Source organism: Neovison vison, chromosome 6, assembly GCF_020171115.1.
Source record: "Neovison vison isolate M4711 chromosome 6, ASM_NN_V1, whole genome shotgun sequence".
NCBI lineage: Eukaryota > Metazoa > Chordata > Mammalia > Carnivora > Mustelidae > Neogale > Neogale vison.
Window position 1 is genome coordinate 216,729,797 of NC_058096.1, and position 124,555 is coordinate 216,854,351.

The 124,555-nt window shown below is 53.0% G+C and overlaps 7 protein-coding genes, 1 long non-coding RNA gene and 1 pseudogene across 13 annotated transcripts; 5 read left to right on the forward strand and 4 right to left on the reverse strand.

Moving 5' to 3' along the window:
• Positions 1–8,474: 8,474 nt before the first annotated feature.
• Positions 8,475–36,556, reverse strand: SLC44A2 (solute carrier family 44 member 2). 3 transcript variants are annotated; one of them, XM_044254212.1, is made up of 22 exons: positions 22,125–22,224; positions 21,572–21,620; positions 19,418–19,491; positions 19,216–19,300; positions 18,599–18,683; positions 18,294–18,404; positions 18,156–18,216; positions 17,925–18,048; positions 17,719–17,802; positions 17,500–17,612; positions 14,235–14,366; positions 14,041–14,140; positions 13,861–13,953; positions 13,586–13,670; positions 12,736–12,998; positions 12,557–12,651; positions 11,809–11,912; positions 11,623–11,696; positions 11,464–11,534; positions 11,193–11,281; positions 9,959–10,043; positions 8,475–9,114 (listed from the first exon to the last, which is right to left on the reverse strand). In XM_044254212.1, exons 1-22 carry the CDS (start codon positions 22,159–22,161, stop codon positions 9,008–9,010), a joined length of 2,121 nt encoding a protein of 706 aa, XP_044110147.1. In that variant the 5' UTR covers positions 22,162–22,224; the 3' UTR covers positions 8,475–9,007. The 3 variants fall into 3 exon arrangements, with proteins under 3 accessions (XP_044110147.1, XP_044110146.1, XP_044110144.1); XM_044254211.1 differs by lacking the exons at positions 8,475–9,114; positions 22,125–22,224 and adding exons at positions 9,121–9,505; positions 36,456–36,556; XM_044254209.1 differs by lacking the exon at positions 8,475–9,114 and adding an exon at positions 9,121–9,505 and having other exon boundaries at positions 22,125–22,232.
• An 8,429-nt stretch (positions 36,557–44,985) lies between these two features.
• Positions 44,986–54,709, forward strand: AP1M2 (adaptor related protein complex 1 subunit mu 2). Of its 2 annotated transcripts, none has more exons than XM_044254213.1 (12): positions 44,986–45,120; positions 46,257–46,413; positions 46,610–46,677; positions 47,777–47,907; positions 48,019–48,166; positions 48,256–48,382; positions 48,875–49,023; positions 49,104–49,175; positions 52,650–52,808; positions 53,369–53,494; positions 53,832–53,907; positions 54,292–54,709. In XM_044254213.1, exons 1-12 carry the CDS (start codon positions 45,079–45,081, stop codon positions 54,312–54,314), a joined length of 1,278 nt encoding a protein of 425 aa, XP_044110148.1. In that variant the 5' UTR covers positions 44,986–45,078; the 3' UTR covers positions 54,315–54,709. The 2 variants fall into 2 exon arrangements, with proteins under 2 accessions (XP_044110148.1, XP_044110149.1); XM_044254214.1 differs by having other exon boundaries at positions 44,987–45,120; positions 48,881–49,023.
• On the reverse strand, positions 50,445–50,562 carry LOC122910837 (annotated as a pseudogene).
• Positions 54,710–56,347: 1,638 nt separating the features above from the next.
• On the forward strand, positions 56,348–58,798 carry CDKN2D (cyclin dependent kinase inhibitor 2D). Its single transcript, XM_044255398.1, has 3 exons — positions 56,348–56,370; positions 56,642–56,797; positions 57,838–58,798. The coding sequence occupies exons 2-3, from the start codon at positions 56,657–56,659 to the stop codon at positions 58,195–58,197; spliced, it is 501 nt and encodes a 166-aa protein (XP_044111333.1). The 5' UTR covers positions 56,348–56,370; positions 56,642–56,656; the 3' UTR covers positions 58,198–58,798.
• Positions 58,799–59,270: 472 nt separating this feature from the next.
• On the forward strand, positions 59,271–67,691 carry KRI1 (KRI1 homolog). 2 transcript variants are annotated; one of them, XM_044254216.1, is made up of 19 exons: positions 59,271–59,376; positions 59,491–59,564; positions 60,333–60,438; positions 60,767–60,878; positions 61,136–61,190; positions 61,269–61,318; positions 61,614–61,710; positions 61,788–61,865; positions 62,130–62,263; positions 62,572–62,698; positions 62,806–62,901; positions 62,990–63,160; positions 64,109–64,184; positions 64,279–64,364; positions 64,457–64,583; positions 64,668–64,798; positions 65,692–65,756; positions 65,848–65,946; positions 66,767–67,691. In XM_044254216.1, exons 1-19 carry the CDS (start codon positions 59,283–59,285, stop codon positions 67,104–67,106), a joined length of 2,118 nt encoding a protein of 705 aa, XP_044110151.1. In that variant the 5' UTR covers positions 59,271–59,282; the 3' UTR covers positions 67,107–67,691. The 2 variants fall into 2 exon arrangements, with proteins under 2 accessions (XP_044110151.1, XP_044110150.1); XM_044254215.1 differs by having other exon boundaries at positions 59,277–59,376; positions 61,272–61,318.
• On the reverse strand, positions 67,332–73,730 carry ATG4D (autophagy related 4D cysteine peptidase). Its single transcript, XM_044254217.1, has 10 exons — positions 73,238–73,730; positions 72,604–72,687; positions 72,353–72,526; positions 71,786–72,062; positions 71,648–71,712; positions 69,787–69,917; positions 68,772–68,850; positions 68,625–68,701; positions 68,421–68,540; positions 67,332–67,889 (listed from the first exon to the last, which is right to left on the reverse strand). The coding sequence occupies exons 1-10, from the start codon at positions 73,467–73,469 to the stop codon at positions 67,707–67,709; spliced, it is 1,422 nt and encodes a 473-aa protein (XP_044110152.1). The 5' UTR covers positions 73,470–73,730; the 3' UTR covers positions 67,332–67,706.
• A 9,498-nt stretch (positions 73,731–83,228) lies between these two features.
• LOC122909731 lies at positions 83,229–93,892 on the reverse strand. The gene is made up of 3 exons (XR_006385176.1): positions 93,825–93,892; positions 89,374–89,617; positions 83,229–83,494 (listed from the first exon to the last, which is right to left on the reverse strand). It is a non-coding gene; the product is annotated as an uncharacterized LOC122909731 (long non-coding RNA).
• A 284-nt stretch (positions 93,893–94,176) lies between these two features.
• On the forward strand, positions 94,177–97,708 carry S1PR5 (sphingosine-1-phosphate receptor 5). The gene is made up of 2 exons (XM_044254218.1): positions 94,177–94,330; positions 95,637–97,708. Exon 2 carries the CDS (start codon positions 95,655–95,657, stop codon positions 96,840–96,842), a length of 1,188 nt encoding a protein of 395 aa, XP_044110153.1. The 5' UTR covers positions 94,177–94,330; positions 95,637–95,654; the 3' UTR covers positions 96,843–97,708.
• A 5,133-nt stretch (positions 97,709–102,841) lies between these two features.
• On the forward strand, positions 102,842–111,105 carry KEAP1 (kelch like ECH associated protein 1). Of its 2 annotated transcripts, none has more exons than XM_044254221.1 (6): positions 102,842–102,989; positions 104,966–105,651; positions 107,824–108,509; positions 109,571–109,776; positions 110,044–110,220; positions 110,369–111,105. In XM_044254221.1, the coding sequence occupies exons 2-6, from the start codon at positions 105,013–105,015 to the stop codon at positions 110,533–110,535; spliced, it is 1,875 nt and encodes a 624-aa protein (XP_044110156.1). In that variant the 5' UTR covers positions 102,842–102,989; positions 104,966–105,012; the 3' UTR covers positions 110,536–111,105. The 2 variants fall into 2 exon arrangements, with proteins under 2 accessions (XP_044110156.1, XP_044110155.1); XM_044254220.1 differs by lacking the exon at positions 102,842–102,989 and adding an exon at positions 103,289–103,365.
• Positions 111,106–124,555: the final 13,450 nt, after the last annotated feature.

A 124,555-nucleotide genomic window follows, 5' to 3' on the forward strand; every position in this document is an offset into this window, starting at 1 on the left:
TGATTGGCTTAGGAGTGAGGGACCCAAATCCAGTCAGTCAGAGCCACTTAGCCCTGGGCAAGGAACTTGGGCAAGAGAAGCTCTTGTTCTCATCTTGAAGCCAGGGAAATAGCAGGGGAGGGGAACGGAGGGGGGGCAGGGAGTAAACCTTGATGAAAGAACTTGACAGAATGAAACCAACCAGAAAGAAGGCTCAGCTAAAGGTTGGAGCAAGAAGACAACTTGGCGGGGCACCTGGGTGGCTCAGTGGGTTAAGCCTCTGCCTTCAGCTCAGGTCATGATCTCAGTCCTGGGATCGAGCCCTGCATCGGGCTCTCTGCTTGGCGGGGAGCCTGCTTCCCCTCTCTGTCTGTCTGCCTACTTGTGATCTATCTCTCTCTGTCAAATAAATAAATAAAATCTTAAAAAAAAAAAAAAAAAAAAAGGTCGTCTGAGTGGCTCAGTGGGTTAAAGCCCCTGCCTTCAGCTCAGGTCATGATCCCAGGGTCCTGGGATCGAGCCCCGCATTGGGCTCTCTGCTCAGCCGGAGGCCCGCTTCCCTTCCTTCCTCCCTCTCTGCCTACCTGTGATCTGTGTCTGTCAAATAAATAAATAAATATTTTAAAAAGAAAAACAACACGGTGTTTTTTCCCAAAATTAAACAACATATCCAGCAATTCCGCTTCCGAGAATATGCCCACCAGAAGTGAAAGCAGGGACTCGAGACACTTCCACACCCCTGCTCATAGCAGCTTGACTCAGAGTAACCAAAAGGTGGAAACAGAACCCAAGCCTCTGTCAGTGGAGGAACACACAAACAAGTTGTGATGTATGCAGACCATGGAATGTTAACTATTCAGCCCTAAAAGAGAAGGAAATTCTGACATATGCTATGATGCGGATGAACCTAAAGGATGTCACGTTAAATGAAATTAGCCCGACACAGAAGTCTCAATACCATATGATTCCACTGCTGCAAGGTCTCTGGAAGAGTTAGAGTCACAGAGGCAGGAAGTAGAAGGGGGGGGTGATTGCGGCCAGGGGAGTTTGTGATTAATGGGAACAGTTTTCGTTTGGGAAGAAGAAAACTCCTGGATGTGGAGGGTGGTGTTGGTTGTACAAGGGTGAAGGTAAAGATCACTGAGCTGCGCACTTAGCAGTGGTTGAGGTGGTAATTTTTGTGTGTATTTTACAGCAGTATGTTTATTTTTTAAAGATTTTATTTGGGGGGGCGCCAGGGTGGCTCAGTCAGATAAGTGTCTGCCTTCGGCTCAGGTCTTGATCTCAGGGTCCTGGGATTCCCTGCTCAGCAGGGCGTCTGCTTCTCTCCTCTTTCCACTGCACCCCCTCCCTGTTCATGCTAGCATGCTCATTCACGCTCTGTTTCGGTCAAAATAAATATTTTATTTATTTGACACAGAGCGAGAGATCACAAGTATGCAGAGAGACAGGCAGAGAGAGAGGAGGAAGCAGGCCCCTGCTGAGCAGAGAGCCTGATGCGGGGCTCAATCCCAGGACCCTGAGATCAAGACCCAAGCCGAAGGCAGAGGCTTTTATAAGTAAATGTATTGGGGTGCCTGGGTGGCTCAGTCATTAAGTGTCTGCTTTCAGCTTAGGTCATGATCCCAAGTCCTAGGATCGAGCCCCACATTGGGCTCCCTGCTCAGCGGGAAGCCTGCTTCTCCCTCTCCCACTCCCCGTTTGTGTTGTGTCTCCCTCTGTCAAATAAAATCTTTTTTTAAGAAATAAGTAAATATTTATTTTGAGAAAGCGCACATGCTTCTGCACTTGTGAGCAGGGGGTCGGGCAGAGGGAGAGGGAAAGAGAATCCCAAGCAGACTTCTTGCAAAGTGCAGAGCCCAATGCAGGGCTTGATCTCATGACTCTGAGATCATGATCTGAGCCAAAATGGAAGAGTCCGGGGCGCCTGGGTGGCTCAGTGGGTTAAGCCTTTGCCTTCGGTTCAGGTCATGATCTCAGGGCCCTGCGCTTGGGCCGCATCAGACTCTCTACTTCCCCCCCCCCTCTCCTTGCTGCTCTGCCTACTTGTGATATCTCTCTCTCTCTGTCAAATAAATAAAATCTTTAACAAACAAAACCGAAGAGTCACTCCACCAACTGAGCCACCCAGGCACCTCAGCAATATTTTACATTAAAAGAAGTAGATGGAGTGAACGTGGAGCCATATCATGGCCACATTAATTTGAGCCCCAGGACGTTAAGACCTGGAGAGAAAAATTGGCATGGCCGCATGGCAATGCTGTCATATGGACCAAGTGTATGTAGGAGCCCAGTCACTTGGAGTTCATCATCTTCACCTGCCGGGGCCCTTTTGGCCGTCCTCAGGTCCCTGCTGTTCTAGTTCTTGCTCTTGCTCTCATCCCACAGAGCAGCTGGCTACCTGTGGCTTTGGCTTGCTGGGTACCCGTTCCCCCTTTGTTCTGAGAACCAAGGTTTTCCCTTGGGGAACCACCGCTCACCCACTGTGTTCCCACCACCCAGCCTCTGCCTTGGATCTGGCTGATCAAAACCCTACTTCTTTCCTGGTCCCATGATTGGTGGAGAGATGGTGTTTCCCCAAAACTGGCCAAAGACTAGGCTGCCTTGGGACTTGCCTCCAGTCATCAAAGAAGGAGAAGATCTTTCTGCTCTGGCAGCTGGACTGGGAGGGTGCGAGCCTGGGATATACAGTTTGACCTATCCTTTCACAACTTCCTCCATTCTTTTAAGCATCCTGTCACCTCAGGGCCTTTGCACTGGCCATACCCACTGCCTGAAACACTGTCTTCTCTCAGGTGTTCAGAGCTCCCTCCCTCACTTCTCAGGGCCTTCGCACTGGCCATACCCACTGCCTGAAACACTCTCTTCCCTCAGGTGTTCAGAGCTCCCTCCCTCACTTCTGTGAGCTCTGTGTTCCAGCTGCCTTTACCACCATTTCTCCAACAGCACTGTCAGATTATCCTGCCTTATTATTCTTCAGAGTGTCTATCACCACTCGTTACATATTTAGTTATTATCTGTCTCCCTTGCCAGAGAGTTAACTCAGACCAGGGAACATGGTTCTGGTTCATCCTGGCTTGGAGCACTCGATACAGTGAGTAAATGCATGATTGGGTCACCCACCATACCTGGCCTCCACTGTGCCCAGACATTCCAACCTCAGGGACAGCAGCCAAAGAGGAGCTCCCCATTTCCTTTAAGGCACTTTTTTTTTTCAATGAAGCTATAATACAGTCATTTAAGCGTACATCTTGGTAAATGTTTACGCATACATGTGTAACCACCACCGGAATCAAGATAAGGAACGTTGGCACTCCCCCACCACCACCCCAACAACACCCAGGAATCTTCCTTCTGCTGTCCCGAGCCAATCCCTGTTACATCCCCAGGATTAGCTTTACCTGTTCCAGAACGTTAACAGAACTGGAAGACCTCTTTGTTAGTTGCCTCAACCACTTTGTTTCCTAATTAGCCCACACGCCGGTGCCTGCTCGCCTCCTCTCCGCTAGGGCCTCGGGCTCCCTCCCCTCGGCCTGGCCACACCCTTTCGGCCACACCCCTTCAAGTATTCTGGATTGGTACCTCTCCGAGCTGCAAACGGCAGAAGCCAATGCTGGCCAACCCGAGCAGAAAAAGAGCTTGCGTGTAGCCCGCCGGTGACACAGACCTGTGGGAGGGTGGGAGGAGCTGGCCTTGAGCTGTGCAGCCGGGAGGTGCTGCTGGAGACACTAGTTAACGAACCATCCCAGGGCCCTGCTGCGCTCGCGGAGGCAGGGGAAGCAGGTGATAATAAAGCAGAGGCGAGTGTGGTGGGTGAAGATAAAGCAGCACAGCGGTGATGTGGTGCTGGGGCAGGTGCAATTTTGAGTCAGGCAACACCCAGCAAAGTCCTTACAGGGAGCTGAGGGACTGAGGCCAAGCAGCTCCATGGGAGATGAGCGTTCCAGGCAGAGGGAACAGCCAGTACAAAGTCCCAGAGGTTGGCGGTGCTTGTGGAAGGAGCAGCAGAGGTCCGAGGGGCTGGAAAGGGGGCCAGGATGGGAGGCGGGAGGAGGGCCATCCAAGAAAGGGTGGATAGGTCCTTCAGGGCTCTGGGAGACCCACATGGAGACCTTGGCTTTCACCCCGAGTGCTTTGAAAGCTGTGGGTGGGTTTTTGGACAGCAGAAAGCTACCATGCCTCCTGCATCTCCCCCGGCACATACCCTCAAGCCCCTGTGCCTTTTTGTCAAGCCCGAACTAAATCCACTCTCTGCCTGCACCTCCCACCTTGAGAGTTTGGGGGAGGAAAAAAAAAAAAAAACCCACAGTCCTAACATTGCTCATTCATGCAGTGTTCTCCCGATTTTCACACCTTATTGCAGCTTCCAACATCACACGCTCTGCCCTCCGCTGACGTCTTTTCTTACTGCACTAGAAAATAGTCGCTGCATTCAGTTGCTCCCACACTAAAGCCAGGAGCGCTTGTGCCCACACTTCCTGCCTTCAGCTCCAGACAGCTCTCTGGCTCTCCCCTAAGTCCCCTAAATTCTTTTCTTTTATCCTTCTCCCTGGAGCTCAGACCTCAACTCTCCGGACACTTAACTCCCCAGGTGATCTCAGCCAGCCCCATGACCTCAAAGACCATCAAAACACTGACATTCCCGATTAAATGCCTCCAGCCTGGGATTCTCCTGTGAAGTCCCGACACATCCAGCCACCTACATCACCGCTTCCCTTGGAGACTTTGTATAAAGGAGTTCCAAAATACACCGACCTGCCCGGATCCCTTCAGCTCTGCTAGATCCTGCATTTGCCCGGGCTTTGCGGGCTTTTCCACAACCGCCTGCACACCAGCTGTTCTTCAGAGAACTACCCTGGGCTCGGGACCACGATGCCAACACTGTCAAGAAGATCAGACTGGGGCACATGGACACTTTGCCTCTGCACCCACGAGAGTCAGACGTACCTGGGATTGTAAGCTCCTGGGCCACCTTTAGTCCAGTTCAGGACTGCTCTGAGAAGTCACTCATCCTCTCCAGCTCCCTGCAGGCTCAGGTAACAGGTGCCCTCCGCAGGACTCTGAGCTTGACCCCCTCAGTCCTGCTTCCTCCTCCTTCCTCGAGTCCTCTCTCTCGCATGTGCAGTCAAACAAGTTGAGTTCCGTCTTCAAATGATGTGCAAAATCTGCATGCTTTTCATCATCTTCACCAAGACCGTCTGAGTCGTCCACCAGCAGCACATGCCCAGAGCAGTGCAGTAACCTTTTCTTAAATTTTATTTTATTTTTTTTAAAGATTTTATGTATTTATTTGACAGAGATCACAAGTAGATGGAGAGGCAGGCAGAGAGAGAGAAGGAAGCAGGCTCCCTGCTGAGCAGAGAGCCCGATGCGGGACTCGATCCCAGGACCCTGAGATCATGACCTGAGCCGAAGGCAGCGGCTTAACCCACTGAGCCACCCAGGCGCCCCCTTTTCTTAAATTTTAATTTTTTAAAGATACCAGCATGCACGAACACACGTAAGCATGGGGGAGGGGCAGAGGGAGAAGCAAGCTCCCCACTGAGCAGGGAGGCTACATGGGGCTCCATCCCAGGGCCCCAAGATCATGACATGAGCCCAGAAGACAGATGCCCAACCAACAACTTTTTAAAAAAAATCTTTTTGGGGAAGGCTGACAATTATGAGCCTGGGTGGCTCAGTGGGTTAATCTTGCGCCTTCAGCTCAGGTCATGATCTCAGGGTCCTGGGATTGAGCTCCGCATCAGGCTCTCTGCTCAGGAGGAAACCTGCTTCCTTCCTCCTCTCTCTCTCTCTCTCTCTGCCTGCCTCTCTGCCTACTTGTGATCTCTATCTGTCAAATAAATAAATAAAATCTTTAAAAAATAGGGCACCTGGGTGACTCAGTGGGTTAAAGCCTCTGCCTTCGGCTCAGGTCACGATCCCAGAGTCCTGGGATTGAGCCCCATATCGGGCTCTCTGCTCAGCAAGGAGCCTGCTTCCTCCTGTCTCTCTCTCTCTGCCTACCTCTCTGCCTACTAGTGATCTCTATCTGTCAAATAAATAATCTTTTTTAAAAATTAAAAAAACCCCACCTTTTTTTAAAAAGTAGGCTCCACACCCAACCTAGGAGCTCAAACTCATGACCCTGAAACCAAGAGTCACAGGCTCTACTGACCCAGCCAGCCAGGCGCCCCTGTGGTAACCTCTTCATTGGTCTTCCTGCTTCTGTTTTGTATGGTACAGTCTCTGCATGCGGCAGCCGAAGAGTTTTGAGATTGCGTGGAAGACTGGGAACTTAAATGCCGGCATAGGCTAATACACCAGTAACAGTGGTTCGCACTGCACTTCGCCCAGGCCAGGCACTGTGCTAAGCTCTCTGCAGTCCTTCAGCTGTTCTGTGCCTGTACGCGGAGGGCCTGCTGTGTGCCACACACTCCGCCGTCCTGCTCTGGGATAAGGTGGTTTTTAAAAAAAGAAAGAAAGAAAAAAAAAAAAAGGCGGCCAGATCTGGATCCCCTGAGCTGACATGCTGGGTGGGGAGGCTGACAATTATGAAGTGAAAACACAAATAAATACTTGCAGGTTGTGACAAGTGCCCTGAGAAAAATAAAGAGTGTGATGTGTGGTCGTCACCAAGAGGATCCAGTCTTCGATGAGCCCAGAAGGCTTCCTGGAGGAGGTGATCCCTGAGCTGAAAGCCAAAGGCCAAGGAGCTAGCCAAAGAGCCAGATGGGGAGCATTTCAGGAACAAGGGGGAGCCGATGGGGCAGAAGAGGCAGGACTTCAAGGGCTGCACTGAAGACTTCGGCTACTACGCTGATTAAGGTGGGAGCCATGGAGGGTTCTTGAACAGAAAAGTAGTGTGAACTCACTGGAATGTTCACAAGCCCCCTTTCACACCTGTGTCAGGAACTGTGGAGGAGGGGAGGGGATGGCAGGAGCCAGGGACCTGGACAAGGGACTGTGCTGGTTCCGGTGGGTGATCATGGGGCCTGGGAGCTGAAGATAGGGGAAGAAGTGGGTAGGTTTGGGAGGTATTTTGGGGGCGGAGCTAAGAGGAACTGGGGATAAGGAAAGGAACAAACTCAGATAATCGGAGGCGACACTCTCTGGGGTTGGTACAGGGGAGCGGGGAGGGCTTGGAGTCCAGGAGACCCGGGTTCAAATGCTTTCTAAGCCACTCTCCCACTGAACGACCTTCAGGAATGTAACCCAACCTCCCAGCCTCAATTATTGAGGGGAGTAATAAAGTGGCATATGTGGTATGCGTAGGGAGTACTCAAGAAATGGTGGCCATTTAAGAAAAAATTCCTAGGGCGGGGGGTGCAGAGAAAGGCAGTGACACCCATTGTCACCCAGCAGTGACAATGACAGATAGTGACAGCAGGGGGCAGCACCAAGCCTCCAGGCAACAGGGCAGGGCCCAGCTTTGCAGGTTCAAAGAGGCTGGCTGGACTGTGGACGCCTCAGGTGCCTGGACCTGGGGACAAAGCAGGCCTGGAAGCATGTGTCCAGGTCACAAAACTGAGGTGGGCGGGAGGTGGACGGGCTGTCGCCGCCTTCCCGAGTCTAGGAATCAGACCCTAATAAGGGCCATTTTGTTCAGGAGAAACCTGAGCAGCCTGCATGGTGGGACTCAGGCAGAGATGGGTCCCTGCAGGCTGAGGGCTTCCTGCCCTGCTTCCTTCCCCGCCCCCCAGGAGACTCGCCCCAGCTCAGACACCCAATCCCGGGGCAGTCAGAGCTGGGGTTCCCCCCACCAGCCTCCTACTCCCTCCACAAACACTCCAGGCCCAGGCTCTGTACAATAGGCACTTTATTAGTGGTTGGAATGCATTTAACACGCAAGAGTGTGCAGACAGAACGGGGTGGGGGGTTGTTTGCTGAGGGCTGGCGGCAGGCACAGGAGACTGGGACCCCAGGCTGGGTTTCCTCCCTCTCTGGGATGCTGCCGTGGTGCTGATGAGCAAGGATGTGAAGTCAGGGGCCCGGGGATATGGCGCAGGGGGAACCGGGAGACCAGGTCCCCAGAGTTCAACAAATTTGGCAAAAGGACCCTCAAGGTGAGGTGTGACGGGGTGGGGGGGTGGGGCCCAGTGTGTCCACAGCATCTGCCCCCAGCCCCTCCCCTGACAGCGTCCCTCGGGTGGATTCAGCGGCTCGTTCTCTTACAAAGAGAGCTGTGTCAGTAACTGGCAGAAGGGGGGAAACTGGGCCCGACTCTGCCGGCCGGCCAGCAGGTTTCCATTAAGCAGCTATTACCAGACCCCTCCCTCAGGCTCTGGTCTGTCCACACCGGTCCGCTCCCCGCAGCCCTCCCCTGACAGACTCACTACTCCCTCTCCTTCCACAACACCCCTGCTGTGGCCTCCTCTGTGGCCTCCTCCACGCCAGGAACCACTCCCACCTGGCCACACCTCCCACCCCAGCCAGGCTGCACAGGGAGGGGACCCTCGGCAGGGACGACAGAAGGCACGCCTCAGCTGGCCCCATCTCAGCCCTGGAGACAGAAAAAAAGCTAACAGACCCTTTAATGCATGTCCAGGTTAAAAAATAATAATAATAATAATAATCAACGCGCGTGGCAGCCCATGAGACAGCTGTTCGGCCGTGAAGGGGCTCGGTCCTGGCCAGAGCAGCCACAAGTCAACGGGGGCCTCACTTTAGCCGGAGCTTACATTGGCCATCACTCTTGCAGACACAAATACCGCCCCGTCCTAAGAGGCGAAGAGGCCCCCAGAGGCCGGGGCCACCCTGCATGCCAGACTTCAAAGAGGCCTCACCGCCTACTCCCCATCCTAAGGCCTGGAGTGACCTGTGCAGTCTCGGGGCACCGCCGTGAAAACTCGCGGCACAGGGAGGAGAGGCCCCAATTCCTCCGCGTGCCTGAAATCCAGCTGTAACTGGACGCTTGGGCAGGGGGGGTAGGGGGAGGCGGCAGTGATGGGACTTCCGGTGAGCCCCGGGGGCCAGAGGTTCGGACCCAGCTGCCGAGCACCCAGTGTGAGACTTCTGGAGAGATGGGGGCGGGGGAGAGCGGGGGTCTTTAGGACTCCGCCAGCTTCTTGTTGGTCTTGTTCAAGAGCCTCTTGAGGTTGGGAGACATGAAGTAAGGCCTCTCGGCTGAGCCATCGTTCCTCTCCAGGTCCTCCACTGCGGAGAGAGGCCCCAGAGATGGTGGCATGAGGGCAGCCCATGGGCAGGGGACTTTGGGGACAGGGCGGGAGAACGGGGGCCACAGAGAAGCCTCAGAGGGTTAGGAAGCAAGACACTGGGAGCGGAGAGGGGCAGACTGTGGCGGGCTCGGGACCAGGACACACACACGCTCCCCACACTCCCCAGGCAGGGTAGCCCCGCATGCACCCCCGGTCTACGGGGAGGAAACGAGGAGGCCTGCCTGGCCCCCACGCCTCCCACCCTCTCTACTCCTCGACTTCTGCCCGCTTCCCCTCCTCCGCACTCCCCTTCAACAGGATGTCTCTCAGCTCGGGCGACATGAAGTAGGGTCGCTCCTGAGAGCCGTCATTCCTTTCCAGGTCCTCACCTGGGCTCCCCCCAGGAACCGGCAGGGGGAAAATGGGGTGGTCAGGAAGGGAGGGAAAGAGGGAGGCAGGGAAGAACAGGGAAGCCAGCAGGCATGGAGTAGAGGAAGAGAAAAGAAAAAAAGAAAAAACAAAAAAAAGACAGATGGAGAGACCAGAGTTAGTAGCGGCCACAGACCCCCGCCCCAACAACGCCAGAAATTCCAGGCCGAGGGCCCAGGGGCACAGCATTCTAGCTGCAGCCTGGACCAGGGGACAACAGGACGGACCAGCCCCGAGCGGAGGGAGGAGGCCGAGAAGGCTTGCCAGGGCCCTCTGATGCGGAACAGCCAGTCCCCTGGGGAAGCTGGGGGTGCATGGCCCTTGAACACACAGCCATAGCCCCATCAGATGTTATGCCCAGAGGGGAGAAGGCAGTCAGAGCCTGGCAAGGGCTGGGCTAAGGGGTCACTCACAGAAGCAGAGGAACAACGTGTCCACACACATGCCATAGACACTGAAGAATCCATGCGCAATCAGGTAGGAGCCGATGATCACCGTCTAGGCAAGGGAAACCAAGCTGTTTCCACCCCAGCTCCTAGATCAACTCCCTCCATACCACACCCTCCCATGCTCAATCCTGTTATTTCCCTGCTGATAAGTCCTCAGAATAACAGCCTAAGTTCAGCCATTCATGCCCCGGGTTTTCTTTAACCCCAGGGCCCTTGCACAGGCTGCTGTCCTGACTTAAGTCAATTTTTGTCTTCTTATCCTTCTGTTTTCAGTTCAAACATCAAGTCCTCAGATACCACCTCCTCCAAAAAGCTGCTTATGACATCTGGACCCTGTTTTATGCTCTCCTAGCACCGCATGCCTGTCCCCTGAAACCTTCGTCTGGTTGCAATTTTATGCATGTTTAGGGCATGACAGGCATAATGCCCTCATCCCCACTGGACTGTGTCTGTCCCACTTACGGCCACACCCCCAACAATCTGGAGACTCACAGGCCCTTGGCAGGTATCTAATAAACATTTACAGACTGAAATGAGTGGACCAAGGAGAGATTAAATAACTTGTCCAAACTGACTCATCTTAGAGTGAGCAAATAGAGAACTCAGATAAAAATCTAGGTCACGGGGCTCCAAGGCCTGCAATGTTCTCAAGGTGATGACATTACTCCTTCAGGGCCTCACCACCTCCCTGTCATCCCCACTTCTGCCCCCCTACATCAGTCTCCTCATTGTTCCTGGCATAGATCCACCTCAGGGCCTCTGTATTTGTTGATCCCTGTGCCCAGAGGCTCCCTATATCTCCTTCAGATCTTAGATCTGACATCCACATCCATATCCATGGTGAAGACACCTGGCCTTCCACAGTTGTCCACATCCTCCACCACAAGCTCTAACAGTTCCCTGTACCACTCCCCTGTGGCACAGGCACAGACTGGCACGGATCAGTTCATAATCACACACCCACCCAGGTCACTGTTCACGGAGGTCTATTTGCCTCTGAAAGGTAAGGTCCTCTTGAAAGAAGCCCTTCCTCTCCCTGGGGCCTGGTACACAGTAGGTGCTTACTACATGTCTGTGGACTAAATAAGTCATCAATCCCCCACCTCTGACCACCATCCCTATGTGTCTAGTCAAGAGACCAGGAGACCCCAGCACCTCCTTCTCCCTGGACCCCCCACCCATCCCCAAAGATCCATACCAGTATAGGGACCCAGTAATAATTGAGGGGCGGCGCTGTGTCTTGCACAATCCTGATCCGGTGGGTGAAGAAAAAGAAAGCCAGGATCCCTAAAGAAGAGAGGAAACCCAGGTGGATGAGAGTTCTGACTAAAGGAAGTCCCCCTCCCCCTTGCCACGAGACCTCAGAGAACATGGCACTAGTCACAAATGAAGACGTGTGGACCCAACAGCACGTCACAAGTCACCCTGATAGGCTCCCACAGCCCCACAGGCTGGCCAGCAGCACTCACCCACACTACCCACGATCAGAAGTTTGCCCAACAGGAAAAGGAAGTCGGTAACTTTGTCTAGGACGGCCACTCTGCAGGGGACAGTGAGAAGCAGATATGAAGGCAGCCTCAGGGCCTGGGGGAGGAGAGAGGCAGCCCGAGGGCCGTGCTTTCCCTGACCTGATGATGTTTCTCATGAGCAGGAAGAAGGCATTCCTGGCCGAGGTGCAGAAGTTGGTGCCGTAGATGGCAATCTGGAGAGAGGGGGAGGAGGAGGGGGGATCAGGCCCACTGGCTGGAAAGAAGGGTTCCCCATCCCCAGTGGGAGCTGGCGGTGGGCTGGTTCTGGGTCTCAGGCCTCCTCACCATGATGTAGGCGTTCCTGTTGAGGAATCGGATGAACTTCTCCAGGCACCAGAAGCAGCACTTGAGACAGGTCATGAGGAACTTGGCAAACTTGTTCTCGGCAGCTGAGAGAGAAGGGAGGGAGGCAGAAGTGAGGAGACAGGAGAGACCCCCGGTAGGGTCACCCCACCGCTCCACCTTGCCTACTCAAAAGACAGGGAGAGGACACTTGATCCAGAATCCCCGGGGTCCCGCCCCTCACTCAAGCAGGAACCAAACCAGCCCAGGACTCTCAGCCCAGACCCCTGGAAGGGGCCTATCATGAAGCCTTTCAATCCAGCCTCCAGGGACGAACCAATCACGACCCATACTACCATCTAGGCCCCGCCTCCCAAGCAGCAGCCAATCCTTGCCTCCCCCTTGGCCCCGCCCCAAATAATAACCAATCCCAACCCCACCGCTGCCAAAAAGAAACACGCCTCAGCCCTGCCCTTCCCTGCACAGACAAACCTTTGCCTCTTCAGGAACCAATAGGGGCTCAGGCCTCTCGGCCTCGCCCCGCCCCGAAGTAAGAACTCCACCCAATGGGCTCCCTCAGCCGTTCCTCCACCTTAGGAACTAACTGTTCAAACTCCCCACTCCACCCTTCTCACCCCAAGCAGAAACCCATCATAGTCCCACCGCCTTAACCAGCCCCCCGGAAACCAATCCCCCACCTGCCCTCAGCCCTGCGCCCCAGCAGCCAAAGCAGGCCACCGGTGGGCCGCACCTTTCAGGCGCTGATCCAAGTACTCCAGCATCACTCGGATAATCTGCACGATGGCCAGAATGAGGGCACCAAAGGCCAGGGAGCCTGTGTGGTACCTGAAGGCCAAGGGGGCGGTCAGTGGCCACGCCAAGGCTCCCCCACCCCACCTCGCCCTACCCCTAGCCCAGCTGGAATCCCACCTGAGCGCCCGGCCGAAGGCAGAGAAGAGCGGGAAAGCAGGCAGGTCGTCGGGCTTGTGCAGGGCCCAGTAGTAGGAGGCGAAGGCCCCAGCTAACGTGACCTGGCCCAAGGCCAGCACGAAGTTGGCCAGCCAGAAGAACATGAAGGCATTGAAGATCTGCAGGCCCAGCAGGGCCCGATGGTAGCCCGACTCACCTCCGTAGAAGGCAAACTGGCAGTGGGCACCAGGGCACAGGCGGGACTCATTGGAGGAGGCGAAGGTCTGTGGGAAGGATGCAAGGCTGGGTCACAACACTGGGGTCAGGGGTTCAGAGTGGCTTCTGGGAATCAGGTCTGGGTCCGAGAGACCGTGGGGTGTGATAGGAGTCGTGGGAGTCACCGGTTAAGTCAAGGGATGGGGGTCTAGTATAGGGGCTTCTAAAAGCAAGACAGGATCATTGGTTCTACAGGGGTCAGTAAGGCACGATAAGCTATCCTGGAGATCAGGATGGGGTCATTCGAGGACAGTGCTCACGTAGACAGGACAAGAGTGGCAGAGATCAGTATGAAGACCACAGGGGTCAGCAGAGGGGCTTGTGAAAGGCAAGGAAGGGGTTCTAGAGGCAAGACCTGGCCATCACTGGGTTAAAGGAGGGGTACGGGGCAGGAAATGAAGTCAAAGGGAGAAAGGCAGGTGGTCAGGATTCAGGGTGGGCTGGGGGCTGCCAAGTTGGATCTCTTCCCCTCCCTGCTTCCCACATCTAGCACCAGGCATACAGCAGGCACCAAATGTTTGCTGAATGGTCCCCAAGTGGGGAATAAGAGGTTGCAGACGGTCTGGGGGCTGCTGGGGAAAGAGGCGATCCCCACCTCAGGGTTGCAGGTTTTCCCGGCAAACTGGCAGGTGCCGTCATCAAAGATCTTATAGACAGCTTCATTGGAAGTGGACAGGAAGCTGGAGGTTCATTAAGGAACCTGAGGTTTGGGATTAGAGTCCCCGGCGGCTTGTGAGAAAGGATCCATTTCCCCCACCAGGTTTGGGTTCTGGCCCTGCCCCCCCGCCGCCGAGCTGCAGGTTACATGTAGGCCAGTTCGGCTCTTAGCCGCCCCCCGGGGGTCAGGGATCCGGGTCTCAGGATGGATACACAGCAGTGCTAGCCCAGTAGGCGATGCAAAGGCACAGCAGGAGGAAGGTGACCAGTGGGTACAGCAAGGAGCACATCACGTAGCCCACAGCCCTGGGGAGGAGATAAGACGCAGGCATCAGGACCTGAGCAGCCCCAGGACCAGCCAGCCCAGCCCCCCGGGGGCACCCTGCCACCCACCTGCTGGCCTCCTTGATAAGCGCGATGGCGATGAGGATTCTTTTCCGCAGAAAGATGAGCAGCAAGATGATAACGACCTCAAGGATGCTCAGAATGACCACTGCGGGAGGCAGAGGGGGGCCGAGTCTGCCAGCCGCCTGTCCCCGCTCCCTCCCAGGCCTCTCCGGGGCAGGGTTGGGGGGGCTGGGACTCACTGAAGGCCATCCATGTCTGCCGCAAGTGCAGATACACGCGGAGGTCTGTCTGGAAGCCAAGGTCCACCAGGGAGATGTCGGAGCCGGCCTCGCCCCGCAGTCTCATGTACTCCATGTAGCAGTGAAATATCCCTGCACAAGGGACCGACCTTAGCCCACCGGATGCTCACCCTACACTGCAAAGCAGGTGGGAGCACCCCCATTTAGCAGAAGCAGGAACCAAAGCCTCTGAACCTTTGCAAGGATTCATGATTTGTGAGGAGGAGAGAGCGAGCAAGCCAGGGGGAGGGGGAGAGAGCGAAGGAGAGAGTGAGTCCCAAGCAGACTCCCCGCTGAGCATGGAGCCCAATTTGGGGCTCGATCCCAGGACCCCGAGATCATGACCTGAGCCAAAATCAAGAGTCAGATGCTTAAGCAAATGATCCACCCAGGCGCCCTGTCTCCGAGCCTTTGTACTTGCTGTTCCCGCTGCTTAGTACTGGATTTCTCACACCCTCCTGTCTCTACTCAAATGTCACATTCTTTTTTCTTCTTTTTAAAAATTTCATATATTTATTTGTCAGAGAGAGCGAGCGCACGAGCAGTGGGAGCAGCAGGCAGAAGGAGAGAGAGAAGCAGGCTTCCCACTGAACAAGAAGCCGAACGTGGGGCTCGATCCCAGGACCCCAGGATCATGACCAGAGCTGCACGGACATGCTTAATGGACTGAGCCACCCAGGCACCCCTCAAAGGTCACCCTCTAATGAGACCCATTCAAACAGCTTCTCCCATTTCAAACCCCACTCCTTCATACTCAGCCTCTTAGCCCCTTCTCTCTGCTTGGACCTTCTAGAGGGTTTTCTGGTTTAGTTATTAATTTATTTTAAGATTTTACTTTTAGGTAATCTGTACACTCAACGTGCGGCTCCAACTCATGTCCCTGAGATCAAGAGTTGCAGACTCCCCTGAGCTTCCTTCTTTCTTCTTTTTTAAGATTTTACTTACTTACTTACTTATTTGTCAGAGAGGAGGAGAGAGCACACAAGCAGGCAGAGAGGCAGAGAGAGGAGCAGGCTCCCTGCGGAGCAATGAGCCCGAGGCAGGACGCGATCCCAGGACCCTGGAATCATTACCCGAGCTGAAGGCAGCCGCCCAACCCACTGAGGCACCCAAGCGTCATCATTTTTTTTTTTTAAGATGTTATTTTATTTTATTTATTTGAGAGAGAGAAAGCATGAGAGGGGAGAGGTCAGAGGAAGAAGCAGACTCCCTGCTGAGCAGGAAGTCCTATGTGTGACGCAATCCTGGGACTTCAGGATCCTGACCTGAGCCGAAGGCAGTCGCTTGACCAACTGAGCCACCCAAGAGCCCTGGTTTATTATTTCTTGTCCATCTTGCCCACACTCCCAGGACCCAGAAAACGGCCTGGGACACCGGCACTCGAACCAGGGTTGAGCACACAGGCATACATGAGTGTGTGGCTAGGGGCCAGGATGCCCTGGGGCCTGAAGTCTTCCTTGCCACCCAGCTACGGTTCATGAGTGGGGACTGAGGATGTGGGTATTAACATTCAGTGTGGTGGCATTATGTATTTTCAATATTCCCTTTAGCTCTTTGTAGAGTGAATCTGTAAAATGCAGATTAAGTAAAAACAAAAACAAAAACAACCAGGGATGCCTGGCTGGCTCATTTAGTAGAGTATGTGACTCCTGGGCACCTGGGTGGCTCAGTGGGTTAAGCCGCTGCCTTCGGCTCAGGTTATTATCTCAGGGTCCTGGGATCGAGGCCCGCATCGGGCTCTCTGCTCAGCAGGAAGCCTGCTTCTCTCTCTCTGCCTGCCTCTCCATCTACTTGTGATTTCTCTCTGTCAAATAAATAAATAAAAATCTTTAAAAAAAAAAAAAAAAAAAAAAGAGTATGTGACTCTTGATCTGAGGGTTGTGAGTTCGACCCCACGCTGGGTGGAGAGAACTTCAAAATAAAATCTGGGGAACGAGGGTGGCTTAGTGGGTTAAAGTCTCTGCCTTCGGCTCGAGTCATGATCCCAAGGTCCTGGGATCAAGCCCTACATTGGGCTCTCTGCTTGGCAGGGAGCCTGCCTCCCCTCCCCTGCCTCTGCCTACTTGTGATCACTGTCAAATAAATAAATAAAATCTTTACAAATAAATAAATAAAAATAAAAATAAAATCTTAGGGGCGCCTGGGTGGTTCAGTCTTTTAAGCATCTGCCTTCAGCTCAGGTCCCTGGGGTCCTGGGATCTCCCTCTACCTCTCCCTCCCTCTGCACCTCCCACTCCAGCTCATGTTCTCTCTTTCTCACTCACTCACTCTCTCTCAAATAAAACCTTACAAAAGAAAAGAAAATCTTAAGGGACGCCTGGGTGGCTCAGTTGGTTGGACGACTGCCTTCGGCTCAGGTCATGATCCCGGAGTCCCGGGATCAAGTCCCGCATCAGGCTCCCAGCTCCATGGGGAGTCTGCTTCGCTCTCTGATCTTCTCCTCGCTCATGCTCTCTCTCACTGTCTCTCTCTCAAATAAATAAATAAAATCTTTAAAAAAAAAAAAGAAAAGAAAATCTTAAAAAACAAACAAAAACCATTTGCCTAAAATGCTAGCGCCCAGCGAGAACCCACCATTAGCATGAATATTTTAGTATCTGTGTCCTCACCTTGGGCTGCCTATGAGACATCCTTCCCCTGGAAAGTTTATCCGAACAATCAGAACGTGAAGCCCTGGGTTTTGTGCACTGCCTCTGGGTTCCACAGACCTGAGATCTACAGGGCCTTCCTCCACATCTCACCTGTATACTTTTTCTCATTAAGCCGCCTAACTAGTAAATACTCATTATCCCCAGTTTATAGAGGAAGAAATTGAGGCATGGGGAGGTTGAGTCATTTGCCCAAGGTCACAGAGGAAGGACTGGGCAGAGTTAGCATTTAAACTACCTCCCCAGCCCCGCCACCCCCAGCACCCATCCCCCAAGTCTGGTGCCAGGCACACATCTTTAACCACTGTGCTAAGTGATCTGCTTGGGGATGCAGACAAAATGCGGCTCTGGCTCCCACCTGGAACTCTATGATCTAACTCCTACCCCATCGATACCCACGGAAGTTATTTCCAAGTGCCTACTCCCACAAACAACGCTGAGATGAACATCGTCACAAATATGCCAAATGAAAGATGGCTTAGGACAAGCTTCTCGAAGGCCAGGGTCAGGTCAGAGGGCAGAGGCATCTTGCAGAGTGCAGGGCTGTGAGGGGAGGGTGCAGGCAGGGGGAGACGCACCGTAGCCCAGCACCAGAATCACCATGATGATCATCACCCAGACCATAACCCCGGCCAGGAAGCGCAGCAGGACGATGAAGAGAAGACTCATCAGCATGGCGATGACCAGGCCGCTGGGGAGAAAATGGGGGGGCGGGGGGGGGGATGAACAGCCGGCATCCTCTCATGGGCCCCAGATGCCACAGACCCGGAGGGGGGGTGCTTTCCCTCCCCACTTACATGACTATCCAGTACCAGGAGACCGTGTAATCTTCAAATATCCGCATGGCCAGCTGCCGCGCCTCGAGGACCCCGTTGGCCTTCCTGTGGACAGGCAGACAAGGCTCGTGCTAGGGCCCCTCCCTGATTGGGCCAGCCCCAGGGGACGCCCCGGCCCACTTGGGAGAGCAGGACCCCGAGGTGGTGGGCCGCGGTACGGTCCTCACTTGGCACCCTCCACCAGCTCTGTGACGTTCTTTCGAGAGCCATGCCCGTCTTCGTAGGTCGTCTCGTTGCCCACCATGAGGACCCCCTTGTGGGCGTGGATGGCTGGGAAGCATCGCCGGGCCACTGCGTGCGGCAGGGAATCAGACCAGTCAGGCTGAGCCCCTGAAACCTCCCCCCATCCCTGCTGACCACCCCCTCCTCCCCCCAAGTTTGCAGAACCCCAGACTCACAGGGTTTGCTGGGGATGAGCACGGCGGGGCAGTCACCATCCCGAAGCACCTCAGCCACCCCCTAGCAAGAAAGGGAGAGGGGTTCATGCCCCAGGCCAGCACCCTCCACCTCGCCCCCTCCCTAGGCTCGCTTCACACCTTGTTGCTCTGGAAGCCAGGCACACAGAACTGCTTGTAGTACTCAAAGTCCTGGGATGTGTGAGCGTTCAGGTAGGTGAGGTAACGGTCGGGGCATTTCTCCACGCAGATCTTGCGGGGACAGGAGGCAGGGGTTGGGCGGGATCAAGACAGACACCCCATCCCCACGCAGGACAGAGGCCCTGCTTCCCATTCACCAGGGGAAAAGAAAGCTGCTTCTCCCAGAGAGAAGTCCCAGTGGGGAGAAAAGGACCCAGGGATGGAAAGCAGGGGCAGCAAAGAAGATCCGGGCACCGCCAAATTACCTGGGGGGTGGGACACTGGAATTCCAGCAGGACCAAGGGGCTGGCACACTTCACAATGTTGAAATAGAACAGGAAGGGTTTGTTCCTGGGGTTGGGGAAAGGAGATGAAAACTCAGGATTTCTCAACCTCCCTACATATAATATCTAATGCAAGCAACCCGAAGCTCTGCGGGCTGGCTCATCGAACCATCCCAACAGCCTCACGAGGGTGGGACTGTGATGATCCCCATCTCAGAGACCAGGAAAACGAGGCCCAGAGAGGTTGAGACACTCATTCTAGCTCACACAGCCAGGGAGTGGCACAGCCTGGACTGAACTGGCTTTTAGCTCACCGGCTTAGCTCACCCCACCTGACGTCAGATCCAGATCGGTCACCTCTCTCTCCCTCCCCTACCATCGTGAGCTCCCAGAGGACAAGACTCTTAATATCTCGTTTAGTGCAGTGTCCTCGAGGCCGAGAACAGCAGCTGGGGACGGTGGGAGCTTTTTAAGTACTTGCTGACTGGACTAACAGAGGGATAGAGGTGGGGGAAGCCTAGAACCTTCTCCCCAGTGCTCATGAAGCCATCCTGCCCACATCTCTCCAGTCCCACCTCCCCCCAAGGAGACAGACTCACGCATTTTTTGTGCCCTTCTGCCCACAGAACTCTCCTCTGCTGTCGGTGGGGTAGATCACCTTCCGAGGGTCCCCATGGGTCCAGGCTGTGGAGGGATCCAGGGACACTGAGGCACTGCCATTCCTCAGCACCATGTCTGCCCTAGAGGCTGTGGCTTGTCCTCCCACCTTGGAACCCCAACCCTGTGCACGGCTCCACTCACCTATGATGCCTACCGCCACGTAGCCCACAATGGCCAGGAGAAGGAACACACAGCAAATGATGTCCGTGCAGCCCCTAGGGAATGGAGAACAGCATCAGGATGGCAGACTTGGGGCCCTGGGGTCATGGACCCCATCCTGCCCGGCACACATGCCCAGTTCTATGTGTTATTTGGACGCCTGTTCCTTAGTGCTATGCTGTACATTTTACTTCTTTATTTTTTAAAGCAAGCTCTATGCCCAACACCAGGCTCGAACTCACAACCCTGAGATGAGGAGCCCTGGTGTGCTCTACAGACCGAGCCAGCCAGGGGCTCCTTACATTTTGATACCTAATGCTACCCTGTTCTTGAAGCAGTTGGCCACAATGTTCAGTTCTCTTTTGATTGAGAATGCCCATCCCCCCCCACCTTTTTTTTTTTTTTTAAAGATTTTATTTATTTATTTGACAGAGAGAGAGATTACAAGCAGGCAGAGAGAGGAGGAAGCAGGCTCCCTGCTGAGCAGGGAGCCCGATGTGGGGCTCGATCCCAGGACCCTGAGATCATGACCCGAGCCGACGGCAGAGGATTAACCCACTGAGCCACCCAGGCGCCCCACCCCCCCACCTTTAATAGCAACGGGGATTAATGTTTTTTTTTTTAAGATTTTATTTATTTGACAGGCAGAGATTACAAGTAGGCTGAGAGGCAGGCAGAGAGAGAGAAGGAGGAAGCAGGCTCCCTGCTGAGCAGAGAGCCCGATGCGGGGCTCAATCCCAGGACCCTGGGATCATGACCTGAGCCAAAGGCAGAGGCTTTAACCCACTGAGCCACCCAAGCGCCCTGGATTAATGTTTTTTAAAGTTTAAACTATTTTATTTTTATTTATTGGTAAGAGTTTATTTATTTATTTGAGAGTGAGCGAGAGAGTACAAGCTGGGGAAGAGGCAGAGGGATAGAGAGAAGCAGACTTCGCTCCGGTCATGATTCCAGGGTCCTGGGATTGAGCCCCAAGTCGGGCTCTCTGCTCAGTCGGGAATCTGCTTCTCCCTCTGCCTCTGTCTACTGCTCTACCTACTAGTGCTCTGTCAAATAAATAAATAAATAAAATCTTTTAAAAACATTCGTATTCTGAAGGGCGCCTGGATGACTCATTGAGTTAAGCCTCAGCTTTCTGCTCAGGTCATGATCTCAGGGTCGTGGGATCAAGCCCCGCATGGGGCTCTCTATTCAGCAGGGATCCTGCTTCTCCCCCTCTCTCTGCCTGCCTCTCTGTCTACTTGCGATTTCTCTCTCTGCCAAATAAATAAGTATTTTTTAAAAAATTCATATTTTGAGGCACCTCAGTGGCTCAGTCAGTTAAGTATCACACTCTTGGTTTCAGCTCAGGTCATAGTTATGGGATTGAGCCCCAGGCTGGCTCCCGGCTCAGCACGGAGTCTGCTTGGGATAATCTCTCTCTCTCCCCCTCTGCCCCTCCCCCCACTCACATGCACCTGTGCGCATGCTTACCAGCATGTACTCTCTGCTCTCTCTCAAACAAATAGTTCTTTAAATTTTTCGTATTTCCAAATTCCCTCCAAAATATACTGAGCCACTTAGATTCAGAGCAGCATATATGCCAACTTTTTTAAATCTTTGCGGGTCTGTGATGGGGCCATTCTATTCTGCATTGTTTCAAATCCCATTCCTTGACGTTTGGTGAATTTGTGCACTTCCCCATTAACTTCACTGTCTACAGTATTTCTTGTTCTAGAAATTCTCTCTTCCAGTCTTTTGCCTGAGTTTGACAATTCATTTGTAAAGACTCTTTGGGGGTGCCTGGGGGGTGGAGAGCAGCTCAGTTGGGTTAAGTGTCTGCCTTTGCTGTAAGTCATGATCTCAGGATCCTGGGCTCGGTCTCCAAGTCAGGGTCCTTGCTTGGTGGGGCGCCTGCTTCTCCCTCTCCCCTCCTGCTCTCTCACAGTCTCTATCTCAAATAAGTAAATAAATAAAAATCTCAAAAAAATTTAAAGACAGACTCTGCATATGAAAGAAATTAGTTCTTTAACTGTCAAATCTCAAATACTGATCACCAGTCTGCTGGAGAGGAAAGAGAGACTAGGGGGTAAAGAAACAGGGGTGAAGGCAGTGCTAGCGGAGACCCCTCCCCTCCCGGGAACCCAGAGCCCTTACCTGTGGTAAATGGGTCCTTTGAAGGTAGGGTCATACTTCTGTGGTGTTCCTGAAAGTCAGCAAGACGGAGCGGGGTGACCGAGAAGGGACTGCGAGACCACCCTTCCCAGAAGCTCCCAGGGGTGTCTCGCACCCTGGGGAAGAGTGAAATCCAGAGACCCAGCGGCATTTCCCGCCTCACCGCCCCTCCAGCCCCCAGGGCAGGCTGGCCTAGGCAGGGAGAGCCAACGTGCCGGTCGAACAGCCCCGAGTTACCAGCTGACACTGGGGAGGAGGCAGGACTGGGGACTGAGAGCCGGGGAGGGAGGCGAGGGTCTAAGGTGGGATCTGGAGAAGGTTCCCGCAGGGGTACATGGCGGGGACCTCCGGAGACGGGGCCCTTCCGTGGAGGGGGTCTGGAGGGAGCGCTGAGAGGCAGCTCCCGGAGAGGGCGAGGGCGGGGGGCGACCCGCAGGGATGGGCAATTCTGCTCCCCGCTCTTGCTCGCGGCCGGGTCGTCCCGCTGCCCCCTCCGAGAGGCCGGGCTCGGGTGCGGGAGGGGGGCGCTGCCTACCGTGCTTCCCGTAGTAATGCTGCCGCTCGCCCCCCATCCCCGCGGGAGTCCGGCCGCCGCGGCCGCCCGACTGCTCCAAGCCCCCCTCGGCGCGGGGTCTGCAGGCGCGGGTGTCCCGTGGGAGGGACGGACCGACCGACAGGCGGCGGCTCCTCCCAGCCCGGAGCCAGGCGGGGCGGCCCAAACCGGTCTGACCGGCCCTCCTGAGCGGCAGCCTCGGGATGGACTGGCCGATGGAGGGGAGGGAAGGGGGAGGCCGGGCGGGGCGGCAGCTGCTCCCGCCACTCACCGGCCACCCGATTTAGCCCTCTCCGCCCCCCCCACCTCCCAACTGCCCAGCCCCCACCGGGGAACTCTGGCCTCACCCCGCACCCCCGGCGCTCCCCTACGTCCCAACCAGGCGACACCGCCTGCGCCCCCTCTCAGCTCAGCAAGGGCGCCTCTTGCTGCCCCATTCTCCAGGTATGGAAACTGAGGCACGCAGGGAGATAACTCTAGATATAGGCACCGCAAAACAGGCAGATGGCTGAACCCAAACTCCCAAATATAGAGTATTGGCGCTGCAAACTCTCAAGCCGGTGGACCCGTTTTATTTCGGTCTGCATTTAAAAAAAAAAAATGAAATGCCAAATGAAACATCAGGAGAATCCATATAAACACCCACATCGCGGGCCGCCTGGGTGGCTCAGTTGGTGAAGGGGTCTGCCTTCAGCTCGGGTCATTATCCTGGAGTCCTGGGATCAAGTCCCACATCAGGCTCCCTGTGCCTCTCTCTCATCTCTCATGACTAAATAAATAAAATCTTAAAAAAGGAATAAAAAAAAAAAAAACACGACAAACCATAAAAGACTCAATCTCAAAAAACAGACTGAGGGTTGCTGGGGGGAGGGGGAACGGGAGAGGGTGGTGGGATTATGGACATTGGGGAGCGTATGTGCTATGATGAGCGCTGTGAAGTGTGTAAACCTGGCGATTCACAGACCTGTACCCCTGGGGATAAAAATACATTATATGTTTATTTAAAAATGTAAAAATTAAATTAAAAAAATCTTTAAAAAAAAACCCAAACACCTACATTGCTAGTCTCTTGAAGACTGGCAAAATGAGACTCGCCACCCAGATGCCCCTTCCCCGCCTGGCACTTTGCGGCCCCCAAGACTAGACACCTGAGCTCCCCATCCCTTCACATAGCCTGATTATGAATCCTGAAGCCACTGTTTTGTAGAGCAAGTATTTATGGAGCACATACTGGGTGCTGGCCCAGGGCTGGGCACTAAGCATGGTGGCAGATGAGAGAACCAATTTTGTGGGTCTGTTCTTGGAGAGCTGACATCCTGACCAAACGGCCCTAGATTCCAACATTTCCTTCTGTCCCTATCCAAGCCAGAGGACAATTCAGTCGGTGTCCTGCCTACCCTGAGCCCCCTCAATAGTAGCAAACCAAGACTGGTCACAGACCCATCACAGGATATCAGGAGGTATACAGTTGGCAGAGAAATTTAGAGTTGGTGCAGATACACCCTAGTCAGGGTCAGGGTGTTTAACTGCCGTGGTACGAGGAACGAGGGGACCGCCAGGATGCGGCACAGCTGGTGCGGCGGCATACAGCCAACAAAGAGGTAGACAGTTGCCATGGGGGTGTTTAGTCAGTGTGGGGTACACAGCAGGAGTGGGGGTATACAGCTGGTGCAAGGTATACAGTTGGCAAATAATTGTTTGTATAGCCAGTGTGAGGGTATACAGTCAGCATAGGGGCACACAGCTGGCTATACCCCCCTTACTGTATTCTTACGCACCAACCATCCACTCCCCAAGCCAACTGTATGCTCCCTCAATCACGGGGCCGTTGTCACTGCGCCCCCAACAGCTTTGGAGGTCAGCGATATACTTCGTAGTGTGGTCGATGACCGTTGGTGCCATGGCACAGTCACCAACAGGGTTCGAAAGTGTGGTCATATACAGTTGGTGCTCAGTAACTGCGCTACCTCAAAGTCAAGCATCTCCTGGTGGGGCTCTCTGGTCACTAACTCAGCTTGTCCCTAGAGCGATGCGCCTCCCCCCCACCCCAAGGGCCTCCAGCTATGGAAGCCCCGCCTGACCCCTGGCCCACAGTCTTTAGCAAACAGGGGAGGTTCAAGGCGCCAAGCCACGCCCTTGGGTGACCAGGCCTCCCAAAGAAACCCTGTGGTTCCTGTGGTCTCTGCCAACCCCAAGGCTGGCTGGTTCTACCCACCTAGTCCAAGCAGTGGACCACAAAAAAAAAATAAATAAATAAAACAAGCCAGGTACAGGCTACAGCCTCTTCCCAGCTACATTAGGTCCCTTGGGGACACTCTTGCTGACTCAGGACTCCAGCCACCAGCTCCACCCTGACGATCCATCAACGTTGGTCCCCAGGGCTGTGCACCCCTGTAACGCCTGTCTCCCAGAGGTCTCACATTCACCATAGCCACAGGCAAGCCCCTGGTGGTCCCCACCCTGCCCCGGCTCAGAAAAGGCAGCTTCCTCTTCCCAAGTGCTCAGACCAGAGACCTGGGGTCCCTCAGCTCTGCCTTCAGAATTTATCAAGAACCCAAGCCCTTGTCACACTGCTGTGGTTTCCTGCCGGGACCAGTGCAGGCAGCTCCCTCCACCCTGCTCTCTTGGCTCCCACCCTCCCCCTCCCCTCACTGTCTGTTCCCTCCACAGCAGCCAGAGAAGGCTGTTAACACTTCTGCCCAGAACCTTCCATGGCTTCCACCCCCTCTTCACCATGCCCCATAAGGCCCCATATGCTCTGCTGGGTCCCCTGCCTCTCTCCCCTTCGCTTGTTTGCTTCAGCTTCACTGGCCTCATTAACCAAACCACAAACTCACCAGGTAAGGTCTCACCTCAGGACCTTTGCACGGGCTGTTCCCTCTACCTAGAAAACTCTTCCCAGAGATGTCCATGTGGCTCCAGTTCATTCAGGCCTCTGTTCAATCATCCCCTCCTCAGAGAGGCTTTTTCTGACCATCCTATCCAAAACAGCATCCCTTTCCCCTTGACCCCATCACCCCATTTACATATGGCTTATTTATTGTCTGCCCCCTTGCCTATTCCCAGCACAAGGACAGGGATTTATGTCTGTTCTGTTAACAACTGTTCCCGGGGCCCAAAATACCACCTGGTACTCAGTGTTTGTTGAGTGAATAACCACAGTACACAAACCATTTATAGACAGCTAAGACTGGCAGCGCCTGGGTGGCTCGGTCGGTTAAGTGTCCAACACTTGATTTCAGCTCAGGCCATGATCTCAGAGTCCTGCGGGACTCTGCACAGCTTGGAATCTGCTTGGGATTCTCTTTCTCCCTCTGCTCCCCCTCCCTCCCTAGCCCATGTCCCAGCTTGAGTGTGTATGCACACGCCCTCCTTCACATAAATAAATAGTATCTTTTTTAAAAATTTTATTTATTTACTTGACAGAGAGAGATCACAAGTAGGCAGGGAGGCAGGCAGAGAGAGAGGGGGAAGCAGGCTCCCGGCCAAGCAAAGAGCCTGATGTGGGACTTGATCCCAGGACCCTGAGATCATGACCTGAGCCGAAGGCAGAGGCTTAACCCACTGAGCCACCCAGCTGCCCCAATAAATACTATCTTAAAAAAAAAAGAAAAGAAAGAAAGAAAGCTAGCTAAGGCTGAGAGTAAAAACACTGCTTAGAGGTTTCCAGGTGCATGCATTTAAGAAACTAATCTGTGAATTTTATATATAAAGTATTTAATACATGATAAATGTGGAATTTTCAGTGGGCAGGGAAAGGATAAATCAATTCATCATAAGCCTTGATTGCAATAGGAAGGAAAAAAGTTAACCTCACCCCCAACACATACCAAATAAATTCCACATGCATTAATCACGCAAAATAGATAAAAACTCGGAACTATTACGAGTATGAAGGGAAAGCACAGGAACGTATTTCCACCATCCGATAGGAGAGACCGGTAAGGGTGGAGAAGAGATAAGGGAGTACAGGAGGCTTCCTGTATCCCTTGAAAGGCAGCCAGACTGGCAGAGGGGAAGAAACCATAAACAGCTGGGGTGCCTGGGGGGCTCTCAGCTGCTTGAGCGTCTGCCTTCTGCTCAGGTCATGATCCCAGGGTCCCAGGATCGAACCCCCTGTCCGGCTCTGTGTTCAGCTGGGAGTCTGCTTCTCTCTCTCCCTCTGCTCCTCCCCTCACTCATGCTCGAGCTGTCTCTCACGGTCTCTCTCTCACTCTCGGATCAATAAAATCGTAAGGAAAAAAAAAAGTGGCTGGTGCTGGCTGGGGAGTACCTATCAGACTCTAGCTCTGTCCTCATTATACTGGACGTCCTACCATCAACCCATTTTACAGTGGAGGAAACCAAGGCTCAGCAAGGGGAAGTGGCTTGCCCAGCTACCTAGCAACAAGTGGAGGGTCCCTACTCTAGGTTTGATGGGTGAGTGGGAGTCACTGAGAGTCTTTGAGCAGGAGCATGACCTGGTGACCTGGCCAGGCTGGGAAGGGCAAGACACAGAGAGAGGTTTCAACTCTGAGAGAAGTTGGTGGCTGTGGATAGGACAGTGGGGCCATGATCTTGCTGCTTGAAACTGAGTTGTCTCTCCGTGAGATGGAACTAAAGATACAGAGGAGCACCTGCCACAGGCTTGGCGTTGGTATTGACATCTCTCAAGAAATACCAGAGGGAACAGTGGTTAAAGCCATCTGATGGGTTTCAGGAGCTCTCATTAACGTTAGCAAGGAGTGAGGGCAGGAGGGGGGCAGGTTGAATACTCCTGGATTCTGATCACTGAGTCTGATCCAAACCCGCAGGATGAGAACTTGCTGAGTCTTTGCAACAACACTGCAAACTAGTAACAGGAGAGATGCCCTGATTCCTCGGTTGCACCGTCCCTTACCATGTGCCAGGCACTTTTCCAAAATGTCACAGCAACTTTGCTAGATGAATCCTGTCCTTACCTCCATTGGAGGGACGCAGACATGGGGGACCCCCAGCGAATTGTGTACCCGTGGTAAGCCACAGAGTAGGGCTACCCACCCAGCTTGTGGTTTAACTTTGGATGAGATGCCCAGGGCTGCTGTAACAAATGACCACCCAGGGGCACCTGGGTGGCTCAGTAGGTTAAGCCTCTGCCTTTGGTTCAGGTCATGATCTCAGGGTCCTGGGATCCGGCCTCACATCAGGCTCTCTGCTGTGGGGGGAGCCTGCTTCCCCCCACTCTCTGCCTGCCTCTCTGCCTACTTGTGATCTCTCTCTCTGTCAAATAAATTAAAAAAATATTTTTAAAAAAAAGAAACCACAAGGACCCCTGCATGGCTCAGTTGGTTGGACGACTGCCTTTGGCTCACATCATGATCCTGGAGTCCCGGGATCGAGTCCCGCACCGGGCTCCCAGCTCCATGGGGAGTCTCCTTCTCTCTCTGACCTTCTCCTCTCTCATGCTCTCTCTCACTGTCTCTCTCAAATAAATAAATAAAATCTTTATTTTTTTTAAAGATTTTATTTATTTATTTGACAGAGAGAGATCACAAGTAGGCAGAGAGGCAGGCAGAGAGAGAGAGGAGGAAGCAGGCTCCCTGCTGAGCAGAGAGCCCGATGCGGGACTCGATCCCAGGACCCTGAGATCATGACCTGAGCCAAAGGCAGTGGCTTAACCCACAGAGCCACCCAGGCGCCCATAAATAAAATCTTTAAAAAAATATTTTAAAAGATGCCTTAAATTAAAAAATGGCTTAGGTCATGATCCCAGGGTCCTGGGACCGAGCCCCGCATCGGGCTCTCTGCTCGGTGGGAAGCCTGCTCCCTCCTCTCTTGGCCTGCCTCTCTGCCTACTTGTGATCTCTCTCTGTCAAATAAATAAATAAAATATTTTTTAAAAAAAAGATCCTACATTTAATCTCATCCGCAATTCCCTTTTGTTCTGTAAGGTGACATAGTCACAGGCTCCAGAAGTTAGATCGCGGACATCTTTGGAGTGCGGGGACTGTTACTCCACCCGCCACACAGCATAACCAGGGGTTGACAAACTATCATGCGACGGTGGTGGGCAGGAATCCACCCACGGTCTGTCTCCAGATGACCCAGAACTAAGAATGGTCTTTACATTTTTGAAGGGCTGAAAACCATCAAAAGAGGAAGGCTATTTTGTCATGTGCAAATTATCTGGAATTCAAATGTCGGCAGTTGTAAGTTAATTGTTCTTGGTACCGGGCCATGCTGGTTCCTTCTCATGTTGTTTGTGGCTGTTTTCAGGCTTCAGCAGTAGAGCTGGGTAGTAGGGACAGATCTTACGTGGCCTGCAGAGCTGAAAATGTTTATTCTCTGGCTCTTGGCAGAAACAGCTTGCCACCCCCTGGTCTCGAGGCCCTGAACCGAGTGTTGAGCCCGATGCCGTGCCAGTGGATTTCACATGCTTTCTTTGTTGTGTGTGTGTGTGTGTTTTAAGATTTTATTTATTTGAAAGAGACAGAGATAGCACAAGCATGGACAGACAGCAGAGGGAGAAGGACAAGCAGACTCCCTGCTGAGTGGGGAGCCCAGACTGGGGCTCGATCCCAGGACCCTGAGCCCATGACCTGAGCTGAAGTCAGATGCTCAACCCACTGAGCCACCCGGGTGCCCCCGCATGCTCTCTCTGTAACAACCAGGAGTGGTTCTCATTGCCCCCAGGAGGGCTAGGGGGATGCACACGCCCTTTCCCTCTGCAGGCTGCCATCTTCCTATCTGGAGAGTGGAATTAATACTGACATTTTAATTCGTGGGTGTTGTCAGAATTCGCTCAAAAAGCACTTAGCACAGGTCTGAGGCGCAACAAACACTAACGAGGGGCGTGGTCCCCTTTGACAGAGAGGGCAAAATGAGGCCACAGGCTCAGACCACATAGCCAGTGAGGGACGGAGCTGTGTGAACTGAACCAAGGCCCTTCTGGATCCAACCCAGGCCTTTCCCTCAGCAGATACGGAGGGAGGCAGAACTGAAGATGGAACAGTGAGGGGAGAAGGTGCGGGAAAGCTGGGCCAATACCCTAGGCTGGGTCGGGGAGGCAGCCCTTGGGTCATGGCCGCGCTGGGCACAAAGGCCGTCCCAGCCGGTGCAGTGCCTGTAGAAGATAAGGAAACCGATCCAGGCTGCTCGGTCGTAATGCCAGGGCCAGGGCGTCAAGTACCACCCAACCCCCACAGCCTCCAGATTCCGGCCAAGTCTCCACGGAAGTCTCTATAGCAGCCCAGGGCCTCACCCACGCAGCCGGGCCGGCTCACCCCTGCCTTCCCAGACATCTGTGCCTGGGGAACGGGATCCCAGCCACCCACATGAGTCCCTTTGATAGAGTCTAGGGATAGCGTCCCGGTAGGAAAGCCAAGAGTGACATTCCTGGTCACAACGCTAAGAGTAAAAGACAGAGCCCCTACTATGTGCTGGGCCTGCACTGGGCACCAAAGCAGACATTTATTTCTAGAAGCTCCTGTCATCCTCACAAGGCTCTGAGCGGAGAGGGCCCAATACAGAAACCAAGGCACAGGGATGCTTCATGACTTGCCCCAAATCACACGGCCAGGAGGAGCTGGGATTTGAACTCTGCTCCTGACAACCATGCCTTTGAACTCTATGCTCCGTGGTGCACCCCCACACCCTGGGCATTTACCAGGGACCAAGCTCTTGGCTAAGTGTTACCGGCAACGGTTCACTGAACCCTGGAGGCGGCCTCAAGAGGGAGCCAATACTGTTGTTAACCCCATTTCATGGATGGAGAAACTGAGACTCGGTAGATGAAAGGTTCAGGGACACAAAGGGTACAGGTGGTACAGGGAAAGGAAGAAGACAGGAGTAGAGGCGATGCTGGGTTCTAGAACCTGGCTGAGAGTCAGAACTCCGTGGTAAGCTTTTCTGTAGACGCTTGTTTGCTTAGCACCTTGGTACCTAATGATCCATGTACCGGGATAAGTGCGATCACCTTGGTCCTGGGTCTCCTGACTTCTGCCACTGCACCTTACAGAGGCCAGAGGGCACCTGTGAGCACCTGAGTCAGGCCAGCTCCCTCCTCTGCGCAGAACTCTCAATGGCTCCCATCGCTCTCAGAACAGAAGCCCAAGTCCACAGGCCATGCCCTCTGCCTGAAACATTCTACACGGCTCCCTCCCTCCCGCTTCTGGTCACCTTCGGGTGGTCTTAAAATTTTCAACTCTGCCTCCAGGCCCTACAGATGACTCCTACCCCTCTTTCCTGCATCATGTTTCTCCTGGGCCCTTTCCTGCCATTCTAAGACCATCCCTCCTGTATCTTAATGCTAATACCTTGTCTGCTTCCCTCTCCAGAACTGCAACACCTGCTCGGTCTCCGGGCTCTAGAACACAACCTGGCTCACGATGCCCGCACATGTTCGTAACCATTTGAAGGTTACTCGCTTCTGTTAAGTAAATCCTATGCTTATGGGGTAAAAAACTTCAACCAGAACAAATCTAAAGACTAAGGAAAATCACTCTCCCTCTCGCCCTTGGCCAAGAGCCCAACTTCCTCTCCCTGGTTTCCCTTTCCTCCTTCCAGACAGAGTCTAAGTACACATGCATAAGCAAATTTGTAGCTCTTTACCGCTCTCCCAACACACACCCTGTTCTGTTACACACGCTGTTCCTAACTTTGTTCTTCCACACGCTAACAGAATCCGTCCTTGTTTCCCATCAGAGAGGTGGCTTAGAACTACTTCAACTTTTTTACAAGGCAACATAGTATCCCACTCTGGGAACAGTACCATTTGTCATTAAACCAGCCTGAGGAACTTTTAAAAATACACAGAAATTAACAGGCTAAGCTCTTGCAAGGGGCTTCCTGGTCGCGTCACCTCTGGGATGAGGACAGCTGGCAGAGAGGATGCAAAGGGCTCTTTTACTTGGAAGGCTAAAATATTCCGGGTGGTTGAGGGCTTGTTTTTATTTTATTTATTTATTTGACAGACAGAGATCACAAGTAGGCAGAGAGGCAGGCAGGGAGAGAGAGGAGGAAGCAGGCTCTCCACGGAGCACAGAGCCCCATGTGGGGCTCGATCCCAGGACCCTGGGATCATGACCCAAGCCAAAAGCAGAGGCCTTAAGCCACTGAGCCACCCGGGTGCCCCGAGGGATTATTTTTAATTTTCAGCACTCCTCTGCCCCTATAGAGAGAATATATTAATTTTATTACATAAGAGATTAAAATCTTATGTAAAAACAAGTCTCCTGGGGCACCTGTCTGCCTTCCGCTCAGGTCATGATCTCAGGGTCCTGGGATAGTCCCCGGGTTGGTCTCCCTGCTCAGCAGGGTGTCTGCTTCTCCCTCTCCCTCTGCTTGTGCTCACTTGCGCTGTCTCTTTCTCTCTCTCTCTGTGTCAAATAAATAAAATCTTTATTTTTTTTTAAAGATTTTATTTATTTATTTGACAGAGATTACAAGTAGGCAGAGAGGCAGGCAGAGAGAGAGGAGGAGTCAGGCTCCCTGCTGAGCAGAGAGCCTGATGTGGGACTTGATCCCAGGCCCCTGAGATCATGACCCGAGCCGAAGACAGAGGCTTACTTAACCCACTGAGCCACTCAGGCGCCCCTAAATAAAAATCTTAAAAAAATTTTTTTTTTAATTAATAAAAACAAGTCTCCCTCTGGAGATTGACTGGGGAGGAGCATAAGATTACTTTCTAGGGGGTAATGGGAAGGTCCTTACTTAAGCTCTGCAGATTTTCTTCTGGTAAAGGTCACATATTTCAGATTTTAAGCTTTGTGGTTCACATATCATCTTGGTTACATATTCCTTTTAATTTTTTTTTTAACAATAATTTATAAACAATGGAGCCATTCTTAGTCTATTGGCTTTACAAAAACAGGCCTCAGCACAACAATGCAAATAAAGTTAACACTTTTTTTTTTTTTTTTTAAGTAGGCTCCACGCAGCATGGAGCCCAACTCAGGGCTTGAACTCAGGTGACCCTGAGATCATGACCGAAGCTGAAATCACTTAACCGACTGAGCCACCCAGGCGCCCCTATACTTAACACTATTGAAATGTACAACTTCAAAAATGATTAAGATGTTGGGGCGCCTGGGTGGCTCATTGGGTTAAAGCCTCTGCCTTCAGCTCAGGTCATGATCCCACAGTCCTGGAATCGAGCCCCGCATCTGGCTCTCTCTGCTCAGCAGGGAGCCTGCTTCCTCCTCTCTCTGCCTACTTGTGATCTCTGTCTGTCAAATAAATAAATAAATAATCTTTTTTAAAAAAATGATTAAGGTGCTACATTTTCTAAAAGATTTTATTTATTTATTTGAGAGAGCGAGCCTGAGAGGGGAGGTCAGAGGGAGAAGCAGACTCCCCATGGAGCTGGATCCTGATACTCCGGGATCATGACCTGAGCCAAAGGCAGTCGCTTAACGAACTGAGCCACCCAGGCACCCTAAGCTACTACATTTTATGTGATGTTTCTTGCCACAAAAAAATTAAAACTAAAATAATAATACTGATTGTCCCCTCCCTGGGCATGAGGGGCTTTTGGGGTGCTCGTAACGTAATATTTTTGTTCCTCCTGATGTGGGTGATTTCATGGATGTGTTCATCTTGTGAAAACTTCTGGAGCCTCATACAGTTAGGATCTGTTTCCTTTTACGTATGAATTGTCTGCTTCAATAAAAAGCTTAAAATATTCCCCTTGACTGGTTAACTATAAGATCGGTTCAATATAAGAAGGTTTATCCATGGGTTCAAGGGGTCAAGCCTCTGCCTCCGGCTCAGGTCATGATCTCAGGGTCCTGGGATCGAGCCCCGCATCGGGCTCTCTGCCAGTGGGGAGCCTGCTTCCCCCTCTCTCTCTGCCTCCTTGTGATCTCTCTGTGTGTCCAACAAATAAATAAAATCTAAAAAAAAAAATAAGACAGTTCATCCACAAATGCACTATTTTTATGCAACTGTCAGAAAACACCAAAGAAGCTTTCCAGGCACTGACATGAGACATGTCTCCAAGACATATTAAACAAAGAAAGCAACAAAAAACGAAAAAAAATCAACAAAGAAAGCAACATGTGAAACAAACATCTTTTCATGTGTAAGCGTCTATTGAGTACCTACTAGGTCCCAGGCACTGCAGACATACCTTCAGACACACAGACACACAATCCTGCCTCGTGGAATTAACACACTAGAGATTTGCTGATATTTTTGTAAAAGGAAAAAAAAAAAAAAAAACAAACCCAGCCATTAGATAAAGAATATGTATGTAATTGCACGTGAAGTTGAGACTAGTCTTGCACGCCTAGACTCCATTTGGAAGAAAGCACAAGATGCTGGAACAGTGATGTGTGCCAAGAAGAAGGGTGTGTCAGGCTGGGAGAGGAAGCAAGAGGGAGACTTTTCATGATAAAACTACGCTGTCTTTGTATCCTTTGTATTTTGAAGCATGTGAATCCTTCTGAAGTATCCAACTTTTGGGGGGGAACACCCATAAAACAAAAATAACAACAAAAACCCAACTTTCAATGAATACGTAAATATCCCCTCCCAACATTTTTTTTTTTAAATCAGATGCCAGATTCCCACAGCCTAAGTTGGATTCTCTAGAAAATGGGGCCAGGGCATCTGCTTTTTAAACAAGCACTGCTGGGGCGCCTGGGTGGCTCAGTGGGTTAAGCCTCTGCCTTCAGCTCAGGTCATGATCTCAGGGTCGAGCCCTGCATCGGGATCTCTGCTTAGCGGGGAGCCTGATTCCCCCTCTTTCTCTGCCTGTCTCTCTGCCTACTTGTGATCTCTGTCTGTCAAATAAATAAATAAAATATTTTAAAAAATAAAAAATAAATAAACAAGCCCTGTTACTTTGGTCTCACCTCCCACCCACCCACCCCCAAACCCCCGGAGAGAGTCTGTTGTTTTGGGTTCTAGAATCTTTTTCCATGATCATGCCCAGGGTGGGTGGGAAGGATGACAGTAGCCATTGCTGCCATCCATCAGGGCCAGGAGCCATTTCTCTAGATATGGTATCTGCTGAGGAGGGAGCTTCCTGCCCTGCCCAGGCCAGCCAAGTCTATTTTTAGAGAGGGCTGCTTTTCCATCAGCTCAAGGAAAGTCCATGTCCCCAGAGGCCTCCTGAGCAGGTAGATCCCACCAGCCACTGTGGAAAATGCTGCCCACCATTGAGTGTGGTCTGCCCAGCCCCGCAGACAAGGATCCAGTGCATCCGAGAGGTCTCCAAAACACCCATGGCCACACAGTTGTAAATGTCAGAAGTAGGATTGGAACCTGGGTGTCACCACCCCTGAATTCACGGTAACACGATGGACTGGAAGGCATTGGGATACAAGGGATATGTGAGCACTGAGATTTCTCAGCAACTCTTGCAACATTATTCCCAAAGGAAAGCTCTTCATTTTCAAGCAGGGACTTCTTATGGCAGCCTGGGGGCCCCATGGTTTTGGTTGATAAGAACGGACAATTTACAAAACAAGTGAGACCTGCCCTTCCCCGCCCCCCACTTCAAGGAGTCAAGCCAGGTGGCTCCTCCAGAAGCTCAGATGGTGGCCTGGCTTTAAGACCAGCTGAAGTCTCCACCTCAGGAATCCTTGTGCCCTTGAGCAAAACCATTATGTGGTTTGTTTGCTGTTCCTTCTGCCTAGAACACACTTCTCCCAAATCTTCCAGCGGCCCTTGGCTCCAACACCAGCCCTTGGTCACCTAAAATAATCCCAGAGGATTCTCCCACACACATGCTATCCTGTTTTCTGCTGTATAACACTTACAATTACCTAAAATCATGTATTTATTCGAGGGTTTTTCTGCTTTGTTCACTGTCTAGACCCTGCCTGTACCACACTCAGTAAATGCTTGTTGATGGAATGGGCTTCTGGCATCCAACGCAACCTCTGTTGGGCACAGAGGTCCCCTGTCTGGAGTGTGGGTCTGGCCTGGCCTGGGAGGGTTTGCTCAGGTCCATCCATGGCTGGCTGGCTCCCTTTGGCCAAATTCAAGGCTTGGTGAATCACATCCCTGTCCACTCTGCCATCCCTGGACCCCCAGCCCTGCCTTATAGAGACCCAAGATCCCTCAGCTGCTGCCCACAGGAAGGCAGGCCCTAGCCAGGGCTCTGAGTTGAGATTTCCAGACCAGAGACAGCCAGCCACACCCAAGAGATGCCCAGCACCCCCGACCGCAGGGTCTGAGGCTTGAACCAAAACCAAGAGCAAGAGGCCCCTGGAGGTTGGGCCAGCAGCTTCAGGCAGGGAGGGAAGTGGCTGGGTGATGGCCAGGTCCCTGTGTTTCCCTCTAGGCTGGGCTGGGCAGGGAGAGTCCCAGTCTCCCCCCACCTGTCTCTCTCTCTCTCTCTGCCCTGCTGAGGCCACTGTCCCTGGTGGCAGCAGCCAGGACGAGGCCCATCTCTTGTCAGCTTTGTTTTTCTTGATTATTTATGAGCGGTTTCCTGCCCCCTCCCCAAAGCTTTCTGTCTCACAGTTTCCAGGAAGTTCTTGTCACACAAGGAGGGGCAGCGGCGCCCCTTTGCCCCAGGGGAGTGCTACGTGGGACCTGTGCCCAGCTCAGCCCTGGGACCCAAAATGGAGAAGAGAAAGGAGAAACTGAGGATGGCACTCCCCTCCGTGGGAACCCGGGGAAGGAAGGCACTGTAGGGCGTGGGTAGGGAGGAGCCTCATCTTGGCCCCAACTCCTGGGCCGGGAGCCGAACGCCGAGGTTCGCGGGAGGGGAGTCCGCGTTGCAGGGACCTCGCGAAACGGTAGCGGACATCCCCAGTCCCTTGCACGCGGCCGGGAAAGTTTCTCAATGGTTTCCTGCCTCTTTACTGCCCCCTCGGTGAGGGCGCCCTTCTTTCCGTCCTTCCAGGCCGCTTGCAAGAACCGACTGGCTTCCACCCCCGCAGCATTGGGACTGCCCAGGCGTGCCTCAGTTTCCCCATCTCGCCAGAAGCCCGGGACGGCTACTTCTCGGGAGATGCGAGCAGGAGAAAGAAGTGGACCAAGGCAAACAGAAGAGGGGGATTTGGGGAAGTCGGGGCCCTATCCCTTTTCCCAGCCCCGGTCTCCAAGCCTCCCCTCCCCCGCCTGGCATCTGAGCCGCCAGATAACGGGACCTCTCCGGGCGGAGCATGCGCCATGCGTCCTGGCCCATCAGCCGGAGGGGGTGCGGGGGCTCCCGGGAGAGCGGACGCGGGGAGACCCGGCGGAGCAGGGGGGCGTGGGCTCGGCGCAGAGCGGAATGCTGGGCCGGGAAGCAGGAGAGGGCCCCCAGCTGCAGCGCGGGTGTTTATAATCGCGGAGGTACCCCTCCCCCAAGGCCCCCCAACTCAGCAGAGGCGACCCCGGGCCCGAGGCAGCTCCTACCGTAGGCTCCGTCCTTCCGCTCGTCCTCCATGGCCGCGTCGGGCGAGGAGGGGAGTCCGAGCCGGAGCGACCCCAGCCCGCGCGGGCGGGAGGCTCCGCGGGCTGCAGCGCCCCGCCCCGGGACCGGCCCCGCCCCGCCCGCTTGGCCAGCCCCGCACGCAGCCTCCAATGGGAGCCCGGAGCAGCCCGGGGCGGGGCATGGGGCGGGGCGGGGCCCGGGAGAGGGTGGGGCCCCAACCTTTGTTTCCCATCTGGGCTCAAGGGAGACTCCCCGGGCGTTCGGTGGGCCAGGAGCAGTTGTCACCCGTTCACTCATCTACCCACCCACTGACTCATTATATAGATATTGAGCGCTCACTGTGTGCCAATGCACGGATCAGAAAATGCCATTTTTCATTCATCAGATTGGCAAGAATTTGAGAGCCCGGTAACAACCAGTGGGGTGAGCACATGCTGTGGGTCAAAATGTTATCTGGCAGAAAAGATTAAATCCAGCCGTGTTTGCCTTGAGCGATTCATCTCTGTCTTTGACTCTGGAGAAGCCTTCATACGTGTCTGTGCCTGAGGACTATCTATCAAAGGTTGCTACCTGCGGCTTTAAAAGTTATTGTGATAAATGGGGGGAGGCTTAGATGTCCACCAACAAAGGAGGGCAAGGATCACCATGAGCTGGAGGGAATACCATGCGGCGAATAAAAAGAATGAAGCCGTAGAGGAAATGCAAATTAACAATGATATACCACCATACCCACCAGAAGAGCTAAAACTAAATGGTACCAAGTATTAGGAGAGGATCTGGAGTAAATGGGACTATCCTGGACTGTTGGTGAGAATGTAGAATGAAACAACCACTTGGAAAAAGATCTCTTAGGGATGCCTGGGTGGCTCAGTGAGTTAAGCATCTGCCTTCGGCTCAGGACATGATCCCAGGGTTCTGAGATCAAGTCCTAAATCAAGCTCCTTGTTCAGAGCCTACTTCTCCCTCTGCCTGGAGGCAGCTCCCCCTGCTTGTGCCCCCTCTCTGTATGTCAAATAAATAAAATCTTTTAAAAAGAAGAAGGAGGAGGAGAAGAAGAGAACCAAAATCTTGTATACAAATGTTCATAGCAACTTTATCACAACTTTGGGAGCATCTCCCTTCCCCTGGGGTCATGATCCAGGATCCCAGGACCCACCCCTGCATCAGACTCCCTGCTCAGCGGGGAGTCTGCTTCTTCCTCTCTTCTGTGCACATGCGCTCTCTCTCTTTCAAATAAATAAACAAAATCTCTAAATAAAACAAACAAACATTTTATCACAGCTCTACTCATAGGGGCCCCAAATTGGAAGCAACCCGAATGTCCATAAATGGGTGACTGGATCGGCACACCAAGGTCCCTCCATATCATAAAATAGTCCTCAGCAAAAGGCATCAACTACTGATAAGTACAATATAACACAGATGAGTCTCAAAAATAAATAAATAAATAAATGGATTATGCTGAGTGACAGAGGAGGCCAGGCACTTGAGAATGAAGTTCTAGGGTAGACATAGCTAATCAACCCATGGGAAATGGCAGACGTGGATCAGTGCTTGCCCCTGTGGATGGTAGGGCCCCTGCTGCAGCTTCCGGGGGTGGGGGAGGAAGGGAGGCAGGAAGCAAGACTGTGGTTACACAGGTGGGTTCAGTTTGTGGCAATCACTTCACTTCTGACCTTTCTGAACGTGTTTCGTTTTAAGAATGGAAAAATTGTTGATAGGTTACAGGTTGTAAGGAGAGTGAGTATTTATAGGGAGCTTACTCAACCTCAGAAGAGGGATTACGTGCCTTGTAGTCCATCTTTATAATCATTTTCCAGTTGGTGAAAGTGACACAGACAGGTTAAGCTATTTCTTAAATGCTTCGTATTAAATCCTGGCAATGCTTTTCCAGGTGGAGAAAATGACACAGAGAGGTTAAGTAATTTCCCCCACAGTCACCCAGGTAGTGAGTGTGGGGCTACACCAGGATTTGAACTCATGGACCCTGTCTTCACAACCCACAGGCTCTCCATAACCCTGCCAGGGTAGCTGGGCTAGATTTCTAGATCCCCGATGGTGAGTAAAAATAGCAAGTTGAGGGGCGCCTGTGTGGCTGAGTCTGTTAAGCATCTGCCTCAAGATCAGATCATGGTCCCAGGGTCCTGGGATGGAGTCCCTCATTGGGCTCCCTGCAAGCAGGGAGCCTGTTTCTCCCTCTGCCTCTGCCTACCACTCTGCAGGCTTGTGCTTGCTCTTTCTCTCTCTCTCTCTCACAAATAAAGAAATAAAATATTTTAAAAAACAAAAAAGTTTTTGGGGCACCTGGGTGGCTCAGTGGGTTAAGCCGCTGCCTTCAGCTCAGGTCGTGATCTCCCGTCCTGGGATCAAGTCCCGCGTTGGGCTCTCTGCTCAGCAGGGAGCCTGCTTCCTCCTCTCTCTCTCTCTGCCTGCCTCTCTGCCTACTTGTGATCTCTCTCTGTCAAATAAATAAAATCTTTAAAAAAAAAGTTTTTAAAAATAGCAAGTTGAAAAATAGAAAGTAGTACTTAATTGGTTAGTTGTATATGGTCTGGGGAAAAGAGAGAGATACGATATCTCACACACACACACACACACACACACACATTTGCGTGTAACTTAATAGAAAAAGATCTGAACATGTCAGTTGTTGTCAGAAAGACCAGGATGGAGGGGGTTGGGGACAGAAGGGACTGTTTCCTGATCTACAATGTTCTCTTTCCTTCCCTCTCTCTCTCTCTCTTGTTTTAATATTTTATGTATTTTTTAATTTTTTTTAAGATTTTATTTAGGGCGCCTGGGTGGCTCAGTGGGTTAAGCGACTGCCTTCAGCTCTGGTCATGATCCTGGAGTCCTGGGATTGAGCCCCACATCAGGCTCCCTGCTCAGCAAGGACTCTGCTTCTCCCTCTGACCTTCTCCCCTCTCATGCTCTCTCTCTCACACAAATAAATTAAATCTTTTAAAACAGTAAGGGTTTCATTTATTTATTGGTCAGAGAGAGAGAGAGAGAAAGTGCGCAAGCAGGGTGAGCAGCAGGAGAGGGAGAAGCAGGCTCCCCGCTGAGGAAGGAGCCCGATGCAGGACTCCATCCCAGGACCCCAGTATCATGACCTGAGCTGAGAGCAGACGGTTAACCGACTGGGCCATACAGGTGTCCCTTTCTCTCTTTAATAGGAGAAAATATTCATGAGGGTAATCAAAATTCTATTAAAAAATAGATTTAGGCGTGCCTGGCCCAGGATCAAGCCCCACGTCAGGCTCCTTGCTCAGCAGGAAGCCTGCTTCTCCTTCTCCCTCTGCCTGCCTGTGCTCTCTATCTCTCTGTCAAATACATAAATAAAAATCTTTAAAAAAAAAAAAGAGAAAGAAAAGAAATAGATTTAACGTGGAGGAAAAGGAACCCTCTTGCATTGTTGGTGGGAAAGTAAATTGGTATAGCCACTACAGAAAACAGTACAGAGGGTCTTCAAAAAATTAAAAATAGGGGCGCCTGGGTGGCTCGGTCATTAAGCATCTGCCTTCGGCTCAGGTCATGATCCCTGGGTCCGAAGATTGAGTCCCACATGGGGCTCCCTGCTCAGCAGGGAGCAGCCTGTTTCTCCCTCTCCCACTCCTCCTGCTTGTGTTCCCTCGCTCACCGTGTCTCTCTGTCAAATAAAGAAATAATCTTAAAAAATTGAAAAAATAAAATAAAATGCTTACAGCAGTTAAGGTATGGAAGCAACCAAAGAACCCATTGACAGTTGACTAGATCAAGATGGCGGCATCCATATTTGATGGAATGTTACTCAGCCATAAAAAGAATAAAATCTTGCCATTCTTGACAGCATGCACAGACCTAGAGGGTATTATGCTAAGGGAAATCAGTCAGAGAAAGGCAAATACCATGTGATTTCACTTCCATGTGGCATCTCAACAAAGGCACAAACAAACAAAAAAATCGGTACAGGATGATAAATATAGAAAATGGGTAATGGCCAGAGAGGGAAGAGTGGGTACATGAGAGACTTAAGGGAAGGGGGTTAGGGGATACAAACTTCCAGTTATAGAACACCTGCGTCACAGGGATTAAAAAGGACAGACCAGGAAATACACAGTCAATAGGATCGTAATGACATTAGAGGTGACAGATGGCAATGCCACACTTACTACATAAGATACAGAATTGCTGATTGGCTGTGTTGTGTGCCGGAAGCCAATATAACATTGTCAATGACACTTCAATTAAAAAAATCGTAAAATTAAAATATATTTTAAAAACTGGGTTTATCAGGCTGGTTACCAAAGGATAAATGCTGTCTGATTCCACTGCTATGAACTCCCTAGGGAAATAATTTCAGGGACACAGCAAGTAGATGGTGGGTGCCAGGGGCTGGGAAGGAGGAGGGGGAGGGGAACTTAGGGTTTTAATGGCCCAGAGTTTCAGATTTTCAGATGAAAAGAGTTCTGGAGAAGGATGGCAGTTAAGGGCAGCACAATGCTGTGAATGTGTTCATGTCTCTGTATTGTACACTTGAAATGGATTAAACGGTCAAGTTTATGTTAGATAGCTAAAGTTTTTAAAAAATAGATTTTTAAAAAACGGTGCAACACAGCTGTGACAGGGAAGGATGGAACAGCGGAGAGAGCCCAGAGGAGGGACGTGACCTAGACACGGGCTGAGAGATCAGAGAAGGCTTCCTGAAGAGGAGACGTTATCTCGGCTTGAGAAAAAGCCTAAAAAAAGCAAAGAGGAGCAGGCAATTTTGTGCTGTGTGGTTAGGTGCCGGAGGAATGAGAGAAAGAGAGAGAGGAACTGAAATTTAGGAAGTCAGTGTGTCTGGGGCAGTGGGTTCAAGCAGCGGCAGCTCGGGAGAGAGGTCAGCCGGGGCTGTTTCTCACGGTACTGGCCTCAGCCGCTCAAAGGCGATGGGAGCCGTGGGGGATAGAAGAGGGAGGGAGTGTCAAGTTTCAGACCACGCCCTTGAGTAACGTGGAGAAGGGACTGAAAGGGGTGCAGAGGCCGAGTGGCAGAGTCCCAGAGGGGAGGCTGGGGCGGGCTCTAGGCCTCTAGGAGGAACTGGGGCAAGGCCACAGCCCCTGGGGACAGCGGAGGCGGGGCCCTGGGGCACACAGAGCTACTCTGTTCTCTGCCCCCGCTGAAGCTTTCGGGTTCGTGCATTTTACAGCCAAACAGACCTTAAGTTTCAGATTCCAGGGCTTCTGGGCCCGGGCTTTTGGGTTCTATTTACTGCCTAAATAAACATCTTGGGGAGGGGCAACTGGGTGGCTCAGGAGGTTAAATAAAGCCTCTGCCTTCCGCTGGGGTCAGGATCCCAGAGTCCTGGGATGGAGCTCTCAGCTCAGTGGGGCACCTGCTTCCCTTCCTCTCTCTCTGCCTGCCTCTCTGCCTACTTGTGATCTCTGTCTGTCAAATAAATACATAAAATCTTAAAAAAAAAAAAAATTGGGGCGCCTGGGTAACTCAGTGGGTTAAAGCCTCTGCCTTCAGCTCAGGTCATGATCCCAGAGTCCTCCGCAGGGTTCAGTGATTGTGGGCTGGGCAAGGGCCTGGTAGCCTTCGCCATCCCCCTGAGTCACCTTCTGAGCAGGGGGCAGGTGGGAAGGAGAGTGGTGGCAATCCCCCTCTTTTGAGCAAAGACAACATAAAACCTTGGACTGTGCGGGGCTGGAAATCCCGTTCCACCACTGCTGACTGAGTGACTTTGTCACTGAGAGACTGTGTCCAAGTCAGTCCTTGCTCTCCTCCCCTTGGCAATGCTATCTGTCAAACGGAGATAACAGGCCTCCCTCACTCAGGCATTGTTTCTAGAAGGATTCCCACAGGGGAGACATTTAGGGCAGGGCTTGGGTATGGTGAGTGCCCCATACCCAAGCCCTGGGCGTGAGGTATTGTTAGTAATAGGAATACTGGTACCTGGCTATGCTGTTGGGAGTGGGTGGGGATTAAGTGCTTGACCTTCAGGACTCAAGTGCAAGTTCTGGCCCAACGGCCTCACAGCTGTGTAGCCCTGGGCCAGTGGCTTGACCTCTCTGAGCCTCTGCTTTTTCCAATGGAAGAAGACATAGAAGGTCTTCCCCCTCGGATCCTGAATTATCAGGAAAGCAAAGATGAGAAGACCAGAGTCAAAGAGCAAAAACAAACAAACAAGTAAATAAAATAAATAAAAAGAAAATCACAGAAGACAGTTGTAGCAGGAGAGCCGTTCCGGTGATCAAGTGCGCGCTTAGGCTGGGGAGCCGTTGCTTTGATATCATCCGCGTTAGAGGCCCGTTGGGAGAGGAGTGGGTAGTTCTGATAGCAGCAGCTGCTGTCCTTGCCTCCCTCCCTCGAGTCCCCTCTGGGGACACCCATCACACCCCCAGAGGCTGATAAAGTTGTGGGGCCGAGTTTGCAGGAGGAAGGAAGGATGAGTGTCTGCCTGTGTCTTTTTTCTTTTTTCTTTTTTTTTAAATTATTTATTTGAGGGAGAGAGAGAGAGAGAGAGAGCAGGAGCAGGGAGACGGGAGGAGGGGAAGGGAGAAGCAGACTCCCTGCTGAGCAGGGAGCCTGATGTGGGACTGGAACCCAGGACCCCGGGATCATGACAGAGCCAGAGGCAGACACTTAACAGACTGAGCCACCCAGGCATCCCGCTGCCATATGTATTCTCAACTGCTTCACGGTACATAATTATGGCAATGATAGCAAATAATACTGACAACATTACTGAGTGTTGGCTAATCCCAGGTCTGTTCCAAGAGTCGTGCTGGGGGTAATGACCCAAGCATCTGCATGATAACCTAAGGAGGTAAGAGCAGTTGACCCTGTTTCAGAGATGCGCGGCAGGGCAGAGCAGGTGCCTGAGGCCGCCCAGCTGGCTGCTGGCAGAGCCTGGACTTGAGCCCGAGCAGCCAGTTCCCAAGGCCTCGTGCTGCACTAGCACATATAAAGAAGACAACAAAAACAATATTAGTACTCTGCCTGAAGACTCTTTCCACCGTCTTCTTCCTGCTCTTAAGGACATGGTGGGAAATTTCCAAATGTCAGCCCCTTCTCTGATCTCTCTGTTCTCACAGCGCCCCCTGCACCCTGCTACCAGCTCACTTGCTTTCTTCTTCCTCCACCTTTTTTTTTTTTTAAGATTGTTCATTTATTTATTCGACAGAGAGAGAGAGAGAGAGGACGCCCAAGTTGGCAGAGCAGCAGGCAGAGGGAGAAGGAGAAGCAGATGCCCCACTGAACAGGGACCTCCCCCCAACCAACATGGGGCTCGATCCCAGGACCCCAGGATCATGACCGGAGCCAAAGGCAGACGCTTAATGGACTGAGCCACCCAGGTGCCCTTCCCTTGCCTTCTTCTTTTTTTTTTTTTTAAAGATTTTATTTATTTATTTGACAGAGAGAAATCACAAGTAGACGGAGAGGCAGGCAGAGAGAGAGAGGGAAGCAGGCTCCCCGCTGAGCAGAGAGCCAGATGCGGGACTCGATCCCAGGACTCTGAGATCATGACCTGAGCCAAAGGCAGTGGCTTAACCCACTGAGCCACCCAGGCGCCCCTTCCCTTGCCTTCTTGATCAGAGATGATCACGACTGAGACAGTCAAGATGATCTCTGGTTATGATCAGAGGTCATCTTGTCTTTTGGTTTTTACGTTGTGTGCCTCTCACCTCCCTTGCAGAGAGCAGTGGCAGGGCTTGGTCTGTTTGCCATCCATAGTGGTACAGGGTTGCTTGATAAATATTCACTCACTGCATGCATGAATCAGTAGCAACAGCAGCATTACCAGCCTCCATGTGTTCGGTGCAGTACACAGAAGGTGCTCAATAAATGCTTGTTGAGTGAATAACTTTATAATACAGTCCCAATAATAATGACCATTGATCTTTTCAACAGTCTATCAACATCTTAGTGTCACATAACAGGAGTTTATAAATACTTTACTGGAACGACTAAGAGTACATTAGGAATAATAATAAAAGCGGTTACATATGTTCTGCTCCGAGTTCTACCCAGAGTTCCTCGGTGAAAGAATGTACTAGTCAGTAAATATCTAAGGGAAGAAAAATTAATTAGTAAATAGTTATTGTATGAATGAATGAATGAATGAATGAACGATTTGCACGAATGCATTTTTTTTCTCCCCTCTCCACGGAGCTGGACAGATATTATCGAGTACCCAGTGTGGGGGACTGGGGACACAGGCAAAAACAGGACAAAATCTCTCCTCCATTGGCCCAGGTGTGCATGTGGGAGATGAATGCTTGAATGGGTGGACGGATGGAGAAGGATGAATGGGTGGGGAGATGCATGGGTCGGGGGTGGGGGGAGTGAGCGGGTGGCTGGGTGGACGCAGGGATGGTTGGTTGGTCCGGAGACTCCTCCCATCAGCTCTCCCGGGTGCAGACGGAAAGTGAGGCGGGGCAGCTGTCCCCTCCGAGGCCCCGCCCTGCAGCCGTCTCCGCGTCGGCCAACAGCGCTGCTCACCTGGAGGCCTCCCCTTTAAGACGCTCTCACCTGGGCGCTCACCTGCGCGGGGCCGCTTCCGCAGGAAGGAGGAAGCGGCGCCGCTGTCGCCTCCCGGCGCTCCCTCCCCGCCTCCCGGGTCCGCCGGTTGCCACCATGTCCGCCTCGGCTGTCTTCATCCTCGACGTCAAGGGCAAGGTGGGCCGGGCGCGGGGGATGGGGGTGGGAAAGGACAGGTGAGGCTGCGCTCCCCTGGTCCCAGGGGCGGCCCCTCCTCGCGGGCAGGGAGGCTCCAGAAAGCTCTGGGAGCGTGGGAACACCCCTCCCCCAATCCCTGGAAGTCCCGGGTGGAATCCCACCTCCACTGTTTCCTAGCCGCGGGCCGGGGGCTTTGCCTCCCTGGGCCTCAGTCTCCCTGTCCGCAAAAATGGGAATAACAGAGGTCCCCACCCAATAAGAATGAATACAGCTGGATGAGTGTAAACTACTTAGCACAAGAACCCAGCTGCAAACAGGAGATGTTCAGTTCGTTGAAATTCTTTCTATCACCGTCTCAATCATCCACACGATTCATATTTGGGGGAAGACAGGGGCAGGAGACCCTCATTCCCGTTTGGGGCTGCCTTGTCTTTTTTCCGAAGCCCCCTCTCATTCGCCGTGGCATATCATATCCATAAAAACTGTGGTGGTGAAAGTAAGGTGTTTGAGGACCAGCTCTGCCCCCTGGGGGTTCTCAACCTTGGACTACACCAGCTCAGGAAGTAGGGACTGTTGGTATCAAGTGCTTACTGCCTGCCGAGCAGCACCTATAAGGGTATTTTTTTCTTTCTAGAATCTTTCTCTTTTCTTTGCCTCCTTCCTTCCTTTCTCCCCACCCTTCCCTTCCCTTCTGTTGTCCCCACCTCACCAGTTTGGTGCCTGTGAAGCCTTGGGCAGGAGCTGGAATGCTGGAACCCATGTGTCTTGGTTCCATTCCCGGTTTCCCCACCTGTTAAGAGATATGGTTCACACCTTGGGGGGTCTCCATCCTTCAGATGAAGACACATGAAGATGGTGATGCTGCCTGCCCCGCAGACTGCAGTGAGATGCAAATCAGTCAGCAAACGTCCGGTCTGTAGGAGAACACGACTGGTCCGCACTGAGGAGTCTGGACACGTTTGCTGTTATTATCATGCTCCCATTTTACAGAGGAGGAAACTGAGGCACAGAGCGGCAGAGTCTTGCCCCTGCCTGGCAGCCAGGAAGTAGAGTCAGAACCAGGCACTCTCTCTGATGCCCCTGGATGAAGGGGCCCAGATCCTCGTGGTGACCGCGACTTCTCTGCTCACCCTTAGCCCCTGATCAGCCGCAACTACAAGGGCGATGTGGCCATGAGTGAGATCGAGCACTTCATGCCTCTGCTCATGCAGCGGGAGGAGGAGGGTGCCCTGGCCCCACTGCTGAGCCATGGCCGGGTCCACTTCCTGTGGATCAAACACAGCAACCTCTACTGTATCCGGCCCTTAGCGGGATTCCTGAAGGCCTGGGATGGTGGTGGCTCAGGCCCAGAGAGGGTGGACGGAGGACAGAAGTTGCACAGCACATCAGCGGTTCGGGTTGGAGAGGGATGGACAGGTGAGGTTTTAGGATCCGTGCTCCATTTGAGACGTCCAAAATGGCACCTTTTCCTTAACTTTGCTGCCCACAGTGGTGGCCACCACACTGAAGAACGCCAACGCCTCCCTCGTGTACTCCTTCCTCTACAAGACAGTGGAGGTAGGTTCTGCCTTCCCATTGGCCAGCTGGTCTGTCCGTCCACTCGATTTGCCCTTCTCTTTCGGGATCCATTTCTCCTAGGAAGCTTTCCCTGACCTCCGTCGAAGCCCCATCTCTGTGTTCTCATTAGCTGCAAGGGCATCGTCTCTCTCCCTGTAGGGCAAGGGCCAAGGAGGTTTCTAAGACAGTGCACTGCTCAGATCTGAGCCAGAAAAAACTGGGTTCCAATCCCAGGTGCCCCCCCCACCCTCCCCGCTCCCTGGCCATGTGAACTTGAGCAAGTCATTTCTCTCACTGTCTCTAAACTGGGAGTTACAACAAGTCCTACCTTGGGGTTGTTGGACACATTAGTCAAATTCATTATGGGTGCCTAAAACAGTGCCTAGTATACAGTAAGTGCTCAATAACAGTTTGGTATTGTTAGCATTAGTACTGCTTGTAGAGCCATATAATAATTGGAGTGCTTGCTAGATACCGTTCTCAATGACTGAGAAAGCGTCCAGGAAATACTTTTCAACAAACAAGGAATGTGCATTGATCTGTCCCCTGCTAGGCAAAGAGGGGACACAGCTGTGCATGAGAGAGGCACAGCCCCTGCCTGTCCCAAGGAGTCGAAGGGCACGAAGGAGGTGCAACAGGACGTTATGAGAACTGGAGACTGGGGTATTAGTCTCACATTGACACTCCAGGTGGGGGCGGGGGGGGGATGGTCGTGGCTTCACTGAGGAGATGACATTTGAGCTCAGTCCCAAATGACAAGAAGCCCACTGTGAGAAGAATGTCCCAGGCAGAGGGGAGAGCATATGCAACGACTGCCAGGTGAGAACAGAGAGAAGGCCGGGGGGCTGGGGCAAATTGAGGGATGGAGGGTTTTTTGAATGTCAGATGACTGATAGGTTCCTGCTGTGGTTATACCAACCACTTCCCAGAGGCTCTGAACTTGGGGGTCCCAAACCCCTAAAGCTCGTGGAGTCCCTGAATTCTTAATGTCCCAGTGCTTGTACACAGTAGGCACTTAATAGTTGCCTGTTGGGTTGCTGGCTGGATGAATGAGGCCCCAGCCATACCTCTGCTGGTGTCTGTTTCCCTGCACCCCCAGGTGTTCTCTGAGTACTTCAAGGAGCTGGAGGAGGAGAGCATCCGTGACAACTTTGTCATCGTCTATGAGCTGCTGGATGAACTCATGGACTTTGGCTTCCCACAGACCACGGACAGCAAGATCCTACAGGAGTGAGTGGGCCATGGGGACAGCCACGGGGAGACCCACTCATGGAAGGAAGTCCGGGAGGGTCTGGGAAGCATCCCTGGGTCCAGCTAGTCATCACCCCGGCCTCCTGACAGGTACATCACGCAGCAGGGCAACAAGCTGGAGACTGGCAAATCTCGGGTGCCACCCACTGTCACCAATGCTGTGTCCTGGCGCTCCGAGGGCATCAAGTACAAGAAGAATGAGGTCTTCATTGATGTCATTGAGTCTGTCAACCTGCTGGTGAGCCCCCTCTTCTCCCCCACTCCTTCCGCGGCCTGGAGGCAGCAGGGAGCCCCTGTGCTTGTTGACCCCCACTTGTGCATCCTCAGGTCAATGCTAACGGCAGCGTCCTCCTGAGCGAGATCGTGGGCACCATCAAGCTCAAGGTGTTTCTGTCGGGAATGCCAGAGCTGCGGCTTGGCCTCAACGACCGAGTTCTCTTTGAGCTCACTGGCCGTAAGCTTCTGGAGGAGGGGAAACGGGAGGGAGAGGACCCTATCCTATCTGGGGACCCAGAGAAATGCAGCCAGTTCTCAAATAAGCACTCGAGTGCCCTCTGCTGGTCATGGCTAGTGCTGCGCTGCTGGCTCATTGGCGCAAACAGTGCTTCATTATTGGATGTCTGGCTCAAGTACAAGGCTGAAAAAGACAAATCACTGTCCTTGTGGAGCTGACATTCCAGTGGGAGTAGGAGGTCGGAATAGTATCCTATTTAAAAACCTGACAGCAAGAGCCAGATTCCATGGGTTCAGATTCTAGCTCTGCCTCCCTGCTTCTGGCCAGCTGGGTTACCCCGAGCAAGTTACTCACCCTCTCTGGGCCTCAGTTTCCTTACCTGTAAAATGGCAGGTAATGGCAAATGGTAGGGAAGGAAACAGGGGTAGCGATCTGGGACAGGGTCTCTGGGCCAGGCCTCCAGGGTCACCTGCCCGCCCACTTGGCTCGGAGTTTCAGGGAGCAAGAACAAGTCGGTGGAGCTGGAGGACGTGAAATTCCACCAGTGCGTGCGGCTCTCTCGCTTTGACAATGACCGCACCATCTCCTTCATCCCACCTGATGGCGACTTTGAGCTCATGTCCTACCGCCTCAGCACCCAGGTGAAGCAGGGGAGAGCCCCATTATAGGGGTGAGAAATGGCCCTAGAACCTCCAAGAACTCCCTTTTCTGCTATCTGCAGGTCAAGCCATTGATCTGGATTGAGTCCGTCATTGAGAAGTTCTCCCACAGCCGCGTGGAGATCATGGTCAAGGTAAGCTCAGGGGAACAATTCTTCAAAGTGCATGGTCTGCCCCCCCGAACCCCGAAATCACTGGCCTAACCCCATCTCTCCCATCTCCTGGCTCCTTGCTTCCCTCCAGCCACGTTGGTCTCCTGGCTGATTCTCAAACATGTCAGGCACAGTTCCCTGTAGGGGCTTCGCATTGGCTCTTCCTTCTGCCTGGGCTGTTGTTCCAGCAGCCATGCCCACAGCTTCGGCCCCCACCCTCTCCCCCCTACTCTGGTCTCTGCTCTGCTGCCCATCACATCTACTTCTTCCTGGTGTGGATTTCTTTTCCCCAGGGTCAGACATGTAGTAGGTTCTCAGTAATGTGTAAATGATGGACAGAGTATTTGCTATACATATTATGATTTTATTTATTTATTTTTTAAGATTTTATTTATTTATTTGACAGACAGAGATCACAGGTAGGCAGAGAGGCAGGCAGAGAGAGGAAGGGAAGCAGGCTCCCTGCTGAGCAGAGAGCTCACACGGGGCTCGATCCCAGGACCCTGAGATCATGACCCGAACTGAAGGCAGAGGCCTCAACCCACTGAGCCACCCAGGCGCTCCCATATTATGATTTTAATGGAGCCTCTACTTTGTGAGGGGTCTGAGGGACAAGAGGGAAGAGATTAAAAATAGGGTGTCCTCGGGGCGCCTGGGTGGCTCAGTGGGTTAAGCCGCTGCCTTCGGCTCAGGTCACGATCTCAGGGTCCTGGGATCGAGCCCCGCATCGGGCTCTCTGCTCAGCAGGGAGCCTGCTTCCCTTCCTCTCTCTGCCTGCTTCTCTGCCTACTTGTGATCTCTGTCTGTCGGATAAATAAATAAAATCTTTAAAAAAAATAAAATAAAATAAAATAAAAATAGGGTGTCCTCAAGGAGTTTGCAGGCCAGATGGGGAGACAGACAAACCATCAGCAAATCCTGGGCAAAATAGGTCTCTAATCGGCCCCACTTAATACTCCCTCCACTGCATCTGCCCTGGTCTCCCAGCTCTTGTCTTGGGCCCCCACTGTCTGTTCCCTTAGAGGGCATCTGTGAGCGCTTCAGTCTGACTGTATCTCTCTTCTGCCTACGACCTTTCATGGTTCCCACTTCACTGAGAGTAAAAGCCAAAGTCCTGGCATCCCACAAGGCCCTATGACAGTCTGCCCTGTCACCTCCCCAGCTTTACCTCCCTCCACTGTCTCCCTCCCTCTCTCCATTCCAGCTATATCAGCTTCCTCTTTATTCACACCAAGCAAGGTCATACCTCAGGGCCTTTGTACTGGCTGTTCCCTTTGGATCTCCCATCCAAGTACTAACCAGGCCCGACCCTGCTTAGCTTCCGAGATCAGACTAGATCGGGCGCGTTCAGGGTGGTATGGCCGTAGACTCCCTTTGGATCGATCGTACTCCTTCTCTGCCCCAAATGGCTCCTTCCCTCATCTCCTTCAATTTTTTTTTTGCTAAATGCCACCTCCTTAAAGGCCTTTCCTGATTTCCCTATTTAAAATTGCAACCCCCATGGGGCACCTGGGTGCTTCAGTTGGTTAAGTGTCTGCCTTTGGCTCAGGTCACGATCCCAGGGTCTTGGGATCGAGCCCCATGTCCGGCTCCATGCTCAGTGGGGAGTCTGCTTCCCTCCCCTGCCAGCTCATGCTGTTTCTCAGTCACTGTCTCTCAAATAAATTAAATCTTTAAAAAATAAAATAAAGTTGCCACCCCCTATCATTCCCCACCTCCCTCTTTGCTCTATTTTTCCCCTATGACTTAACACCAACTGACACGTTTCATTTACTTTCCTAGCGTATATATATACTTACATGTTTTAAAGAAAGCCCTCAGTGTATTCCCTTTATAATTTTGGCACCCACATTTTTTTTAAAGATTTTATTTATTTATTTGACAGAGAGAGAGAGAGATCACAAGTAGGCAGAGAGACAGGCAGAGAGAGAGGGGAAGCAGGCTCCCTGCTGAGCAGAGAGCCAGATGCGGGACTTGATCCCAGAACCCTGAGATCGTGACCTGAGCCGAAGGCAGAGGCCTAACCCATTGAGCCACCCAGGCACCCCTGGCACCCACATTTTTTTAAAGATTTAGAAAATTTTTATTTTTATTTTAAGACTGATTTTTAAGTGGTCTCCATGCCCATTCTGGGGCTCAAACTCACAATCCGAAGATCAAGAGTTACATGTTCCACCGACTAAGCCAGCCACACGCCCTACTGCCCACATTTTTAACCATAAATATTTTGTCCTGCAGGTTTCTGATCCTATCAGTGGACCGACTAGCTTTGTTTGCATAAGCTTGATTTGAACACGAGTCCCAGAAGCTGTAGTTTCGTGCCTCCCTTTCTATAGCTGTTGAGTATCCCACCCTGGGGATCTTTTCTGTTCCTTCTCTTGCGTGGTTTTTTTTCCAGTTCTTGGCCACTCTAGTTCTTGTTGCCGTGAACAGCTCCCGGGGTCCCAAACAAGAGCTTCTCCACAGTTTAGAGTCAGCCCTGTTTTACAAATGGGGAAGCTGAGGTTCAGAGGGGTGCCGATGTCCCTTACCTAGGAAAGAGGGGGCGGTAACCTACCTTGAACTTGGGTCTGCCTGGCTTAAGAGTCTCTGTTTTTCAATTTCACTTTGTTCCCCGGTCTCAGGGTGTCAGGGAAGCTGCAGCGTGAATGAATGGTCACCTGGGAGGGTCTTGACACCCCTCAAGAAAGGGGAAGGGGCCATCAGTGCTGATGCTTCCCAGAAAGAATATGCCCTCTGGTTTACTTCGAGGTCCTCTGCCCCGATGCCACCTCCCAAGCATCCTTCCCCAAATTGATCAATAGTGGTAGTAATCATAATGCTAGCTACTGTACACAGAACACTAAAATCCCTATGTTCAAAGTCTGTCCCGTGTCACATGTCAGATACAGGTGACGTAACTTATTTAATGACTTGTGAGACGTGCGATCGTTGGCAACCCGAGCCCGATGCAAGTCCCTGTTGTGTCAGGTACCAGCTAATTCACTCGGACAGAGTGCCTCATTCTCCTCATCTGTAAAATGGACCTCAGGGATGGATCCTACTTTAGGGAATTAGCGAGAGGACCAAGTGGTTGGCTTGGGGCCCAGCATGTGCTAGGGGCTCATTAAATGCCAGCTCTCAAGTGAAAACTCCTCTGTGATGGGCATCATTTGCATTTTGGACCAGGCAAAAGAGTTGGACCCTTTGCAAAAAGAAGGCACTAAGAACAGAGCCTCTGGAGTCCTCTGTGGGTGTGACCCCCCCCCCCCCAGCTTGCCACATGTTGGCCGTGCATCTCCAAGCAAATGCCTTAGCTTTCCCCTGTCTCCATTTTCTCATCTGTAAAACGGGCAAGCTGATTGTTCCCACTTCAGGACTGCGGAGGCTCTCCCTGAGGTCGTGCGGGGAAAGGGCTTGAATATTTGTGGGATGCAGGAGTGAATTCTTCACACCCCACACCCTCTCCTCTGACAGGCCAAGGGGCAGTTTAAGAAGCAGTCGGTGGCCAACGGCGTGGAGATATCTGTGCCCGTGCCCAGTGACGCCGACTCCCCGAAGTTCAAGACCAGTGTAGGCAGTGCCAAGTACGTGCCGGAAAAGAATGTCGTTATTTGGAGTATTAAGTCTTTCCCGGTGAGTACTGGGATGGGTGTGGGATCTGAGGGACCTGCCCTTGCGGCTTGCAAGCAAGCCAGAGGACAAATAGCGACCCTTGTGTGTATGCACATGGTTATCCTTTAAGGATCGTAAAGCTGGAAACCAGGCCAGCGTGGTGGTTAAACTCCCCGCCTCCCAGGTCTTGAGGAAACCAGCCCTGGGTTCAAGTTCTCCATTGCCATCTCAGCTAGACAGTCTTAGGAAACCTACTTCCCTTCACGGAGGCTCTGTTTGCCTATCTGTGAAATAGACAGGATCCCATTACCCTCATCCTTGGGCCGCTGGAGGGTTTGGTCCGTCCCTGCGAATGGGATGGGGGTGGGAGGATCCATTAGGGCCTGGAAAGTGGGCAGGGGGTCATCAGAAGCCCTCTGACCAGGCTTTATAGTTAGAAGCTTCAGCTGTACCTTGGCCAGGAAGCTTCACTTTCTGGTCTGAAATGGACAAAGAGCAGAGCCTACTCTGGGGGCCGCCGGGAGGATGGTCTGGGCAGAGGGAGGCCTCTTGGTGTGTCTGATGCCCCCATGTGCCCTCAGGGGGGCAAGGAGTACCTGATGCGTGCCCACTTTGGCCTCCCCAGCGTGGAGAAGGAGGAGGTAGAGGGTCGGCCCCCTATTGGGGTCAAGTTTGAGATCCCCTATTTCACCGTCTCTGGGATCCAGGTGAGTGTGAGCAGGTATCTTCCCTCCTTGGCCTCAGTGGGTTCCCCATTCTCCTATGCCTTGGCTCAGGTCACATCTGTTCCCTGGCCTGCACCATCTCGTCCCCCCAAAACCACCCTGCATCTATTCCCTTACACTGTGCCATCTCTTTCCCAGTGTCCTGGACTGCCTCCCTGCTCCCCTCCCCCCCGCTGCCCGTGCCACACCTTTGCCCTAGCCCATGTCACCACTCATAGACCACATCACCACATTCTCCCCTAGCTGTGTTACATTTAGTTCCCTCACCACAGCCAGGCTCCCTGCACAGCCTGGGCCACCTTGTTTCATCCCCTTTCAGGTTCGGTACATGAAGATCATTGAGAAAAGCGGTTACCAGGCCCTGCCATGGGTTCGCTATATCACCCAAAGTGGCGGTAAGGCAGCCTGGCTCCCTGGGATGCTGGGTCAAGGAGATCCAATGTGTGGTCTCGGGGCTTTGGCCATACTTGGGTCAGAGGGTCACCACAATTCAACAGACCTGGCCTCATTTTGCCCATCTTTAAAATGGGGGCAGTTGCCAGCTCTAGGGTACTGATAGGGTTTGGACAAAGGACTGAACACACAGCACCCCCATCTGTACCTGGAGACAAGCTTGTTGCTATGGTTACCTTCCCTGGGTTGAACCCCCTTCTTAACCTTGTTACGTACCCATGGAGTTCATCATGAGCACTGGGGTGGGGAATAAAGGTAGGAGGGGTGCTTTCCCTCTGTTCCCTTTCCCAGTTTGGAGATGGTCCCTGCTTATTGTTTCCCTGCAGATTATCAACTTCGGACCAGCTAGGAGAGAGAAGAGGTGTGGACTTGGACATGGGGCCCTCCCTCTCCCCAGGCTGGGACTGTAGATTTGAGAGGGAGGAAGATGGGGGATGTGTACAAGGGAAGGCCCCAGACTTAGCAGTTTCTTGCTCCCAGCACCCAGCACCTGGCTTCCTCCCTGCCTTTCTCTCCACCCATAGGCTGGGAGGAACAGTCTCCCTACCTCCTTTTGCCTCCTGGCTCCTCCCTCCTCCAATTTTATATGAAGAAATAGAGGAGGGTCTTGAATACCCCCTCATGAGTGCCTTCTTGGAGTGACCTGCCTTAGGGGTGTCGGGACCCCTTCACAGCTGCTGAGCCCGGAGGCCATGCTGGCCCACCCAGAGTTTTAGGATGGTATTAAAAAACAAAATGAATCTAGCTGCTGCGTATATTCTTGGCTGGGGACTGGGAATGCCAGGAACACCCGCTGAAGGGCTGGGATGGGAGTGGGCAACGCAGATCCCTTCCCTAGGCCGAGGCACGGGGCATCTGGGGCAGTGCAGTTTCCCCCCAGCTCCTTGGGCCCGTGCTCCAGCCTTGTTCCGCCAGCATCAGTTTCCCTTGTAGCAGCCAGAGGGCGCCTTTTCAAAGCCAGATTGTGGCATTCAGAACCCTCCCAGGGTTCCCTCGTGAAAAATAAAACGTAAGTGCTCAGTGCGGTCCACAATCCTTATCTGCGCTCCCCGTCCTTCTGGTTAACCTGTCTTCACCCCCTCCCTCTCTCCGCCTCTAGACGTCATGCGTCCTGTGCATGGCAGGTGTGCTCCCACCTCCGCCATTGCAACTGTAATGCCCTTCACCTGCCATGTACCTCCCCCACCCCCAGATATTCACAGGACTCCTTGCCTCACCTTCAGATCATAAAGGTCATCTCCTCGGGGAGGCCCTCCCTTTCCCAAGAGACTATCACTTATCTGTTTTATCACCCCCATTGCGTTTACCACCCTGCAAAGATCACATTACTGTCTCCTCCCGACCTAAATGGGGGGGGGGGGGTCCTGCAGCGGGGACCAACTGGCCGGCTCGCTCTCCAGTTGGTGAGCCTAGTGCACAGAGGGTGCTCAGTAAAAGTCTGAATGCAGACGTTTGTAAGCGCTGCCTGCGACCTCGACTCTCGCCTTCTGGGCTCGTCCACGTGGCGGCTGCAGCTGGCAGTGTGAAATTTTGTCTCTGCCATGGCGTTTGCTGTGCTAGGTTTGGTCCAATCTGAGCCCGACCGTGATTCCTTCTCACCCATTCCATTTCCCCGTTTTCTTTTCTTTCTTTCTTTCTTTCTTTTTTTTTAAAGATTTTATTTATTTATTTGACACAGAGAGATCCCAAGCAGATGGAGAGGCAGGCAGAGAGGGAGATAGAGGGAATCAGGCTCCCTGCTGAGCAGAGAGCCCGATGTGGGACTCGATCCCAGGACCCGAGCCGAAGGCAGCGGCTTAACCCACTGAGCCACCCAGGCGCCCCATCCCCGTTTTATTTTCTTGACGGTGCCTAACGCTACCTAAAATTATGTAGTTGCCCGAACGTGCGCTCCCCAGCGCGGGACGGGTTCCAGCACACAGTGGGCGAGTGAGTGAAATAAAGCTCTTTGCACAGACTAAGGGCTAATAAGTGCTTATCGCGTGACTGAATGGTGAAACTCCAGACTGGACTGCCCGCGCTACCCTGCCCCTGACCTTTCTCCCGCGGGTCAGTTAAACCGGCTCCCTTTCCCGCCTGCCTGGCGAGTTTGAAAAACCGAAAACCCCGCCATTGCCGGCGGCCCACCGGTCGCCGCGGCTCGGCCAATCAGGAGCGGCACCGCCCATTCCGGAGCGTAAAACTCGCCCGGCGACGCGCGACCATTGGCTGCTCTGGCTGCGTGGGCGGGGCGCCGGCGGGTCGCGCGCCGGGCAAAGCGGCTGGGCTACAGTGTAGCGAGTTCGTAAGAAAACAAATCCGCAGCGTTCGGGGCGGGGCCTCCGGCGTGCCGGCACCGCCCCCTGACGGCCAGCTTGGCAGCGGCTTCGACACCGCCTCAGAACAGACGTCGCGGAGGAGGGAGGGTGAGTTGGGGGGAAACCCGGCCCCCAAGGGGCGGGCGCCCGGCCGGGCGGTGCGGGCTGCGGAGGGTTGGGCCGGGCACTCAGCCCCCGGCGACCCGCTGGCCGAGCGGGGAGGAGCCCGCCGGGAGGGCGGGGGTCGCGCCGGAGAGCCGACGGGCGAGCAGAGCTGGGAGCCTCGCGTGGGCCAGGTGCGCCTCGGAGCGGATCTTCGGGCCGGCTTCCGTGGCTTTCCCCGCATTGACGGCGCCGGGGTGGGGCGGGGGCTTTGCAGGCTGCCAGTGTCGACATGCTGCTGGAGGAGGTCCGCGCCGGCGACCGGCTAACCGGGGCGGCGGCCCGGGGCGACGTGCAGGAGGTGCGCCGCCTTCTGCACCGCGAGCTCGTGCATCCCGACGCCCTGAACCGCTTCGGCAAGACGGCGCTGCAGGTGAGGCCCGGCCGGCTCGGAGTGAGGGCGGGGCTGGGACCCCAGACCCTTTCCCTTACGTTTCCTGGTCACAGTGGTGGCGGACTGGGGGTCCCGTCCTTTTTTCCTGGGCCGATGTTGCTCCCTGATGTCCCTTTTTCGTGGGTGGGTGGTGGATGGATGGGGTTAGGTTGGGGGGAGGGGAGGACTTTCCATCTTCTCTGGAGGATTTCTTATTCTCTGGATGCGGGGGATTCAGTTTCCCTGGGGAGATTTATTATTCTGTGATATGAGTTCAGCTTCTTTGGATCCTGGTTTCATAAGGGTGGCTCTAGTTTCTTGGACCTTCCAATTACAGGAAAGAAGGATTCGTGTTTCCAGGGGGTCCCCATTTAATGGAGGGTTCTCTGAGAGGAATCCAGTTATTAGGGAGATCTCCATTCCTGGGTTTGTTGGTTCCCCGGATTTCTGGTATATTAAGGAAAGTCCTAATGGGGGGCACAGTTACACATTGTTTGAGCGTCCTTATTCTCCGGGGGGCCATTTTACAGGGGAAGCCCATTTCTTAAGGGGCCCAAGTACCCTCTGAAGCATCCTCGCTATATGGGAGGAGCTGTTAATTAGAGAAGGGGTTTCAAATTCCCTGGGCACTTCCTTTCCCTTCAGTCCTCTGTCAAGTTCTTAGGGGGCAGTTTTCATTCTATGAGGCTGATTTCCTGGGGTGGGGGCCATATTTCTTAACGATCTCCTCTATGGGATGGGGCATGTCTCTGCTTCTTTGGGGAGGGTTTTAAGTTCCTTGAAAGTTTCCACCGAGGCTACTCCCTAGAGGATTATCTTGTCCTTAGGGGATGACCAGTTTCTTGGGGAGGGGTCCCTCTTCCCAGGAGATGTATTTCTCTGGGGTATCCAACAGCTGTCTGAGAGCTTATGTTATCTGGGGTTTCCTGATTCTTTGGAAGATCTCTAGTGTTCCCTATGTTTGAGTGACCCCTCTCTTCAGTGACCCCCTTTTCCTGGAACCTCTCCCTTGAGACCCCTTATCCTTGGCCCCCACACAGGTCATGATGTTCGGCAGCCCCACCATTGCTTTGGAGCTCCTCAAGCAAGGTGCCAGCCCCAATGTTCAGGACGCCACCGGCACTACTCCAGCCCATGACGCCGCGCGCACTGGATTCCTGGACACCCTGAAGGTCTTGGTAGAGCATGGTGCTGATGTCAACGCACCTGATGGCACTGGGGCGCTCCCCATCCACCTGGCGGTGCGAGAGGGCCACACGGCTGTGGTCAGCTTCCTGGCTATGGAGTCTGATCTCCATCACAGGGACGCCAGGGGCCTCACACCCCTGGAGCTGGCGCAGGGGCTGGGGGCCCAGGATCTCATGGACATCCTGCAGGGGCACACGGTGGTGCTGCTGTGACCCAGGGCCACCCACTCCTGTAACAGGACCCAGCGGGGTTCTGCATCAAGAGAGGAGGAAAGAAACACTTTCTCCCCTCACTTCTGCCCACTGTCGAAAGGGGAGGGGCACCCGTTTGTGGCTTGTTGGTGTTGATTTGCGGGGTGTGTGTGTTTGAGGGACATTTCTCATTTGTTTTTCTCACCCCTTTTGACGTGCTGGGCAGAGAAGGGCTCTTGCCGACAACAGCCATCTAAACGGTTCCGTTTTCTCTGTGCCTCAGATTGCTGGGGCTGCAGACGCCCAAGAGCAGAGCGTTTAAAGCCCCAGCTCCAGAGTGAGGTCATCGCTTCCAGGGCTCCTGGAACCTGGCGACCTTGGCTGGCTTGTACCCAGAGAGAGACCTCAAAGTGTGCACACTGCTTTCAGGCATGGGGTGGGAGGGGGGAGAGTTTCGAATCAAAGGGTAGTATGAGTTCGTTCATATTTTGTTGGAAGCTTGTTTTCCAGTCTCTTGTACAGCGTTTAAAAAAAGAGATTCTATTTATTAAGCTTTGTGGAAAAAAATTGTGTGATAACTTAATGTTTTTACCCATTAAATTAAGACTTGTGCATGATCAGAGCTGGTGGCTTCTGATTTTTGAAGCGATGGAGAGCCGCGCGTCCAGTATGTTTGTAGGGGGTCGAAAGAGGGGTCGCAGGTCGTGGATGCTTTGGGGGAGGGGTGAGAGTGGTAATTCCCAGGGTGCGAGAGGTGAGTGAGCTGGGTGGGGCAGCGGTTTACGCTGTCGGAACGGAAGGGAGGCAGGAAACCGCGAGTGGAGAAAGGGCCCCCAGATGTCAGCTGGGTGCCGGGAGCCCCGGGCGGGCGGGGGGGGGGGAGTGGGCGGTGGCTGGAGTCTGACTCGAAGAGGCGTGACCCACGGGCGGGGATTGTGGTCGCACGGCATAAGGGATCCCGGAAAGCTTGGGGACAGGATTAGGCGCGGCCCGCGAGGCTCCGCCTCCTCTCAGGCTCGCGGGGGCCGGGAGTAGCCCCGCCTTCCGGGGGGTGGGGGGGGGACGCACACTCGCTGCACGCATGCGCAGTGGGCCGCAGAGCCGCCATGCCGGAACCGCGAGGGTCGTCGCCTCTGCGGGTCAACGCGGCGTTTGCCGCGCGGTACGGCCGCTACCGGGAGCGCGAGGAGCTGCAGCGGCGTGAGTGCGGGGCGCATGCGCGCGGGGCGCCGGCGCGTGTCGGGGCGTCGGGAAGTGGGAGCTTGTCTGGTCCTCCACGCTGATCTGGGGGGGGTTCCCGTCTGTGCCCCGCAGTTAAAGATCGCTACGGGGACCGGGACAGCGGCGGCGACTCCAGCTCCGAGTCTGACTCTAGCGACGAGCGCGTGGTGAGCTTTCTCACCCCGGTGCCGTACGTTCGGGAAGCATCCAAGTCCCCCCCACCGCTTCCCAAACCTGATACACAGAGGGCGGCTAACCCACAACCCTATTTCACCCTACGGGAGTTTCCATCCTCCTTTTCCTAATCCCTTGAAGGACACACAGCGGGCTCTCCATCCCCAGGGGGTGGCATGCCCTCCTACCTCCCCTCTCCGCCCACCATCCACCTCCCCATCCCGATGTGTGAGGTGCGACCGCCGTGTCCCCTCTTTCATTCCCAAGAGTTTAACCATTTGTCAGGGTCCGACTCAGCCCCTGAAGTGAGGCATCCTTCTGCCACATGGGGTACTCAGCTTCTCACATCAGGCCTGGTCTTTTGGGGGCCTCACTGTGCCGCCCAGCCCCTGCTTGCTGTCCCACCTATGTCCTCTCTGCTCACCGGCCCCCACCTCAGTCCTTTGTCCCCAGGAAGTATCCTCCCCTTACCCATTACTCTAGCTCAGATCCTGTACCTCTGTGTGGCCTGTCCCAGTCCACCCCCATTGAGGGCCCCTCTTTCTCCGCCACCTGTTTCACATCTTCCCACTGCCCCTCTTACTCACCCTCCAGCCCCCAACCTGCCTCTATCCAGCTGGATCACTTCTTACTCCGGGCTCCACCCTAATTTCCACACCCTCTCAGCCCACCTGCCCTTATTACTTAGTGCCCCCAGCCTCCACAAGGGCCCTCATCCATCTCCCTTCTGAAGTCTAGCCCTGATCCTTCTCATGCCTTAGGAATTTGACCCCCAGCAAGAGCGTGACTTTTACACAACTCTCTCATTGTTGAAGAAGAAGGACCCCCGCATTTATCAGAAGGATGCCACCTTCTATCAGAAAACAGGTCTGGGGCTGCTCCTCCCTAGGGCCCAGGTTCCTCGTTGCCTTACTGGTTTGTGTGACTATTTAATGAACCGTCATACTGTGTACGTTCTCCATTCTATGCCGTAAGTGCTTAGCGGAGTGTTTTACATTATTATTCGTTAATAATGACTGTGTGCTCAGCCCTGGTCAAAGCACGAGTTACTGAGTGAGCACAGCCAGCTACTACCGAGTGGTTTTAAGTGTGACATTTGAAATCGTGGTTGGACCCCAGCCCCGCCCTGTGGGAATTCTCCGCCTGGGGAAGGAAGAGGGTTGTAGGTGATGGCAGGTGTCTTCTGGCCACCCAGCGGTATCGTCCTCGGAGAGCGAGGAGGCTGAGGAAGCTGAAAAGAAGCAAAAGAAGATGCGTCCTATGTACCTGAAGGACTATGAAAGGAAGGTTATCTTGGAGAAAGAAGGGTGAGGAGAGATCCTGACTTCCCTTCCCATCCCTCCCCCGAGCCTTCCCAGGGCAGGCTGACGCATGGGGGTCTTGGAAGAGGTGGGAAGAAGCCGGTGGTGACTCCCCAGGATTGAGGGGCTCTCAGAGAACGGGAGGGTCCGTGATCCACCTGCACCGTCCTGCCCCCCAATGGCTGCTCGTAAGAGCTCCCCACCCCGGGGGACCGACGGGCCGTGGGGAGTCTACGTTGAAGACCTTGTTTGTCCTTGCCCAGCAAATATGTCGACGAGGAAAATTCAGACGCAGAGAGCTCCGACCAGAGATTCCCGGTAGGTGGGGTGGAGGGCCTGGCTGGGGGCTGAGGGGCCTGGGGCTGGGCCCGAGGCCCACTGTCGCTCTCTCTGCAGCAGATCTCGTCGCAGAGTTACGTGGAGGAACAGAAACAGCTCAAGGAAAGGTGAGCCTGGGCCTGCTCAATGGCCAGATGGATCGGACTCGAGGCTCTGGGATTGGACAGGCCCAGCCTGGGTTCAAATCCAGCCCTGTTACTTCATGGCTGTGTGCCCTTGGGCACGTCACTTAGTCTTTCTGTGCCTCAGTTTCCCCGTCTGTTAAATGGGGTTGACGATACCCTCTGTGTCACAGTGCTGCTCTGAGCTTGTTGAGGGGAGCCCAGGGCTTAGTAAACAGGGTTCATCTCGGGCCTGTGGGCAGGGCTCTGTCTCCTGAGGCGTTTTCTCTTGCATGGGCAGCTTCCGGGCATTCGTGGAGGACAGCGACGATGAGGACAGTGCCGGGGAAGGTGGCTCCGGGTTGCTACAGAAACGTGCTCAAACCAAAGAGGAGAAGGTGGGAGCTGGGCCTGGCTGGCTGGGGCTTGGCGGCAGGCAGGGGTCCCCAGGCCCTCAGAGCTGGCATCCCCTCAGGCCCAGGAGGATGCGGACTATGTGGAGTGGCTGAAGGGGCAGAAGGAGATTGACAACCCTGACACCCTGAAGGAACTGGTGAGTTCTCCTGTCTGGTCCGTCCCCAGGCTTTTTCTGGAAACCAGTCCTTGAGGGAGTAGCCAAGAGCCCATCATGTGAAGACTGAGGTGTGCCCCACTCTGGGCTCCAGTTTCTACTTCTGTAAGATGGCGATTGTCCCCCCTTCTTTACAGACAGGCTGTGAAGTTTTAGTTACTTAAGTCCACATGGAGCCGAGCCCACCCTCCTTCCCTGCCCACAAGTCCCTGACCTGGGTCCTGTCCCCTCCCCCCTTCCCCCCAGACCCACCTCAAGGAATATTGGAGCAACCCAGAGCTGGATGAAGGAGAGCGGTTCCTGCGGGATTATATCCTCAATAAACGCTACGAGGAGGAGGAAGACGAGGAAGAGGAAGAGGAGGCAGAAGAGGAGGAAGGGTGAGCAGCTGTGTCGCCCAGGAGCCTGGAGCCCTGCTAGCCCAAAGGCAAAGGGCACCAGATGTTTACTTCTTCACACAGATGGTGGCAGAGTTACTGTCCTGTGAGGAAGAGCTGCGGCATGTGGGCTCTGGGGCTACGTGGCCCTGTCCCTGGACTCTGCGCCTCAGTTTCCCTATCTGTCAAATGGGGGTGCCCCAAAAGTAGGGCTCTTGTGCAGATTCCATGCATTAATATGGGAGTACACAGGGGTATGGGGGCTCAGCTGACCCCCCAGCTCATTGCCCTGCCTCATTTTTGTCCCTCAGGGGCCCAAGCCTCCCTGTCCAGCTAGCCGTGGACGATTCCTCAGACGAGGGGGAGCTGTTTCTGAAGAAGCAGGAGGACTTTGAGCACAAGTACAACTTCCGCTTCGAGGAGCCGGACTCGGCCTTGGTGCGGGGCTAGGGCTGGGGCTGGGGAGGACCCGGGCTTTGGGGGCCCAGGCCGGGAGAGCCCAGAATCATCCCTGTGGCCCTTCTGGGCTCCCGTGCTGCCCACAGGTCAAGACCTACCCTCGAAGCATTGCGTCCTCCGTGCGCCGCAAGGATGAGCGCAGGAAGGAGAAGAGAGAGGAGACGCGGGAGCGGAAGAGGAGGGTGAGTGTGGGGGTGCCAGGCGGGGGAGGGCGGCCCACTGTGCAGGGGGAGCCCTCGCTCCCACTCTCCCCTGGCCTGCCACCCTCAGGAGAAAGCAAAGAAGCAGGAAGAGCTCAAGCAGCTGAAGAACCTGAAAAGGAAAGAGATTCTGGCCAAGCTGGAGAGGCTGCGGCAGGTCACAGGCAACGAAACCCTGGGGTTTGAGGAGCGGGACCTCGAGGATGACTTTGACCCCGCCCGCCATGACCAGCTCATGCAGGTGCGACCCCTGGACCCCACCCAGTGCTGCCTGGGACAAGGCCGTGCAGTCCATGCGTGTTTCCAGGCTGTGTGGCCTCAGAGAAGTGCCTTGATGTCTCTGTGCATGTGTCCTTGTCTGTAAAGTGGGTTCAGCCATACTGTCTACCTCAGGATAGCTTGGGAGAAACATGCATAAAAATTGGTAACGCTCAAGGGACAGGGAGTAGTTGTGTTTCCTTGAAACTTGTAGGGTTTGAAGGGACATAGTATCAGGCCACAGAAACAGGCGATAGGGCTGTATGGGGAGAGCAGTGGGAACCCTGGGAGCCCCAAAGAGACCCCTGACCGAGCCTGGAGGTGAGGGGAGGAGACCAAGGCTGCATAGGCTTTAGTTTCTCAGTGAAATGGAGATCGTTTCTGTCTCTTGGGGTGCTTGTGAGAATGCAGTGAGTTGCAGACCAGAAATGGGCATACAGTAGGTGCTTAATAAATGACACAGTCAGCCTCGTGGTCACGGAGCACCAGGTCACGGAGTGGCCCCTGCCCTCCCAGAGCTCCGGGTCTGATGGCAGGCTCTTAACTGTACAGTTACAACCCCCAGCGATCAGAGTGGTGGCGGGGACTTTCAGGCGGAGGTAGGGTCTGAGTCGAGTCCCCAGTTGACTGTCGGGCGTGGCGGTGAGCGGGTCAGGGCGGGCAGCTGAGGCCTGAGCCACAGCTTGGCAGCCAAGGAGGGAGGGGTGCACCAGGCAGGGGGTACTGTGGGGGCAAAGGCCTGTTGGAGGGGAAGAACCACGACTCTGTGGAGCAGCAGGGGCGGGTACTGGGGCACAGAGGGGCCTGGACACACCGGGCTCCTCTCACGTCAGCAGTGAGGTCTGGGGGATGCCGGGAGCCATGTAAGGTGTGAGAGTGAGGTGGTCTGGGGGAGTGGGCCTTGCTGAGCCTCCTGGCCCTGACCCTGCAGAGATGTTTTGGGGACGAGTACTATGGCACCGTGGAGCAGGAGAAGCCGCAGTTTGAGGAGGAGGAAGGGCTTGAAGGTGAGGTCACCGGGGGCACCAGCCTGGGGGAGCTGCTGTGTCTGAAGTCCAGAGTTCCGCGCTGACCCCCTACCTCTGTGTCCTCTGGGACCAGATGACTGGAACTGGGACACATGGGCTGGGACTGAGCACGCTGGAGCTTGGGACCAGGAGCTGCACTGTGAGGACCCCGACTTTAATGTAGGTGCCATGGGCAGAGCGGGGGGACCCCGAGGGGTGAGCCCACCCACCCCCCGCGAGTGAGGGCTGGCCTGACCTTTGCATCTCTGCAGATGGATGCGGACTACGACCCCAGCCAGCCGCGGAAGAAGCCGCGTGAGGCCCCCCAGACGGGCAAGAAGAAGCGGAAGTCCCCCTTCGCTGCAGCCGTGGGGCAGGAGAAGCCAGTGTTTGAGCCTGGTGAGGCCCGGGCTGGGGGTGGGGGCGGGCAGGGGCTCCGCAGGGCCCGGCACACCCCAGCAGCCTGGCTCCCTCCCTGCGCAGGCGACCAGACATTCGAGGAGTACCTGGAGGAGTATTACCGGCTGGATTACGAGGACATCATTGACGACCTGCCCTGTCGCTTTAAGTACCGCACCGTGGTTCCCTGCGACTTTGGGCTGAGCACCGAGGAGGTGGGACCCCACAGTGGTGCTGCTGGGGAGGGTGGGGGTGTGCCTTGCGGGCAAGGGGGCATGTGCAGCCAGCAGATGCTGCGACCCGCGTTCCTTCTGTGGAAGACACCCATACAGATAACATGACCTGCCTTGGCTGGCCTCTGAGGCCCACAGGACACGCTATAAATATTACTTTGAAATCTCTTACCAAATATCGGTGGTTGGGTGGCCGTTAGGACTGGGTGGGCTCTGGAAACAGATGCCCGGGTTCAAATCCGGCTGTGGCCACTCACCAACTATGACCTAGAATGCTGTGCCTCCGTTTCCCTGACTGTAAAATGGGCTAATAACAGCCCCCCCAACCCTGGCTATGGAGCCGAGGTGTGTGTGTGTGACTCTTGCAGCGCCGCTGGCCCCTTAGCCGTGGGGGCTGTGGGGGCCTCACCCGTCACGGCCAGCCAAGCCCACATTTATGCAGCTCAGGACTGCTGCGCTTGCTGTCTTCCTGGCAGCGTCGGTAGTTTCTGTGGTGAGGCCTCACCTGTCATTGGCACACGCGGTCATCGGCGAGGAGCCCCTGCCTGTCCTGAGGTTACTGGGACCACGGTGCCCGAGTGAGGCGCAGGCACCCCGGGCCCAAACTGGAATCTGAAATCAGCCACTTCCCGATCACGTGACTCAGGCAATGATCTCCTGGCCGAGCCTCAGTTTCCCCATTTGATCCCTGCTGCCAAAACCTTCCAGTGGCCCCCACAGCAATCAGTCCTCTCCTGCTATGGTCCCTGCTGAGTGGGAGTAGCATGACCTGCCTTTGACTAGTGAGGTGGCCAAAGCTGAGAGCGAGTGACCTGGGCCCCCCCACCCCCAACCCGGGGCTCACACGCGGGCCCCTATGCTCCCTTCCTGTGCAGATCCTCGCTGCTGATGACAAGGAGCTGAACCGGTGGTGCTCCCTGAAGAAAACCTGCATGTACAGGTGACAGGGCCGGGCCAGGTGGGCCAGGGGAGGGCCTAGCAGGTGGGGGCACCTCCCAGAGGCATGTCAGGCATGTCTGCTGACGGCACAGGTCAGAGCAGGAGGAACTGCAGGACAAGCGGGCGTACAGCCAGAAGGCCCAGAACTTATGGAAAAAGAGGCAGATCTTCAAGTCACTTTGCCCAGAGGAGTGAGTATCCCTTGCCTGCTGGGCCTGGGCTTGCCGCGCGCGCTCTGTCAGCCATTTGTTGTGTGGCCCCGGGAATGGGGCTTCCTTTCTCGATCCCTGGGTTCAGATTCTGGCCAGTCACAGCTGTGTGGCCTTGGGCAAGGCCTTTGCCCTTTCTGGGCCTGTTTCCTTATTTTAAAAATGCAGGTAAGGAGGGACGCCTGGGTGGCTCAGTTGGTTAAGCAGCTGCCTTCGGCTCAGGTCATGATCCCGGCATCCTGGGATCGAGTCCCACATCGGGCTCCTTGCTCGGCAGGGAGCCTGCTTCTCCCTCTGCCTCTGCCTGCCATTTTGTCTGCCTGTGCTCGCTCTCTCCCCCCCTCTCTGACTAAAAAAAAAAAAATGCAGGTAGGGAGTAAAGATGGCTCGTTTCTTGTTGGGTTTTTGAGGATTAAGTGAATTCATTCATGTAAAGTGCCTAGAACATAGGAAATACCGTAAGGGTATTAGTAGTTATTATTATTCTGCCCATTATTTCCTGATCTATAAAGCAGGGCTGATAGAACCTCCCAGAGCTGATTTGAAGCTGCTTTCCATGAACAGCTTAATACAGGCCCAGGCTCAAAATGCCACAGTGATCAGCAGTACCATCGAGTCTTGGAGTTCAAGAGGAAAGGCCCAGTTTTGGTGTCAGACTTGGGTTTGAACCCCAGAGAGGCCCCTGATTTGGCGCCTTGCCTCTGTGAGCCTCTCCTTTCCTCATCTATAAAATGGGGGATGTGTACTCAGGAATTGGCCTAATCGTGACCAGCTTGGGCTGAGCCCCCACTTTTCTTCTCAGGATGGAGACACTTTCAGAAGCCACAGGAAAGCCACAAAGAGACAAAGACGGCCCGCAGGGACAGCTGCTGGCACCTGATGGGGCTAGCGGGAAGCAGGCCCAGCCCGGGAGCCCCCCAGCACAGGAAGAAGCAGGCCCCATGTCACACACGCAGAAGCCAGTCCCCCAGAGGCGGAGGAGGAGCAAGAAGGCGCGTCTCCTGGGCCCCACTGTGACACTCGGGGGGCGGGAGTTTAGCCGCCAGAGACTGCAGGCCTTTGGGCTCAACCCCAAACGGCTGCACTTCCGCCAGCTGGGCCGGCAACGGAGAAAGCCCCAGGGTCCCAGGAGCGGCCCTTGAGCTCCAGTAAGCAGCCAGAGGCCCTGGGGTCCCTCCCTTCCAGTCAGCTCCTGGATGCATCACCCTCACAGACTGTGTGGACCATGTGTCGGCCCGTGGGCAGAGAAGTCTTGCGATCTCACAGATTTGGAAGCCGAGGCCTAGCTAACAAGCTTCCCCCGCCATCTCCCCTTGACACACACCTCAGACCCCGTCCCTCAAATGCTGGGCCAGCCACAGCCACAGTCAAGTTAAACGGCTTTATTAGCCCCCAGTGGCCACAGTTCCCCCCCCCACCCCTAGACCTCAGCAGGGTAGGGGCTTTGGGACCAGCAAGGGGCACGGGTGGTCCAGTGCAAACTACAGTACTAGAGTCAGGCCCTGAGTGGGTGTCTGGGAGCCCTCCCTCCCTGCCCTGGGCGGAGGGCCCAGCTGGCCAGAGGCAGGCCGACTGCCCCTGCCTGGAGGGCCCCCAGTTCCGAGGTTTCCTGGACTGGTCTCAGCTGCACTTGTCAAGGGGGTGAGAAGGGGAAGACCCATCACCTCCAGGTTTCAAGCTCCCACACCCAGCATGACATAAATAAAAAAATAAATAGTGCTCATCTCCCCCGACCCCACCCGTTATAAAAACACGAAGTCCTCCGAGCTCGGGCGTTTGGCCTTGAGGAGCCGCCCTGTGCGAGGGAGCCGCAGTGTTGGCTGAGAGAGCTGGGAGCAGAGGTCGTCCAGGCTGTGGTCCTGAGCATGGCCCTCAGCCAGCGTGAACATGGGGTAGCGCTCGGTGGCTGAGGAGGAGCTGAGGACCTGGCGGGAGGAGGGAGAGTGTGGTTGAGCCCCAAACCATATCTGTTCTATAGGTGTAATTATCTTAACGGGTGCATTTACCAGGTGCTTCCTGAGCTCGACTCATCCCTCCAGGGCAGTGACCCAGGCCAGCCAATAAGTGCCTCCTGTTCCCCGACCACCAGGATAGGCACGTGATCCAGAGTGACCAATGAGCGGCGGCCCTAGGATTTTTGCTGTAACTCTGGGAAAGCAGGGCTCCCTTTCCACTGAACAGGGGGGTGGGTGCCCCTTGCCACTCTTAAGGGTAAAGCCCTGATGGGACAGTTCTACTGGTTGAGCTCATGGATGCAGCTGTCCTTCAAGCAATAATGTCTGCAACTTTTCATCTCCTGCCCTTGTTTTGGTCCAATCAGTCCTAGCTGGTCTTTTGTAGCTTGTGGGCAGGATAACCATCTTGATTCCCCAGGTCTGCAGGACTCGAGGTCTCTCTGTTCCTCTTCTCCCCGCTCACTGCCCCTTGCCCTCCGCCCTCCACCACTCCTGGCTCACCCTGGTCAGCTCTGAGCAGAGTGTCTCAAACTCCTTCTGGTCTCCAGCATAGAACCCCACCGTACAGCTCGGGTCCATCTTGGCGAAGGCCATCTTTCGGGGTGAGGTGCAGTGGAAGGACTGGGGCGTACAAAGGAGGGAAGCTCAGGGCCACAGCCCCCTCCACCTTCCCCAGCCCCACCCTGGGGATCCCACCCGGCTCACCTCCAGGGGGAAGTCAGCCTGAGTGACATCCACAGTGGGCTGGCAGTAGTGGGGGTCCAGGTACAGCAGGAAGTCGTCTGCAGGGGTGGAGGCATGAGGGGGGCTGAGGAAGGGGGAGGTGTGGGGGGTGCAATGGGGTGGGCTTACCCTGGTAGCCGATGAAGTACAGTGAATGCCGTGGCTTGCCCCCCATGATGCCCAGGCACAGCTCAGAACGCAGGAGCTCCTGCAGGGAGAAAAGTGGGCAGAGGAGTACACTCTGGGCAGGTGCTGTCAGGCCCTAGAGAAGCACTTGGCAAACCCCCAATGTGTGCAAACCCAGCCTCCTCTTGAGGAGCTGATACTCCAGTGTAGGAGATGAACGTGGAATAAGACAAGTTTTGCCACGTGTCTGTAGGCAATAACACTGGGAGAAGAATAAAGAAGGGAAAAGGGCTTTGCAGTTTTAAGTAAGGGAGTCAGAAAAGCCTCATTGAGGTGAGATTGCAGCAAAGATCCAAAGGAGGTAAGAGGGAGTTAGGAGTGCATCTCTGGGGAAAGAGCACTCCAAACAGCTGAAACAGTGAGTACAAAGGCCCTGAGGCCAGTGTATTCTGAGAAAGGTGAGGAGGTTCGTGTGGTGGGGGCAGAGAGAAGTGGGAAGGAGAGTGGGGGCAGACGAGGTCAAGGCATGGGCAGGGGCATGGTACAAAGCCTTGCAGGCTGTAGGGAGAACTTTGGCCTTTTATTCTGAGTGAAAACAACCCAGGGTTTTTCCAGCTTTGCCATCCCTTTTGCCTGGAGCGCCCTGGCTCCTCATCTGCCTTGGCTGGAGAGGGGATTTCCTAGGCTGCAGCCACCCCCCTCTACCCTTCCCAGTGTTAGTTTTAATTCCTCTAGCATCTAAGGCATAATGCCACAGCTGTCAGTTTGGTTTCAGGCCCCCACTGTCTGTCCGTCCTCCAGTAGAATGTCTAATCCCAGAGGGCACGAACGTTTGCCTCTTCCCCTCTGAAGCCCAGCCACTGGGACGGTGTTTGGCACGTACTGGGGGGTGCTCCCCGACTACTGAACAAACAGATGGACAGATGAAGGCAGCAGAAACACCTCACCCAAGCTACAGAAGCTGGCATGGTTCCCAGGGGAGGCTTAGTGGAACTTAGTGGAACTTGACGGCACCCACCTTCACGCAGGGCACATACACGGGGTTGAGAGTCTCGCCTCCCAGCCGCACCGGCACCAAGATGACCACGGACTTCCATTCAGCCGTGGGGTCCGGCCTGGCCACCAGGCGTGCCACATCTGCCTTGTACACTGGGAAGACGATGCAGCAGGTCATGTTCCTACCCACCCTTCAGGCCTTGGAGAGTGGCCCTCCCCATGCCTGTGCCATCTCGCAGGGTGCCACTCCTGTCATCAGCAGAGAAAGAGGTCTTTCGGGTGCCCCACCCACCCAATCTCCTCCCCCCACCCCACCCCCCATGAATCCAGGGCCTCGTGGCAGGTGTGGACATCTCCATTTTACAGAGAGGATAACTGAGGCCCTAAGAACATAAAACCAGGGGGAGGCAGAGAGCCTTCCCCGCAGCCCAGAGCACCTCCCCAGTTCCAGGGCCTGGTTAGTATTTACTTACTCAGCGAGTGACTTTGCCAATATGGAAATGGGAGCTCTGGGTACCTCTTCCCTCACTGCTAAGTAAGCCCCCTCCAGGCCTCCAGAAAAGGGGATTCAACCCCTTCTGGAAACAGGGCTGCTATGGCCTGAATGCTTATGTCCCCCCAACACTCAGATGCTGAAATCTTAATCCCCAAAGTGATGGTATTAAGAGGTGGGGCCTTTGGGAGGGGACTGGGTCATGAAGATACAATCCTCATGAGTGGAATTAGTGCCTGTATAAAAAGGACCCCAGAGAGCTACCTGCCCCTTCCATCATGTGAGAAGGCAGCAAAATGAACTAGGAAGTGGGTCCCCACCAGACACCGAATCTGCTGGTGCCTTGATCTGGGACTTCCCAGCCCCCAGAACAATGAGAAATAAGTTCCTATTATTTATAAGCTATCCTGTCTGTGGCATTTTTGGTATAGCAGCCCAAATAGACTAAGAAACTGGTCATCTGTGAAAATCAAATATTGTCTACATGTCTAAATGTCTTTAATTTTATATAAAGATTTATAGGTTTTGTAGATTCTCTGACACCATTAAGGCTCCTATTAATGAAGACCCTGTCCAAACTGATTTGGAGGAGGGGCCCCTGGGTGGCTCAGTCGGTTAAGCCTCTGCCTTTGGCTCAGGTCATGATCCCAGAGTCCTGGGATTGAGTCCCAAGTTGGGCTCCCTGCTCAGCAGGAAGTTCTGCTTCTGCCTTTCCCTCTGCCTGCCACTCCCCCTGCTTGTACTCTCTCTCTTTCTCTATCAAATAAACAAAATCTTTTTTTTTTTTTTTGAAGATTTTACTTATTTGACAGAGAAAGATCACAAGTAGGCAGAGAGAGGGGGGAAGCAGGCTCCCTCTTAGCAGAAAGCCCGATGCGGGGCTCGATCCCAGGACCCTGAGATCATGACCTGAGCCAAAGGCAGAGGCTTAACCCATTGAGCCACCCAGGCACCCTAACAAATAAAATCTTAAAAACAAACAAACAAACCAAAAAACTGATTTGGAAGAGAGTGGGGAAACAATAATAATAATAACATTTAGCTAACACTCACTGTGTGACAAGCCCTGCTCTAAGAGTTTAACTTGTATTATTGACTCAATCCTCACTACAATCCCTTGTGACAGAGAGCAGACTTTTGTATGTGTTACAATTGTTTACAGAGTAAGAGTAAATTGGACACGAGAGAGGGAAGCCCTTATATCTTCTCCACTTGCCAAGAAGCCCCTAATGTTTCCTATCCTGGTTCCAGAGGCCGTGGGGGATCCTAAGCACCTCCCACCTCCCCTGTGTGGGTCTCAAATCCTTTCCCAGGCTTCCTCTGCCCCAGGAAGGTAGGTAGTGACCGGCTCTGGGTGACAACTCTGGGACCTTGGTTTCCAGTCTCTTACCTGTGCAGTCCTGAGAAACATACACCACCAGGCGGGTGACCTCCGAGCAGCTCTCCACAGCCTTCCTGGCGGGTGACAGGGAAGGCCTGAGTGCCTGTCGGAACCCAGTGGTTCCCCGTCCCCTGCAACGGCCCTCACCTGAGTATGTGTGCCACCAGAGACGGCCCATACCAGTCCCCCGCCTTCTTGCCTGAGCTCTGCCCAAGCTCCACCAGCCGGTGCAGGCCAAAGGGGGCCCGGGGGTGGTCGGCGAACCAGGACACAATCTGCCGGTGCCGCCGCTCCTGCTCCAGCTCGGGGGTGCCCTGGGCCCAGCGCGGGGGCACCCAGCGTGCAGGCCCACGGTAACGGTTGGGAGAGGCCAGCCCTGATGGCTCAGAGGGTCCCGGGCTTGAGCCCTCAGCCCAGGTCCAGTCTGGTGGGGATGGAGTACAGAATCAAAGGGTGCTGGGGGGGCGGGTGTGGGGGGGCGGACACCGTTCCCATTTACTCATGCTTTCTGTGCAATTCTAATGCTCCTGCCGCCACAGCTTTACCATCAATTTTCGCAATCCAGAACCTTATTGTATCAACTCTCGCGCCACACAGAAACCGACTCGGCACACCATCTCACAAACCTTTAAGCTTAGTCTACAAACAGTTCTGACCCTGCTGCCCTGTGTGCCTGGCCCGACACTGCCGGGCGCCCTCCCTTCCGGCGCTCACCTCTGGGCAGGAAATGCAGCAGCAGGCCCTGGGCCAGCATCATCTGCCCACTGCGCAGCATGCAGCCCCAGCCGCAGTCCGAGGTCAGGCAGCCTCCAGCGAGGGGCGGGAAGTCCCGGCGGTACGTGAGCCACAGGCGGGACACGAAGTCCCGCTGGAAACGCTGGATGTCACCTACAAGACGCAGGCTTGTCAGCGGCCACCTGGGGCACCAGGTCTCCCTCGAGCCTGGCCTGGGGTCCCCAGCTCACCCTCGCCCTCGAAGCGGTAGCGGCGGCCGCAGAGGTGGACGCTGGAGATCTTGCTAAAGCTGGTCCGGCTTTTGACTGCCCAACCTGAGGAGACGTGGGGCAGCAGCCAGCCAGATGAAGCACTGGCTTGACAGACATGTAACGTGACAGGTATGACGGCAGTCATGCTTCCATCCACCCCCCTCCCTCACCCCACCTCACGGTCTTCCAGGTCCCAGCTCAGGGCTGGCATGGGGCAAGCCATGCCATATTCCCCTCCGACGGAGGCAGGGACCCTGGTAACCACCACATAAGTGTCTGCCATCAATTCAGGATGAATAAAGCAGTTAGCTTCTTGTATTCGTTTTACAGAGGGGGAAAATGAAGGCGCAGTAGAGGAAAAAACCTTGCCCAAGGTCACACGGGAATGGCATAGACTTGAAAACACATTCCCTTTTGGACTTGCGGCAGGTCTGCCCGGGGCAGGGCGGGGGACCCACAGGTGACTCACAGGAGGAGAGTAAGTGGTAGAATACTCGGCAGGGCCAGGGTCGGCCACCCCTCGACGCCCACCGGCCTCTAAGCCCCCGGCCTGCAGGAACCCTCGGCCAGCTCCTGTCTCAGAAACCAAGCCCCGGGCCCGCCCCCTCCTCACCGTACTTGACGTTGTTCCAGGCCGTCAGGAACTTCGCCTTAAACTTGTCCACTTCGTCCGGCTCCCCAGGGGCGGCCGCGGGCGAGCCAAGAGCGGGGCCGCTGGCTCCAGAGGGCCTCAGGCCGTTGGGGTCCGGAACCCGGGGGCCCCGCGGCCTGCGGCCCTCGGGGCGGCGCGCGTCCTCCGGGCTCCCGCTCCGGTACTGCGCGGCGGCCGGCGACACGGAGTTCATGGGCGCACGGGGAGGGCGGACCGAGGGCCCGGGTGGGGGCCGCGAGCGAGCGCCCAGGGGGCCGGGCCGCGGCGCCCGGGAAGGCGCTAGTCGGCCCCCGACGCGGCCACCGGGCCCCCGCGTCCGGCGCGGGACGCTGTCACCGCCGCCGCCGCCATTTTAGCGGCCCTGGCCCCGGGAGCCAGGCGGGCGCGACACCGCCGGACGCCCCGCCCCGCCCGGCCCGGCCCCAGCCTGGGTCGCTGGCCCCGGTTCCGGGTGGCGGCGCCGGGACCTTCGGCCGCGGCGCCTCCCCGCGGCGCCCCGCGAGCACGCCCCGCCGCCCTATCGCAGCGCCCAGGCGCGCCCGAGCCCCCCTGCAGGCCCTTATCGGAGGACCCAGAGCCGCGAGGCCCCGCCCCGGCCCCGCCCCGGCCCCGCCCCCGACGGCGAGCTGGGAAAGGCCGGCCCTGGGGCGGCTCCGTGCCTGTGTGCACCTGCCCGCGGCCCATCCGCCGGGGCGCCCCTCGGTGGCCTGCGCCCCCGGGACCCGCGTCGCTCTAGGGCCAAACCTGAGCGACACCTCCCCCTCCTCACACCCCCAAGCCACACCACTCTGAGCCTCAGTTCCCTCAGTAGCAAAAAGGGCTCAAATAAAACCACACAGGAATCTTCGTGATAATTCTGCGGAGGAAAAGAAGCCAGATAAAAAGGACGAGAGTAGACTCTCTGGTCCCCTGTACCTAAAACTCCAGAAAATGGAGCCTCATCTCTAGGAACAGGAAGCAGATCAGTTTCGGGGTGTCTGGGGGTGGGGTGGGGAGAGGCTAGAGGGAGGGACAAAAGGGGCTTAGAATATAACTTTGGGTTACAAGATGTGGAAACTCATCAGATCCTACACGTGAAATGTGTGTGATTTATTGTATGTCAGTTATAACTCAATAGAGCTGTAAAATTTTTCAATGCATGTGACTCAGGAATGTTAGTAGGAGGAGCTGAGCTCATCTGTGTGAAGCGCCTTAGCATGGCATTTTGAGGCAGTCAGAGGAAACCAAGCAAAACCTCAGAGGTGGATGATAGTGTTTTGACCCTCTGAATGGCAGAGAGGGTGGCCTCTAGTGGCCACCCTGAGGGCACTGTCCTCAGCGAGCTGAAGGATGAGGCTGTGGGATGTACAGAGGCTGCAAAAAGACAGTCACTTCCCTGACTTTCCCTCCGCTTTCTCCTCACTGCACCTCCCTTCAGCCACACCTGCCTCCTTTCTCAAACCCAACATGTGCAATCCCACCCCAGGACCTTTGCTCAGACAGTTCCCCCTGCCCGCCGAGCCCTCCCATCTTTGAGATCGCTGCATGGCTGCCTCCTCCTGGACCTCCATCAGGAAATTATTCAAATGTCATCCCCGCAGGCTGACAGTGCTCAAAATCCACCCCACTCCCACCTTTGGACTCCTTTCCTCTTCCCTGACTTCCTCGCTTCCCCCCACCCCCTCCCCCGGCCCCAGAACAGTTACCACAACCTGATTGAGTCAGTTCAGGCTGCTCTGTAAATACTGTGCACTGGGTGGCTGAAACAATGAACATTTCTTTCTCATGATCCTGGAGGGCGGAAACCTAAGATCAGGGTGCCAGGATGGCCGAGATCTTCGTGAGGGCCCTACTCCTGGTTATGTCCTCACATGCCCTTTCTCTGCTGTATGCTGACTGAGGGAGGCAGAGAGAGAGAGAGAGAGAGAAAGAGAGCTCCTGTCTTCTTCCTCTTGGCATTAACCCCATCTAATACCTAATCATCTCCCAGAAGCCCCATCTCCTCATACCCTCACATTGGGGGTTAGGGTTTCAATATATGCATTTTGGGGGGGATACAAACATTGATCAGAGCACCAATCCTATATATTTACAAATAAAATATTTATTACCTCTGTCCCTACCACACCACGAGGCCCAGGGACTCTGTCCATCTTGGTAACTGCTTGCTTCTCAACGCTCAGCCCATGGCCTACATGTACACAGTAGGTGCTCAACAATGCAGTAAGTGCAACAAATAACATATGGAATGGAAAGAAGAACTTTTTGCAAGGAGCAGATGGTTTGTGGGGTCCATAGGTGACCCCCTTCTGTTTGGTCTGGTGGCTGACCACCCCCTCTATGGTCAAGCTGGTTCCCCAGGAGATACGGAGGGAACCTGGATTCCTTGCCCTTTATTCCCCCTTCCCAATGAGTACCACGGGGTCTCTGGCCCCAGCCCGGGGTCCAGCCTCCATCTCTGTCCCCCTTGGAATGTCCCCCAGGCTCCCCAGGTTTGGTGTGCCCCTACCTGATCCTCTGTCCCTCAGGATCCCTCTGATCCTGCATTTCATCCCCACTGGCTTTTCCTCCCATTCCCTTGCCCCTCCCCCACCCCTTTACCAGAGTCTGTCTGTCCCCAGCTGTCCTCATACTCCTGAAGCAGCACAATAGTCATCATCACTGAGGCAGACACGGCAGTCAGACCTCTTGGACAGATGACCCTGCCTCCCTAGACCTCAGTTTCCTCATCTGCCAAATGGGCTTAATAACAGTGCCTAATTCCTAGGGTTTGGGAGAAGGATGAAAGGAATATGCAGAACACAAAGAACAGGGCCAGGCTCACACCAGCCACAACTTCAATGTGAATTGTTTCTGCTCCTGACATGGCTTTTTTCTTTAGATTTTATTTTATGTATTTATTAGAGAGACCGAGAGAGCATGTGCATGTTTGGGGGGAGAGGGGCAGAGGGAGAGGAAGACAAGCAGACCTACCATCGCAGGGAGCCACACGTGGGGCTTGATCCCAGGACCCTGTGATCGTGACCAGAGCCCAAGGCAGACGCTTAATGGGTTCCCCAAAGTTTGGCATTTTTTTTTTAAGATTTTTTATTTATTTATTTGACAGAGAGAAATCACAAGTAGGTAGAGAGGCAGGCAGAGAGAGAGAGAGAGAGAGAGAGAGGAGGAAGCAGGCTCCCTGCTGAGCAGAGAGCCCAATGCGGGACTCGATCCCAGGACCCTGAGATCATGACCTGAGCCCAAGGCAGCGACTTAACCCACTGAGCCACCCGGGCGCCCAAGTTTGGCGTTGTTATCACCACTCCCCTGCCAGTCTGGCCCCCATCACTAGCAGCCGGCTGCCTCCTCTGACGCCTCTAATCCATCCAACAGGTGAAATAACCTGGGACGCCAGGGTGGCTCAGTGGGTTGGGCTGCTGCCTTCGGCTCAGATCATGATCTCAGGGTCCTGGGATCGAGTCCCGCATTGGGCTCTCTGCTCAGCAGGGAGCCTGCTTCTCTCTCTCTCTCTCTGCCTGCCTCTCCATCTACTTGTGATTTCTCTCTGTCAAATAAATAAATAAAATCTTTAAAAAAAATAGACAGTTTTCCAAAGAAGACATACAACTAGCCAAGAGCTGCATGAAAGGGTGCGTAATGTCATCAGTCACCAGGAAAAGGCAAATCAAAAGCACTAGGAGATGTCGACTCACACCCGTCAGGATGGCTACTATGAAAAAGATGATAAGTGTAGTAACATAGGAAAGGGATCCCTGGGGCACCATTAATGGGAGTGTATGCTGGTGCGGCCACTGTGGGAAACAGTACTGAGGATCCTCCAAAAATTAAAAAGAGAGCTACCATCGGATTCAGCAATCCCAGGTCTGCGTATTTCCCCGAAGGAAATGGAGACAGGATTTCCTAGAGATGCCTGCTGTCCCGTGTTCGTGCAGCATCGTCTACAACAGTCAGCCCCCGGGGAACCCTCAAACTGTCCGCTAGTAGCTAGAGGAGGAACACGTGGTGTCTATCCACATAGTGGACTATTACTCAGCCTTAAAAAAAGGTAGGAAATCCGGGATGCCTGGGTGGCTCGGTCGTTAAGCGTCTGACTTCAGCTCAGGTCATGTTCCTGGGGTCCTGGGATCGAGCCCTGCGTCGGGCTCCCTGCTCAGTGGGGAGGCTGCTTCTCCCTCTGCCTCTCCCACTACCTGCTACTCACTCTGCCTATGCTCTTGCTCGCTCTCTCTCTCTCTGTCAAATAAATAAATAAAATTTAAAAAAAAAAAAGGAAGGAAATCCTACCATTCGCAACAATGTGGGTAGACCTTGAGGGCATTTATGCTGAGTGAATTAAGTCAGACAGAGAAACGCAAATACTGTGCAGGCTCTCACGGGTGGAACCCAAACAAGGCCAGACATGGGGCACCTGACGGGCTCAGCAGGTGGAGCTTGGGATTCCTGATCTCGTGGTCATGAGTTCAAGCCCCACACTGGGTGTAGCTGTAACTTAAATAAATACAACTTTAAAATAAATAAAATAAAATTAAAATATCTTAGGGGTGCCTGGCTCACTCAGTGGAAAGTGCAGCTCTTGATCTTACGGTTGTGAGTTTGAGACCCTGGTTGGGTGTAGAGTTTATTTAAAAAAAAAAAATAGGGGCACCTGGGTGGCTCCGTGGGTTAAGCCTCTGCCTTCAGCTCAGGTCATGATCTCAGGGTCCTGGGATCAAGCCCCACATCAGGCTCTCTGCTCAGCAGGGAGCCTGCTTCCCCGCCCCCTCTGCCTGCCTCTCTGCCTACTTGTGATTTCTGTCAAATAAATAAATAAAATATTTTTTAAAAATTTAAAAAATAAAAAAATAAGTAAAATCTGGGGTGCTTGGGTGGCTCAGATGGTTAAGCCTCTGCTTTCTGCTCAGGTTGTGATCCCAGGTTCTAGGGTCAAGTCCCACATCTGGCTCCCTGCTCATCGGGGAGCCTGCTTTTCCCTCTCCCTCTGCCTCTGCCCCTGCTCATGCTCTCTGGCTCGCGTTCTCTCAAATAAATAAATAAAATCTTATATATTAAAAAAAAGTTCTCATAAGAAAAACAGTTTGTAACTATGTGAGGTAAAGGATATTAAGTAAACTTAATGTGCCAATCATTAAGCAATATATACAAATATCAAATCATGTTGCACACTTGAAACTAATACAAAGTTACATGTTGATTATATCTCAATAAAAAATAAATTTAGGGGCGCCTGGGTGGCTCAGTCAGTTAAGTGTCTGCTTTCAACTTGGGTCATGATCCCAGGGTCCTGGGATTGAGCCCCACATTGGGCTCCCTGCTCAGCGGGGAGTCTGCTTCTCCTTCTCCCTCTCCCCCTGCTCATGTGCTCTCTCTCTCAAATAAATGAATAAAATCTTTTTTTTTTAAAGTTTAAAAAGCAGATAAAATTATTTTTGATTTTATTTATTTTTAAAAATTTTATTTATTTATTTGACAGACAGAGATCACAAGTAGGCAGAGAGGCGGGGTGGGGGAGCAGGTTCCCCACTGAGCAGAGAGCCCTATATGGGTCTCAGTCCCAGAACCCTGAGATCAGGACCAGAGCCAAAGGCAGAGGCTTTAACCCACTGAGCCAACCAGGCGCCCCCTTTATTTTAAGTAACCTATACAATCAATGTGGGGCTTCAACTCACAACCCGAGGTCGAGAGTTGTGTGCTCCACCCACTAAACCAGGTTTGTTTAGGTAAAATTAAGTGTTTGTTTATTTGTTTTTTAAAAGATTTTGTTTATTTATTTGATAGAGCGAGTGAGCACAAGCAGGGGGAGCAGCAGGCAGGGAGAAGCAGGCTTCCCTTCAGCAAGGGCCTGACACAGGGCTTGATCCCAGAACCCCAGGATCACGACTGGAGCTGAAGGCAAATACTTAACCAACTGAGCCACCAAGGCGCCCCGAAAATTATATTTAACAGTACTTTTTATTTAACTCCATATACAAAATATTATCATTTCAGCATGTACTAAGTATAAAAAATGATTATCAAACTATTTTACCTTTTTTGGCACCGTCTGCAAAAGCTGCTTTGTGTGTGTTTCACACCCATAGCACGTCTCAATTTGGACTGGCCACATTTCAGGTGCTCCCCAGCCCCGTGTGGCCAGCAGCTCCTGGATTGGACAGTGCAGGAAATATAACCACAGCACACGTCCAGACACATGACATCCCAGATGCGCTTGGTCCCCTGGGTCCCTCCTTCCCTGGACAACCTCTGCCTGAATCCCAGTTGGCCCCCGGGAGCTGTTCAGGGCCCGCTCTGTATCTCCATCTGGGCTAACCCTCTTCTTTCTACTCCTTCTTCCCTTCCTCTCCCCCTCCTCCCCCTCCTGCAATGGCCCATCCTCTTAAGCAAACCAGTGGCCAGCCACCCCCACCCCAAGGAGGCCCCCCACCTCCCTTGCCCCCCCTTGAGCAATTCCAAGCGTGCCCCACACTTGTCTGCTGCCAACTTCAGATCCCAAATCCCAGTATTGTCCCAGGACAGCCTGCCTTGGGGCTATATTGTGTCTCCCAGAAAGATATGGTGAAGTCCTAACCCCAGAAACCTGAGGTCATGTTGGATTTGGGTGGACCCTGGATCCAAGAAGGCTAGGGACCGGTGTCCCTGTAAGCAGAGAAGACAGACAGACAGACACAGACACCAGGAAGAAGGCCAGGGAAATGCAGGCAGAGTCTGGGATTAGTCACCCATCAAACAAAGATGCCAGTTACTGCCAGATGCTAGGAAAGAGGCAGGGAAGCAGTCTCTCTTCTCCCCTGGCGCCTTCAGAGAGAGCGTGACCCTGCTGACATCTTGACTGTAGACTTCTAGCTCCCAGGACTGTGAGAGGATCCATTTCTGCTTCGAGCCACCCCTTTGTTGTAGTTTATTACAGGAGCGTGGGAAACTAGTATCACCTGTTGATGCCTCCGCCCCTTCAGGCCTCAGCTTGCCCATCATCTGCCCTGAGGCCTGTCCTGACCTCCATGGGGCTAGGGCCCTTTATTTATTTTATTTTTTTCAAAGATTTTATTTACTTATTTGAGAAGGAGGGAGAGGGAGAGAGAGAGAGAGTGAGCACAAGAGCTGGGAGGGGGGAGGTGGGTGGGGAGGGACAGAGGGAAAGGAACAAGCCGACTTCCCGCTGAGCAGGGAACCTGCTGAGCAGGGAGCCTGATGTGGGGCTCAATCCCAGGACCCTGAGACCATGACCAGAACAGAAGGCAGACACTTAACTGACTGAGCCACCCAGGTGCCCCGGGCTAGGGCCCTTTATCTGTTCTCGGTCTCCCCCTGACCACAGCTGTGATAACTCCTGATGCACTGTGTCATCGCTCATGAATCCTCAGGCCCCTGTAAGAGTGAAAGCCCCATAGACAAGAGCTATGACCCTCCTGATTCCAGTATTCTCTCAAGAACATCCATCATCCCTTACAACACGCTGGCACCTAAAGCTAGCGATGACAGGAGAAACCAGACATCTCCATTCCCTTATGCCTCTTGTGCTGGAACACAGCTAACACACAATGGCTGTTTGTTGAATGACTAAATGATTGTAGCACTGAACCATCCTCAACGCCCGCTCCCAGCTGTTTCTGAGTCTCCACAGCTGATTTCTCTAGGGCTCCAGATCAGTTCCCTACTGGCTTTATCTGTCTTTTTTTCTTTTTTCTTTTTTAAAAGATTTTATTTATTTATTTGACAGACAGAGATCACAAGTAGGCAAGAGAGAGAGGAGGAAGCAGGCTCCCTGCTGAGCAGAGAGCCCGATGTGGGGCTCAATTCCAGGACCCTGAGATCATGACCTGAGCCAAAGGCAGAGGCTTAACCCACTGAGCACCCAGGCACCCCATACCTGTCTTTTTTCTTATTTATTTATTTATTTGAGAGAGAGAGGCAGCGCGCACAAGAGGTGGGGGAGAGGCAGAGGGAGAGAGAGAGAATCTCAAGCCAACTTCCAGCTGAGCGTGGAGCCCACCTCGGGGCTCAATTTCATGACCCTGCAATCGTGACCTGAGTGGAAACCAAGAGTCGGTCGCTTAACCAACTGAGCTACCCAGGTGCCCCTGACTTGACCTATCTTAAGTACTTAACACTCAGCACTACCCTCCAAGGTAGGCACACTCATTTATCCCCCTTCAGATATAGAGGTCATACAGCAGGGGATCAACTATTATCTATTATCCCCAGGGTTAATCATCAGAGTCACCAGACTCTTTTTAAAAATTTTATTTGTTATTTTTAAATATTTTATTTATTTGACAGAGAGCAAGAGAGCACAAGCAGGGAGAGCAGCAGGCAGAGGAAGGGGAGAGGCAGACTCCCCGCCGAGCAGGGTAACGGACTGAGCCACCCAGGTGCCCCACCACGCACTGAAAACGTGGAAAGCCACCCAATAAAAACACCGGCAAGAGCTTTGAACAGATTCTTCATAAACGATACACAGAGGCCAAAGAAGCAACAGGAAAGATTGTCAACAAGCAGCAGCCTCCAGGGAAATGCAAAACGATGGGACAACCAGCTCCCAGTACAAACCCACCCGAACGGCTGTATGAGGGAGGCTGCCCATCCCGAAGGCTGGAGAGGACGCGAGGAACCGGACACTGGAAGTACCAGCGGTTTGTTGTATGTCGGTGATGGTCCAGTAAAGACGAAGGAGCGAATCCGTATGCTAATGTTAGGGCCCAGATGCCAACCTGCACTTGGCGCGGAGTCCCATAAGGCGGGACTCTATCTTCTGGTGACTGCATCTCGGTCTTGGTGTCGCTGCATGAATTTCCCCCTGGGTCTCTGAGCAATTCCAAGCATGCTTCTGGGCCTCTCTCTCCCCTGTTCCCAGGCCCCTCAGTGAACTACATCATGCCCTGGACATCCCTCCCGGGCTGAGCAGTTGCTAGAATGCATTACGCGCTCTTGAAGAAAACGAAACACACAGACGCTTTTTCACGGTCAGTCACGGCTCCTTGTCAAACTTCCTTGCTTCCTTGAGGCCATCCTGGGCTGCCCCTCACGCCGCTGTGACATCAAGAGTTGAGTGAGTGAGCCTGGGTGGCTCAAAGGTTAAGTGTGTGCCTGCAGCTCAGGTCATGACCCCAGGGTCCTGGGATCGAGTCCCACATCGGGCTCCTTGCTTGGCGGGGAGTCTGCTTCTCCCTCTCCCTCTCCCTGCTGCTCCCCCTGCTTGTGCTCTCTGTCTGTGTCAAATAAATAAATAAAATCTTCAAAAATTGGCTGCAAATAAATTCGACAAATAGATCCTGAACATCTACTATGGGCCAGGCTCTGTCTGGGTTCAAAGCTCCAGCACTGGGTAAGTAAACCAAATACCACTCTATCCTCTCCGGGTCTTGGGTGGGGGGATGCAGGAGATGGATGCTGAACTTGTTACACAAATAACAATATTATGTTATGATAGCAGTAAGGGTCACGTCAGGAAATACATGCTGGTGATGGGGGAAGTGATCTTAGTTTAGCCACTAAGACCCAGGAGGACCTCTCTGAGGAAGACATGTTCCTGCTGCACTCTGTATTAGCATAAGTCAAGTTGTTTTTTTTTTTTTAAAGATTTTATTTATTTATTTGACAGAGAGAAATCACAAGTAGGCAGAGAGGCAGGCAGAGAGAGAGAGGAGGAAGCAGGCTCCCTGCTGAGCAGAGAGCGCGATGCGGGACTCGATCCCAGGACCCTGAGATTATGACCTGAGCCGAAGGCAGCGGCTTAACCCACTGAACCACCCAGGTGCCCCTAAGTTTTGTTTTTTTTTTAAGATTTTATTTATTTGACAGAGAGAGGGAGGTCACAAGTAGGCAGAGAGGCAGGCAGAGAGAGAGGAAGGGAAGCAGGCTCCCTGCTGAGCACAGAGCCCGATGTGGGGCTTGATCCCAGGACCCTGGGATCATGACCTGAGCAGAAGGCAGAGGCTTTAACCCACTGAGCCACCCAGGCGCCCCAGCATAAGTCAAGTTTTGCTGCAGGAACAAACACGTCCAGGGAGACTGGAGAAACATGTGTGGGCTTTTCGATGCCTCAGCTCAGAAGTGATTGATGTACAGAAGTGACTCCTCTTCCACCTGCATTTGATGGCCAGAATCAGTCAAGGCAGTCATGGACTTGGCTGGGTTTTTCCGTCCAGAGCTATTGGTTTACCCTTGAAATGGCCATTGTGGTATCAAAAGGATGAGGAGGAAAGGAGTGCATTCCTGGTGGCACAAGCAGCAAATTCAAAGACACTGGAAATAAAGAGACAATGGATCTGTAGCCTCAAAATTCTGACAGAATAGGATTTCGAACCCAGACCCCTATTTCCAGCCAAAATAGTGACCAAGTGCAAGGAGCAGGCAGAGACATTTCAAAACGCAGAGGGACTAAAAAATGACATCTCCCGTGCTCTTATGTTCTTAGAAAGTTATTGCAGGATGCACTCAACCAAAACAAGGGAGCAAATAAAAAAAAAAGAAAGAAAGAAAGATAAAAAGAAAAAACGAAGACTCAAGATTGAGGAACAGGTGTCCCAATATGGGAATTGAAGATGATTCCCGTGGGACAGTGGCAGGAGAAACTGCCCAGCAGAAAAAACCCAGGAAGAAAAGAGCACACTTCCTCTCCATTCTCTGGACGGTGTGATCATTTGGAAAGCAGAATTGAGATGTGCTGCCAGAACTTCTAAGAAGGAGAAAAAAAAAAAAGGCAATTATCTCCAGGTGGAGAAATTATACATCATAATAATTACACTTTCCAATTGTATCCTTCAAAGGGAGATGAAATTACCTTTCCATAAAAGCAATAAAAAAAATGCCAGCCACCAAGACACCCGGTGACTGCTGTCTCCTACCCAGCTGATGACTCAGGGGCACCGTGTGATGACCTAGAGGCACCTCAAACTCAGCTATCCCCAATGGAACTCCACAAATGTAACTCCTGACCTTTCCGACGCCTCACACCTTCCCATCTCAGATGCCTGAAACACAACCTACCAGGGCTCGAGGACTCATATTGGCTCAGATGGAGGTGTGCTGACAAATTTGTTATGACCTCTCTCTGACCCAGCCAATCAGAGCAGTCCATCCCCTAGGCCATGCGATTGGTTTGGTTGTGTCATGTGATTCCAGCTGGACCAATGATGATGCAGTACAAGGACTGCTGTTGAAACCTTGGGGCAGTTGGGTATCTCTTTCCAAGTAGCTGCTGAGTGGGAGTCACGGATCTATGGTGCCAGACACGATCTCTACTACTCCACGGAAGCCTGATGAGATGAAAGCCCAGTAGAGCCAGGAGGCAGCAAGTTAGTTTCCCAGAAACACTATATAGCTTCTTGATCCAACTGTGCCTGAAGTCAACACAACTCCTAGGTGCCTAGATTTTCAGTTACAGGAGCCAATTCATTTCTTCTTTTTCCTCACATGGGTTTCAGTCGAACATAATTTCGTTTTGTTTTGTTTTTTTCTGGAACTGCCAACTAAGCAAATCTTGATCGATACAACCCCTACTCAATGCAAGACATTGGACTAAAGATTTGACATGAGGGACGTCTGTTGGCTTAAGCAGTAGAGTGTGGGACATTTTTTTAAAGATTTTATTTATTTATTTATTTATTTGAGAGAGGGAATGAGAGAGAGTGTGCATGAGAGGGGAGAGGGTCAGAGGGAGAAGCAGACTCCCCACTGAGCAGGGAGCCCTACAAGGGACTTGATCCTGGGAATCCGGGATAATGACCTGAGCGGAAGGCAGTTGCTTAACCAACTGAGCCACTCAGGCATCCAAGTGTTGGAGTATTGATCTCAGGGCTGTGAGTTCGAGCTTGATGGGTATAGAGATTACTTAAAAAAATAAAACCTTAAAAAGGAGTTGACATAAACTAAGTCATTGAACCCGATGAGAGAGGGAATAATCTGATTCCCACTTAACTGATGAGCAAACTGAGGCTTACAGAGGTGAATTCATCCACCCAGGATCATCAGATCATCATCAGGGATTCCAGCCCCCAACTGCCTGACCCCACAGCCTGCCTCTCTCTGACCTTGAGAAGCAGTTGCCAGATTTGCACATTCAGAGGCAGGAACTAAGTTACGGGGTGAAGCAGGGGGAAGGAGAGGTGGCAGTGGGGAGAGCCAACGCCAATGGATAGGACTCTCTGAACTTTCTTCAAAGGGCACCAAGGAGTAATGGAGAGCTGTGAGTAGAAGGACAGGAGGAAGGATGGACTATGGTGTGAAGAGTGGATCATTAAAAACAGTAGCAAAGGGGCGCCTGGGTGACTCAGTTAAGCGGCTGCCTTCGGCTCAGGTCATGATCCCAGCGTCCTGGGATCGAGTCCCACATCGGGCTCCTTGCTCAGTGGGGAGCCTGCTTCTCCCTCTGCCTCTGCCTGTGCTCACTCTCTCTGACAGAAAAATAAAATCTTAAAAAAAAAAAACAGTAGCAAAAAAAAAACAAAACAAGGGGTGCCTGGGTGGCTCAGTGGGTTAAAGCCTCTGCCTTCAGCTTGGGTCATGATCCCGGGGTCCTGGGATCCTCAGCAGGGAGCCTGCTTCCCTTCCTCTCTCTCTGCCTGCCTCTCTGCCTACTTGTAATCTCTGTCTGTCGGATAAATAAATAAAATCTTAAACAACAACAACAACAACAACAACAAAAAACAGTAGCAAAAAGTAGTAACTATCAAAACCACAACTGGATGTCACTTCGCCCTGATTCAGATGGCTGTCATAATAAAGGACGGATGGGACGCCTTGGTGGCTCAGTGGGTTAGGCCGCTGCCTTCGGCTCGGGTCATGATCCTGGGGTCCTGGGATTGAGTCCCGCATTGGGCTCCTTGCTTGGCGGGGAGCCTGCCTCTCTCTCTGCCTCTGCCTGCCTCTCTGCCTGCTTGTGTGCTCTCTCTTTCTGACAAATAAATAAAATCTTAAAATAATAATAATAAAGGACGGACAACAGGCATAAGCAAGGATGTGGGGAAGTCTGAACCTATGTATGTTGCAGCTGGGAATGCAAAATGGCACAGTTGATCTGGAAAAGTCTGGCAGTTCCTCAAAACGTTAAAGAGTTACCCTCTGACCCAGCAATTCCACTCTTAGGAATATACCCCATGGAGACAAAAATAGATATCCGCACAAAAAGCCTCCACGTGAAGGTTCATAGCAGCATTTTCCTAGCTAGCCAAAAAAGGAGAAGCAACCCAAATGCCCACGAGCTGATGAGTGGAAAAATGAAACGTGGCAAATCCATACCCTGACATCTTATCCAGCCATAAAAAGGAATGACGTTCAGATTCATGCTGCGACATGGCTGAGTCTTCAAAACACTCAGCTGAGTGAAAGAAGCCAGCCAGATACAAAGCATCACATGATTCCATTCGTAGGAAATGTCAAGAACAGACAAATCCACAGAAACAGGAAAGTACATTCGTGGTTTGCAGGGGGACGGCAAGGAGGGGAGAAATGAGGGTGATAGCCAGGGGGTCCGGAGCTCCCTTTGGGAGTGATGCAGGGTTCTACAATTGGATGTGGGGACTGGGAACACGCTCTGCGAATCCACCAAGAACCAGTGAAATCCAAAATCACACTTTAAGTGGGTGAATTGTATGGTAGGCGAATCGTGTCTCAGTAAAGCCGTTAAAACATGCTGACATTTATAGCATGGTTTGCTGTCGGGAGAGGTGTCAACACGGCCCCCATGACTGCATCCGTGTTCACAAGACCACTGTGTGAAAGACCCCGGTTTACCAAGGGGGGGGACTGAGATCAGAGAGGTTTGGCCCGTCATCTAGGGAGGTGGTGGTCAGACGGCAGAGGCTTGGCATTTCAGGCCCCGCTGGACCTGACCCTTACCCCCACCCCCAAGCCACCCCCACCCTCTCTTCTTTCCTCTCCCCTAAGCCAAGCTCCCACCAACTGACCTCATTTCCTTTTCTTTTGCACACCCATTCTTTGTGGTCTCCAGGCCTTTGCCTGTGCTGATCGACTGCTTCTGCCCAGCTGTTCTTTCTCCTTCCCTTCCACCTTGTCTGTGAAATGAATGTCTAAGTGTGAGGCCGCAAGAGAGGGGAGGTGCTGACTCCCAGTTGCCAAGCCTAGGGCTTGGGAAGTGAGAGAGTGGGAGGAGGGTACCTCGAGGGGTGGCCTGGGGGAAAGAACAGGGCCGGATTCCTCCTGTCTCCCCGAGGACTTGACCCCCACCCACGTCAACAGATTTTGAAGTCTTGGCCTGAGTTTAACCCGAGCTGTAACTGGGGATGCAGGCGAGGGAGGATGAGGTCAGCTTCTCCCCCTGGCCAGCAGGCCAGGCCTGGGGTGAACAGGTGAGGAGAGAGAGTCGTCTGACTGCCCAAGACCTGCCCAGCATCTGGAGACAAGGTGATGCCCCAGCACAAGGCTGCCTTCTCCGCCCTTTCCCGGCCAACCGGAAGTCTCTTCTAGGAGGCTTTTAGAACCTTTAAGAAGTCCACAAATGCAATAAAATACTATTGAGCCATAAAAAGAAATGGACTCCTGGTGCCTTCAACAGCTGGAAGGACCCCAAAAAACAGGATGCCAAGTGAAAGAAGTCCGATAAAAAAGGCCACAGATCGCATGATTCCATTTACATGAAGTATCCCGGGAGGGGGCAAGGAGGAATGGCTTCTTAATGGGTGTGGTTTCCTTCTGCGGTGATGAAATTTTTTTTTGATTGTTTAAACTAGACAGAGGTGGTGCTTGCATACCCTTGTGAATGTGCTCAAAGGCAGTGGACTGTTCCTTTAAAATGGTTCATTTTATGTTATGTGAATGTCACCTCATTTTTAAAAAATAAAAGGAGTGGGGCACTTGGGTGGCTCAGTGGGTTAAGCCTCTGCCTTCGGCTCAGGTCATGATCTCAGGGTCCTGGGATCGAGCCCCGCATCGGGCTCTCTGCTCAGCAGGGAACCTGCTTCCTCCTTCTCTCTCTCTGCCTGCCTCTCAGCCTACTTGTAATCTGTCAAATAAATAAACAAATAATCTTTTTAAGAAATAAAAAATAAAAGGAGTATGCTAGGCCTTTGCTCATGATGATTCCTCTGCTAGGAACCCCCTTTCTGCTGACCTCAGCTCACTTTACCTCCTCAAGGAGGGATGCCCGGCTCTCTGGATCTGAAATGGTCCCCAGTCACTCTCCTATGCCACCATGATATCTAATTGGTTAATAGTGCACATCACTATGTGGAATCCACTTACTACCTTGTCTATGGGTTTTTTGATCCCACCACCAGAAGGTGAGGCCCTAATGGGGCAGGGAGAAGGCAGTGTGTGTCCCTATGCTCAGGGGAGGAGATTGAAGTGCAGAGAGGTTCTGGAACCTGAAAATGGCCCTGCCATCGGTCTGCCCCCAAGTCCTTGTCCCTGGCATCTCAGTCAGGTGTCCCAAACTCAAACATCTTCCGTCAGGCTGGCAATCCGTACTTCCAAAGCCACCAGAGGGCATGGCCCTGGAGCATCTGTCCAGTTGAAATGGCAGAGGTGTTTTGAAAACTTAATAAACTTATTTTTCAGAGCTCTGAAATTCAGTGCAAAGTCCTGAGTCCCCCCATATACACCCTGATGCCCCCACAACTTCCCCCACAGTGAACATGCCACGTCACAGTCCCACGGCATGTAGAACTAGTGAACCTACCGTGACACGTCATTGTCACCCAGAGTCCACAGCTGACATTAGGCTTCACTCTTGGGCTGTTCCATTCTCTGGGTCTGGACCAGCGTAAAACGACACGTACCCACCCCCACTGCCACAAAAATCCAATGCACCCCACCTAGGCAACCTTCTCCACCCCGTAACCCCTGCCAACCCCTGCGCCTTCTGCTGTCTCCACCCTTTTGGCTCTTCCAGAATATTCTAGAGCTGCAGTCAAACAGCGTGCAGCCTTTTCTTTTTCTTTTTCTTTTTTTTTTTAAGATTTTATTTATTTATTTGACAGAGAGAGATCACAAGTAGGCAGAGAGGCAGGCAGAGAGAGGAGGAAGCAGGCTCCCTGCTGAGCAGAGAGCCCGATGCGGGACTCGATCCCAGGACCCTGAGATCATGACCTGAGCCGAAGGCAGAGGGTTAACCGACGGAGCCACCCAGGAGCCCTTCTCCTCCATTTTTAAATGGATTTACTCACGTATTTTTAATCAGTACTGACTCCTGTGGACTTTATTTCATCGTTGGGATCATAATCCAATACTATGGTTATTCACTTTGTTCTCGAATTGTTCCAGCTGTGGCCAAGGAGAGTTCTTTGAGGTTGGCTTCCGCGCCCTTCCAGCTTGTTTTAAGTACTTTCTGCCGCTGGAAGTGTCTCCAGACGGGTGTGGTATTTTCTCAGCTCTAGCCCTAGAATCAGCCATTTCTCCAGCCCTGGGTCCCTGTATTGGAAAATGGTATTTATTTTTATTAATTTTTTAAAACTGTTTTTTAACAATTTTATTTATTTATTAATTATTTATTTGATTGACAGAGATCACAGGCAGGCAGAGAGGCAGGTGGGGGGGGTAGGCTCCCCACCGAGCAGAGAGCCCGATGTGGGGCTTGATCCCAGGACTCTGGGATCATGACCTGAGCCAAAGGCAGAGGCTTTAACCCACTGAGCCACCCAGGCGCCCCGGGAAATGGTATTTAGAGAGCAAGAGCTGGAGGCTGAGGCGCCTGGGTGGCTCAGTCATTACGTGTCTCCCTTGCACTGGGGCCCTGATCCCAGAGTGCTAGGATGGAGCCCTATATCCGGCTCCCAGCTCAGCGGGGAGTCTGCTTCTCCCTCTCCATCTGCTGCTCTCCCTGCTTGTTCTCTCTCTCTCTCTCTGTAAAATAAATAAAATCTTAAAAAAAAAAAAAAAAGACCTGGGGGCTGAGTGTATTCATTTTTTCCTGGGGTATCAATGCTTCCAAACCTTCAGCAGACAGTGCCGGGAAATATGTGTGTGTTTACTAACCCATGTATACACACACTTATATTTATTTTCATATCTATCTTTTTAAAAGATTTTATTTATTTATCTGTCAGAGAGAGACAGAGAGTATGAGGAGGGGAGCCAGAGAGAGAGAGAGAAGCAGGCTCCCTGCTGAGCAAGGAGCATGCTCTGTTGCTCGATCCCAAGAACCCCGTATCAAGACCTGAGCCAAAGACAGACACTTAACTAACTGAGCCACCCAGGCGCCCCTTGTGCCTATTAAAATAAATACATCAGGGCCCCTGGGTGGCACAGTCGTTAAGCGTCTGCCTTTGGCTCAGGTCATGATAGGGGCTTCTGGATGAGTCCCACATCGGGCTTCCTGCACGGCAGGAGGCCTGCTTCTCCCTCTCCCACCCCCGTGGCTTGTGTTCCCTCTCTCGCTGTTCGCTGCGTCTCTCATCAAATAAGTAAACAAAAGCTTTTAAAAAAATAAAATAAAATGAATACACCATACTGCCAACCACAGTCCAGCACCATTTTCCTTCCTTCCTTCCTTCCTTCTTTCTTTCTAGATTTTATTTTTAAGTAATGTCTACACCCAAGGTGGGGCTCAAACCGACAACCCTGAGATCAAGAGCAGGTACGCTCCACCGCCTGAGCCAGCCAGGCGCACCCACCTTGCTCATTCGCAGCTTCCTTCTGCACCAGCCCAAATCTGGCCGTCGGTACGGACCCTATGTACTTGCTGGTTCAACACTGGCATATAAATAGTCCCCGAGTTGTTAGCCTGCACCCCTGCAAGCAACAGATTTACCAGCTAAAGCACAGTGTTTCCGGGCAGGTCTGCCGGTTGTTTGAATGGGAGGCCTCTGAGCTAAGCGAACTGGCCTGGGGTCCTTGGGCCTCCAGTTTAAGAGCCCCCCCCCCAAACCATGATTGCTCTGGTCTCTGGCCAGGGCAGGAGGGCCCGGGGGAGAGTTGTCAGTTTGCTCCTCCCTGCCTACGACATTCAGGGTTCAAGATTGATCCGTGCAAATGGGGTGGAGAGGGCGAAATGGAACATCCCCCCACCCAAGCTGTGGCCCTGCAACCCTCGAGGCGGGTGGGGGTTTGAGACCACAGTGCTGGGCATTTTGTCCTCTCGCTGGTGCTGAGTGGGTGCTGACCGGGAGGGGCAGCCTCCGTGGGAGGGCGCTGGGAGCAGAACCTGCTCGGTGGGTGCCCGCCCAGACACGCATCAGCTGCACGGGCTGTGGCATGAGCTGCCATTCCCTGGGGAAGAGACCAGGCTTGACTGGGGCTGGGGCTGTGGGGGGGGTGGGAAGGATGGGTGGGGGCTGCTTAAGGCCCATGAGGCCTGAGCTGAGGCCCCTCCTAATTCCTCCTCAGGGACACAGTGCTGACCCAGAGTACCCACCATTTATGGAGCTCTCACTGCATGTCCTGGCTCTGTTTTTTGTTTCTGCTTTTTTTTTTTTAATTCTGGTTCTGTTTTTTTTTTTTTTAAGATTTTATTTATTTATTTGACACAGAGAAAGATCACAAGTAGGCAGAGAGGCAGACAGAGAGAGAGAGGGGAGGAAGCAGGATCCCAGCCAAGCAGAGAGCCCGATGCAGGGCTCGATCCCAGGACCCTGGGATCATGACCTGAGCTGAAGGCAGAGGCTTAACCCACTGAGCCATCCAGGCGCCGCATCTGGTTCTGTTCTAATCATACCTTTCCTCTTTAGTATCCCTCAGAGAGGACACTGTTATTAAGTCCATTCTACAGATGAGGCCACTGAGGCTCATTTGCCCATGGTCCTAGACTATGGAGTAGCTGAGCCTGGCGCCAGACTCTGAACCCTTTCTATTTAGATGACATCGGGCCAGAGGGACAGACAGGGTTTCTGCCTTCCCGGACCTGTGGGTTAGGGCACAGACACACCACGGGCCCTGTCAAAAAATAAATAAGGTAGTTTCACATGGTGCCAAATACCATGTGAGACTGGGGAGGATGGGGAGAGATCAAGGAAGGCCTCTCTGAGGAGGTGACCAGCTGGGAAGTGTTGGGGGAAAGGGTGACTTATCTCCAAGAGCAAGGGTCCTGAATTGTGTGAGGAATCGGTCGGAGGCCAGCGGGGCAGGAGGGCAGAGGGTGGCTGGAGGCAGGGACAGCAGTGAAGTAAGTAAGGAGACACAGAGCGGGGCCATGTGGACAGTGATGAGCACTGTGGCAGTTACTTTGAGTCACCTTGGAAGCCATGGGAGAATTTAGAGCAGGAGAGGGACCTGATCTGGGTATTTTTTTTTTAAGATTTTATTTATTTGACAGAGAGAGATCACAAGTAGACAGAGAGGCAGGCAGAGAGAGAGAGGAGGAAGCAGGCTCCCCGCTGAACAGAAAGCCCGATGCAGGACTCGATCCCAGGACCTGAGCTCATGACCCGAGCCGAAGGCAGCGGCCCAACCCACCGAGCCACCCAGGCGCCCGACCTTATCTGGGTAATAAGAACTGTGGCCACAGGTGTGGAATGGTGGAGAGGGGTGGAGGCACAGAGCTGGAGAGGGCAGGGTCCTAGTCTACAGAAAAGGGGCGCTGGGGGTGGGCGGTGGGTGGTGGCGGTGGGAGGGCCCAGGACAGGTAAAGCCCAGGGAGGTATGAGGAGGCCACCTTCCCAGGAAGGGTGCGGCTTCCCTTTCACAGAAGGGGGTCACTTATCCAGCATCTGGCTGGTCCCACTGCAGATGGGGAATCTCCAGGGCTCATCTCTGCTGGCTTGGAAGGCCAGGTTGTGGGGCACCCCCACCCAGGTGTTCCCTGTCCCCCCACCTCGGCCCCACTGGCTGCACTTGCCCTGGGTGTGTCTTTGGTTGGAGCAAGCGGGAACCTTTCTGTCTCCCCAAGGAACAGTGCGGGTAGAAGCCTCAGGGATCCCCAAGGGGCTACATGAGGCTATGACCAGGCCTGGGTGCCCCTCTCCATCCATCACCAGGGGGAGGGGGGGACGACACCCCCCAATCCTCCCCTCATGGCTGAGTCAAAGGGCAGCCACCAATCCCAGTCCCCCCATCCCGGCTAGAGCCTCTGGTCTGAGGGTGGGGGAGCCGCGCCTGCCTGGCCAGGAAACTCCTGGGAACTGGGAGTGGGGGTGTGGGGCCAGCTGGGACTGGCCCGGTGGAGAAGCGGAAGCCTGGGAGAGGCGTGGGAGAGCGACATAGACGAAGACAGCCGACACTGAGAGAGACGCGAGAGAGACCAGGAGAAAGAGAGACAGACCCCAGATCTGATGAATGAGAAAGACACATAGAAGCGTAGCACACTCATTCATTCATTCACTCACTCAGCAGATAACTTAACTGGGCCTGGGCTGTGCCCCTGCAGGGGAGGCCCTGCCTCTGTGGGGGCTGACCTTCTGGTGGGGACACAGCCCAGAAACATGTTAAATGAGTAAATCGCATCGTTGGGAGCAGTAAGGGTAGCAGAGACCAGGTGTGGGGGAGCCAGAACTTCCTCATTTGGGGAGAAGGAGGTTCCCACCAAAATCCTGCCTTCTCCTGCTCCTCCCCAACTCCCTCTAAGCCAGGTGTGGGAGCGGGGGAGGAGGGATGGAGAAGGCCCAGCGGCCCGGAGCCACCCGAAGGTGACTGCTGGGGTCCAGGGACTGAGGCTATTGTCGCCTTGCTGAAGACCCCTCCTAACCTGCGCGCCTGGGGTCCGTCGCCCACGGAGCGTGACCGGGCGTTCTCGGGGTGCATCCCGGAGTCTCAGCTGCAAGGTAGGCGGGAAGTAGGCAGGGACCAGTGTCCAGGCCCCATAGCACAGACGGGACCCCTCTGCTGGGGGACAGGAAGAGGCTCAGGCTACGACCGCCCCTGCTGAGAACCTCCCCTTCCCGCTTCTCCGGGTCCTCCCACCGCGACGGAGCGGTCCCTGGGAGCAGTTCAGGCCCGGAGGGGGTAGCCAAGGGCTCGCCGGTGCCAGTCGCCGACGGGGCGCGCTCCGGTGCCGCGGCGGGTGGCACAGGCTGGCAGCCATGGGCTGGGTGCCCGGGCCCCAAGGGGAGGGGGCCACCGCTGGCGACCGCCAGAGGTCCGCGTCGTGGGCCCTCCCCCTCGCCTGCCAGCTCCGGTCCCGCCCCCGGAGCCGCGTCCGCTCACTCTGCTCCGGGCAGAGCAACTGCCGCCGGCGCACGACCAGGGCGCGGGGTGAGTGTACTGCGCTCGGTCTCCAGGGGCGCGGGGCTCAGTCCGGCCCGCAGGGGATTGCCCTGACCGCTCCCCCGGTCCCCCTGTTTGTATCTCCCCGGAAACCTCAGGGGAAGCGGGTGGCAGGGGTGGGAGGGAAGGCGGAGACTCCCGGGCTGGATGCCGGGGCCAGGGATAGGAAAAGGGGCGCCTGGACTCCTCTGGCCTCGCCCTCTCCTTCTCCTGGCCACACTGCAAGTTTCGCTACTTCAGTCCTGTTTCCAAGGACTCCGAGGCGAGGGGGGAGATGCCGAGGCTGTGAGCCTCTGGCTCTGTGTCCGCATCAGAGCGTCACCCGCGTCCGCACGGATCTGATGCCTCCCTCCCCGCGGCTGAGTCCGTGACTCCCTGGGTCTGTATTCGCGCCAGGTTCCCCGAGGGCAACCGATGCCAGCCAGGGTGCATTTTTTCCTGCCCTGTGCAAATAAGTCCGTTCCCCTTCCCAGCCTCGATTTTCTCATCCATTAAGTGGGACTTGCTTGACTGTCTGAGCATTTCTGAGGAGCTGTATTTGTGTTGAAACATGAAAACCTTCGTGTCCCCTTCTTATTCGAGGAACTTTTGAGTTAACGGTTTCCAGTCTGAAAACTGTGACTGAGACCTGTGAGGGGATTAGAGGGTGAAGTTTGGGGCAGGAAGTATTATTACACTGTAAAGACACGTGCACCCCTCTGCAAAAGCCATCTGGATCCTGTCTGCTGCCCTCAGGCTCTGCCTCTCTAAAATGGGAGGACAGACAACTTTCTCACATAGACTGTGAGGTTCCGGGTTCCCGGGCTGGCTGAGGGTGAGGCTGTGAAATTGTGGCCTGAACGAGTGGGTGAGACCCTCTCTGTGGCTGAATTTGGGTCCCTGTGTGACTCTGGCTATGTTGCTCCGCTCCTGTGTGAATATATTTTCTTGTTTCCCCCGTGGGGTGTGACTGTGAGTACAAGTCCTTGTCAAGGACTTGCCGTGTCACTGTATTCGTGTGTGCGTCCCTGTCTGCTTATGATTGAATCTGCCCCTGGATATCCCTGATTATGTGTGACTTACTAGTGTCCCTTTCCTGTGGAACTCTGTCGCTGTGTCCCCTCCTGATATTATTGGCGTGTCTTTGTGTCTGCCCCTCTCCGTGGCCACCTCCTTACCATCCCTAACTCCCATTGAGCACCTCCCCTCCCCGTCAGTGTGGAGTGGTGGGCAGGGCCACCTTCCCCAACACTGCGAGCCCCTACCGTGCCCACCTACCTCCCCAGGCCTCACGCTGTCCCTTACCTCTCCGCAGCCTCGGGGCAAGCGGCCCATGGAGTCGGGGCTGCTGCGGCCGGCGCCGGTGAGCGAGGTCATCGTCTTGCATTACAACTACACGGGCAAGCTTCGCGGCGCGCGCTACCAGCCGGGCGCGGGGCTGCGTGCCGACGCCGTCGTGTGCCTGGCGGTGTGCGCCCTCATCGTGCTCGAGAACTTGGCGGTGCTGTTCGTGCTGGGGCGCCACCCGCGCTTCCACGCGCCCATGTTCCTGCTCCTGGGCAGCCTGACGCTGTCCGACCTGCTGGCGGGCGCGGCTTATGCCGCCAACATCCTGCTGTCGGGGCCCCTCACGCTGCGCCTGTCGCCCGCGCTCTGGTTCGCCCGTGAAGGTGGCGTCTTCGTGGCGCTCGCCGCGTCCGTGCTGAGCCTCCTGGCCATCGCGCTCGAGCGCCGCCTCACCATGGCCCGCCGAGGACCCGCGCCCGCCGCGCGTCGGGGCCGCTCGCTGGCCATGGCGGCCGCCGCCTGGGGCGTGTCACTGCTGCTCGGACTGCTGCCGGCGCTCGGCTGGAATTGTCTGGGCCGCCTGGACACCTGCTCCACCGTCCTGCCGCTCTACGCCAAGGCCTACGTGCTCTTCTGCGTGCTCGCCTTCCTCGGCATCCTGGCTGCCATCTGCGCGCTCTACGCGCACATCTACTGCCAGGTGCGCGCCAACGCGCGGCGCCTGCGGGGACGCCCCGGGGGCGCCCCGGGCCGCGCACGCCGCACGCCGCGCTCGCTGGCGCTCTTGCGCACGCTCACCGTGGTGCTCCTGGCCTTCGTGGCGTGCTGGGGCCCCCTCTTCCTACTGCTCTTGCTCGACGTGGCGTGCCCCGCGCGCGCCTGCCCGGTGCTCTTGCAGGCCGACCCCTTCCTGGGCCTGGCCATGGCCAACTCGCTCCTGAACCCCATCATTTACACGCTCACCAACCGCGACCTGCGCTTCGCTCTCCTGCGCCTGGTCTGCTGCGGCCGCCGCCCCTGCCACAGAGGGCAGGACGCCTCCCAGGGCTCCGGGAGCCCCGCTGGGGCTTCGGAAGGCCTGAACCGCTGGCTGCCCCCTGGCTTGGATGGCAGCTCCAGCCGCTCCGAGCGCTCGTCCCCGCAGCGGGACGGGCTGGACACGAGCGTCTCCGCTGGCGGCCCTGGGGCGCCCATAGCCGCCCGGACCCTGGTACCCGCACCGGCCGCCGACTGATGCCTTTTGACCAGCCGTTACCCTCCCTAAGGGCCATTTGGCAGACTTTTTCTTTTTAAATCAGAAATTGGTAGGAAAAGCAGCTGAAGATGGTGGCGGCAGAAGAGACAAAGGGAAACGTGTTTTATTTACGCTAAACCTCGGAGCAGTAAGTGAAACAGACAAAAATCACGGCCCTCGTGGCATTGACATCCTGATGGGGAACACAGGCAGTAACAGAGAAGAAATCATGGAGGTAATTGCAGCTGATGCCTTCCATGGTGGTCAGGGGATGCTCCACTGCAGAAGTGTGACATATACTGTAAGCTGAGCCGTCATTGCCCTGGGAACACTTGAAAGAAGAGCGTTGCAGGGTGAGAGAACGGCAGTGCAAAGGTCCTGAGGCCAGAACATGCCTGTGCCTTCTCAAAAAAGCAAAGATCTCCTCGTGGCTGGAGCAACAACGGAGGAGGGTGGTGGGAGGAAACAAAGGCAGGAATATGATGGGGCAGAGCCTTGTGGGCTCCGTGGAGGACTTTGCTTTTACTCTGAGTGAAGTGGGAGGCAGACGTTGGACTTGGTTTGCTTGAGATGCTCACAGATCTCTGTAGGGGGGAAGTTCGAAGCTAGAACAAGGTGAAAGTGCCTGCACTGGCCCAGAGGAGCAACGATAGGGGCTCAGGCTATGAGGACAGAATTACTGAGGAATTGAGTGTAGGCATGAGAGAAAGAAAAGAATCCTGTTTAGAGGAGGGAATGTTAAAGACACGGCACCCTAAACTAAAATTTGACTGTGGAAGACAGCCAGTTCCTATCTGAAACAAGATTTCTTTGAGTGTGGTGTCATATCATAAAAAATCAAAAACCTAATAAAATAATAAGAACAATTACAGCTTACTGTGCAGGGCCAGGCGTCCCCACAGTGGCAGGCCCAGGACACACCTTTTCTTCACCCTTACTGCAACTTTGAAAGGCAGCTTTCCTCTTGACAGATGAGCAGTGAGTACCTGGCCCAGTGTGGGAGCCAGGCTACTAGCCCAGACTGCCAGGCTCCCAGGCCCTAAGGGGTGCAGGCCTAGACTAGTGTCTGGCTCCTTCAGAGGGGCATGGCAAGGGCAGACGCTCCCTCCCTGAGTGGTCTGCATTCTTGTCTGGGGGCGATACCAGGGGCCTGTTTGTGCCCATAAAAGGCTCCAGGCATGCTGGCTCTGGGTACCAGCTGTCCCTAGACGCATTCCTGACCCCAGTGCCACACTGCGGCCCGGGGGAGGGGCAGGGGGCTTTGGGCTCAAACTGCCGCGCGCCACTTGCCGGGAGACCCGTGTAACTGCAGGCAGCTGCAAAGGGGGCCACGGACTCACCCTGGGGGCCCGAGTGTCCACTGGCCACGCTCAGGTAGTCCCTGCGGGCCATATACACGGGAAACCAACCTATTTCCTGGAACACAAACATACTGAAACTGGGACGCTCCCAGGACTAGATCTAATTTCCCACTGGGTCTGGTGCCCCTGACCCCAGCCTCCTTTATTATCTAAGGGAACCTGAAGCTCACTCCATTGTTTGGTTGTTTGATAGGATGATGGTAAAGGGATTTAGTCTCTTGTTCACATTTTACACAATTTGAAAAGCACCAGTTCCCCTTGTAGGACGCGGTGGCCGTGGGGAATCCTTGGAAATTTCCAGAGCTATTCTGCGGATAAATGAGCTGACAGGTAAACACTTCTCTCTTTTTTTATATACAATTTTAGCACTGCTTTGCATCTTGCTTTTTCACTTACTAGTATATCTTGGAAACTGTTGCACACCCACAGATTTTGTACTGTCTTACCCTCTTTGTTGGCTCAGGCTGTCATAACAGACACCATTACCTGAGCAGTTGAAACAGCAGAGACTTACTTCTTACGGTTCTGGGGTTTGGAAGTCCAAGATGAGCACACCAACCTTATCTAGTGCGAGTGAGGACTCTCTTCCTGGCTTGCACATGGCGACCTTCCTGCTGTGTCCTCTCTTGGCATAGAGAAATCAAGAAGCTCTGTGGTGTCTCTTCTTATAAGGGCTCAAATCCCATCATGGGGCCCCACCATGAATGGCCTCATCCTCCCCAAAGACCCATCTCCAAATACCATCGTGTTGGGGGTTAGGGATTCAACATATATTTCTTGTGGGGGAGCATTGGGGGTTGACAATTTGATCCATAGAACTAAAAAATTTTTTTTTTACTTTTTACATTTTTTAAAAATTTTTAAAAAGATTTTATTTATTTATTTGCAGACAGAGAGAGAGAGATCACAAGTAGGCAGAGAGGCAGGCAGAGACAGAGAGGGAAGCAGGCTCCCTGCTGAGCAGAGAGCCTGATGTGGGGCTCAATCCCAAGACGGTGAGATCATGACCTGAGCTGAAGGAAGAGGCTTAACCCACTGAGGCACCCAGGCGCCCCCCAATTTAAAAAAAAAAAAATCGACATAACATCCAGAAGGCAAATGTCTTAATCCCTTTCACTGGCTGCATAATATTTTACAGCAGGGTTGGGCCTGCAACATACCACATCAGGATCCTATGGAGGGTCGTGGGGTTTGAGTCCAAGCCTTTGCCTTTATACACAGTACCGCGGTACATCCTCTTGCACGTGTGCAAGTGTACCTTGGATAAATCTCTGCAAGTGGCATCGCTGGGTCACAGGGTCTGTAGGTTTGATTTTAAGGTATGAAAGTGCTTCAAACACATTCTGGGAAGGTGCTGGTTGCCTTAGATCTGGGGGCCGCTCCGCGTGTTCGCTGACTGTGCTATGGCGCCCCTGCTGGAGAAGCCTGGAACTGCAGCTTCACTCAACAGCACCCCCTTCCACCCTCTGGCTTGGATTTAATCCTAGACTGAGTAGAGATGTTGAATCTTTAAAATGCACTCCTAAGGCTGGCAGAATCTTTTCTTAGACCAACAGCTTTTTAGCCTGGCATTTCCTTCGATTATTCGCCTAGTTTTCATTTAGATGGACTCTTTTTTTTTTTCTTTTAAAGAAGATTTAATATAGAGCATCTTTAGGAAACAGATTTCCCAAGTGCAGTTGAAATTTGGGTCAGTTTATCATCTAGCTTTTCAGGAATGAATGTATATCACATATGGCAAGAATTATTCCTATGAGATGCTTGTTTTTTAAGATTTTTGTGAAGCCATTTCATTAGAAAACTTTAAGTGTTGTATCCTTGATTATGTCTCTTCAAAGATATATAGTCTTTCTTTAAAAAAAAAAATTAGGGGGCGCCTGGCTTGCTCAGTGGGTTGGGCCTCTGCATGGTCTCCGGGGCCTGGGATGGAGGCCTACTGGGGCTCTCTGCTCCATGGGGAGCCTGCTTCCCCGTCTCTCTCTGCCTGCCTCTCTGCCCACTTGTGATTCTGCTGTCAAATAAATAAATAAATACATCTTAAAAAAAAATTAGGGGCTCCTGGGTGGCTCAATTGGTAGAGCCTCAGACTCTTGATTTCAACTCAGGTCATGATCTTAGGGCCGTGAGATGGAGCCCCACATTGGCCTTCTCCGTGAGCGTGGAGGCTGCTTAAGATCCTCTCGGGGTGGCTGGGTGCCTCAGTCATTGAGTGTCTGCTTCCGCTCAGGTCACCATCCCAGTGTCCTCGGAATGAGCCTGGCATCGGGCTCCCTGCTCAGTGAGGAGCCTGCTTCTCCCTCTCTTGCTCCCCCTGCTTGTGTTCCCTCTCTTGATGTTTCTCTGTCAAGTAAATAAATAAAATCTAAAAAAAAAAATTCTTTCTCTCCCTTTGACCCTTCCCCTTTCCCCACTCATGCTCTAAAAAAATTTTTTTTAAATTATTTTCATTCCAGTGTAGTTACCATACAGTGTTGTATTAGTTTCAGGTGTTCAATATAGTGATTCAATAATTCTATACATTACTCAGTGCTCATCATGGTAAATGTACTCTTAATTAACCCCTATCACCTATTCCACCCATCCCCCACCCACTTCCTCTCTGGTAACCAGCACTTTGTTCTCTATAGTTAAGAGTCTGTTTGCGGGTTGTCTCTCTCTCTCTCTCTTTTTTTTTTCTTATTTTTTTAAGATAGGGAGGAGGGAGGGGCAGAGGGAGAGGGAGAAAGAATCTTTTTTTTTCCCCCTTTCTTTTTTTTTTTTTAAGATTTTATTTATTTATTTGTCAGAGACAGAGGGAGAGAGAGCGAGCGAGCACAGGCAAACAGAGAGGCAGGCAGAGGCAGAGGGAGAAGCAGGCTCCCTGTTGAGCAAGGAGCTGGATGCGGGACTCGATCCCAGGACCCTGGGATCATGACCTGAGCCGAAGGCAGCTGCTTAACCAACTGAGCCACCCAGGCGTCCCATCCCCCTTTCTCTCAAATATTTTATTTATTTATTTGACAGACAGAGATCACAAGTAGGCAGAGAGGCAGGCAGAGAGAGGAAGGGAAGCAGGCTCCCTGCTGAGCAGAGAGCCCGATGCGGGCCTCCATCCCAGAACCCTGAGATCTTGACCTGAGCCAAAGGCAGAGGCTTAACCCACTGAGCCACCCAGGCGCCCCAAGGGAGAAAGAATCTTAAGCAGGCTCCTCCTCCAGCATGGAGCCTATTCTGGGGCTCATCTGACAACCCTGAGATCTTGACCTAAACTGAAATCAAGAGTCAGGTGCTTCACCAACTGAGGCGTCCAGGAGTCCCAGCCTTTGTTTCTTAAGTTCCACACTTGAGTGAAATCATATGGTATTCATCTTTCTCTGACTGGTTTATTTTGTTTAGCATTATACCCCCAGCTCCATCCATGTTGTTGCAAATGGCAAGATTTTATGCGTTTTTATAGCTGAATAATATTTTAAGTATATGCCAAATCTTACCCATTCATCTATAGACGGACACTTAGGCTGCTTCCATAGTTTGGCTTAGATGGGCTCTTTTATTTATTTATTTAAAGATTTTATTTATTTGACGCAGAGAGATCACAAATAGGCAGAGAGGCAAGCAGAGAGAGAGGAAAGGAAGCAGGCTCCCTGCTGAGCAGAGAGAGTGGGATGCGATGTGGGGCTCTAACCCAGGACTCTGGGATCATGACCTGAGTGGAAGGAAGAGGCTTTTACGCACTGAGCCACCCAGGCGCCCCTAGATGGGCTTTTTAAAAAATAAGTACATTTAAACATTAACTTTATAAAATCAGTGTAAATGACAAATCAGTTATCTCTTACACTGAAAAATAACTATTGTTCCTATGTCCTCCGGATCCCCTAGCCGGTAGGTGCTAGGATTATTACCACTTTACAGGGAAAAAACTGAAGCATAGACAGGTCGAGTTAGAGACCTGTCCCTACAGAGCCAGAGAATGGGAGAGCCGGGCTTCAGACCCCTGTAGGCGAGCTTCATGCCATGGCCTCTAGATTGGAGAGAACTAAAAGATTAAGACAAGGAAAAGCCAAGCAGGTATCCTGCGACCACTGGACCGTGAGGCCTGAACTGTGTGGGGTTAAAGGGAGAAGAGCGGGAACGCCTGGGTAGCTGAGTCCGTTAAGCATCTGCGCTGGGCTCAGTCATGATCTCAGGGTCCTGGGATGGAGTCTGGCATTGGGAAATCCTTGCTCAGCGGGGAGCCTGCTTCTCCCACTGCCTGCCGCTCCCCCTGCTTCTGCTCTCTCTGACAGAGATAAATAAAATCTTTTTTAAAAGGCGGGGGAGGGCGAGGAAAGCGGGTCGGAGAGAGGAGTCATGCGCTGAGATGACGAAATCGAGCCGGTGGAAGGGACAGTGCGAAGTGGGGACAGACCGGACCGCCCCCCACCCAACCCAACCCGCGGCCTTGCTCCCTCGCCCACTCTTTGCCCAGGGGTGCCGGGCACCTGCGGGAAGGGCGGGGAATCGCGGCTCCTTCCCCACCGCGCCTCTCCGCCCTCTCCCCGCCTCCTTCCCGGCCGATCGGAGGCCGCCCCCCACCCCCGCCCCCGAAGTCCAAGACCCCGCAGGCCTCGCCACCCCAGGGCCAAGGTCCCCCGGCGGCTGACGCGCCATAGCGAAAGTTAAGCGGGAGCCGCTCCCGGCCGGGACGCGGACCCTCGGGTTTCCCGGAAGCTCTGCGCGCGGGTGGCACCACTGTGCCCGGAGCCGCCTTGGTGCCCCGGGCATCCCCACCCCGCGGCAGGAGCTAGAAGGCTACGCGGCGGCCGAGGTGAGCTCGCCGGCCGCTAGGGCTGTCCAGCGATCTCCAGTGCAGGCAGGGGCGCACCGGGCCTCGAACCCGAGGGTCTGATTCCCGGCGGCTCGGACCACGCGACTGGGTGCGCCGCGCCGCAATGACAGCCGGAGTGGTCGCCGCGCGGGGGCAGCGCAGCTTGGTGACTGGCGGCGGGGGCGGGGGGAGCGGCCCCTCTGCCCTCCCAGCCGCGGGAGGCCGGGGGCCGCGGGGACTTTTATTCTGACACGGCCGGCGCCCGGCTCTGCTTAGTCATGGTGACCTGCGCGCGCTCCACGCCTCCCCCCGGCGCAGCGATGGAGGCGCCCGGGCCTGGGCGACGGAGGCGGAGCTCGCGCGCGGCCATGGCGGGGTGAGTGAGGCGGCCTGCGCCCGGGCTGTGCGAACGGCGGGCCGGGAGGGCCCCGGGGGTCGGGGAACGGGGCGCCGCGGGTCCGGTGGCCATGGGGTTCCCGCGGCCTCGCGGAGGGCCAGGAGGGCGCGGCTCTGAGTCCTCGGCTTTTGTTGGACGGCGCGACCCGAGGGGTGGCCCGGGAGCTACGCACGCGGGGCGAGAGGCCCAGGGAGTGCCCCTCGGACCGAGGGCCCGGGAGTCCGGCGCGCTGGGGAGCTGGTCTGCGCCTTGGGGTTGGCAGTGAAAAGGCCGCACGGCAGGGGTCACTTCCTCCCTTCTCCGGGCCTTGGTGGCGGCTCCGGCAGGACATGCGCAGCCTCCCACGGATCGCTTCGTGGGGGAGAAGTGCCCAGTGTCCTAGGGGCACCGTTGACCGACTGGCCAGAGATCAAGAGGCAGGACAGGGGCCTCGGCCGGGTAGAGGCGGCCAAGCGGCGCCCTGGGCCCGGCGGAGGAGGGTGCTGTGGCAGGCACAGTGAAGTGGGCAGGCAGCCAGCCGCTCGCTTACTGACCCCTGAGCAGTGCCAGGCCCCAGGCAGGACGTGGGGGAGGCACATGGGAGGGTGGGCACAGCCTTGACCTACACAGGGCTCCCTGCCTTCAGAAGCCCTGCCGCTGAGGAGCAGAGACATGGGCCATCCCTCAACAAGCAAGCAGTGGAGGTCATTATGGTTTCTGACAAGTGCTGTGGTGGAAATGATAACTCTGCTGTGAGTCCGGGAAAGATCAGTGGAGAACCTGGGGGGCCTCTTGCAAATCCCCTTCTTCTCAAAGCGGATCTTTCAAAACACAGCTCCTGCCCTGGCCCTCCAGACTCCACAGGTTTCATGGAAACCTGTGTATCTCTCCTTACACTTCTCTCTGACTCTCCAGATGGTCTCTCTCATTCTGCCTCTGAGCCTTTGAACTTGCCATTCCCTCTGCCTGGAAACCCCCTTTCACATCCTTCTTGTCTCAGCTCTAACACAGCCCTGGACTACCCGATTTAAACTAACTGCCCCAAGGCACCCTGTCATAATGCAGGGTCCTTTTTTTCACAACCCCAGCTTCTCCTCAAGTCTTGCTTATTTTACTTATGGCCCATCCCTCCCCAGGTGACATCTCCAGGGCGGCACAGTTTATGTCTGCCTTTCTCCTCTGCTATGTCTCCAGTGCCTAGAACAGTGCCTGGCACACAGTAGATACTGTGAATGAGCTAGATATGCTCTATTGGGAAGGGATAGAGCTGGTAGGTGGAACAGAGTGAGCAAAGGAAAGAGGCAGACGGAGGCTGACTGTATATAGAGTAGGACACTGCAAGAGTTTCGTTTTACTCTTCATGCCATAGGGAGTTGTGGGGGGGATTCTGAGCGGGGGTGGGGGGGAGGGGAGACATCGTCTGACCTGTGTTTTAGGATGCACTCTTGGGCTCTGAGGCCATGTGGTAGTTAATGAGCACAAATGGACATTGCTTCATCTGGGCTTGGGAAGGAAAACTGGTCTAGGAGTCGCTTTATCTTAAAAAAAGGAGGCCTGACCCCCAGGCCCTGCCCCCAGCCCTGTGCTCTCCCTCCTCCAGGCCTCTGAGTGCCAGTGGTGGTGTTGTCCCTTGTCACCTGGAACCCCATGCAGCCGGAACCCAGGCCTAGCGGGGCTGGGGCCCGCACCCGATTCCTTCCCCTGAGGTCACAGCGCCCTGAGGGGGCAGGGGACACGGTGATGTACGCCTCCACCGAGTGCAAAGCCGAGGTGACGCCCTCCCAGCACGGCAACCGCACCTTCAGCTACACGCTGGAGGACCACACCAAGCAGGCCTTCGGCATTATGAACGAGCTGCGGCTCAGCCAGCAGCTGTGTGATGTCACACTGCAGGTCAAATACGAGGACGCGCCAGCCGCCCAGTTCATGGCTCACAAGGTGGTGCTGGCCTCATCTAGCCCCGTCTTCAAGGCCATGTTCACCAATGGGCTACGGGAGCAGGGCATGGAGGTGGTGTCCATTGAGGGCATCCACCCCAAGGTCATGGAGCGCCTCATTGAGTTTGCCTACACGGCCTCCATCTCCATGGGTGAGAAGTGCGTGCTCCACGTGATGAACGGTGCCGTCATGTACCAGATCGACAGCGTCGTCCGCGCCTGCAGCGACTTCCTCGTGCAGCAGCTGGACCCCAGCAACGCCATTGGCATTGCCAACTTCGCGGAGCAGATCGGCTGTGCCGAGCTGCACCAGCGCGCCCGCGAATACATCTATATGCACTTCGGAGAGGTGAGTGGCTGGAGGAGACTTGGGGCCTGGGCTTGGGGTTGGCTTCAGAAGGACCAGGGACAGATGGACAGACATCCCTGTCTTCTCTTGACATGTGAAGAGTTAGGTCAGGTTGCTGGAGAAAGATTGGGTTCTGAGGTCCTAGTCTATATATTGGGGTGACTCTGGGAAACAGCTGAGGAAAATGAGAACTTTCTGGGTCTATCTCTGGGCTCCCCGACTTCTCTGGAAACAAGCGTAGGGACAGGGTGCAGCGAATGCTGACAACTCCTTAACCCTGGGGTGCGCTAAAGGAGGGCCCAGTGCTTCAGACAGTTTGCAGATACTTACTGAACACCCATGACATGCTGCCTACCTCACATGTGACCCTTAGGCATGTTTCCTCTGGTCCACGCAGTGTTGTCCTTACACTGTTGTTGGTTTCATTTTCGTTTTTAAGTGGAGGAAGTTGTGAGCAGAAAATAAGCGATTCCTTGTAAAATCGCAATGATGAGCCCAGACTCCTGGGTGGCGGGCACTAGAGGTGTGCCCTTGGGGATGACAATAATAATAAGTGTTTTTGAGCACTTGCTGTGGGCCTACCCCTGTTCTGAGTGATTTCCATTCTTTGAATCATGGGATTTTCCGGGGCACCTGGGTGGCTCAGTGGGTTAAGCTGCTGCCTTCGGCTCAGGTCATGATCTCAGGGTCCTGGGATCGAGTCCCGCATCGGGCTCTCTGATCAGCAGGGAGCCTGCTTCCTCCTCTCTCTCTCTGCCTGCCTCTCTGCCTACTTGTGATCTCTCTCTGTCAAATAAATAAATAAAATATTAAAAAAAAAAAAAAAAAAGAATCATGGGATTTTCCCCACTATCCTATGAGGAAGCACCACCCTTAGCTGTGGCCCAACAGGGCTGTACCCCAGGCCCCATGCCTTAGGGAGTCCCATGCTTTAGAGGGCCCTCCTGGAAATTTTCAAAGTCCTCCCCCAGTGGCTGGGATCAGCTGAGGTAGATACTGTCCCGGTTTCTGTTTCTCTCCTTAAGGGCTGATGTTCTCCTTCCCTGTACCCCACGTGTGGGGTTGACCAGATGCCCTGAGGAGGCTGGCAGTAGTCCTAGCGCCTCTGGCTTCCAGAAAGGTGGTCTGTGAGCTGGGCTTTCCCACAGGCCTGTGCGGTGTTTCTTTAAAGGGATTGTGTGGGCTTGGGGTACCAGAGTGTTGGTGGCCTGCTGATAAGGGCGACTGAAATTATTTATATAGACTGGTGCCTGACAAGAAATACTTCCCTGGGGCCCTGTATGCCCTAGGAGTAGCCCAGCTGTGAGGTAGCTACTAATAGAGGAGGAAAACCAAGGCACGGAGCATTGCCAGATCACCTAGTTAGAAAGAGGGCGCCAGGTTGCAGCTCAGCCTTCTTTCTTTAGAGCCTACAATTTTTCTAGGATATTCTGTGGCTATTATTTTTTCCTTTTTAGTCAATCTGCCCTTTTTTTTTTTTTTTAAGATTTTATTTTATTTATTTGACACAGAGAGATCACAAGTAGGCAGAGAGGCAGGCAGAGAGAGAGAGAGGGAAGCAGGCTCCTGGCTGAGCAGAGAGCCCGATGCGGGGCTCGATCCCAGGACCCTGAGATCATGACCTGAGCCGAAGGCGGAGGCTTAACCCACTGAGCCACCCAGGCGCCCCTCAATCTGCCCTTTTGAAAAAGTAATTTCGTTTAAAAAGTAACAGTTGGGGCACCTGGGTAGCTCAGTGGGTTAAGCCTCTGCCTTCGGCTGGGGTCATGATCTCAGGGTCCTGGGATCCAGCGGGCTTTCTCCTCAGCAGGGGGCCTGCTTCCCCTCCACTCCTGCCTGCCTCTCTGCCTACTTGTGATCTCTGTCTGTCAAATAAATAAATAAAATATTTTTAAAATAAAAAAAAAAGGTAACAATCTTGTAGTTCAAGCACAAAATGATACAAAAAGGTACAAAGTACATTGTGTCTTTGCCCATTTGCCTGAGTACTTAGGTAGTATATGCCTGGCGTGGAGTATGAACTCTAATCTTCACAAGCTATGAGGGTCACACTGTTTGAATCCCCGTTTTACAAAATAGGAGACTGAGGTTGTGAGAGGCAGGTGGAGTGACCTGTCCGCAGTCCTACTGCTGTCAGGGGGAGTCAGCCTGTCACAGTAATGCCCTCTGCAGGTGGCCAAGCAAGAGGAGTTCTTCAACCTGTCCCATTGCCAGCTGGTGACGCTCATCAGCCGAGACGATCTGAACGTGCGCTGCGAGTCCGAGGTCTTCCACGCCTGCATCAACTGGGTCAAGTACGACTGCGAGCAGCGGCGCTTCTACGTGCAGGCGCTGCTCCGCGCCGTGCGCTGCCACTCGCTCACACCCCACTTCCTGCAGATGCAGCTGCAGAAGTGTGAGATCCTGCAGTCGGACTCCCGCTGCAAGGACTACCTGGTCAAGATCTTCCAGGAGCTCACCTTGCATAAGCCCACGCAGGTGATGCCCTGTCGGGCGCCCAAAGTCGGCCGGCTCATCTACACCGCCGGCGGCTACTTCCGCCAGTCGCTCAGCTACCTGGAGGCCTACAACCCCAGTGACGGCACCTGGCTCCGACTGGCAGACCTGCAGGTGCCTCGGAGCGGCCTGGCCGGCTGCGTCGTGGGTGGGCTGCTGTATGCTGTGGGCGGCCGGAACAACTCGCCCGACGGCAACACCGACTCCAATGCCCTGGACTGCTATAACCCCATGACCAACCAGTGGTCGCCCTGTGCCCCCATGAGTGTGCCGCGCAATCGGATCGGGGTTGGGGTCATTGATGGCCACATCTATGCCGTTGGTGGCTCCCATGGCTGCATCCACCACAACAGTGTGGAGAGGTGAGTGGCAGGGCCCAGAGGGGTGAGCTCTGAGGTTCCTATTGCTAACAGGTCCTAACCCACTGGGATTTGGGGATTCCCCCTATTGTTAGGTGCCTGTCTCTGCACTCTGCCTTCAGGGAGTGGAAGCCTCAGGTGAGGCTAAATCCATGGGAGATTTGTGGTCAGTGACGTTGGATGATGTGTCTGGGCCTGGGAATTGCTTACAGGGCTGTCACAAACCCATACAACTCCTGCAGATTTGGAAGGAGTTCTGTCAGTTTGAAGATGTTGTAAAATGCTAATTTTATTACAGCATGACACCTTACTGCCTTCTGCCCCCAAACTGCCGTAATAAACGGATATATGAGGTCTTCTATGTGGAAGGTGACTCCTTGTGCAGTGCACAACCTGCACAACTGCATGGTGACCCTGTGTTAAGAGGCTGAGCAGTTTTGACTTTCAACTTTTGCACAGTCAGTCCTTCGCCTTCTCCTCTTCTAGAATCATGATCTAGGATACAGTTCTCAGCTGGAGAACTTGTTAAAACAAACTTCCTAGTCCACTGCTAGAGATGTGGCATCAGTGGGTTTGGAGCGGGGCTAGGGAATGGGAATTTTAAACAAACAGCACACTTTGACAGAAACCATCCTGGGTGGTAGCCTAGTTGTTAGAATTAGGATTCTGGTGTCCTAGAAGCCTGGGTCAGACCCCCAGCCCCACCTCCATGGTGAACCAGGACATGCCATTTCATCCCTCTGTGCTTCTGTCTTGTCATCTGAAGGTGATGGGGAAGTGGGAGATGATAATGAGGACCACCTGTCCAACAGGCTAAGAGGGTTTTGGGGGTGCTAACAACACGCAGCATGGGGCCTGGCAGTGGTGTATGGTGGATCCACCCCCAGCGTCCAGCAGACGTGCAGGTAACATTGAGCAGATGATGGCTGTGAACCTGTTTCCTCAGAGACACGCTACGAGGAGTAAAGAGTTCAAGTGCCTAAAGAACAGGCGGCATATCGGGGCATAGAGTTCCATACAGGGCAGCTATGATCGCCATTGTCATTGTTACTATGCCCTTGCAGGTATGAGCCAGAGCGGGACGAGTGGCACTTGGTAGCCCCAATGCTGACTCGAAGGATCGGGGTAGGGGTGGCTGTCCTCAACCGTTTGCTCTATGCCGTCGGGGGCTTCGATGGAACAAACCGCCTCAACTCAGCCGAATGTTACTACCCAGAGAGAGATGAGTGGCGAATGATCACACCCATGAACACCATCCGGAGTGGGGCAGGTGGGTGGGGGCTGCCAGGAAGAGCGTGGAGGAACCCCCCCCCAACCCCGGGGAATGAAACTCAGCAAGGCCTGGGGGAGGCTTCCTGTTTCAGTTTTAAACCCTGTGGCACACCCAGGAGAGCTAGATCCTGACCGTCTGAGCTCTTCTCTGAAGGACGCCCCAGAAGAGGAGAGAGTGGAGAGGGGAGGGCGCCCCCAAGAAGGCGGTTCCTGGGGCCCCCAGCACCAGGCCCTGGACTCACTCTCTTTGCATGGTATGGTTTAGGAGTCTGTGTCTTGCACAACTGTATCTATGCTGCGGGGGGCTACGATGGTCAGGACCAGCTGAACAGCGTGGAGCGCTATGACGTCGAGACAGAAACGTGGACTTTTGTAGCTCCCATGAAGCATCGGCGAAGCGCCCTGGGGATTACTGTGCACCAGGGCAGGATCTACGTTCTCGGTGAGGCCCTGGGGGCGGGGACCTGGGTGGAGAAGCCTGATTAACCCCATCTTTGGGGTCAGGCTCAGATCCCCGTAGGAGGGCTTCTTGCCATTCCTTCTCCCTCTGCCCTCAGAGGGGGTGACTGTCTCCTCTGCTCCCTCTGCAGGAGGCTACGATGGTCACACGTTCCTCGACAGTGTGGAGTGTTACGACCCAGACACAGACACCTGGAGTGAGGTGACCCACATGACATCTGGCCGGAGCGGGGTGGGTGTTGCTGTCACCATGGAGCCCTGCCGGAAGCAGATCGACCAGCAGAACTGTACCTGTTGAGCCACTTGTGTTTCTTGGGCAAAAAAATGGTCTGATCGAGAGTATTGTTGTTTTTGTACAAAAACAGGGACAAAAGAAAAGGCAGCAGTGCAAATGCATATCCTCCAAGATGGGAGGCTGAGATGCCTCAGTGTTCAGATGACAACTAGAAAGAAAAGAAGGCCACAGCAGAAACCCATGAGCCTGTCAGAGTTGTCCCAGGAATGTCCAAGAGAGCCTTCCTGGGAGGGGGGTGCATGAAAGGCAGGCTCCCAGGAGAGAGGCCTCTGCACTCAACTACTCTGAAGAGTAGGCCTGGGTCCCAAACCAGCAGCTGCCACCTCCCTTTGGGGTGAAAACAGGTGCTGAGGTCAGGTGGGGTTTTTGTTCCTTGTGTCTTTGTGGTTGGTTCCTGGAGGCCTGGGAAGGAGCCAGCTGAGGCCTCTGGGATGAGGCTCCTGTGGAGGTGTGGACCCCAGGGATGGGCCTGTACATAGAAACCACTGGATATCTCTGCCCTGGACAGTCATTTTGTTGATAAGTAACCCTATAACTTTCCAATGAAAATAAAGAACTAACTAGTGTCTTCCACCCGGGCTCTCAGCTGGAGATCTCAAACCTGGGGACAGAAGGGACTCTTCGGAAATGTACTCAAGTCCTTGATTTTGAGTTTGAATTTGAAACCAGTTCGTTATCTCTGCCCATGGCATCTTGACATGTAGGGCATCTGTCTCCCCGTGGGCAAGCCACACAGGGCTCACTTTGTCACGGAGGGCTGCTTTGAAGACAATGACCTAACTCCTTGACACCTCTCTTTTAGGTCTCCCTGGAGTTCTGTTTTCAGGCAAACCATCCCCAACATGCCTTTCAAATCGGTGAAAATCTATCCGGTCATTTTTATGCGCTTCAGTTGCACAGACAGCCTTTTATTTAGGTGCCGGGGTATTAAAAGGACAAAAGGGGCTCTTGGGAATTTTCTTAGGCAGAGGGCTCGCTGGAACCTGGTCTCCTCTTCAGAACAATCCCTGTGAAGGCAATATACGGCCTGGCTCTCTCCTTAAGGCAAGGAGCTATTTGTACTGGGAGAGTGGACCAAAGAGGAACGAAGTGTGGTCTCCGCTTTCGGGAATGTCCCAGGCTCCCCCAAGGGGCTTAGTGAGGAGACGTTTGATTCCTTCCTTTCCAGGGAAAACCTTAACCTCCCGTCTCCACAGCTTCATTCACTCAAGTCACCTGAAGGTTGTCTTGGTCGCGCTGCTTCCTTGGTCCTCTTCTAAGGTTTTATTGGAACAAGAAAATAAATCTGCATTGGGTGCATTGAATGGGTGGGGAAGGACTAAGAACTGAAAACAGTATCTGGACAGTCTTTTAGCATTTGCGGTTTTTTGCACATTACTTGATCCTCAAGAGTGCTGTGAGCTAGGAAGGCAAAGCCTGCGTTCTTTACAGATCAGAGGTTCAGGGAAGTGACTTGCCCAAGGTCATGTGGCCACAAAGTGGTAGGGTTTAGATTCAACTCTAGTGGACACTAAGCAGCCACAGCATGCGCTAACCCTGTGTGTGAGAAGAGACAGAAGGAGGTCCCGTGGGATCAGTGTGTCTATCAGTGAAAGTTCCGGAAACAGCGATCTAATCTAGAGTCAAAAGGAATTTGCATGTAATCCGGTTGCCAGAAGCCACACAGCCTATCCCAGAGTGGTGTTTCCTCCTACAAGGGTTAGAACCCTGGTCTTGAGATCAGGTTTCAACTGATTCAGCAAAGCAAGGTGAACAGTTGCTTACCTGCAAAAATGGTAGTTGGACACCGACTGGGCATGTAAACTTGCTGGACCAACAAAGGTGAGTATCTACACTCCCTTTCTAACTCTGCAAAGACAGCTGTTGCGCTAGGTATCAAAGGGGCTAGGGTCGTGAACAGGCCCCAGATGATCCCCGCCCTCGTGGAAATTACAGCCTAGAAGAGGAGTAGGGTGACCAACTCGTCCTGGTTTTCCCCAGGACAGTCCCAGTTTGAACACTGAAAGGCTGGCATCCCAGAACCCCTCAGCCTCCTCCCCCCACCCTGGGGTAAACTGGGGCACCTCCGCAGGGAAGCCAGATGCTGAAGCAGTATTATAACCGTGCTGAGTGACAGGCTGCTGCGGGTCATGGTTAAGTTCCATTTGAAAGTCAGTGGCTCTGGAAGCTACATGGGCATAGGTGGCTGCCGACTGGAGTGCGTGGGAAAGGTGAAGCAGCTATTGCATCAGGCAGGTGAGAAGACCCCAGTTTGGATGAGGCTGTGGGAGCGGAGAGGTCAAATCCACAGTGAGAAGACTGATGAGGTAAGGAGGGCAGAGATTTAGGAATGTTCCTATGTGGCTTCAACCTTAATCAGCAGCCAGGGGTAGAGAAGCTTTGAGGAGGCTGCAGGTATAGAAGAGAAGTAACCATGTTTGGGGATGTGTCAGGTTTGAGGCCTCAAGGTAAAATTGTTTTAGGAGGGTGTAAAGTCATTTTTCTAGCCTCCAGGCTTTAATGCTTCCAACAAGTAGTGCTCAAACGGCTGTTTTATCAGACCTGAAGTGAGGTGTTCAGACACAGTGAGGAACAGGCATGACACTCAGAGAACTGGAATTAATGATCACAAAATACACATGTAATTAGGTTCAAAGGCAAGCCCTCTGAAGGCCAGGAACTTGACCTAGGTCAGAGGCTCTGAGAAACCATTGTTGAGATGGGGGTTTTCTCATAGAAATCCAAAGGAACTGATAGTGTAAACTTGATGAGGAAAGGAAGGGCAAGATTCTGGATGGAAGAAGCATCACATGCAAAGGTCCTGTGGCACTGGGAAGCAATCTAGGTGAACTCTCAGAGGGAGGAGGAACATGGTGTCAGAAGAGGCCCTGTGGGCCATGCTCATTTCTCTTTAATTGTTAAATACCCAAGTATTACCTTAAAAAAATGGAACACTATAGATAAAGCTGAAATCTTACTATTTCTCCATTCCAGCCCCCTCTCAACTTAAACTGCAGAAATGTTCTATGTATTTCCTTACAAAAATGGTATAATGTTGCCTGTATAATTCTGCAATTTGCTTTTCCCCCTCAGACTTCTAGATCTTTTTGTCTGTGACATCACATTCCTTTTGCCGGGTACCTATGTTCTGTTTTATCTTTTCCAGTACCTACAATGTTAGGTCTTTTCATTTCTCAGAATTACGGATAAGGCTGAAATGCCTACTCTTAACCATGTCTCCTTGGGCACAAATGTGTGTATTTCTCCAGGGGGATACTAAGAGGTAGAACTTACTAGATCTTAGGGTAAGCACAGCTTTCCTTATATCCTGCCAGATTCCTCTCCAAAGTGGTTGTAACAAACCACATTCTTACTGCTTCTAGGAGCTCTTTATAGATTTCACACAGTTCAATTTATCACTCTTCCTTGATGTTTTGTCTCTTCTGTGTCATATTTGAGGACATCTGCATTTTCCGTGGCTTCCTACCCATTTGTTAAGTTGTTGTCTCCTGCCCATACATTGTTTCTGCTTAAGGTAAGCAGACTCGGTTTTTGTTGGTTCTGTTAAAACCAAGAATCCTGACTAATAGAGACACCAGGAAATTTTTGTGCTGCTTTTCTTTCAGATATGATTGTTTTGTTTTTGTACCATTTTTAAATCTAACAGGAATTTGTTGGTATATATAGTATCGAGTAGGAATTTAATTTTTTGCATGGATAGCTATCGCTGCTCAACCATTTATTTTTCAAACCATTTATTGACTAATTAATTCTTTATCCATAGTTCTTAAATGCTATCCCAATCATACACAGACTTCTCATGTATGTGTGGGACCTCTATTCTGTTATATCAGATTACTACTGTTTTACCTAACTATCCATTTTTGCATCAATTTCATCATTTAAATTACTGAAGTTTTATAAAGTCTTAATATCAGAGTAAATCCCTCTCCTTTTTCTATTTTTTTTAAACAAAAAACCCCCCTGAGCTATTCTGTTATTGCGTATTTATTCTTTGCTTCATGAATGAAATTCCATGAAAAATTTAATTGGGTTGCATTAAAATTATCAAGTTGGGGTGAAATAATATTTTTGCAATATTAGGTCTCTCTGTTCGTGGACTTAGTGTACCTGTTTAGTGAAGTCTTCTTTGCTGTCCTCAGGAAGGCTTTATAATTTCTCCACAAGGGACTTGTGAAGAAGGGTTTATTCATGGGAGTTTTATGGGTCTGGTTGTTGTCAATGAGATCTTTACTCCTGGAACTTTTACAATTGGTATTTCTGGGAAAATATAATAAAATTGGTATTTCTGGTATATGGGAAAGTTTTGATTTAGATATCTTGATCTTCCACCAGCCTTTTTCTAGTTTTCTTTTTTTTTTTTTTTTAAAGCAGAGAGTTAAATCGTCTGCAAATAGTAATAGTAGAATGTCATCCTTTTCAGTAGTTACACCACTTATTTCTTTTTCTTGCCTTACAGCATTAGCTGAGACCTTCTGGGAAGTGTTGGTCAGTTGTGGGAATAGTGGGGAATAGTTATCTTATTCCTAATAATAAGGTGAGTGCTTCTAATGTGCCGCCGTTCAATCTGATGTTTGCTGAACGATTTTCTGTCACCTATACCTTAAGCTTTGCGGAAACTTCTTCCAAGTTCAGGAGCTCCCCTCTATACCTAGTTTGTTTTTTGTTTTTTTTTTTTTTAAATCATAAATGAGTGTTAAATTTCCCAGAAGTCCCTCACTCTATAGGTGGGTCCCAAGAAATTGCATTTCTAAAATTCCCAGTTGATGCTGGTGCTGCTTGTCCAGGGACCACATTCCAAGACATACTGGTGTAGAACAGGAACAGCAGCGGGTTAAAACTATATTCTGAGAGGCACCTGGGTGACTCAGTGCGTTAAGCCACTGCCTTCAGCTCAGGTCATGATCTCAGGGTCCTGGGATTGAGCCCCGCATCAGGCTCTCTGCTCAGTGGGGAGCCTGCTTCCCCGCCTCTCTCTGCCTGCCTCTCTGCCTACTTGTGGCCTCTCTCTGTCAAATAAATAAATAAAAGTTTTTTAAAAAGCACATTCTGAGAAACACTTGAGTAAATGGAAGAGAAGCCCCAACAGACAACTGCAGCAGAAAAACATGAGAAAACTAAGAAAAGTATAGTGTCACAGAGCCTAAGAAGAGAAAAAGTTGTACACAAAAATTTTTATTTTTAGAATTTTTAAATTTTTTTATAAACATATAATGTATTATTAGCCCCAGGGGTACAGGTCTGTGAATCACCAGGTTTATACACCTCACAGCACTCACCATAGCACATACCCTCCCCAATGTCCATAAACCCACCACCCTCTCCCTACCCCCCTCCCCCTGGCCCCCTTCAGTTTGTTTTGTGACATTAAGAGTATCTTATGGTTTGTCTCCCTCCCAATGCCCTCTTGTTTCATTTATTTTTTTCCTACCCCCCAAAACCCCCACATTGCATCTCCACTTCCTCATATCAGGAAGATCATATGATAGTTGTCTTTCTCCGATTGACTTATTTCACTAAGCATAATACCCTCTAGTTCCAACCACGTCGTCACAAATGGCAAGATTTCATTTCTTTTGATGGCTGCATAGTATTCCATTGTGTATATATACCACATCTTCTTTATCCATTCATCTGTTGATGGACATCTAGGTTCTTTCCATAGTTTGGCTATTGTGGACATTGCTGCTATAAACATTCAGGTGCACGTGTCCTTTTGGATCATTACGTTTGTATCTTTAGGGTAAATACCTAATAGTGCAATTGCTGGGTCATAAGGTAGTTCTATTTTCAACTTTCTGAGGAACCTCCATGCTGTTTTCCAGAGTGGTTGCACCAGCTTGCTTTCCCACCAACAGTGTAGAAGGGTTCCCCTTTCTCCGCATCCTCGCCAGCATCTGTCATTTCCTGCCATGTTAATTTTGGCCATTCTGACTGGTGTGAGGTGGTATCTCATTGTGGTTTTGATTTGTATTTCCCTGATGCCGAGTGATGTGGAGCACTTTTTCATGTGTCTGTTGGCCATCTGGATGTCTTCTTTGCAGAAATGTCTGTTCATGTCCTCTGCCCATTTCTTGGTTGCATTATTTGTTCTTTGGGGAACACAAAAATTTTAAGGAATAATGCTATGAAGTGCAAAGAGCTTCAGAAAGATAGACCCCTTGAAATGCCTACTGGATTTGGTGACTGGAAAGCAATCTTATAGCGAACCACTTCAGGAGACTGGTGAGGGTAAAGCAACAGATCCCTACAGTAAAAACTTAGGGAGTGCCTCCTTGAAACAGGTACAAGTGCTGAGAAGACAACACTGAATCAGTGAGGAACACTGAAGGAAGAGAACATCTCTTCTGAGGCATTTGGATGAGAAGAGGCAGAAAAAGACTGGGTGAAAGCTAGAGAGGAACAAAGAGTTCAGGGAGGGTTTGGGGTTTTGTTTCTGAGATTCAGAAAACAGCATGTTTATAAGCTGAGGGGAAGTTTCAGTATAGAGAGATCATCAAAGGGCGCCTGGGTGGCTCACTGGGTTAAGCCTCTGCCTTCAGCTTAGGTCCTGGTCTCAGGGTCCTGGGATCGAGCCCAACATTGGGCTCTCTGCTCAGTGGGGAGACTGCTTCCCCTCTCCTCTGCCTGCCTCTCTGCCTACTTGTGATCTCTCTCTCTCTCTGTCAAATAAATAAGTCTTAAAAAAATATATTATCAAAGATGAAGGTGAAAGAGGATGGAGTCCTAGTCATATAGGAAACAACTTCCCACTCTTAGTCAAGTGGACAGTGTCTAGGGTAACCTTGAGCTCTGTGAAGGGCACGGTCATTCTGGATGCTAGAGTCCCCTGGTTTGTGCAGTAACATGCCTTCAATTCAGTGACTATCTTCTCCCTTGGGTGTGCGTTCTGTTTTGTTTTGTTTTTAAGATTTTATTTATTTGTCAGAGAGAGAGAGCAAAGGGGGAGCCGCAGGCAGAGGGAGAAGCAGGCTCCTCACTGAGCAAGGAGCCTGATATGGGACTCAATCCCAGAATGCTGGGATTATAACCTAAGCCAAAGGCAAACGCTCAACCCACTGAGCCACCCAGATGCCCCTGCATCTGGTTTTAAAATATAAATGTCAGGCGTCCGGGTGGCTCAGTGGGTTAAGCCTCTGCCTTCGGCTAGGGTCATGATCTCAGGGTCCTGGGATTGAGCCCCACGGCTGTCTCTCTGCTCAGCAGGGAGCCTCCCCCCACCCCACCCCCCCGCCTACTTGCGATCTCTGTCAAATAAATAAAATCTTTCAAAATGTATAATATAAATGTCAGTGGAACTAAATTTTGCAAAAGATAGAACTGAAGCAGGGGGTGGGGGCGGGAATGAATACACTGGAATCAACAGACTAGGCTTGAGACGCATATCTGGCATTCAAACTTGGTGCAAATCCTGTCTGTGCCTGGCTTTCCCCGTCTGTAAAATGGGGATAATAACTACCTAGCACCTAGCGCACAGTAAGATACAATAAATGTAGTATTACTGATAGGAATGAGGTAAGTACTGGAAACCTGATATGCTAACATTGATCGGGGTTATCGAGGTTAAGGTTAGCAAGGTAATGGTATAACATTTACTCACCTCAGACCACTTTACCTGTGCTACTTAGAATTCCTCTCTGGCTCTTGTAACCTGCGAAACATCAGTGCTTCCACCAACCCATCGCCTTATTTTGTGAGGGTTTTGTAGCTGCCCCTAACTCTGGGCGGATGCAGGAGGTGTGGTCTAAAAGGAATGCAGCACCCTCTTGTGGGCTTCCAGGCAGAAAGAGGAACTGTTGCCAGACAAGGAGAGCTAGAAAAGGAACAAGATTGGAGAGGCCCACGGTGCAAAATTACCTGACCTTGGATTGTTCCTATTTTTTTTTTTAACTAGCATTCTTCAAGACTTCTGGGTAAATTATATTTATAGTAAACGAAACACAACTGCAAATGCATCAGGAAACTCCCCCCTATTTAAAGAGCTGTTCCTTCCATGAGCCCCAGCGCCCCTTCCACACCCACACCCCAACCACATTTTCCTAGGCCACATGTTAAACAGGGCCCTCAGGAACACTTTTCAGACTACGTATCCCAGGATCTGCCTGGATTCAAATCAGCTGCTCCAGACAACTTCGGTGGGAAATTTTAAACCACTCTGCTGACTTCAGCCGCCTCTGCCTTCACTTGCTCATAGCCTCAGGGTCAGGAAGGATGAGCTGCGTTAGCCAAGGAGTTGGCATTGAAATCTCAGCTAGACAGGTGCTTCTCTTTCATCTCTACCGCGTGCCTTTCCCTTACTCATCACACCTCATCCGCCCGGCCATCTCTCAGCCCCACTAAAGAGTCACCAAGTGAAGCGCTGGGGGCATGCACAACAAACACTTCCGTGCCGGCCATGTGCCAGGCACTGGGTAGAGACCGCTAGGAGCAGACCGTTTCCGCCCTCCTGCAGCTTGTCGCCAACCAGGCAGGGGACACACTGTTCCTTAATGAACAGCCAGAAACCATGAGGGAGAAGTAGCGTCACTTGCAGAAGTCATAAGCCCCGTATGTGTGAGCCTTGTAATGGGAATTAGTCTTCCGTCTTGCTCACCGTTTGACGCACTGGCGGCAACAGGAAGCTCACATGGATTTGAACATGGACGAGACAATTCGCCATCACAGTGGCGGGAGGATGACTCTTTGCAGGATCGAATGCAACTGGCCTGGTCTTCCCGGCTGCGGATTTTGCCTGCTCTGTGCTCAGCCTTTTAGGATTTCTTTTAGGATTTCAGTTCAACAGAGACAGGGAAGCCCCTGCGACCTCCCTCTAGCCCCTACCATCAGATCTCTTGGGACGTCTTGGGCCACAGCAACCCCTCTTCCAGGGGACAGTCCTACACATGCCCAACCACCCCACAGGGACCATGACAGGGACCGTGGGAAGCACTTGAAAGATATTTTAAGGCAGCTGTAGAGCTTTCGCGCGGCTCCCATTTTAGGAGAAAGAGCCCCAATTCCTTAACTGATTTCTCAGGTGACACGGCGAGTTCCTGTGTCAGCTGGTGTCCCCCCTCCACACACGCACATACACTGGGACCCCTCCAGGAAGGGGACTGACACCCGGGTCCCCTCAGGAAGGGCTGATGAAGCCGGGGCCCACCCGAGGGAGCACGAATGGCGTTGGCGTCCCTCTCAGGGAGAAGGGACGAGGCTAGGGTTCAGCTCCAGAAGGAGAGAGGACGCCGGGGTCGTCCTCAGGAAGAGGGAGCATCTCAGGGGTCCCTCTTGGCGGGGGGGAGGGGGGGCAGTTGATGTCTGGGGGAAAAAAGGGCGGGCAACAACGCCAGGGAACTCTCAGGAAAGGAGGTTGACGCTGGGGCCCCCTTAACGAGTGGGAACGACGCTGGGGCTCACTCTCAAGGAGTGACGCCCGGTCCCCTCACCCGCCTTGAGGTTCGCTCACCTGCAGCAGCCTGAACGCCGCAGCTTGCTCCGCCCTCGGGTTCCCAAGGCTAAGCGGCCGCGCCCCTCATTGGCGGCCTTCTCGGCTAATGACAACCACGACAGCCAATCGTAGTGCAGGGGGTAGTCTCCCGCGCGTCTTCGCCACGCCTTCCACTCGGCCTGCGCGTGCGTGCATTTCTGAACCTGCTGTAATTCCCCAGCTGCGCTCAGGGAGGCGCTTGGGGGCTGGAGTTCCCAGACTGTGACCCATTTGTAGTAAAACCTTTTATAAGGCTGTTGTGAGAATTCAGCGCAATAATTGACGTAAAACAAACAGTGTCTGGCACATATCAACCTGGGCAGTTATTATTTCCATTTTACAGCAAGGGAAACTGAGGCACAGAACAAATAAGTAACCTGCTCGGAGGAACCCAGTCATTAACTAGAGGCGTGGGAGCTAGAATCCAGGCAAGCTGAATCCGGAGTCCGTGTGCTTATCTACCATGCTTTTGTGCCTCCCAGATAACAAATACCGGGTATTTCTTTACCCTGATTATAAAATAACTTTTCCTGTGATTATAAAATTAATACCCGGTCACTGCTGAAGTTCAGAAAAATATCAAAGACTACAGAACAGAAAATACAGATCTCTCTTAATCCTACCACTGCAGATGTTAATATTTTTTTAAATTTTTTAATTTATTATTTGAAGAGAGAGAAAGCGCGCGAGAGCAGCAGGAGGGGGAAGAGGGAGAGGGAGAAGCAGAGTCCCCACTGAGCAGGGACCCATGGTTGGGAACTCCAGGTTGGAACTCCGGGATCATGACCGCAGCAGAGGACAGCCACTGAACCGCCTAAGCCACCCACGCGTCCCTAATGTTGGACATTTTTCATAGTACCTCGCTATTCTGACCAATACTAGAACGGGCATTTTGTGCCTTCACCTTTAGGTTTTTATCCAGCTGTTTCTTGAGGATAAATATTGTAAAATCTTCAGTGGGTAGGTCAAAATGCATGCATTTATATTTTTTAAAAATTTTTTAAAAAGATTTTATTTGAGAGAGTGAGAGAACACAAACAGGGGGAGTGTAGAGGGAGAAGAAGAAGCAGGTTCCCTGCTCTGTCCTAGGACCCTGGGATCATGACCAGAGCCAAAGGCAGACACTTAACTGACTGAGCCACCAGCGCACCCCCATGCAGTTATATTTTTGATAAATACTGTCAGACTACTTTTAGAAAGCTGTATGTGCCAACTTCCACCAACACGAATGAGCTATGAAAGTTCTTTGCTTACCCAAGGATGGTCCATCTTTTAATTATTTGCCAGTAGCTTAAAATAAATAAATATATGTTAATTATATATAATATTTATTATTTTTATATCTATATTTATTTATTTATAATCTTTTAGGGACTGGCTGGCTCAGTCGTTGGAGCCCTGCGATCAGGGCCCTGAGATCAAGATCACACTGGGCAAAGATCTTACTTAAAAATACTTAAAAAATAAAAATAAGTGTTTTAATTTACACTCATAATTTTATTTTATAGAAGAGGGAGAAATAGTATCCATTTGTACAGGTGGAATAAAGTAGCAATCATAGGAGCACCTGGCTAGCTCAGCTGGTGTAGCATGTGACACTTGATCTTGGGATCGTGAGTTCAAGCCCCATGTTGGGAGTAGGGCTAAAAAAATAAAAGGAGCAATAATAATGAAAGTATCAGGTAGTTATCTAGCAGCTATCATTGTGGGACAGACAGTAGGTGAAGTGAGGTCTCTGCCTTTCCTCGACAGGGTTAGATCACTTCCAGGCCTCAGTTTCCTGTAATGGTGTATATCTCGAGGACTGCTGGAGAGCCAATAAGATAATCCATCTAATGAGTTTAAAGACTTTTTAAAATTTATTTATTTGGCAGACAGAGATCACAGGTAGGCAGAGAGAGGAGGGGAAGCAGGCTCCATGATGAGCAGAGAGCCCGATGTGGGGCTTGATCCCAGGACCCTGGGATCATGACCTGAGCTGAAGACAGAGGCTCTAACCACTGAACCACCCAGGCACCCCGCTATCTAATGAGTTTAGCACAGGGCACAGCCCTTGAAAGACTGGAAGCGCCAGAGCCTTTTGTCCCAGACCACGTGGCTTGTTTGCAAGTGGCTGATGTCAACTTAACGTGAACTGACTCCACCCCTTCCTCAGGTCTCCCTGTCCTATCTGGAGTACAAGGCCTTGCAGCTGTGCCCCACTACCCTTGGTCACCTTTGACTGAGGAAAGATGAACTCCCCATCACGAGGTTTTTAAAGAGCCAGCTAATGGTCACATGCCCACCTCTGGCCTTTGACCCGCATTCTCAGATTGTCACAGTGTCCCAGCAGAGGAGGCATTTGGGACATCATGCTACACTTGGGGAACCTGAGGTCCAGAGAAAGAAGTCTCATCGGTCTTCCTGTGCAGCCCGGGATTGGTGCTGTCATCTCCTGACCCTCAGCCTGACACCCTTTCCCCGACTCTGCCTCCCTTTGAAACACCCTTGGGAAAACGTCTGTGTCTCCTCTTTACTGCTTGCACAAAGTTCAGATTCCCTGGAAACTTCTACCTAGTTTTCCCAGCCTTTTTTTTTCCCCACTCTCTGGCTCCAAGCTTTCCCCTACTTCTCTGGGCCAGGATATCTACGTACTGTCAATCTTCAAACCGCAGTGAGCCAGACAAACCTTAGTAACGCTAAGCCTACACGTTCACCCTCTCAAGTTCCAGAACTGTGTAGTCTTAGACGGTAGCCATTAGCCGCATGTGGCTACTTAATGAAGAGGGAAATGAAAACTCCAGTTCCTTCATGGCACTCACATCTCAAGTGTTTAACAGCCACGTGGGGCTAAGTGGCTACTCCCACATTGGAGAAGCATGGACTGAACATTACCATCATTGTAGAAGGTTTCACCGGTCAGCCCTGCCCTAGACTGACTGGGACTTTTGTTATCCTCATTTTAGAGATGAGACCGCAGAGATCACACCCAGGGTCACACAGCTGGAGCTGGGATCTCAGCCTCTCCTTGGTAACTAGACGCGAATAGAGCACGGTAGGCAGGTCACCTTTCCTTAGATCCAAGGAAGCTGGCCTCATTTTGTTTCAAAACACACATGGTGTGAATATATGCATCTGTTGATTCCACTGCGCTGAACCACTTAAGCCCTGAGTGTGTCTGTGTGTATCTCAATTAACTACACCCCAGAGGCAGCCCATATTCTAAACCAAAAGCTCGAATCAGTCACTTCTGTTATCCCTATCTTCATCCACTTGGGAAGGTTCGCTCATTAACATTATGAATATCAGAAACACTGGTGAAATCAAGGGTTTGTTAATTGCCCTGATAAAGGTGGGGGAAATGGGATCCCTTGAGTGGAATTTACAGTATTCAAACATGTGGACTGGTTAAAATATCTGAGTCGCTCACTCCCCAACCTAGACCAAATATGTTAGCAAAACAGCTTCAATCCCAAGCCAGTTTTGCGTGAATTTGGAGGATTTAGACCGCCTGATATAGACCGTAAGTCTTACAGGCTCAAAGCAACAGAGTCCTGCTTTTATGATTCAGGTTTGGGGGTATCCATCTGGGTCAGTCAATAAAGCATGCTACCCTTGATCAAAGGGCCGTGAGTTCGAGCTCCACATTGGGTGTAGAGATTATTCGAAATCTTTAAAGAAAAAAAAAAAAAAGATATTCAGGTTTTTTTAAAATGCAACATAAGGTTGCAACACCAAAATGGTCAGGATCCTGGGAATTCATAGAATTTATAGGGGTAAGAAAATGCCCTTGTGCCTGTTTATCAAGTTTAATGTCTGCACAGCAGAATTTGACTGGAGGCCTTCTATCATGGCCTGGAAGCCAGATAGATGGTAGAGGCTTCATTAGTCAGGCTCCCTTGAGGTTTCCAGAAATTACTCTGAGGTTCCAGAAGTACCCAAGAGTTGTGTCAGATATGCTGTAGAGAAGAAGTGGGGTTTACCTGGGTCTGCTGGCCTCCAAAGACTGGTCTGAACTTCCACTTTACAACCTGGAGTCCTTGAGCGGGCGTCCAGCCCAGGCCTCGGCGGGGGTGGGGTGGGGGTGGGAGTGGGGACAGAGGCTGCCTCCTGCCACACTTACTGCCCCCTCCCTTGGATTCTATCTGCCTGGGGAGGGATATGGACAGAGCTTCCATTTCCCCTTACCCCCACCCCAGGCAGACAGTGTAAGGAGAGGTGCACCTGCCAAGAACAGGGTGGGAAAGGAAGTCACATAAGTCAGGAAGATCAGTGAAAGCCTCGGTTTAATTGGAGACAATGATTGATTATCGATCAACGGACGGACTGATTGATCGTCAAAGTGGACAACACAAGAGCAGCTCGGGGGGTCCTGTGCCCCCCCTCCTGGGGAGAGGAGCCCTGATTGGGGGTGGGTTTCCATCTCACCAGTCACACCTGGGTAAGGGGGAAGGGGCAGGCTCTGCTCAGCCCTCGCCCCCTACAATGACACGACTTCCCATTGAGCGGCAGCGCGGAACCCACGCTTTCGGGGTTTGTGGTACAGTTTGTATAATACAGAGTGGGAATGAGGACCCT

What these genes read in the sequence shown, in the direction of transcription:
- KRI1 (XM_044254216.1), top strand. Translation starts at nt 59,283, where the DNA reads ATGCCGGAACCGCGAGGGTCGTCGCCTCTGCGGGTCAACGCGGCGTTT. An exon ending in CAGAAACAGCTCAAGGAAAG is followed by an intron (nt 61,319 to 61,613) that starts GTGAGCCTGGGC and finishes TTGCATGGGCAG; the next exon opens with CTTCCGGGCATTCGTGGAGG. An exon ending in AAGAAAACCTGCATGTACAG is followed by an intron (nt 65,757 to 65,847) that starts GTGACAGGGCCG and finishes CTGACGGCACAG; the next exon opens with GTCAGAGCAGGAGGAACTGC.
- SLC44A2 (XM_044254209.1), bottom strand. Translation starts at nt 22,161, where the DNA reads ATGGGGGGCGAGCGGCAGCATTACTACGGGAAGCACG. An exon ending in CAGAAGGGCACAAAAAATGC is followed by an intron (nt 18,684 to 19,215) that starts GTGAGTCTGTCT and finishes CCCCAACCCCAG; the next exon opens with GAACAAACCCTTCCTGTTCT. An exon ending in GCAGACATGGATGGCCTTCA is followed by an intron (nt 14,141 to 14,234) that starts GTGAGTCCCAGC and finishes TGCCTCCCGCAG; the next exon opens with TGGTCATTCTGAGCATCCTT.
- S1PR5 (XM_044254218.1), top strand. Translation starts at nt 95,655, where the DNA reads ATGGAGTCGGGGCTGCTGCGGCCGGCGCCGGTGAGCGAGGTCATCGTC.
- KEAP1 (XM_044254221.1), top strand. Translation starts at nt 105,013, where the DNA reads ATGCAGCCGGAACCCAGGCCTAGCGGGGCTGGGGCCCGCACCCGATTC. An exon ending in CACCACAACAGTGTGGAGAG is followed by an intron (nt 108,510 to 109,570) that starts GTGAGTGGCAGG and finishes ATGCCCTTGCAG; the next exon opens with GTATGAGCCAGAGCGGGACG. An exon ending in CACCATCCGGAGTGGGGCAG is followed by an intron (nt 109,777 to 110,043) that starts GTGGGTGGGGGC and finishes GGTATGGTTTAG; the next exon opens with GAGTCTGTGTCTTGCACAAC.
- AP1M2 (XM_044254213.1), top strand. Translation starts at nt 45,079, where the DNA reads ATGTCCGCCTCGGCTGTCTTCATCCTCGACGTCAAGGGCAAG. An exon ending in GCGTGGAGATCATGGTCAAG is followed by an intron (nt 49,176 to 52,649) that starts GTAAGCTCAGGG and finishes CTCCTCTGACAG; the next exon opens with GCCAAGGGGCAGTTTAAGAA. An exon ending in GGAGTATTAAGTCTTTCCCG is followed by an intron (nt 52,809 to 53,368) that starts GTGAGTACTGGG and finishes ATGTGCCCTCAG; the next exon opens with GGGGGCAAGGAGTACCTGAT.
- CDKN2D (XM_044255398.1), top strand. Translation starts at nt 56,657, where the DNA reads ATGCTGCTGGAGGAGGTCCGCGCCGGCGACCGGCTAACCGGGGCGGCG. An exon ending in TCGGCAAGACGGCGCTGCAG is followed by an intron (nt 56,798 to 57,837) that starts GTGAGGCCCGGC and finishes GCCCCCACACAG; the next exon opens with GTCATGATGTTCGGCAGCCC.
- ATG4D (XM_044254217.1), bottom strand. Translation starts at nt 73,469, where the DNA reads ATGAACTCCGTGTCGCCGGCCGCCGCGCAGTACCGGAGCGGGAGCCCG. An exon ending in TGTTTCTCAGGACTGCACAG is followed by an intron (nt 69,918 to 71,647) that starts GTAAGAGACTGG and finishes TCGTCTTCCCAG; the next exon opens with TGTACAAGGCAGATGTGGCA. An exon ending in TCTGCTCAGAGCTGACCAGG is followed by an intron (nt 67,890 to 68,420) that starts GTGAGCCAGGAG and finishes TCCTCCCGCCAG; the next exon opens with GTCCTCAGCTCCTCCTCAGC.